Below are 142,260 nucleotides of genomic sequence, written 5' to 3'. Positions count from 1 at the left end.
GTGAGTGGATGTGTAAAATACTTAGAATCTGTCTGGCCCGTGGAAAGTTCTCTGTGGTGCCAGGGGCAGCAAAGTGCTCTGTCATCGCCAGCATCATCGGAGGATGCGCATTAGGGCACCTGTGACCAGCCACACACACACAGATAAAGGATGAAGCTCTTTGACGCAAGTCATCTGGTTAAACAGAGAAGTCAAAGTGTGAAGCACTACTGAGTTCTCAGACAGGCTGTTCTCGGCACCTTGGGGCCCTGACGGAAGCTAGAGACTTGAAAGGGCTCCACATCTTAAACGAAGAAGTCCTGCAAAATAAAATGAAAAAAAGCGGACAACCCAATTTCATTTAATGGACAAAAGACTTGAACCGACTTTCCATAAAGAGGCTGTCCAAATGGCAATAAACCGCTGAAGAGGTGCTCAGCTTCATCAGTCATCCGGAAAACGTAAATTAAAACCATTATGGGATACCACTCCTCCTCTCTTAAGAGTGGCTATAATTAAAAAGATGGAAAATGCCAAGTGTTGGCAAATAACAGAACTCTCACACACTTTTGGACAGTATAACTATGTAAAACAACTTTAGAAAACTGGCAACATCTACTAAAGATGAATATATCCTGCACTATGACCCAGCAATTGCACTGTTATGTTTATACCCAGGTTATAGTGGACAAGTGTTCACGAAAGACAAGTGCAAGAATGTCACGGCAGTGTTACTTGTCATAGTCAAAAAACTGGTAACAGAGACTTCCCTGGTGGTCCAGTGGCTAAGACTCCAAGCTCCCAACGCAGGGGGCTCTGAACACAGTTCAGTCTCTTGCCAGGGAACTAGATCACACAAGCCAAAACTAAAGATCCCGCATCCTGCAACCAAGACCCAGAGCAGCCAAAAGAGAAGAAGAATCCTGAATATCATCAAAATCTTACTTTATCAGCTTTGTGAAGCAATATGCTGAAGGGACCATCACTATCAACTCTTTTGTTCTTGAATACCTTCTTTAAAAAAATAAATAAGTAAACTAGTAACAACCCATGTCCACTAACAGTAGAAAGGATAATTAAACTGTGGTTTATTCACACAGTAGAAACCACAGAGCAATGAGACTGAGGAAACTGTCCACACAACATCACAGGCGAATCTCAGAGACAGTGGTCAGTGGCTGAAGTCAGATATGAAAGAGTACATTTATATCAAATTAGAAGTCAGCTTAGAATGGTTATCTTGGAGGAGGGAGAGTGGAAGGGGTTCGAGGGGCTTGGGGAACTAGAAATCCTTCAGCTCCCACTCTAGAAAGCCCTTCCCTGAAGAGTTCCCTGGTGGTCCAGTGGTTAGGACTCCCAGTGTTCATTGCTAAGGGTGTGGGTTCAATTCCTGGTCGGGGAACTAAGCTGAGAGGCACAGCCCTGTCTGCTCTTGGTGCTAGTTATGTGGGTGTATTCACTTTTGAAGACTTATTGAATTGTACATGATGATCTGTTTATGTGATATTTCAATATGAAGATAACATGAAAACAAATAGGAGGGCCCAGAACTGGTCACCCTCTTCTCATTCCTCAGCTGTTACGATGACTAGATTCCTGGCTTCTGGACCACAGACGCCAAAGTGGTAAACGGTTGAGAATCTCCCTCCAAAAACCTCCATGAGAGCTTCCGATTTCCTCCTCATCTTCCCCTAGTATTTGGAAAGGGCCAGAAAGTTTAGAGGCAGCTGGTAAAGAACCTGCCTGCAATGTGGAAGACCTGGGTTCGATTCCTGGGTTGGGAAGAGCCCCTGTAAAAGGGAAAGGCTACCAACTCCAGTATTCTGGACTGAAGAAACTTTAGGGCCCATAGGTTCCAAAATCCCAAAGATGTCCTTTGGGCAAGAAATAATATTCTCCCATGACACCTCTACAGAGTGAATGTCTGTACCTGGAGCTCACCTACCCCTCACAGAGAGGCTCACTACTTTTGGAAGCAGCTCCCACTCTAGAAAAGCCCTTCCCTGGTTAATTTCCTGGTGGTCCAGTGGTTGGGACTCTGAGCTTTCACAGCTGAGGGTGCAGGTTCAATCCCTCATTGAGGGAACTAATATCCTATAAGCTCTGAGGTACGGCCATCCCTGCTCTGAGCTTTAGGTGGCCTGCTGGAAACTCACCACTTCAGCTCTATCTTCTAAACCTTCTTCGGGTGACGCTAGCTAGTACTTACGTGAAAACAAAACAGGAAAGGGAAGCCTGTGTACTGTCTGACCTGACATATTTCCATATCAGTCTGTTGGCACCGGTCATTCCAAAACACATAACCACTTCAAACACGACCATGCAGTAACCAAACTAGACCTCTGGTGATAAGGTAAAGTTCTTTTTCACAAAAGAATCCCCCTAATAAGTTAGACAGAATCACACATTGTTATTTTTGCAAATTCTAATGAAATCATTCAGGGAAATGTCACAAAAGGCTGAAACCATTGCATGAAAGGTTGGTGAGGATCTCCATGATACACCTCACACCCACCTACTGCCTGACACCCGTTCACCCATCCCCAGACTGTGATGACTACCGGGGGCAAGGAGACACTGGCTCCCAGACATGATGCTGTGCGAACTTCACTGCACCTCCCATGGAGTGATTTTTGACTCCTTGCTCCCAAAAAGAAGTTGAAGCAAAATCTAATTAAGATTTTGGAGCACCTTGCAGTTTACAGGAAATATAAGCAATAGAAAAACAATTAAAATGATGCCACAAGAACAAACACATTCAAAATGCGGGACCAGGACTTCCTTGGTGGTCCAGTGATTAAGACTTTGTGCTGCCAATGCAAGGGTTATGGATTCAATCCCTGGTTGGAGAACTAAGATCCAATATGTTCTGCAGTGCGGCCAAATAAATAAGTAAATAATGTGGGACATTCCACAGAACTGCTCTCTTCAACAAGTCAGTGGCATCCGAAAGGGAGGTTTTACTATGGAGGTGACATGGATGTACACATTTAATGAAACTCATCAACTTGTACACTGAAGATCTTCTGTAGGCAAATTTTATCTCAGTTTTATAAGAGGCTTAAGGGGTATGATAAGTGAATGAAAGGTATGAACCTTGCAGAGATTGTGAATCCAATAAACCAATCGCAGAAAGACATTTTTGACATTTTAGTCAGTTCTAATGAGGTGGATGAACCTGGAGCCTATTAAGTAAGTCAGAAAGAGAAACACCAATATATTAACACCAGTATATTAATGCATACATATGGAATTTAGAAAGATGGTAACGACAATCCTATATGAAAGGCAGCGAAAGAGACACAGATGTAAAGAACAGACTTTTGGACTCTGGGAGAAGGCAAGGGTGGGATGATTTGAGAGAATAGCATTGAAATATGTATATTACCATATGTAAAATAGTTGACCAGTGCAAGGTCAATGCATGAAGCAGAGCACTCAAAGCCAGTGCTCTGGGACAACCCAGAGGAATGGCGTGTGGAGGGAGGTGGGAGTGGGGCTCAGGATGGGGGGGACACATGTGCACCTGTGGCTGATTCATGTTGATGTACAGCAAAAACCACAATATTGTAAAGAAATTAGCCTGTGTTTCCAGCAGCATTTCCTCCTACATCCACTTCCTCTTATCCTGACAGCTGAACCCACAGCCAGGTTCCTCCCTGAAGCCTTGAAGCTCCCACAGTGATCTCGCTGCTTCCTAACTCAAAACCACTCTGCATCTGTAGCTCCCCACCCAAATTTCTCAGTCAAACACTCTGGCTCCCTTCTTCCCAGGCTGTGTGACCTCAGGCAAGTGAGCTCACATCTCTGAGCCTCGGCTTCCATAACTATAAAGTGAGACCAAGAACAGCATCTACCCAATAGAGTTGTTGCGAAAATCAGTTGAGATAATGCAAGAAGGAACACAGCATGATGCCTGCCTAGGTCCTGAATAAATGTTCCTTTTCACAATGTGGCCTCATCTGTCCCTCCTTTCCTTCCTTAAATCCATCCACTTGCCCACTCACCCGTCTCGAGTCTCCCCTCTGGCTGGTGGAAGATTGCCACTGTCTGGGCCAGTCATGGTCCATGCACTCTTTTGATGGTTAGACCCCAGGCTGCCCCCCAGCCCCAGGCCCACTCAGTAGCCCCCTACTCAAGACTTACCCCCTGGGAGTGCAGATATTCCACGGTCTTGCTGATGGTGTGCAGGACGAAGCTGGCCTCACGTTCCGAGAAGAATTTCTGCCGTAGGATCTTATCCAGCAGCTCCCCTCCCCGCATCAGCTCTGTCACCAGGTACACGTGTTTGCCGTCATCGTACACCTGCCAGAGACCTCACCATCAGGCCCCTCCCCTCGATGCCAGGCCTGAGCTCCTTGGTCACCAGCTCACCGGGCCAGGGAGGAAAGACCTGAGCCTTGGGCCTGCGTTCTGCTGTGTCTCATCACCCTGGCAGCACTTTCACCTGGGCCCCTGGACAGGATGCTGGCTCTGTCCTGAGGGCAAGAACGCTCTCGGAGAATGCCAGCGTCACCCAGGGAGGGCACCTGCTGCAGCCAGGCTAAAGGCACCTCAGTGGACCTCCCATCTGTGAGCAGAGGAGGACCAGAAGCCAAAGGAATGGCAACCCCGAGACCAGTCCGAGAGCCGAGGGCCCGTGTCCCCACCCCACCCTCAAGGACTCCCACTCACATCTTTCAGAGTGATGATGTTGGGGTGCTGCCCGTACCGCAGAAGAATTTCAATCTCTTCTGAGGGGTCTCGCTTGCTCTTGTCAATGACCTGAGGAAAGGGGGTGCATGTGGCAGTGTTGGGGGATCAACTCCAGAGTCCCTCCCTGCCACAGAGCCCCATGCTGCAGGGCATGGAGTCTCAGCCGCACACCTTCCATCCATCCACAGAGCTTCTAGCACCACCTGTCTCCGACCAGTGGGCCAGGGCTACATCACCCACCACCTCCACCCCAGCCGAGCGGCCTTGGCCTGGACAAGGTCATGAGGCTCACCTTGACAGCATACTCCATGTTGGTGGCCTTGTGGACACAGCGCTTGCACTCAGAGTAGGAGCCCACACCAATTGTCTCTTTTACCACGTAGCCATCGCTAAAAACCAGGTTCTTCCCATGTAGCTGCTGCAGGAGACCAAGAGGTGGGACTGATTATGTGCTCTGGAATGGAGAGTCATCTCCCAGAACCCCAGGCCTTGGGCCCCTGGAGGTGGCAGTGGGCAAGAAGGAAGCCTGGTGTGCTATAGTCCACGGGGTCACAAAGAGTCGGATACAACTCAGTGCCTGAACAACAGGAGGCAGGAGGCTTGGGGTAGAAGACCTCAGGCAAGAGTCTGCCCCTCTTTGGGCCTGTTTCCTACACTATGATGGGCACTTGCCGGCTCCTGGGTGCCAGGCTGCAGTTTGTGGTCAGCGGGTGCTGGAGGGGGCAGGTAAGGAGACAACACACACATGGAGCAGTTGGAGGCTCCGAGAACCCCGGCAGGCCTGAGGGGGCATGGGAGCCCTGAGCCAGGTCCCAGCTCTGCCATTTACTGCGGGCTTCGGCGGGTTGTTTCCCTTTGCTGGGTGACACAGCCCACCTTGTGGGATGTCTCAAGGCTCTGAGACATGAACTGTATCAAATGCTTCTGTGATGCTGAGTGTGTGGCAGGTACTATTATGAGCCCTTCTCACCAGGTGACCACACAGCCCACACGCGGCCCTGGTTCACGTCTGTTGCCCTCACATCCAGTCTGGTTTAACACTTGTCTGGGACCAAGATATCCCAGTTGGATAATAAATCACATAGTCACCCTAACTTTATACACAGTAACTCACATAATTCTTGAAACGACCCTTGGGGAAAGGTTCTATATCACCCCCACTTACAGATGAGGAAACTGAGGCACCAGGACGTGTCCCCTCCACAATCCCTGACCTTGGAAGTTCTGACCCAGGCAGTGAGCTCCAAAGTCTCCATTCTTGCCCCTCAACTCTAAATTTCCCACGGAGTTGGGAGAGTAGGCAAGTGGGAGACAGTGGGAAGAGATCTGAGTGTACCCCCCATCCCTGTCAGGGCCAGCCACCGCCCAGCACCACCAACCTGGGTTTGCCCTGGCCCTACAACATTCTGCCTCTGTGTCAAGAAACTCATAACCTGGAGGAGGGAATGGCTACCTACTGCAGTATTCTTGCCTGGAAAATTCCATGGACAAAGCAGCCTGGCAGGCTACAGTCCATGGGGTCTCAGAGAGTCAGACAGGACTGAGCAACTGAACACACACACACACACAGGACTTATAAGGACCAAACATGTGTGAAAGGAAAGCAGATGGTGATTCTTGAAAAAGTCAAATTTCAGAATATTTTAAAGTTTCAAATTATATATGTATATATGCATATGTGTGTGTGTGTGTGTGTGTATGTACACAAAGAAACTCATAACCACGCTGCCTTCCCTGTTTTACAAATGGGGAAACTGAGGCTCAAGGAGGTTGAGGTGCAGTGGGCTCCTCGGTGGCAGCAGGGTCTGAACCCAAGTCTGTCCAAGTTCAGTGCCTGTGTTCTCAGCTGTTCTGCCTTGTGGTTTCCAAGAGGAAAAGGACACTCGAGAAGTTTCTCCCGCCCCTCACCTGTACCACCGCGTGCAGGGGAGTCTGTGTGGCCCGAGGCTTGCCGTCGTCCTCCATTAGGCCGGTGGCCACGAAGCTGAAGCCGCGGAACAGCTGATGGGCACCGGCACTTGGGGGGATGCCTGGGGAGTCTGCAGAGGCAGGAGGGGGATGTGAACCAGAGGAGGTACCCTTGACCCAAGGGAGCCCAGAAAGCTGGCCAGGACGGGAGCCTGGGCAGGACCTCTCATCCCCAGCTTTAGCCCATCTGCCCGTGTGTGTTCAGACCAGCCCAGTGCTGTCATACAAGAAACAGCAAAAACCCTCACATCCACCACCCGCCTACTTTACCCCTTCCTGGAGGCCTCCTTGTGTCTGGTCTGCCCCTTCAGGTCCATCTTCTATGCAGCAGCCAGAGGGATGGTTCCAAACACAAGTCTGCCCCCTGTCTGTACCCTTCCTCTTCCCTTGGGATAGCCCAGGCAATGAGGTGCTTGTGATCTTAGCCTCCTCTCGCCCCACTCCACAGCTCAGCCACGCCCAGCTTCTCAGATCCTTAGAGGAGACTCTAAGCCATTGCACGTGCTGTTCCTGCTAACTAGACCATTCCTTGTCCATCCTTTGAGGCTCAGCTCACACACTGTCCTCTGAGAAACCTGGCTTCAGGCTGCTCCTCCAGCCTGTTGCCCCCATTAAGCTGCACTTGCCAAGCTGCCCAGAGCTGACTTCGTGTCTCTCTCCCACTACAGCCTGAGCCATATGAAGGCAGGGCCAGGGTCTGTCTTGTTTACCGTCAATCCCCGCATGACTGGCACACTAATAGGGACCTGGTACATACTTGTCAGATAAATAAAGAGGGGACACACTGCTCAGAGAAGTGACAAGTTCCCCGACATCAGAGACGTGCAAGCCACAGTGAGAAAGGCACTCCCTCTGCTAAAACCTGTCCCCCTGGGAGGACTTTCAGAACACTTCCCCCATATGTGGCCAAAACGTTAGGATTTACCAAGCCCCCTCCCAGAAGCCGCCTCCTTGGCTTCTAGCAGTAACCCCATGGACTGAGTGGGTCTACGGCTGAGCCCGTGTTCCAGATGCGTCACCGAAGCCCAGCTGTCAGAGCAGCCAAAGCCGATTCCCACGCTTGCCCCTGACCTCTGGGCATTGTCACCCCGGCTCTGCCAGACCGTCCCCACCTCGCGTGTTTGCCAGGTCAGATTCTTCACCCCTGACGTGAGTGGGAGCCTGAGGTGTCTGGTCTTTCCAGTGGGCTGAAGGTGCCTGGGGCCAAGGTCCTGACTTTTCTATTGTGGCCCACCACCCACTCACTCCCACCCCCTTGCCCAGGCACAAAGAGGCCCATAGAGCCCCGGAGTGGGACAGCCAGGCTGAACGAGACGGGGACAAAGAGGCAGAGACTCCCGCCTGTCTGCCCACACACCTTGGCCTGCCTTAGCCCTCAGGGCCCCTGCGCCCCAAGAGGCCCCTGACTCCCCGCTTCCCTCCTGGGGAAGGGAAAGCCCAGGACAAAGTCAGACGAGGGACGCACCCTTGGGCGTGCGGGATGTGAACTCAGTGTCAAAGTAGAAGGTGTCATCGGGTTGCGCCACGGCCGGCTTGAAGGGTGGCTTGATCTCACGCCGGTACAGCTTCTGCAAGGTGGGGTGGGCGCCCTGGTTACCTTGGCACCCCCACAGCCCGCCGGAAGCCCCATGCAGGAGGAGTTAATGGCCTGGACAGATCACAGGCTATGCAGATGGGGCATAACTGCTCGCCCTGGGGAGGCCAGCCCATGCCCCCAAGCCCACGCCGTCGCCTCTGCTTCACGCTGGAGGCTCGAGTCAGCAGAAGCCCCCTCCCACCACAGCTGAAGGCCTGCCTGGGGCCCCAGGGTGGACAGGCTCACTCACATTCCAGTCAATGGTGGAGTAGAAGACATGCCGCTTGATTTCCTCTGCCCCGTCAGGGCCGGAGCCTGAAAGAGCCCAGATGAGGGGTCTGCTCCAGGACGTTCTGACCCCCACACACCCACCCTGTCCTCCGAGCGGCCACGCCTCACTGGGGTCTGGGACCAGAGGCTAGGCTCATGCCACCCCAAGTCCATCCAGCCATCACCGCGAGGCCTACAGACCACTCAGCATTTTCCACTTTCTGGAGCCTCTTGATGATCAGGCTCCCATGTACTGATGGGAGAAGGAGGGTCCAGAGAAGAGAGGCTAGACTACTTGTCCAAGGTCAAAGTCAGGACAGGCCAAACCTGTCCTGAGATCTGCCAGAGGGTCCCCACCTCCCCCAACCCCCACCAACTTAGGCCTCATCTCTGCTGCTCTTAGCCCATCGCCCTTGTCAGCCACCAGACAGGCTCTCCCTCCATTCAAGCCCAGACACCTGGATGGGACCTTAGGAAGCTGGTCAAGGTCCAGGTGAACCCAGGAGCCAAGGAGCCAACACATCTGAGCAGCTACTACAGGCACGTTCACGTGACTTCATTTAATCCACGAAGCTCAAGACCATTGTCCCCAGTGGAGACAAGGACCTCGGGCTCCAGGGGGAGACGTCAACTGCCTTGGGTCACTCTGCTCACAAACAGTACTCATTCGACCACGGTATCTGTGGAGGGACCACCACGTGCCAGCAGTGGGGTCCTGAGCCCCTGGCGCCTGAACTTGTGCCCCTTCTCCTGAGCCAGCAGCCTTGGCGGAGGAGCCGTGCCGGCCTCTGTCCTCATCCCCAGGGGGAGTGGAGATGACTCAGTTCCTGCTTTCCCCCAGACACAGGTCACCACCCCCCCGCCCCCCAATCCACACATGGGGCCAGAAGGCAGGGTGGCCGCCGGCATTGTCTGCCCACACAAAGGACAACGGCCCCTTTCAGCCCCAGATGTGGCCCTGTGGCCTAGGCCGCAGCTGTACCCGTTCCCCTCCCCTGAGCTGGGGCCACTTACCGAGCCGGTTGGCAGGATTCCGCTTGAACAGGGCCCGCAGGAGGCTCTGGGCTTCCGTGCTTAGAAACTGGGGCATGCCTAGCTTCGCCCTGCAATGGCCCCCGGGTCTCGTCAGGGTTGAGCCCCGCCCCGGAGGCCCTGTCTCACCTCCCGCCTCTGTCCACATCTCATTTCCAGCTCAGTCAGTCCAGACAAGCTGTCCACTAACTTCCCTCCCAGGGACTCAGGATTCTCCGCCCATAGGCCCCTGTGGGTGAAAAGGGAGCCCTAGCCAAAGCACAGCGCTTGAACCAGTGGAGTGTCTCATTCTTGGAGAATCTGGGGGTAGGTGTGGGGTGTTATTCTGACCCCCAAACGAGGCCAAGGAGAGGAGACACCTGGAGGTGTCAGAGAGAGGCTGGAGCTTACTTCAGAATCAGTGTCATGGTCTCCTTCCGGTCCTTCCCCTGGAAGGGCAGGGAGCCCGTCAACATCTCAAACTGCAGGGAACAAGGGTCCGTTCAGGCTCTGGTCCTGCCCCCGAGACTCCCCCACCTCCTCCCACCCGGGCCAGCCACTCAGCCCCCCGCCCAGGAGGTCCACCTGGATCAAGGACTGTGTGTGTCCCTCCCCACTCCGTCAATCAGACCACCAGGAGCAGGACTAGGGGCCTGAGGTTGGGGAGAGGCCCAGTACCGGGCCGGGGGCACCCCAGGTAGGGCCAAGCCCGGAATCCTTCCAAGGAAGGAAACTGCAGCTCGGAGGAGTGTGAGGCCAGTTTAGCTATGAGAGGACAAGAGAAGAGCCTTAGAGACCAGCAACCACCCTCCCCCGCCCCCTGCCCCACAGATGGGGAAACTGAGGCCCAATGCCTGGGCTGGATGCTGGATGCTTTACCCCTGCGTGGGCACTCACCATCAGCACCCCATAGGACCACCAGTCTGCACTGTGGGTGTGGCCCTGGCGGTTGACGACCTCGGGGGCCATGTACTCCACCGTTCCACAGAAGGAATAGGCCTTCTTCTCATGGTCGATGGCCTCCTTGCTCAAGCCGAAGTCTGTGGCAAGGAGGGCAAGCGGACACACCTTCAGGACCCCCTGCCTTCCTCGCTGCCACCCCTGCACACCCATCCCCCCTGTCCAGAGGCCTGAGGGCATCACTGCCATGGTACTCAGGAGGAAACTGAGGCCCAGGGGGGTGAGATGGTCTGCTCAGCATTACACAGTGGGGACCTGGGATTCAAACCCAGGTCATGCCAGGCCTGGACTTTTGACCACTTCTAAGTGCCTGGCACAGCCTCTCACAACAAGAGGATACCCTAGTAGCCAGCCCAGGTCCATCTAGAGCCCATCTTGCCCTCCCCTGAAACCGGAGGGGCAGGTGCCCTCCACTCACCAGTGAGTTTGATGTGGCCTTCCTCATCCAGAAGGATGCTGCAATGGAGAGAGGGGGTCAGGGCCCCTCAGCCGTGGGCCTTTGGTGGAGTCAGATGACACCATGGGGCTGTAGAGGTTGGGCCCAGCCCAGAGAAGCTGATCCACCCAGGTCCGGCTGATGAATGGGTGGGTGGAGCAGGTACTCATGGTGCCATACAGGTGTGTTGCCTACCTTTCCACTAATTCTCGAAACAACTGTGTGAGGCAGGTACTTTCATGGCCCCATTTTAATCATGGGGAAGTTAAGGCCCAGGAAGGTTAAATAACTCCCCTGGTCAGAGAGTTAGGAGGTGGCAGAGATAAGATCTGAATTCAGGTCTGCCTGACTCTGGGCTTCCCTGGTAGCTCAGATGGTAAAGAATCTGCCTGCAATGCAGGAAACCCAGGTTCAATCCCTGGGTCAGGAATATCCCCTGGAGAAAGGAATGGCTACCCACTCCAGTGATATTGCCTGGAGAATTCCACGGACAGAAGAATCTGGTGGGCTACAGTCCAAGTGGTTGCAAAAAGTTGGACATGACTGACTTAACACTTTCACTTTTCACTTTCTGCCTGACTCTAAAGCCACATCTCACTTCACGTTAGCACCTGCCCCTGGCTCCCAAGTTACCACTTAAGGATATTTAGATGTTAAGGAAAATTCTACAGAGGTTCATATCAAGGAAGGGCTTTTAATGGTGGCATCTCAGATGTCATGCTGGATTAGCAAAAAAAGTAGGCAACCCCCAGGCACAGAGGTACCTGGTGCTTGGTGATGGCAGCACTAGTGATGAGGCAGCCCCCCAGGTGAGCCTGGTGCTACCACCACACTGCTCCACCCACCCATTCTCGGGGCAACCCAAGAGAGGGGGACTTTCTCAGGGGAAGTCACACCCACCCGCCTCAGACTGGCTCTGTTCTAGAAGAGGCCCCTGGGGCCTGCCTCTGCACACCCTAGGGAGCTGGGCAGAGCTGGGCCTTCACTCACTTCTCAGGCTTCAGGTCTCTGTAAATGATGCCTAGACTGTGCAGGTGGTCCAGGCCCAATGCCAGCTCGGCCAGGTAAAACTTCACATCCTCTTCCGTGAACATAACCTGCAACAGGAGGTAGGGGGCTTCAGCCGGGATCGCCCCTTTCTCAGGAGCTGGGGCACTGGGCAGTCAGCAGCTTTCCTCGTCCTCCTCAGAGATTCCATACCCTCTTCTCTTTATGAAGGGGTTTGAAGAATGAAATGACTAATATCCAAGTCACTCATGGTAGCATTGAAAGGCAAAATAGGGAAAGACTGGAAACAGCCCAAGGGTCAAGCAGTAAACTAAACTGTCTACTTCCCACACAATGGAGTGCTATGCCAGCTATGAGGGGTTCCCAGGTGGTTCAGTGATGAAGAATCTGCCTGCCAAGCAGGAGACACGGGTTCAACATCTGGGTTGGGAAGATCCCCTGGAAGAGGACATGGCAACCCATTCCAGTATTCTTGTCTGGAAAATCCCATGGACAGAGGAACCTGGCAGGCTACAGTCCATGGGGTCGCAAAAGAGTCAGACTTGACTTGGCAACTAAACAACAAAAATGCAGCCATAAACTAGAGCAAGGATTCCTCCATACAATGGATGGCTACAGATTCATCTCCAAGATATAAGTGCTAAGTCACTCCAAAACAAACTGTCATGAAAAAAGCAAAGTACAGTATATACAGAACAGTATTTTGTATATAAGAAAGTAGGGGTCAGGATTCAGATCATACATTGAATTGGTTTGTAATTTTTTCCCAAAGAAACATGGGAAATTTAGATAAGAAAAATGTTTACCTAGGGGGGAGTCGAGAGGGCTGGAGTGGGAGGAAGATTTCTCAATGGATATTTTTCTTCTCAGTCATGTATTATCTATTCGATCATTCAAACAGCATTTTAAACATTTAAAAACTTTGGTTCTCTTCTAAAATTTAATTTGTATTAATGGTCCCATTTTTATATCTGGTTCAAATTCTTTTATGTGAGTTCAAAAGCCTTTTGGTTAACAGGACATAATCCTAAAGCATCCAGCTTTCCAGATGGATTTGGGCTTCTCCAAATCCTCATAACCCTGCCTGGAGAAGCCCTGAAAAAATGGAAGTGAAGGGGTTTCCCTGGTGGTCCAGTGGTTAAGAATCCATCTTGCAATGTAAGGGGCATGGATTCGATCCTGGTCTGGGAAGATCCCACATGCCTTGGAGCAACTAAATCTGTGCACCACCACTGCTAAGCCCGAGCTCTAGAGGCCACAAGCTACAACTGCTGAAGCCCATTCACCCTAGAGCTCATGCTCTATGAGAGAAACTACCTCAGTGAGGAACCCAAGCACTGCAATGAAGAGTGGCCCCCACTCGCAGCAACTAGGGAAAGCCTGCACGCAGCAATAAAGACCCACCACAGCCAAAAAATAAATAAAAACTGGTAAATAAATAAATCCAAAAAAAAAAAGAAGAAGCATGGAGGTGAAGAGGTGAGAGCCACCCTTGGGTTCCTGGAATCAGGGCAGGATCACATCCTGGGCCTGATTCGCCTCACCCATCTCAGGGAACTCTCAGAAACTCTGCCAGGGAATGGGCTCTGTCCCAGGGTGGGTCAGGGGATGCTGGGCAGGCCTGGGGAGTCCCAGGAGGAGGCCTCACTGTCATGCCAGCTCCATCCGCGGCCCTGGCAGTGGGTGTCCCGGGTGTCAGCTCACCTCTTTAGAGAGCCGGGTGAAGAGGTCCCCGCCGCGCAGAAAGTCCAGGATAAGGTAGAGCTTGCCCTCGGTCTGGAAGGCTGCGGAGACGGGAAAAGGCCATGGAGGAGCCAGCTGGGCCCTGGGCCCTGTCCCTCTGCCCCTCGGCTCCCTTGGTCTGCCAGGCGGCAGATGGGGCAGTATGCAGGGAAGGCAACAGGCCCCCGGCAAGGGCAAAGGCCGGCAGGCGGGGTGGGAGGTCAGGGAGGCTCCGCGGTCTCACCGTAGTGCAGCTTCACCACAAACGGGTGGTTTACGTCAGCCAGGATGTCTCTCTCCATTTTGGTCCGAACGCGGTCACGCACTGGTCAAAGGAAGAAAGGGCTTACCAAAGGTCCGGCTGCCCAGCACAGCGCCCCTCCAGCCTTGGCTAAGAAGGACTCTCTTTTCTACTTGTTCCTCATGTCTCTCGGCAGCGCCCAAGACTGGCCCTTGGTGCCCTGCCCATCTCTCTAGCCCTGTCGCTAGCTGTGCCCCAAGGGGCCATTCAATCCAGCCAGTCTAAGGAACCTGTTCCTTGCGTGCCCCCAGCCTCTGCCCCTGTGGCTCCCCCTGGGATGCCTTCATCAGCCCCCTCTCCATCTGGCATAAAAATCTCCAATTCCCAGACTTCCCTGGTGGTCCAGTGGTTAAGACTCTGCCCTTCCACTACAGTGGGTGTGGGTTCGATCCCTGGTTGGGGAAGTTCCACATGCCATGCGGTGTGGCCAAAAAAAGCAAGAAAAAAATCCCCAATTCTAGCCTGAGGCAGAGTCCCTGGGCCTGAAATTCAGACTCATGGGTCTGAGCAGGCACCTCACCCTTTTTTTTTTTAAAGAATAAAAGTCCCTAAGCCGTCTGATCATCAGCAGGTTCTCCTCTGACTCAGTTCAGACATTTTCTCCTCCAGGAAGCCTTCCTTAACTTGCCAAGCTGAGCTGGAACCCTCTGGACTCCTATAGTGCTCTATTTTCCCCTTCAGAGCACCTTTCACCCTCTTGTAATTTTCTTGCTTCCCTCACCAGACAAGACTGGGACCATACCGGATTAACTACCCTCATCACTGTTTCCAAAATACACCTAACATTTTCAAACTATTACTATTCCTCTACATTTCTGTTCAGGCATAGTTACTCCCTCCGGGGGTATCTTTCCTCTATGTTTTCAGTCTGGAGAGAAGGCCTAACTCGCTCTCTAAAGACACAGCTCACCTGGCTACTCCCATGGGAGCCCCTTCCCTGTGAGGCTGAAACCCAGAATCTCCTGGGTCCCAGCACCAACTGCACCACCCTGGGGGGTCCCGCACCCGCTCCCCCGTCCTAGCCCAGGAGCCCTTCACAGCATCTTTCTTCTCCCATCATCCTTCCTGGTGAAGGATTCCCATCCCTACCAGGGTGGTCTTACAGCACCACAGCTAAGCCCACTGTGGCCACAGGAACCCAAGGCCAGTACCTCCTATTCTGCCCCCATCCTAGCCGGGGTCCACTCCTCCTGGTCAGCGGGACCAGCCTGGTCCAGTCCAAAGCCCACTCCCAACCACCCTCACATCCTCTGTAAGTCTGGGAATGCTAGACATGGGCTCAGCTCCCTTCTGAACCTCTCCATCCATCTCTGGGGCCCTGCCTTGACTCATCCTTTCCAACCTACCCCAACCGCCTTGTTCCCTGGGCCCCCTCCTCTCCTCTCATGCACTCCTCCACTCTGAGAGGCCTCCTTCAGACTCTTCAAGCATCATGAAGCAATTCTGCTCACAGAATGCCTCTGCCCAACCAAGCTGATGCCTGATATCTGAAGCCCTTGCCCACCCCCACCAACACACCGCACTCACCCCCTGCCTCCTGCCAGACGCCCTTCAGCTACAGACACTGGCACTTGGCTTAGGGGGGTGGGAAGGGGTTAATCCCCGGAAGTCTTTTCTTCTGCATGGATCCTGTCTTTGCCATCAGGGGAGGTGGGAGAGAAGGAGGGGCTGAAAATAGACCTGTTCTGGATCTTCAGATCTGGTATTCCTGGTGAGAGAGCTGTCTCTCCCATCAGACCCAAGCCCCTAAGCGCTGGGTGTTATCTGTCCTCTATCTCTGCCCAGCCTGAGGCTCTGCAGGGGAGGCACCCCCCACTCACCTTTCAGTGTTGCCTTCTTTAGTACCTTCATGGCGTACAAGTGCCCACTGTCAGGTCGGGTGACCTTTCGTACCAGGAAGACCTGAGACGGTATTGGGGGGGTTTGGAGGCGGGGTGGTCAGGGAGAAGCAGAAAAGAAGATGGGCAGGGGGCTGAACCTGCCAGCTCGCATGCCCCAGGTCCCAGGCTGACCTCCAGCTTCCCTGAGCACCACGTTGACCTGTGTCGCCCCTGGGAACCACAGTGACCTCTCTCCTCCTCCCCTCAGACCTGTCAACCCTTGCCCTCTGACCCTTTGAGCTCCAAGGTGGTCCTCCCACCCCCACTGTGACATGACCAGTGCTGCCCTCCCAGCTGTGGGCTCAGGACTCACTTTGCCAAAGGATCCCTGGCCCAGGACCTTGAGGAGCTCAAAATGGGATGGGTCGGCCTTCTCCGAGCCAGCCTTGACATGGTGCGTAATGGAGATCTCCTTGAGAACGCCCTCATCCTGATGGAGGAACAGAGCTGGTGAGCACAGTGGGCCCCATCCAGGTCAGCACAGGGCATGGCCCCCCACCCTGAGATCCAACTCCTGCCAGATCTCAGCAGACAGGGTCCTGCAGGCCCAACCAGCCAGCTACCCTGGAAGACGGGGCCTCCCAGTTCATCAATATCAAAACCCAGGGAGGGTCAAACTACCAAGGTGCCAGGTCAGGTGAGCTCATATCGCTCCTGCTGCTCCAGCCTGGTCAAGCCCAGAGGGGTGCCCAGGCACGGCCAGGCAGAGCCAATGCCGGGCTCTGGTTGAGGCCTACAGGCCTGCCCCCGGTCCTCCCTGTGAGGCTCCCCTCCGCAGCTACAAAGGTTTTGGTTTTGATACAATAGGAAGTAGAGTTTGCTTGCGTCCTGGGAAGGCATAACTGGGCTTTTGTTTCTGGTCAAGATGGAAGATGGGCTCTCTCTGGTAGAAGGACAGGGCTAAGGTACCCAAGAACACAGGGTCGTCACCTCAGACTCCCCCTACCAGCCAAATAAGTGCCAGCCTGGGGTGGGTGCGAGCAAGACCGGAGACTCTATGCCCCACCGTCTGAAACCTCCTTCACGCAAGTCTACCAGAAACCCCTGCCAGGTCCCAGATGTTCTAGAACCCCTCTGCTCTCCCTCCAATCTGTTGATACCGCCTTGGAGCCCGGAAGTGCCTCCTCACTTTCCCAGGAAGTAAGGCTGGACAGGGTCTAGTCACCCAGGAGGGTCAGGCATGGGCAAGGAGAACCCAGAGCCAGCTGTTTCCAAACCGGTTACCGGGGCACCTGTTCCAGGGGCCACCGTCAGGCCAGGCCCAGATATCTGGGCACACTCACCGAGTCCTGCCTGGGGCCAGGGCCAGGGCCAGGGCCGGGGGCAGGCAGGGAGGTCTGGCTGATCCTGGGCCGCTGCTTCCTGGGCAGCCAGGGGAGCAGGGCCCAGAGCCGCAGACGGGGCGGCTTGGGATCCTGTTCCATGCGCCCGGCCGGGCCGAGGCACCATGGCAGGAGCAGGCAGCGTCCGGGGCTGCTGCGGAGGTGGCCAGGCCCAAGGCGGATGTGCAGGGTAAAGGCGGGGGCTGGGCCAGCCCAGGGCCGCCAATCACTCAGGGCCTGTGGTTTCCCAGCTCTCTTACCACGTTCCCTTCCTCTCTCTTCTCCCCCCTTCCCCATCGCCAGAGGGCTGCCCTCTGGCCCTCCCCCCCATCCTCCCTGTGGGCCTGCAGAGGGAAAGCCCCATGCCGAGCCAGCTGCTGAGGAGGAGACAGGTGCCCAACAGGCAGACACAGGGACCTGACATGTTCAGGCAGATAAGGAGGGACACCCAACAGGCAGAGGCAGGCACCCTACAGGTGAAGACAGATGAAGGCGCACACCCAACAGATGGGTAGGAGAGTCCACGTGCCCAACAGGCTGAGATGCACGGGGCCATGTACCCAACAGGAAGGAGGTGGGAAGAATACACATCCAACAGGCAGAGACAGATGGGGACATGTACCAAACACACAGCGGAGGCAGGAAGGGACTCACACCCAACAGGCAGAAGTAGACAGAGACTCATATCTACCATGGAGAGGCAGATGAGGGGGACACATTCCAACAGGCAAAGATAGATGGTGACATGTACCCAACAGGCAGAGACAGATGGAGATCCAACAGGCAGAGGCAGATGGGGGCTTGCATCCAACAGGTGGAGACAGATGGGGAATGTACTCAACAGGCAGAGACAGACGGGACACGACCCAACAAGCACCCAGCTAATGTGACGTGGACCCAACAGGTAAAGACAGGCACTCATGGAGTGGAGACAGACAGGAGCCCAACAACAGAAGCAGATGGGCAGCAGTCAGAGGCAGCCAGCATCAGTGAGGCCCAAGGAGGCTGACAGACACCCAGGGCAGACACACGGGCACCCAGAGAGTCAAACCCTGGACTTAAGGGCAAGAGCTCTGGGTTCCTGCTGGTCCACCTGGGGGAACATCACCTGCAAAACCCCAGCATTGAGAGAGAGCAGTCTGGTACTTGTGGCCGACTCATCTCTGAGGAATTCCATTTCTTTGGGCTTTCAGTCCCATGCCAGGGCCTGAGAGGCGCCCAGGATCAAGTCACCCGACGGAGACGGATGTCTGCTGAGTGTAATCTGATGACTCTGACCCTGACCCAGACAGATATCCCAAAGCTGTCATGCCCCACTTCAGGAACCAGAATCTGAGCTCCACCAGACAGCGACTCACCCAGGCTCAAAGTGAACTGGTGGCAGAGCCAGCTCAAACCCAAGTCCTTTCCCTGGTCCCTGCCTGCCTAGGGGTCAGCAGGCCTCAGGAGCCAGGAAAGGGAGGGCGGGTAAGTCAGCCAGAAACACATCCTGCCGAGCCAAGCCCACCCTCTCCCTTAGTACCAGGGACAGTCTGGGGACTTCCCACTCTAGATGTCGACCCTCAGAGATGCCTCCCTTGAGGGACCCTAAACAGCCACAGAAGCTGCAGTCATGAGAAACTGCAGGTCAATCAGGCCCCGGAGAGGAACCCAGTAGGTGGGACAGGCAGAAAACCTGGCTCCGAGAGGGGCTGGGGAGGGCCAAGACCACACAGCAACACCTACCCACCCCGTCCTGAAGTCTGAGTCTCCACCTCTCGGCCTGCCTCTGACTGAGAACCGTCCCTGGGGACAGAGGTAGCCACCCGGAAACCTCAGGGCACAGAGCCACCCCCAAACCCATTCCTGGCTCAGCGTCTTGGTGACAGACACCGCTGGAGGCTGGCCAAGCCTCTGCTCACCTTTCTGGGGCAGGGGCGTGAGTCTCTCTCAACTCTGGGGAAGTCTGCCGGGGTCTGCATGGTGGGGCCCACGCCTATGGCCAGAGAGCCTGGCTATTCCCCTCACTTCTGCTTTTTCAACTTTCCTGGACCAGAAGGCAGGGTCCCTGACCCCCTCCTTCTCACTTCCCCCTCTGCCGGGAGGAGGGACAGAATGTGGGCAAGGCTCCCCTGCGGAGGAGGGGACACCGTAGACCCCAAGCCCCCGACTCCAGGGTGGACCCAGAGAGACCCCTCTCCTCGTCTCCTCTGATCCTAAAGAAGGGAGACCGGGACACAGACAGAAGTCACAAGGAGAGGCGGCAGCGACACAGGGGGCACCCTCTACCTGCAAACGTCCTGAGGAGAGAACGGCGGGCAAAAGCCACCAAGGCCACCATCTCTGACAGCCCGGCCCAGGGCACGGGCGTTCCCTCCCCTGTGGTGACCTCCCCGCGGCTGGGCCCACCCAACATGGCAACAGGCACGACCACACTCAGCGCTGCCCTGAAGAAGCCCGTCAGCCCAGGGCCCTGTGGCGGGGTGGGGTGGGGTGGGCAACGGGGCAGAAGGCATGGACCTCACAGGTAGCCGTGGGGCAGGGTGGGGACCAGGCCCGGCCCTTTGCCACATGGGCCTACCACATCACTCACCCAGGACCCGCACAGGAACTGACACACACACAAATGCACACAGTCCGCTGATCGGAAACCATTTCCACAGACATCCCCTATGTGGAAACATGCCCCCACGTACACAAACTTCCCCTTCCAGTCCCCACAGAGCCCCTGACAGCAGTCTGAGGAGGGCCTGCCGGCTGTTGTGCAAGATGCTTCCTTAGACTGAGGCCTCTCGTTGTACCTCAGCTGCTTCTGGAGGGCCTGGGGTCTGGGGTTGCCCTGAGAGCCTCAAAGCTCTCTGGTCCAGTACCAGCTATGCAGCCCCCGTCGACTCCCCACTACCCCCGTATCCTTCAGAAGCAAAGGAAGGCTCTCCATGTACCCATGGCGGGGGTACAAGAAGGGGCAACAGGAAGGAAGCTGTCTCCAAACTGCCTTCACCGAAGGGGTACGTGCAGGGCCTGGGAGCCTCCGGTGGCAGCAGCGGGGAGGACAGCACCAGACCCCACCCCCTGGTCGCGGCCCCATTCCCCCCATAGATACTTCCTCTTATTTACTTCCTCCCACAAGGCAGCTGGAGAGAAGCCCAGAGCGACCCCCCCGCCCCCAATGCCTCCAACACACACCCTGCCTGATCCCTGGCCTGTAGGGTCCCCAGCCCGGGCTCCCTCCAGCAGCTGCAGCCCAAGCCCACCTGCTGATCTCTGGCCCTAACGGACACCAACAGCCCCTCCCCCAGCTAGCAGCATCTGCAGGGCCTCCCAGGGGTGCCCCCTCTCATGGGGCAAACAGCCCCAGACGCCTCTCCCGGCATGCCTCTGGGCCGTGGGGCCACAGTTCCCAGGCCTCCTTGATAGGTGAGCTGGCCTTGGGCCCGAGGCCAGGACTGGCATGCAGTGATGATGAGAATCGTGCCCCTTAACTGAGCATTTATTGCAGGAAGCCATTCTTTCCTTCAGCTTTTATTGGTGTGGATTCTGCCAGGCTCAGGTGTCCTACTCCAAGGGAAGTGCTGTCATCCCATTCCAGAGAAGAGGAAACTACATTCAGACAGAAAGTGACTTGCCCAAGGCCACATGGCCAGAAAGGCGGAGAGCTCGGGGCAAAATCGAAGCCTACAGGCTGAAGCATTTCATCATCACTCTCCTTGCGAGGCCCACCAGCCTGCCTCCCCTCTGGACATTACTCACAGCTACGGGCCCCCGGGTGTATCCCCAGGCCAGGAGCCAGACACTAGGAGGCGCACGTGTTAAGGAAGACTCCAGCCTTGTCCTCAGACAGCTCCCCCAAACACACAACAAAACGGAACTATGGCACACACAGCAGCGCAGGCAAGGTGCTGGAGGGGCCCACAGGTTCTGTCGCCCGGGGTGAGATCTGGGAAGATGCGACAGTCTGGCTGGACCCTGAAGATGAACAGGAGCTGGTCAAGCAGAGAGGAGGAAAACAGACACTCCACGTAGAGAGCATGGAAAAGAGGCCTGAGGCCAGGAAGGCCGGGTGGGAAGTTAAGAACCGTCTACTCATTTGTTCCCATGCAACCCTCTCTCCCTATCTGAGCCTCAGTTTCTTCTGTAAAATGTTCACACCCTCAGAAGGTTGTTTCGAGAAGCAAAATGGACCACAGAGATAAAGAAATGTGGTAAACAGAACGCCCTGAATGGCAAGGGTATTCTTACCACTGCAGGGTCTCCTCTGGGCAGGATGAAGGGACAGAGTCCACGGGCCTCAGGTGTTGAGATGGTGGAGGGTGGGGGAGCCTTCCCCGGCCAGTCCCAGGGAAATTCCCCTCCAACACCTGAGACTCCCAAGGCTCCCCGAAGTCCACAATCACATCCTGCCTGAGCTCCAGCCAGGGGAGCATGAGGGATCCGGGAGGGATCAGGGTTTCATAAACAGGAAGAGAGGAGGGGAGGGGGGGAGACGCACAGCTCTCAAAATAGACCTGCAGGCGCTTCCAAGGGGTCCAGCTCCGGAGATAGCCAGGGAGGGGGCCTGGGGTGCCCAGTCCACCCCCAGGAAGGGAGGGAGGGTGAATGGAGCCCCAGCATGCCTGAAGGACCAGGTGCACACGGGGAGCTCTCATCCTAGACTGCAGTCCTCTCTACAGCTGCTAAAACCCCAATCCCTTCTTCTGCCTGAAACGGATCAAATAAACAAGCATTAAACACCAATATGATGTCTCAAACACTGCTGGATGCTCCAATTTATGCACATCACGTTCCCTCCTTCTGGGTGGCCCTGATGGGTGGACTCTATTCTCCTTTTACAGAAGAGGCATCTGAGCTTCCGAGGGGTAAAACAACTCGCCCAAGGTCAGCCGGCAAATAAGAAAGAGGAGCAGGATTTTGAACTCAGAGAGCCTGCCTCTCCTCCAAGCAAGACCTCTCCTCCCCCTGGAAGGCCCACTTCTCTCTCCAGCTGCCCAAATCCCGGCTTTCGAGGCCCTGGCAAATGCCAGCTCTGCAGGGAAGGTGACCTGGTGCCCCACAGCCCACGCTTCCTCTTCTGTCATACACAGCAGTGCCCGTCCATCTGGTCCACCCTCAACCTTGAGTGTGGATGCTATTGGGTTCCCTGGGACGTGCTCATCTCATCATGCCCCAGAGAGGCAGGTAGGAAGGTGGTATATTTCACTGCCCACTGTCAGGCCTGGCACTGAATGGAGGTTCTATGTGCCCACAGCCTGTTCTCCATCACTGCATCCACCACACAGCTGTCTTGTTACCACCCTTCCCCAACACTGAGAACTCCCTGATGGTGGGGTGTTGACTTCATTTTGGGTGCCAGTGCCATGAAAATGTGATGATGCAAAAGATAAACCAGCTCCTTCCACTGCACAAAGTGATGAGGTTCTGACCACAGGCTGAGCGCCCCCTGGTGTGTTGAGCCCAAAAGTGGGCACTGGGGATGCTATGAGATTCTGCAGCAACAGAGAAGGTGAATGAGCAGGTGCCGAGTAATGATGGAAACTGGGGTCACGGGGACACAATGCTCCTCCTCCTCTTCAACACTCAGTGTGTTTCCTGGGCTGGGAGGAATGTGGGTTCTGTGGTCAAGCAAGACCTGACTTCATTGCCCACTAGCAATATGACCTTGGGCCTCAACTTTCTCATCTGTACAATGGGGAGAGTAACAGTTTCTACCTCTGGGGGTGTTATGAGAACCAAATGCAAAGCTCTTGGTATGGCACTTTCTCTCTCTTAATGTGGCATTCAAGGCTCTCCCTGCCCCATCCAAGTCCAGCCTCGTCTCCCTTCCCACCCCAGGATCTGCTCTAGAAGCAGGAAGAAGTCACAGACTTGGGATCAAATGTAGGTCGTCCACCTGGGTAATTGCTTGTCCTCTCTTAACCAGCCCCTCTAGCTCTGAGGTGAGAAGCTGCACTCACTACCAGTTCCCTCAAAGCTGCAGGCACCTCTGCAACCCTGAGAACTTACAGTCCCAAGATCTGAACATCTGGATCTTCACTGGAGACCTACAGTCCCTTCATTACTAGGCAACCAGGGGTAGCTATGTGGTGGGAAGAGATTCTCCCACATGAAGCTGAGACAAGTCAAGGGGCCCAGTCCACACGACTCGGCCTGGCCTTTGGTGACCCAAGGTTGCCATAGTGAAAAAGAGGAGGGGGTGGGAGCCTACTTCTGTTGGCCTGCCCTACCCCAGGAAACTCGGCTCCCTTATCTTTGGAGGCTGAGTCAAGACAAACATCAGGGCCAGCCCTTGGTCTATCTCAAAGGTCGGGCTTATGGTCTGGTACCGAGGCAGACCCAGGCCAGGAGGGCGCGGCCACTAACAGGCAATGGGGCTGAGCAACACGGCCAGGCATTCAGGCTGCTAGGGCTAAAGCTACTGTGTGCCAGGCAGCTGCTCTTCCATTTGTCCTTCACATCACTCCTGAGAGGTAGGAGGCAGGCACCATCATTCCCAATTTACTGCTGAGGAAACTAGACTCAGAAGGGAGAAGCTTCAGGTCAAATGGTGATGGTGGAGGCAGGACTAGAACTCAGGTCAGCTCTACCGCCAGAACTCACGCCCTGTCCTGCCTGGTGGCTTCCACAGCGACCTCACAGCACCTTGAGGATCGGGTGAGGTCATTCCCAACACGGCGATGAGAAAGCCCAGGCCAGATTGCCCCCCAGCCTCAGCAGTGCTATCAACACACAAAACCAGCAACTGGACCCGGAGGGCTGAAGGGAGGCGCCCAAGGGAAGCAGAGAGCGGAGAGGTGAGGGAGCCGGCCTGGGGCTGGGAGCCCTGAGAAACGGGCTGTGTGCCACATGCCAGGCACTGGGTCCTGGTTTGATTGGACGCCGCCAGGTTCCCTCCAGCGCCAGGTGCCCAGACCATTCCAGGCCCTTGTCAGGCCCAGTGGACTTGAGCCTCTCCCGTCACCCCTTCACCCTCTTAATACAGTCAGCCAAGCCACCACGAGTAAATAAACAGAGGAAGCATCCTGGTCTGGGTGACGGGTAAACCTGAGTTCTAGCCTGGCTTCTGACCCTGACTGGGCCATAGTCCACTCACCTGAGAAACCAGAAGGTGGAAGGGAGTAATCTTGACATACGGCGTTGCCTCCAGTATTAGGTGGGACCAGAGAAGGACTTGGTGGCTCAGTTGGTAAAGAATCCACCTTCAATGCGGGGTTCAATCCCTGGGTTGGGAAGATCCCTTGGAGAAGGGAACGGCTACCCACTCCAGTATTCTGGCCTGGAGAATCCCATGGACTATATAGTCCATGGGGTTGCAAAGAGTCGGACACGACTGAGTGACTTTCACTTTCACTTTCAGAGAAGGAAGGCTGAGCTGGGCCAGGGGGCCTCACACCTGGGTGGGACAAGGTCAGTGTCTCCCTCCTCTTCTTCTCCATGCAGTGACTCCGTCCCTGACGATCCTTACCTTGGATGGCTGAAGCCCAGCTTCTTCCCCTGAGGCTTGTCCATTCTGGAAAAGAGAAGAGAGAGTGGGGAACACTGTCAGAATTTACCAGAGTGGCACAAAGCAAAGACAGCCCCTACGGGGCACCCCGGCCCTTGGATGCTCCCAGTGGCTAGAAGGGCCCTGGAGGCAGGGGCGGGAGTTCTGGGAGGGCACAGGCCTCAAGCCTCCTGCAGTCACCCCGACTCAGGCAGCCCATTTTGGGCACCCCTCTCCCACGGTCTCTGCCTAGAAAACATCTCATCTTTGAAGGTCTGGCTCAAATGTCACCTCCTCCCAGTGAGAAGGAAAGGACTCTGTGTGTGTGTGCCAACTAACCAACTCAAGAGGCCTCAGTTTCCTGATCTGTAACATGGGTATTTACATCCACCTCCCAGAGTTGACGTAAGGGCTGAAGGAGACAAAGTCTGGGAGAGTGTCCAGCCCAGAAATGCCCTGGCCCTGCCTTCTCTGGGACCCCTCTCCATCCTTGCAGAATCACTGCTACTCCCTATGAGCCTTCATTTTACCACTTATCACAATGCAGGGACTACTGACTCATGGGCGGTGCGTGCTAAGTCACTTCAATTGTGTCCGACTCTTCACGACCCCATGGACTGTAGCCTGCCCGGCTCCTCTGTCCATGGGATTCTCCAGACCAGAGTATTAGAGTGGGTTGCCGTTCCCTTCTCCAGGGAATCTTCCCCACCCAGGGATCGAACCCACGTCTCTCAGGTCTCCTGCATTGGCAGGCAGGTTCTTTACCACTAGTGTCACCTGGGAGCCCCTCCTAATAAATGGGGAGCCCGGGAGGCAGAGATTAGGCTTTGGTGCTAACAGCTGCTCTCTTCCGAGCCCCTGCTGCACGCCCAGCTCTGCACTTGATGCCTCACACCTGTGGCACCATTAAACCCTCCTGACCTGGGCAGTAGGCCCGGGTCCCATTTGGCAGAGAAAGAAACTGACGCGCAGAGGGGCCTCGTGATGGCACCTAAGGTCATACCACTGCTAAGCGGGGATTCAAAATCCGGTCTCTGACACCAGGAGGTGCTCAAGAGGACTGAGGATGAGAAGCCCGGTGCCCAGCCAGGGCAACAGAGAGGCAGGCACGGGAGCTCGCCCCTGGGCAGTCCTCCAGGCGCCAGATTTCGCCCTCTGCTGGGTGCTGTCCACCCTGGGTACACCACCCCTTTCCTGTGTGATATGAGGTGGGTAACCTACCCCATCGGGGCCTTGGGAAGCTAAAAGGAGCTGTCCCCAGCCCTCCTGCACAGCAAGAGTGTGGAGAAACCAGGAAGACCCAGGACTTTGGAGCCAGGGGCCAAGTCCACAGGGCAGCTGCAGTCTTGTTGGCAGCAGCGGGCACAGCTGTGCTCTCCCGGTTATATAATCTCCCCGCTCCTGGAGCAGCACTCCCTCCCCAGCACTCCCTGGACATCCTGCCCCTTGAACCTCCTTAATGCCCCTAATCCTCCCCAGGGGCCAGTATTCCGAGGCCCCACCATATGTGTTCTTCCTCAGGAGCTTGGGGAGCAAGACAGGGTGGAACCAGGCCTGAGGGGAGGAGGAGGTGTGATGCCTTTGTAGACGGAGTTCCACTTCACCCAGCATTGTAGACTCTTGACATAACCCCGGATGGTAACAAGGGCCTACACACCAGCCTCCCCCATTCTAAGCCCTCACCCTTCCTAAAACTCAACTGCAATCATTACACTTGAGTAAGACTCCCCTGGTCACTCACTCACTCCTTATTGAGAACTTTCTAGGTACCGGGCCTCAAACTCTTCCATGGCTTCCCACTGCCTGTGGGATAAAGTCCCAGCTCCTTGGTATGGCATTCAAAGCCATCATCTCTAGCTCCCACAGATGATTAATGTGGGTTCTGGAATCTGACCTTGTGGGTTCAAATTCTGGTTTCTATCACCTGCATAATAACCCTGAGGTTACTTCATTTCTCAAAGCTTCAGTTCCCTCATCTGTGAAATGGGGATAAAAGTAATGTACCTCACTGGGTGGCTTTAAGAAGCAAGCAAAATAATGTCTCTAAAATACATACATCCAGGGACTTCCCTGGTGGTCCAGTGGGCTAAGACTCTACACTCCCAGTGCAGGGGGCCCAGGTTTGATTCCTGGTCAGATCCCACATGCCACAACTAAAGATCCCAAGTGCTACAACTAAGATCCGGCACAGCTAAATAAAGAAATATTAAAAAAAAAACAAAAAACTACACCTGGCATATAACTGGTCCACAAACAATCACCATTTATTACTGTTCCTATTTTGGAGCTAAACTGAACAACCTGAGACCCCGAACAGACCAGCGTGTCCCCAAGCATTTGCACAGTGGCTCCTTCTACCAAGAAAATCTTTCCTGCCCAGTCACTTCAGCACACTCCTGGTCTTTCAGAACTCAGTTAAATGTCTTCTCCTCTGTCCACACAGCCTCAAGTCCTTTCCTCCCTCCTCTGGGCCTCACAGCACCGAGCAAACCTCAGATTAACTCAGGGAGGAGCCACGGCTTGTCCAGTATTGTCTCCTTGGCACCCAGCTCAGGGTCTGGCACATAGCCTGTCAAATGAAACCTCAAACCAGCAAAGCGAGCAAGGAGGCCACAGTAGGTTGTTACTCCCATTTTTCAGATGAGGCTCAGAAGAGCTGAGTGACTTAACTGCAGCCCCTCCGTTAGCAGGTAACAGACATGGGGCTATGACCTAGAGTCACATGCATCCCTAGTGAGAGAGAGCAGGAGGTGGTGGGTGAACCCAGAGGAGGGTTACAGAGAAGTATCTTGGAGGATTCAGGGAGCCTGTTTGGCTGCCTCCAGTCCCCGGGTCTGGCTTGGGTACCATCCTGATGGAACCCCAGGCCTGTAAGAGCTGATGCACAAGGTCTCTAGTGGGGAATGGGCGGCCCTGGAAAAAGGACTAGGAGTGCAAAGAGGACCACAGGTGACCTTCCCCTTGAAAGCCCTGGGAAGACAGGGCGCATCTGCCCTTCTGGACTGACTGTTGCACAGAGGGTGGAAAGAACACAGGTCTGCAGCCACAGAGACAGAGTCCCTAATGCTAGCTCTGCCAGCCACTCACTCTGAATGTGTCTGTCACATTACTTCTCTGAGCCTTGGTTTCCTCACCTGTACTAGGAGGGCAGGTCTGTCTTGTTCACAGTGACACCCTGCTGGTTGGAGAAGTATTTGTCACATTGTAAGTGCTCAATAAATATTTGCTGAATGAATGAATAAGGACAATGATACTGACCTTGCAGAATACTGAATGAAAGACCTTGTCTACGAGTCTGGTACAGGAAAGGGCTTCTAGCCTCTTAGAGGAGGGAGACTCACTCTCCTCCCACTTCCTCAGAGAGCAATACTCATGGGCACAGCAACTGAGGGACCCCAGGCCATTATTTCCCCTCCCCAGAGGTCAGAGATGGGTTCCAATAAGCATCCTTCCTTCCCACCCAAGCCGCTCTGTCTTGGGAAGAGAAGCGTCCAGGGCAGTGTCTGGAGAAGCCGGGCAGCAGATGGACAAAGACGGCACGTGCCCCACAGGCAGGAAGCAGCCCCAGGAGTTGGGTTCAGAGCCCAGCACTGGCAACCCTGCCCGCTGCTGGAAGCTGGGGGCCAGGTGCCAGGGCTGGCTGGCACTACTAGCCCTCAGCCAAGGTTGGACAGGAGAGTCTGCCAACATCCGGAGCCTCTCCTGGAGTACCTTCCACCTGGCCAGCTTGATCCCAGCTCTTGCCTGTCCTTAAGACTCTCCCTACTGGGTAGAAGACAGTGGGAGATCTGGGTTCTAATTCTGACTCTGACATTAATTCACAGGCCAGTTCCGTCTGAGTTCACTTGTTCCATATGAAGACAGGGGTAATAATCCCTACCTTGAGAAACTGTTTGGAGAATTATTTGATTTTAATAAGGTCACAGTGCTGAAGTGGGGTGGATTGCACAGAGTGAAGCTCTGCACCCAGCGAGGCTGGGCCTGGGGCCAAGGTTACTGCGCCCAGCAGGGCCAGGGGAAGGCCCCAGCAGAATCCTCACCCACACTTCCAGTGGGTTGACTCCACCTGGGCCACACCCCAGACAAGGCCCTGCCTCCGAGCAGCCCATTTTCAGCAGCGTCACAGGGAGGGCAGATCCCAGGCCTCTGCCAAATGCCCTGCCAGTCCTCGGCCAGCCTCCCTCCCGGCCAGGAGCCTGTACCTGCAGGTCAGGGTGCTGTATCACTTACATGTCACCTGGGCTGAGAACAGCGAGGCCCTGTTCTCCAGTAAGAACCTGCACCCTACCCGCGCCCTGGCTGCCCCGTGGCTCCTGTTACCCAAACAATAACACCGAGTCGCCTGGCACCTCCATGGAGTGGGGAGGAGGAAAATAGGCAGTGCTCCTTAGGGCTCTGCACCCTCTCAGGCCCAGAAAGCAGAGGCCAGAACTCAGCCCTGGCCAGTGGAGAAACAGAGGTCCAGAGAGGCTACGGAATGACTGAGGGTCATACTGCGAATCTGAGGTGAAGCTCCTGGAGAAATCACAGCCCCCCTAATCCAAGGAAATAAGCCCACCTTTTTTTCCTCTCAAAGTTCAGGTGCAGTAGGACTAAAACTGAGTTGAGTTTCCTGTTTAAACCTGGTCCCTGCTTCAGGATTTCCCAAAGAGAAGCAGGAAGCAGTGCCCTGGACTGGGAATCAAGTTTCTGGGTGTCTGCCTTCCAGACTAGTATAACCCACGGTAAGTCCCTCCCTGGCCTCTCCTAGTCCACCTTCCTCTAGAGAGGCCTAGGTCTCAAGGGTGTGCCAGGACAAAGGAATTTACCTCTGAGCACCACCACCACCCCAACCCCTTGTGCCCCAGTCCCAGGGGGTGGGCAGCCCGTGGATAGGGGCTGCAGAGGGCCATGTTCCTCAGTTTGGAGGGTGAGTCAGCGGGAGAACTTCTGAGCTGTGCAGGGCCCGTAAAAACCCCATGGCAGGAATCCCAGAGCAATTTACTCCAAATTGCGCCTTCAGGTTGGTTACCTAATCTTGCCGCGCCCACCCTCCAATAGCCAGTGTCAGCCATGACCATCCCTTTAAAGGGGCAGCACACTCTGGGCGCTGGGGACCCAGGATCCTCACTCAGCTCTCAACCAGCGGCCCTGAGAGGCAGGGCACTTGGTGGTTGCCCCAGGTAAGAGAGGGCAGAGGAGGGGATCTAAGCGGGGAGGGGTCCGAGCCCCAGCCAGAAGAAAATCACTCTGGATCTCAGGCTCTCTGAGGTTTCCATCGTCGCCCTCATATCCCCACATCCCTCTGGAAAGGCAGTATCACCTACTGTCCTTCCCATAAGGAGGCTGAGGGGAAAGTTTTCTCCATCTGCTGGTTCAAGGGCTTGACCTTGACCCTGGAGGGTCAAAGGGCACAGGAAGAGCAGGCCTCTGCAACGTTAGGGCCTAAACCACAGTATCCTCGGAAGGCAAGAGTTGCTTCTGGAAGAGGCAAAGGCCAAATTCTCTGGAGGCCCAACCCTTTCTATGGGAGGGGGGCAGGAACCAACGACCTCCTCATCTCCAGGAATAATTTTCTCAGGTCTAAGGGCTTTTCCCCATTCTCTTCTCCCCAGCCTGGAAGAGGTGACACAGGCGTCCTCTGACCCTAGCCTGGGGCAAAGAAAACCAAGGGTTTCAGCCCCAGACGGGCAGAGTCACCCCAAATTCCACAACTGCGACGATCAAGAAGGAAAGCCTTCTAAGGTCAGCAGCGGAGACACTGGGAGCTCTTGGGGTAGGGCCGCTGTGAGACATCAAGAAGTGGTGGTGGTGGTGGTGGGGGGGTCCCATGACCCTTGTCTCTTGTAGAATCCAAGACATCTGGCATCCCAGCCCTGGGCCGTGTGCCCTAGTGAAGGAACCTCCTACAGCTCCGGGTACAGGTCCCAGGTATGTGTGGGGTGAGGCGGCGGTCAGATCTAAGCGCAGCACGGGGTTCCCTCTCCGGGGTAAGGGGCTTCCTGGGGGCTTGGCAGAACGGACCCTCGCGCACACACACCCGGGGCATTAGGGGGTGGAGCCGGAGACGAAGCTGGAGATCGGCGGGCACTCGCGTCCTCGCGGGCGCCCGCCAGGCTACAGCGGCGCCGCGGGCCGCCCCGCCCCTGTGGGGACTCGGGCTTGCCGGCCGCCGGCGCCCGTCCCCCGCCCAGCTCACTCACCTCCGGGTCCAGCGGCACCAGCTCCATGAGCGGCCAGGGCTCCTTGAGCTGGGCGAGCGGCATCGCGCCGCCGCCGGGCCGCCCGTGCTCCACCGGCGGCCCGAGCCGCGCCGCCTCCTGGGTCCTGAGGTCCCACGCTCAGAGACCCCAGCGCCCCCTTTCTCCCCGCCGAGACCCTCTTGCTCTGGCTGGGCCGTCCGCCGCCGCCGCCGCCGCCGCCGCCGCCGCCGCGGCACTAGCACTTCGGCTCCCTCCGTCACCCGGCGCCGCCGCACCCATTGGCTACCTGCGCGAGGGGGCGGGGACAGCGAAGCCCCGCCCCGGCCCCCGCGGCGCGGCATTCCCAAGGAGGACCCCCGCCTCCGCCACGCGGGGAGTGAGGGCCCCGCCTCCACCGCGAGCCCCGGGCCCACGCTCCGCCCAGCCCAGGAGAGGTCCTCCTGGCTCCTCCCTCCCAAACCTGGTCCCCGGGGTCCAAACTCGTTAGGGCCACCGATCTCCCCACACTCAGCACATTTGGAATAGTTCCCCAAATGCCCCCTCTCTCTCCAGCGGGCCTTACTCTCTTTACCTCCCCATCTCCCCTCAATCCCAGCCCCCCCACCCCACCCCCAGTCACACCGAATGTCCTAGGCCTGACCCAGGGAGAAGCTGGAAGGGAACTTGAGCCCTACTCCCCTCGTTGCGAGGCCCTAAGACACTCCCCGCATCCCACTCCCCCGCCCCCAAAGCGACACTGGGATCCCCTGCGCCCCAGCTCCGGGCAGGGTACGGATCTTCTTTTGCCACCATCAGGGCCCACAGTGCCTGCAGACTGATGTCTTAATAGGCATGCTTTGCTCTTTTAAGCCAAGTCTCTCCAGAATCTCTCCAGCTGCAGCCCTGGCTCTGGGCTGATTTGGGTTTGCGCCCCCTCTGGGGAGGCCAGGGCCCAGGCTCCCAGGATCCACCGACGCTTGGGCTGCACTTGTAGTAAGAGACCAGGGAGAGGGATTCCCACTGGAGAGACTCAGCCTCCATCTAAAGCAGTGTTAGGGGTCCAGGTGTGGTGAGATTCACACCTGGAAGAGTGGAGAGATGGGTTTGCGGGTTTCATGGAGGGGGAAGAATGGCCATTTGCAGAGCTGTTCTAAGGCAGGATTATCAGAAGCCTTCTTCTGATCAGGCTTCACCAACTTATGACCCCTGTGGATCCTCACCACCACCTGGTTTACACGTCATAAAACAGCTTCAGAAAGATGGGGTGACTTACCTGAGGTCACACAACAGGTCGGGAACAGATTATAGGACTTTGATTAATCAAAGTCAATGAAGGTTTCTACTGAATCCACATGCTCCTGCTATTCCATGATTTTCCAAGGGTAGCACCTCAACTGTTGAAGTGAATTGAGTTTTGAGTGGAAAGACTTTGGAACCTAACAAATCTGGATTGGAATCCCGTCCCTGCTACCTCTTTAACATTGGAAAACTCCTTTCATGTCCCTAAACCTGTTTCCTTATCTGTAAAAAGGGAATTATGATTCCAATCTTTCTGGTATATCCTGAGGACAAATTTAATTCAATAAACATTTATGGGTATATATTACATGCCAGGCCCTCTTCTTGAGCATGTACTGTAAAACAGCCCCACTCCTAGCAATGAACAAAAGAAAATCCATGTTCTCATGGAGTTTACATTTGGTCTGGTGTGATTAGATAAACAATCACAGCTAACATTAACACAGCATTTACTTTGGACCAGGTACTGTTCTAAACACTTCATCTGTAAATGCATTTAATCCTCACGACATCTTTATAATGTAGGTGCTATTATTATCTGCAATATACAGATGAAGAAATTGAGGACAGAGAAGTTAAGCATTTCATTTGTTGGGTCCCTCCAAGGTTACACAGCTAGAAATAGGCAGAGCTGAAAGACAACCCTGGTAGTCTGGGCCCAGAGTCTTGTTCACTCACTTGGTTACCTCCCTGGTGAGGGCCAAACCGGAGGTAACCTGGGCCAGTGTTGATACCTGTTATTATCATCAGCGTTAGTTATCAGTTGACCGGAGCCAGTTTCTGACACCCCAGCCCCTGCTGCTCAGGGATAGCGTTGTAATATTTGGACCTAGTTAGACTAAAAAATTGTTGTTTATCTGAATTCAGATTTAACTGGGTATCCCATTGATTTGCTAAATCTAGTCATCTTACTCAGGGCTCAGAATAGATTGCACACAGGTGCCAAATATCTGGCTGCAAGCTAGTTTAAATAAATTAAACTTGGGAAGAGACATTGAGACCCAGAGAATAAGGGCAAAGGACTGGGTGAGGAAAATGAGGTAGATGAGTGGGAGGGGTATAGATGAAGGGAAAACTGATTTTGCCTTCAGTCTGCCCCCTTCCTGAAGCTGCTGGTCTCGTCCTTCCCCTTCTTACACGAAAGGATTCCCTATCAAGTGCATCATCTCAATTTAAGGATCCAGTAGTGATTGTGTTTTCCTATGAATATTTCATTTCCTGTGTCCTCTGAAAAGTATTGGGGAGGCAGCAGGTCATGATGGAAAAGGGAGCGGAGGGTGGGGGAGGAGACAGGACTCCTGGGCCATGCCTGGGAGCTTGGGCAGGTCAGCTTGCCATCATTGTAGTAGGAATGTTGCAGTCACTCAGCAGAGAGCTGTAGACACCAAGACACCAATCTATAGCCTACAATGTGCTGATACCACTGCCACCTCAGTTCACCGTGTTCTCCACTTCTCTCCAGGCTCCAGCCTCACTGACTTTCCTGCAGTTCCCCTGCCACAGCACCTTCTTCTTTGTTCTTAAAACTATTTTCCATATTCCTCAAGCCAGTTTATCTCCACAATCACTTCCTCCAGGACATCTTTCTTTACCTCCCTGTTATGGACAATGGACACTGCTCCTGAGTGCTCCTCAAGATATGAAAATGAAACTGTTAGTTGCTCAGTCGTGTCCAACTCTCTGAGACCCCATGAACTGTAGCCTACCAGGCTCCACTGTTCATGACATTCTCCAGGAGAGAATACTGGAGTGGTTTGCCATTTCCTTCTCCAGGGGATCGTCCCAGCCCAGGGATCGAACTCAGGTCTCCGGCAATGCAAGCAGATTCTCTAGTGTCTGGGCCTCCAGGGAAGTATACCTCAAGGTATACTTTTGCATTTTTTTTTTTTTGTGATTACTTGATTAACATCTGGCTCTCCAATTAGACAGTAAGCTGTGAGAGGGCGGCAGTCGGCTCTTCTTGGCTCTTTCCTGTTTTCCTGGCACCTGACACATTGCCTGGCACATAGGAGATGTTCAGCGAGGCTAAATGATATGTCCAACATCATCTGGTTACAACACAGCAAATCTGGGACTCGGATCCTATTCTCAGGCTCTGAAATGCTACACTCTGAGGCGTGCATAAATTCTAGCTATGATTACTATTCATAATAGGATGAAAACAGGCCGTTCCGGGCAGTCACTTGAGGTGTTTGTTAAATGAATGACTCATAAGTGTGTGCTGGACACAGGTGAGGTTCTTAGTCTGTCCCCTGTGGAAGAGGTTATTCTGGCCTGGAGCAGGGGTCTGAACTGATAGGGGCTGAGCACTTGGTTTTAGGTCCTTCTCCTGCAGCCTGGCCATGAGCTTGCTATAATGTTCAAGAGTACAGGTTCTGGATGCTCCCTGCCCCAGGAAGGGAGTCTGTCATTTTTTTCTTGGTCTTTCAGTAGAGGAAGGTATTGGCACATGTGTCTCCTGGCAGCAGGTAGAATAGCATGCGGAGAACGATCATAATGGTAGTTACCTTTAACCAGAGCTTGGCTCAGCATTTAAATAATCATCATCATCAGCTATGACAGCTTATTTTTTTAATCTGGATAATTAAACATTTAAAAAATATTTTATTTATTTATTTGGCTGCACCAGGTCTTAGTTGTGGTACACGGGGTTTTCAGTCTTTGTTCTGGCATGTGGCATCCAGTTCCCTGACCAGGGATTGAACCCCTGTCCCCTGCATCGGCAGGTGGATTCTTAACCACTGGACCACCAGGGAAGTCCCAATGGTATTTTCTCATCTTTCTTTCATGGCATGCCTCTCTACCAGCAATCATATTGTATATTTACCAGTTTATTGTTTGTTTCTCCCACTAGAAAAAAGCTCCATGAGGTAGGACTTATCTGTTGTGTTTACTGCTACTCGCTGGATATGGCAGATACGGCAAGCCCTCAAAATAGGCTTGTGAACAGAGCCACACCAACCTGGACTCTAACCCCTGCTCGCCCGCTTCCTAGTTGCATGACTGAGAATTTTGGTTAACACCTCTGAGTTTGTTTCTATATCTGTAAAATAGGAGTGGTTATGAGTTATTAGGTAAGTCAGGGAACAAAATACCTGTGCAGTGTCTGGTAGACGATCAGTGCTCACTGGAAAGGGTATGTAACAATCATAGACTCTCTCCCTTCTCTCCAAATTCTTGCCCCTGAAAAGTAGGAGGAGGGCAGTGGACTGGGGCTTGGGGGGCCATGAAGGAATTCCCATGACTGTGATCAGTTCAGTTCAGTTCAGTCGCTCAGTCGTGTTTGACTCTTTGCAACCCCATGAACTGCAGCACGCCAGGCCTCCCTGTCCATCACCAACTCCTGGAGTCCACCCAAACCCATGTCCGTTGTGTCGGTGATGCCATCCAACCATCTCATCCTCCATCATCCCCTTCCCTTCCTGCCCTCAATCTTTCCCAGCATCAGGGTCTTTTCAAATGAGTCAGTTCTTTGTATCAGGTGGACAAAGTACTGGAGTTTCAGCTTCGGCATCAGTCCTTCCAATGAACACCCAGGACTGATTTCCTTTAGGATGGACTGGTTGGATCTCCTTGCAGTCCAAGGGACTATCAGGAGTCTTCTCCAACACCACAGTTCAAAAGCATCAATTCTTCTGGGCTCAGCTTTCTTTATAGTCCAACTCTCACATCCATATGTGACCACTGAAAAAACCATAGCCTCGACTAGATGGACCTTTGTTGACAAAGTAATGTCTCTGCTTTTTAATATGCTGTCTAGGTTGGTCATAACTTTTCTTCCAAGGAGTAAGCATCTTTTAATTTCATGGCTGCAATCACCATCTGCAGTGATTTTGGAGCCCAGGAAAATAAAGGCAGCCATTGTGTCCACTGTTTCCCCATCTATTTGCCATGAAGTGATGGGACCAGATGCCATGATCATAGTTTTCTGAATGTTGAGCTTTAAGCCAACTTTTTCACTCTCCTCTTTCACTTTCATCAAGAAGCTCTTTGGTTCTTCTTCACTTCCTGCCATAACTGTGATCAAGAGGCTGGTAAAGAATGAGGCCAAAAGCCAGGACATCTACTTACGGCTGTTGGTCAAGCTGTACAGGTTTCTGGCCAAATGAACCAAATCCTTTGATCAAGTTGTGCTAAAGAGCTTGTTCATGATTTGCACCAATCAGTCACCTCTGGCCCTTTCCCGGATGATCTGAAAGATGGAATTTCCTGGCCGGGAAGGCAAAACAGCTGTAGGGACTCTAATCGATGATGTGCCTGCCCAGAAGGTACCAAACGGAGGGTGTGTGGACTGCCCCAGGAGCAGCTGCACCCAGAGCATCATCTCCAAGGCCTGGAGCAAGATCCTCACCTTCAACTAGCTGGGCCTGGACTCTCCCAAGGGCTGTAGCACTGGCCTGCTCTCTGGTCCTGGTGAAAACTGAGAGGTGTACAGGCAAATCCTGCGTTCCAAGGGCTAGAAGTTTAAGTGCGCCGGAAACCAATGGGCCAGCTGCTGCTACAAAAGCTAACCCCAGACCCTGCCTTGTTAGTAAAAAGATTTTGGACACTGGAGAAATAAATATGAGGCCAAAGGTAGTCAGAGAAGAAGAGGAGACATGGTAGCATCCAGATGAGACAGTCCCAGGGCTACTGGAGGATTAGCTAATGGGCTCCTCTGCTGACCTGGAGATGGGACTGGGGGTGGGAGGGCAGAGAGAGGCAGAAGCGTCTCGCTGCAGGTTACAGAGGATGGGAGCTGGCAGGAGAGGGAGATACAGTAGTAACAAGAGATGAGGATGGAACTGGAGACAACGGGCAGTGAGTAAGCAGGGGGTCATCGACAGATACTAAATGGGCAGGTATGTGCCAGGCACTGTTCTGGGCACTGAGGACACCGTGGAGGAAAACAGAGAGGGTCTCTGCCCAATACTGGTGGGTAAACTATGAATGGCCCGTGGACCAAATCTGGCCTCTTTTTATGTGCCTATGAGCTAAGAATGGTTTCTACATCTTTAAAAGACTGAAAAAAAAATCAAAAGGATATTTTATAACGTGTGAAAATTATGTGAAATTCAGATTCCAGGATCCATAAATAAAGTTTTATTGGAGCACAGCCACGCTCCGTTTACGTATGGTCTAGGGCTGCTTCCACACTACAACAGCAGTGCAGAGCAGTCGCAACAGAGACCATATGGCCAAGAAAGCCTAAAATGTTTACTAGCTGGCTCTTCAGGAAAAAAAAAAAAAAAAAATTTTTTTTTTTTTTTTTTTGGTCAACCCCTGCTCTAGGAACTTGCATTCTCTTTGGAGAAATGGTTAAACAAGCAGGTAAGCTAATTTCAGAACCAGCCGGCATCCGTATTTCCTCACACCCCGCTTCTGCTTCAGCCACCTTCCCCAGGAAGGGAAGTTGCTCCCTCCCAGCTGGGATGTAATACAGCAAGAGAGGAACTGGGGTCATTGTGATCAGGCCCCTGCTTCCTGGCCAAGAGGATCAAGCCTTTTCCTGGAAGGAAAAAGTCACTGTCAGTGATTTGTGAAGTCCAGCACCCACTAGATCCCCTTCCCCTATCTCAGATCCTCGATCTAGGAACAATTCCTTTATGACTTTGGAGGAACCTCGTCACCTTTGTCATCAAGGTCTGCCGTCTGGGTACCTGCCACCTGTGTGCAGTATCTCCTTCTTTACAAAGTCTTCTCTCACACCATCTCCTTGAGCCCTTACGGGATAAGACATGGCTTGGGGTTACTGTTCCCCTACAGATGAGGAAACAGAGACTTGGAGGGAGGACCTGACTTACCCAGGGTCACATAGCTTGAAATAGCTTGCAGAGCCAGAATTAGAAAGTAGTGCAATGTCAGCTTTGGAAGGGCCTTTGAGACTGTCTCAGCCAGAGATAGGAAACTGATGGCCTGAGGCAAGAGGTGAATCAGGTAAGGGTGGTGGCCAGTCCTCCATGTGCAAGACAGAAGGCATGCATTGTCTGTGGAGAAGTTTAAAACATTAGTGAAACTGGGTGCGTCAGCTTTTATTATCACCATGCCCTGGCAATTCTAAACAATGTCCTTGGTGATAAAACCCTCCCTCCTGAAGAAATCTTTATTGGTCTAACTTAAATTATATATATGTGTATGTATGTGTGTGTGTGTGTGTGTGTGTGAGTGTGTGTATGTAGGCTCCAAATTAGTACATTTCATCACCTAACCTTTCATAAATAATGCATTCTACATGGAAGCTAATTTGAAGAATTCCCAGTTACACAACTGGCCCCAATATACACCTTCAGTTTGAGAGTTCATAGCAGGTCAGCATCACTGGAGCTCACATCAGAAGTGTTCATGTCCCTGTGTCCCTTCATTTATCTACATTTTTAAAGTCTTTATTGAATTTCAATATTTCTGTTTTATGGTTCGGTTTTTTGCCTGTGAGGCACGTGGGAACTTAGCTCCCTAACCAGGGATCAAACTTGCACCCTCTGCATTGGAAAGCGAAGTCCCAACCACTGGATGCCCAGGGAAGTTCCCATGTCCCTGCATTTAAACAGCAGATTTGAAATCAATAGTGATAGCACAGTAATGGTAAAACAGTAAATTGTTACTGCAGTTCTGTCATTCTCTGTATAAATCATTCTCTGAACTTGACAAGTTGCCTCTTTTAGAGGCATTTGTTGTGTGTGTATGTCCCTTTTTGTTAAAAAAATAAACTAATGTAACCAAAAATTATTAGTCCATTACTTTGTTCCCCTTTGTATTACAATTTTTATTTTATTTTTTACAATTTTTATTTTAATTTATTAAAAATTTTATTGGTCTGAGTGCATACATGAGGTTCAGTAAAAGCAAGTTTTTACTATTTTTGTTGCTTTTCTGCAACAAATTATTATTATTTATTTCATGATTATTACTGGAGATAATTCTTGTCATGTTGGCCTTAAAAAAATGATCTCTTCCACACACACTACTGTATACAGGATGGATAACCAACAAGGACTTACTGTATAGCACAGGAAACTCTACTCAATATTCTGTGATAACCTATATGAGAAAAGAATCTAAAAAAGAATGAATATACGTATAACTGAATCACTTTGTGGTACACCCGAAACTAACACATTGTAAATCAACTATACTGCAATAAAAATAAAAATATTTTTTAATACTTACCAGAAAATATAAGTTAAAGAAGTTAATGAAAAATAAAATTTGATACCTCAGGGGGAAGAAAAGATACATTCTGGGTGTAAAACATACCAAGATCACCATTGGTCTGAAGACAGAATAGGACCTACAGACAATGACATTGTTATCTTCTCAAACATAATCATCATTATTATTGTATTGAGCCACCTGCTTGGTGCCAGGCACTGTTCTAAGGTTTGACATGTGTCATCCCGTTATTTCCTCCACTCAAAAAATATTTATTAAGATCCTACCCATGTATGAGGCACCATGGTAGGTGCTGCGGATATGACAGTGAACAAAGTCAAATGCTTTCTCTCTCTTACCCTTGAACCACTGGGCCTGGAGGTGGAATGGGTGTTCTCTTTGTGTATCATCATGTTTTAAGAATAAAGCTATGGTGAGAATATAAACTGATATAGTCATGGAGAACAGTATGGAAATTCTTTAAAAAAAACTAGGGAAAAAACTACCATATGACCCAGCAATCCCATTACTGGGCATATACCCTAAGGAAATCACAATTCAAAAAGACACATGTGGGGCTTCCCCGGTGGCTCAGTGGTAAAGAATCCGCCTGCCAATGCAGGAGACATGGGTTTAATCCCTGGTCCAGGAAGATCCCACACGCTGTGGGACAACTAAGCCCATGAGCCACAACTACTGAGCCTGCACACTAAGGCCCAGAAGCCTTAGACAAATGCTAAGACAAACTCTCTGGAGCCTGTGCTCTGCAACAAGAGAAGGCACCACAATGAGAAGCCCACGCACTGTTGAGTTTTTTTGGTGGTGCTCCCCTTAAATTCTGCATCCAAGATGGTTCCTCATTAACTTCATTCTAGTAACCTCAGCCTAGTCCTGTCCTTGCTCATGTGACCCTTTCAACAATCATGTGAAGTAGGTTCAATAATTACCCCCATTTTACAGATAAGAAAAGTGAGGCACAGAGAAGCTAAATGATTTGCTCAAAGTTATACAGTTAATTAAGTGGTAAAGCTGGTGCATGAAGTTCTCTTAGAGTCCATGCTCTTAATCCTATTTTACATTTTGTTTATATTTACATTTTGTGTAGTCCATACGGTTGCTAAGTATCTCAGATAACTTGAATTTAAATTAAAAATACAGGGAGGCACATTCCACTGCCCCTCTGGTCAGGGAAAGCCCAGGGAGGCATAGCCGGAAAGGCAGCCACCCCCTCACCTGTCACACAATGCACATTGGTGGGGAACCTGGGGTTAAAACATTCATAGATGACCTGCTTCTGGGTTGGAGTTTCCTATGTAACACAGCAGCTTCCTTGCTGGGATCTATTGAAAGTCAGAGAGAAGGGTTTGTAAAAAGAAAGTGTATATAAAAAAACCCAAACAAACAGGAAGAAGAAAATTTTTAAATAGAACTTTCCAGCCTCTTTAAAAGTCAGGCTACCTGGGCTCACAGTCCAGTTTTGTGACCATCAGCAGGCAGCCTCTCTTAGATAAAATAAGCTCATCAGATTACCACAGTCTCCACCACCCCCTATTGTACCAATGCCTCTTCCCTTTCACTCACTCGCTACCTGACTGCTCCTGGGGGCTTGGAATTTGGACCCCTAATGTACTTCCATTTAGACTTCCATTTCACAAATGGAAGAATCCAAGCCCCAGAGGGAAAGAGGTTTACCCAGTTCACATAGTACTTTGAGCTGGACTCCAAGCCAGGCCTTACACAGCCCTTCAGTGACGAGTCACTTGTGATTTTACACTTGATGGGGGCTCAGAAAGGGGGTTTCCAGACCGATCAAGCTAACCCCTATTTCCTGCGCACCTCCCACTTGTTGTCTCCAAGGTGGGCGTTTCCACATCAACATCTCATGGGAATCTCCCAATGACTCTGGCAGGTCAACCTTGACAGCCTCTATCTTACGGGTGAGAAACTATGGTTCAGGGGCTTGTGACTCTCCCAGGAGCTCACTGCAAGTATGTGGCAGGTTTGTCTAACTTCACTAGCTCTCAACATAAGAACAGAGGCGTCCACCTCCTGTTCCCTCCCAAAGGCCGCCATCTCTCGCTCTCGCTAGGATTTTCTTAGGCTGAGGCTGGAGTCATGGCTGGTTACATTTACTCTCTTCCAGAAGGATGCCGATACAGGGCAGCCTGAGAGTCAAGCTGGAGTTGTCAAAAATACTGATACAGGGACTTCCCTGGTGGTCCAGTGGTTAAGAATCTGCCTTGCAATGCAGGGGACACGGGTTCGCTCTCTGGTCGGGAAACTCAGATCCCACATGTCTCAGAGCAATTAAGCCTGCACTTCGAAACTACTGAGCCTCCACACTTCAGAGTCCTCTCCACCACGCACCACAATTAGAGACCCTGCACGTCCCAAAGAAGATTGTGCATGCCACAATGAAGACAGCCAAATAGATAAAGATTTAAAAAAAAAAAAAGCCTATATGCCAATCATGTGCTAGATGCTTTTCAGAGTTTTTAGTATTCTCTTTTTTTTTTCTCTTCTTTATATTTATCTGCATCCTCTAAAATTTCCACAACGAATAAAATATTTTATTTTCCTGTGAAAGGAATTGCTTGATCTAGGCCTAGATCATTTCAGTAGAAATGATTCTACTGAAGGTGTGGGGAAATGGGGAGCAATATCCCCAATCTGCAGTTAAGGAAATTGAGGCCCAGAAAGCTGGTCCAAGGTCACACAGCTAGGAAGTGATGGAGTCAGGATGGTGTCCAAATCCAAGGCCTGTGCTCTTTCCATTCCACTTCTCTGCCTATCCCCTCTCCTTTTTTTGTAACACCTTGTTCCACAAAGGAGTTTAGGCAACTTATAAAAATACAAAAAAGAGGGAATTCCTTGGCAGTCCAGTAGTTAAGACTCAGCACTTTCACTGGAGTGGCCTGGTCTCTGGTCATGGAACTAAGATCCTGAAGATGCATAGGATAGCCAAAAAAATTAAAAATACATAAAAGGAACGAAGCATTTATCTTAACTTTCCTGTACACACTGTTTCAGGAAAATCAAATAATGGATGAGGAGAAGTTATTCTTTATGGAAGAATTCCAGCTAATGAATGCAAAAAGAATGATAGAATTATTAATAGAAAGTCACCATTTTGTAACACCTAATGAAATAATGGGTCATCAGTGGATGCTGAAATTAACAGATAAAACTTTGGGGGGAATTCTATAATGAAGAGATTAGGCCAAGGGCCCTGAAACCATGAATCAGTCAATAAAAATATTTCAAGTCAATATTATGTACCACTAGATATGACATAATAACATCATCGCCAATAAGGTATGCTTGCCGAAGACATTAAACCTAATCAAGCTCTGGGGCTTCCCTAGTAGCTCAGACAGTAAAGCATCTGCCTGCAATGCAGGAGACCAGGGTTCAATCCCTGGGTTGGGAAGATCTCCTGGAGAAGGAAATGGCAACCAACTCCAGTATCCTTGCCTGGAAAATCCCATGGACAGAGGAGCCGGGCAGGCTACAGTCTGAGGGGTCACAAACAGTTGGACACAACTGAGCGACTAACACACACAATCCAGCTCTAGATTTAACGTTCAGTCTACTGGAAATTCAAGAGACATGTTAAACTACACCATCAGGAAGCAATCAGTCAAAACTTCTGGGATGTGGGAAGCTTTATAGAACAAATTCTTTGGTTTCCTTTACAAATAAATAGCATGAAAAATGAAAGAAAAGTGAAAACTGTTACAGATGAAAAGTTACTTATGAGATACATCAACCAAATGAACTATGTGAGCCTTATTTGAGTCCTGATTGAAACAAACTATTAAAGAAATCTGAACATGAACTAGGTATTAAAAGGTTTTAAGGAATTTGTATTAATTTTGTTAGGTATGATAGCGGCATTGCAGTTGTGTTTGAAAAAGCCCTGTCTTTTAAAGACATATGCTGAAATAATTCTAGTGAAGTGATATGATGTCTGGGGTGTGCTTTATAATACTTCAGAGGGAAGGAAAAGTGGGAAGGCAGATGAAACAAGATTGGCAAAATGTTGATAATTATTGAGGATGGGTTATAGGTATGCGAAAATTTATTACATTCTCTCTACTTTCAAGCGTTTGAAATCTTCCATAATAAACGGACTTCCCTGGTGGTCCACTGGTTAAGACTCCACCTTCTAATACAGAGGATGCAGGTTTGATCCCTGGTTGGGGAATTAAGATCCCACATGACTTGGGGCAACTAAGCCTGCACTCCACAAATACAGTGGAGCTAGACTACCATAAGACCCGATGCAGCCAGAAATAAATAAATGTTGAAATATTCCATAATAAAAATATTTTTAAAGGCTAAAAATAAGTAATTAAGAAAATTGGGACAAACAGAAAATACCGATCCAGCAGTAGAAAAGTTCTGGGACTTCCCTGATGGTCTAGTGATTAAGAATCTGCCTGCCAACACAGGAGACTTACATTCGATTCCTGCTCCAGGAAGATTCCACATGCGGTGGAGCAACTAAGACTGTGCACCGCAACTATGGTGCCCACTCGCCTCTGCAACAAGAGAAGCCGCTGCAATGAGAAGCCCGTGCACCGCATCTAGAGAGCAGTCCCCACTCACCGCAGCTAGAGAAAGGCCACATGAAGCAAAGATCCAGCGCAGACAAAAATAAGTAAATAAAAATTTTAAATAAACAAAATGTGGATTTTTTTTTTAAAGTTCTGAGTTTCTCAGCAGTCAAAACAAAGATGGAGACAAGAGTCATGATGGCCAAATGTTGAGAAAGTCTCTTGCCTGCAGTTTTTGAACCCTTACTCAATCACATAAGAATGGGCCCTGGGTCTGGAACTCTTCCTAACCAGGAGAGAGCCCATGGAACCAGTGCTGGATTTATCACCTTGTGTGGGTTTCTTTCCTTGTTTCAGGTGTCACGAGTACTCGTTCATCTCTGCTTAAAGCATGTCGGTCATTTGGCATCGAGTCAACCCCATTGCTGTATCTGTCCTCCTCTTAGAGAGGACAAGGTCCTTCCCCTGTGGCACAAAACGGGGAATACAGTGAATTCCCTGTGCTGATCACTGCGAGAGATCCCCAGGCAATGAGAGACCAACACCCACTCCTGAAGTTGATCTTGTTCTGTCTTTTCTCTACGTGAGTAAAGCATTGTTCTATCCGGTGCTTGACTGCTTTGTGTCTCCCTCGACTACTCAGATGCCAAAAGGAAATGGGTAGACGTGTTTATAGAGTCTTCCCCTGGTAATGATAACTGGTGCGTGGGTACTCTGCTTGACACCAGGATTTCTAAAGTCAGCAAACCAGCACAGTTTGTTGTAACCAAAGAGATTCTGGTAATGGCAAAATTCCTACTCAATATGGCCTACCAGCAAGGGGCCAGTCATCTGTCCTGATTTGGGCTATCATGAGGGACTTGGAAAAAGCAAGGGCCAACCGGAGGGAAAGAGGTGAGCCTTCGAGGACAAGGGGACTGGAGAAGGACACAGGAAAGACAGGGCACTCTAGGGGGCGGGTACTGAGTGAGCAAGGGTAGACAGGCTATCTCATCTTCATAAAAGACAAAGTAAACAAAATGCACGGGAACCTGGAGAAAGCTCATCTTTCTTTGCTCCCTTCTCACCCAAAAGAAATCGATCCAACTGCAAAAAGCACTGACAGGAAACAAAAAGCTTTGTTACCAAAGCTCTCTGGAGGACACTGCAAAGGGACTGATTACCAAGCACAACACATGGCAAGACCTTTTTCAGAATCCTCCCAAATCTCTCTTCCTTAAAGTTCCACACTATTACAACAGCTCCCCAAGCTCTCCCTTTTTTCTCTTTTTTCCCAAATTCTTGACCACCCAAACTCCGCCAGCTCCCCTCCCTCCTCTCAGTAGCAGCTTTTCCTGAGTGGGACTGGAAGGAAATTCCTCCAGGTCTCTCCACTCTTCTGCTTAGGTCTATTCGTCTCCCTCTGCCCGCCTTACAAAGGCTCCTTAGAACTAAGCCTGGGGAGGAGGAAAAACAGTGCATATTTACATGTGAGTATTTTTGTCCTGTTGCATGTTTAAAAAAAGAAAAAAAAGGTTGGAAGGAAAGACACACGAATGTTAACAGGAAGATGCCAGGAAAGCTTTGGAATCAGATAAAGTCGGGTCCTGGCTCTGCCACTTTCTAGCTGTGTGACCTTGGGCAAGCCTCACTGGAGACATTTCTTCAAACCTCAGATTGCTGTTCCGTGAATGACTTAGCATGGTATCTGGCATACAGTAAGCGTTCCATAAAACCTAGCTTACAAAATAAAGGAGTTAGCTGGTACGAATATGGTGCTGCCTTTATCCATATTGCTTGCCTTTATCAAAATTTTACTTACATTTTTTCCAATAAGCACATATTTGTAATTTAAAATGAAACAACATGAAGATCACTACAAACATAAGCATAAAACTAAATATTTATCAGTAGAAGATCAAAAGAATTATGGGGTACCTGTATTCTGGAATATTATGAACTCCTTAAAAATGAAGTATCTCTATAAATGACACACACTATAAATGTCCACAATATACAGCAAGTTGCAAAACTATATGTGGTTTGACCCCTTTATGTATGCCTGTGTTTTTATACATGTTAAGCAATTATCAGTGAAGATGTTTTCCAATTTTCAAACCCATATTTTTGTAAAGTTTAATTAAAAAATATAATATGCATGAACTACTTTTACACAAAAGAGAAACACTGAAGGGGCTTAAAAAACTGGCAGAGTTTCTAGCTGTGTTTCCCAGGCCCACAGCAGAACGGAACACCAGAAAACAAAAGGACTCCGAGATTCTGCGCACCTCAGCCCAATTGCTGAGCTCCTACCAGCCACTAGGCAGGGCAGGAAGGGTTAACAGGGCCCCTCATCTTCGTCCTCGCCCCACGTCCTCTTTTGCAGACTGCAACAGAAAGAAGCCAGTTGAAATTGCTCCATTTCGCCCCACGGGGACCCCTCTAATACCTCTGCTAAGGAGAGTAAGGTTTGTGGGAGCCAGGAGGGTAGGAGGAAGAGTGAAGGCCCTGGGGCCTGAAGATCTTTCTAGATGTATGTGGCCTGTGGCCCCCAAGACTTCCTCTCCCCAAATCTCGTTGAAACTGAAGATGAGGGCGGGCTCTGGAGGGACCACAGGGTCTTCCTGGGTTCTCAGGGTGGGGCTCACTCTGCAGCGTGTGGGGGAGGGGGCTGCTGAGCCCCCCCAAACACTTGGGGCACAAGCCTGAGAACTTCCTGGAATGTGGGGGAAATGGGTGTCTTATCAGCCATCTCTATAAAAACCATATGGGGCCCCCTATCAGCCCTCTCTATAAACACCATGGCCGACAGATCAAGCCCCAAGATTTCCTGGCTCGTTCCAAGAAACCCAGGTCGGAAAGTGGGCGGGGTTCCTGCTTCTTTCTTCCTCTCGCCCCCCCAACCCCAGGCCCTTCCCGCTTTGGGGCCCCAAATCCAGGCCCAGCCCTAGGGCCTGACCATTCACCCCCCAGGTCTAGCCGGCCCTGCGCTCGCTCACTCAAACCACCCCCGGCGTCCGCCCAGCCCCCAGTCCCGCGCCTTCCCTTCCCCCCAACCCCGTTTCCGCGTAGTTCGCGCTCCCGGCACCCTGCGCGCGCCTCGCGTACCTCCCCGGCCCGCGGGAGCGCTAGCTCGGAGGCCCCGCCCCCAGGGCCCCGCCCCCAAGTGTCGCCCGAGGCCCCGCCCCCAAATCCCCGCCCCATGTGCCCGCGCTTGCCCTGTTTGCCTCTCCCCGCCGTTAAGGGGACCCCGCTACAGGTCGAGCCCTGGGGATGCTTTTAGTCCTTGAGACTTGCGTTCGGATGGTAGGGAACGGGATTCGCGGCATTCAGAGAAGCTCGGAGACGACGCAGGCCCGGAAGCGGAAGCCGAGGATGAAGCGGGCCGGAGGTCCGGGCTGTGAGGACCTCAGAGTCCGAGCCCACGCCCACCTCCATCCCTCCCGGCCCGCGCACTATGGGAGCTGGGACTGGACGCTTGGTCTGGGTCCGGCGGGCTCGAAGCCTGAATCTGAGCACGAGCTGGCTCGGTACCCGCCAGGTGTGCTGCGCGGGAGTGGCGGCACGGCGGGGTAGCTCCGGCAGTGTTTGTCGGGCGTGGAGGGCGAGTCAAGCGAACCGGGAGCGCCCGGCCTAGGGTCGGGAGTCGAGGGTCCAGTCGGAGGTAATGAAGTGAGGTTAGGGCCAGCGGTTCTCTCGGCCTGGATGCCGTGACCTGTCCTGGCAAAAGGGTGGGGAGCAGGAGGCCACCCTTTGGGGCTCTGCCTCTGCCAGCGCTTCCCAGGTAGGGCGCGGAGCTCGGCTCTGCGCCGCCACCGTGTGGCCCCTGGGAGCAGCGCCTACCCGGTACCTGGAGAGTCTCCTCAGGGCCGGAGCGGGAGAACAGGTCTCCAAGACATCGGGAGGGCCGCCCTTGGGGAGACTGACTTTAGACACCCTGCTCCTCACCATCTAGCTTCCAGAAATGGGGTTGAAGTTGCCATAGCGGCGGCGGAGCGGTCACCAGGGCTTCCCCCAGCTGCCGTGGATCCTACTCAGGACGGCATAGGACTCGGGTGTGGACATCCAGTAACCGCCAGCATCTTGTTGCTCACTGAGTAAGGAGGTGTGGAGGTGTGGATGAGAATGGCCCCTTCCAAAGGCAGCGAATTCTCCAACAACCAGCCAACTTTTCCTAAGCACGTACTATCTGAAAGGCATACAAAGACGAATAATTTAAGTAAGTAGGGAAAGGCATATTCGTTGCTCCCCATACTCATGAAAATAACAGGTTACTTTTGAAGAGGGCTTACTGTATGGTAGACATTTACTGATTACTTTTATATGCATGATGACATTAAATTCTCACCACAATCCTCTAAGGGTAGGCACTGTTATTCCTATCCAACAGATGAGGAAAAGTTCAGAGAAGTTAAGTGTCTTGCTCAAAGTCACACAGCTAGCTAAGGATCAAATTTCTAAGCCTTGGTGTTTTTTGTTTTTTTTTTTTTGGGCCAAGCATGGGGCTTGCAGGATCTCAGTTCCCCCACCAATGAGAGACTGCAGCCTCTGCCGTGAAAATCTAGAATTCTAACCACTAGGCCACCAGGGAACTCCCTTGGCTTTTTTTTTTTTTTTCAAATAGACTTTATTTTTTTTACAGCATTTTTACATTGACAGCAAAATCAAGCTAAGAAGCAGTGTTTCCCTATGCCTGCTGCCCCAACACATAACCTCCTCCCCCTTTGAACATCTCACACTGAGAATAGTGCATTTGTTACTATGCAGTTCTATGCATAGTTACTATGTTCACTAATCAGTGAACCTACATTGATACATCATTATCACCCAAAGCCCAAACTTTACATTTGATAAGTCTTGGCTTTTAACCACTATGCCAACCTCCTACCCTAACTGAAGGCCATGTTCCTGAGCAGGGATTCAACTGGGACTTTGAAGGGTACATAGAATTTCCAAAGCAGGGGGTAGGAAAGGCCTTTCAGGCAGGAGACTTGTATAGAAAAAGACATGGAGGGATTTTTAGGGTATTTGACAAATTTGACTTGACCAAGAGGCTCCAAATCTTAGTTGGTCAATTGAGTATCAATCTCATGAAGTTTGTCCTAAGCAATAATGGCTGTGGAATCATGGGTTTAGTATGAAAGTTTTATTTTTGAATACCAGTTGAAATAAATATGTAAGTCTTTGGGCTTCCCTGGTGGCTCATTGGTAAAGAATTCACCTGCCAATGCAGGAGACATGGGTTCTATCTCTGATCTGGAAAGATCCCACATACTGCAGAGCAACTAAGCCCATGTGATGCAGCTATTGAGCCTGTGCTCTAGAGCCCAGGAACCACAACTGTTGAGCCCACGTGCCACAACGACTGAAGTCTGCCCACCCTAGAGCCTGTGCTCCGCAACAAGAAGCCACAGCATTGAGAAGTCTGCACACGGCAGCTAGAGAGTAGCCCCCACTCGCTGCAACTAGAGAAAAGCCCGCACAGCAACGAAGACCCAGCACAGTCAAAAATAAATAAATAAATAAAAATTAGGGCTTCCAACGTGGTACCAGTGGTAAAGAAGCCGCCTGCCTGCCTGCAGATGCAGGAGACAGAAGAGACTCCGGTTTGATCCGTGGGTCAGGAAGATCACCTGGAGAAGGAAACAGCAACCCACTCCAGTTTTCTTGCCTGAGAAATCCCATGGACAGAGGAGCCTGGCGGGCCACACCCCATAGGGTCACAAAGAATCAGACACAACTGAAGTGACTTAGCACATTAAGAAAATATGTAACTCTGAAAAATATTTGGCCATATGCCACTAAAATTACTCATTTAGCCCTCAGTGGTAGTCATGCCACATTCTGGAAAACACATAGGGAATTACCGAGGTACCCTGGGGAGATAGGATGTGGCCGTTGTTTGTTGAGCAAGGGTCATCTGTGTCCCAAGTAAGTTGCCTGCTACTGTTCATAATTCTCTGAGCCTCAGACCTACCAGCATGTTCAATCTTATCTTTCCTGGCTGGCAACACTGGTGGCTCCCTGTCTTCTAGATAAGGAGTAAATGCCTTAACATCACCTACAAGGTCCTTGAGGATCCTGGGATAGGCCTGCTGGTGGTAAAGAGAGGGAGACAGAAGACAGGGAGGACCTCCTGGAGGAAGTGACATTTGAGCTGAAGTCTGATTTATGGAAGAGAACTAGGTGATTCTGGTGAAGAGCTTTTTAGGTAGAAGAACAGCATGTGCAAAGTTCCTGAGGCAGGAAGGAACAGTGTGCCTGTGAGCACCTGAAAGAGGCATGAGAGAGAGAGAGTCAGGGAGAGGAGTTTGCAGGGGCCAGAAGGCAGACTCCACCTGCCGTCCCTGGAGGCATCACAAGCATTGTGATCATCATAGTATGTATGCCTTATGAGGAGCTGTTTAGAGCTTCAACGTAAGGTGACTTCAATTATTTGAATAACAAGTAACTTTTTGAACACTACTTCAGGTGGGGATTTTATAGAACAAGACTCTTATGGTCCCTACCACCAGAAAGCTTATATTCTTTTAAAAAATAGAAGTGGTACATACACGTGGTTTAAAGACATACCAAGTATTATAAGGTTTTCTCTGAAAACGGAAAATGGTCCGGTCCACTATGCTTTTGCCTCATCTCCATGTTCACAGACACATCTATGGATACTTTGAACTCTTTTTAACTGACTGTATTTTAGATTCATCTCCATCATCTCTGATCTTCTCATCTTGCCACTTCTAGATGTTTCAGGGTTTTAGGGGGGTTTAAAAAGTTTTTTTTTTTTTTACTTCACAGCATCTGGAATCCTAGTTCCTCAACCAGGGATAGGTCCCATGCCCCCTGCTGTGGGAAGGTAGAGTCCTTAAACACTGGACCATCAAGGGAGTCCCTAGATGTTTCTGTTTTAAACACTATCTTTTGATTTTCTACTATGGAAGATACAGTTTTAATTCTCTTTCCCCATGCCCTGCTCCATCATACACATGATCCGCACGTCTCCAAATTGCCAGTATAATCTTGGTTAGTTCAGTAGTCACTATGTACATTACTATATGTATGCTATGATTATTTTTCCTTTCCTGTACACCTTTTTGTTTTCCCCAGAGTCAGTAATTGTCCTGTTTCATCACTTGCTTAGTTTGTATGTGTTCCACCCCCTACCAGTTATCTAAATCTCTTCTCAAGAGGTTCCTATGAATCAGGTGTCTCAGGTTGGGGTCTCTGGCAATAGAGGTGGAGGCAGAGATGTTTACTAGGGATCAGCACCTCTGAAGTGGCAGTGGGTGGAAGCGGATGGGGCAGGGGGAAAGAAACTGCTTTGAAGCCTGGAAAGCTTCCGCTTGCCTGGCAGGGAGCGCTGAGGCAAGTATGGCCCATCTAAGAGTGTCCTGAACCCCACTGAAATGGCCAGGCCTTTATGCCTGACTCAGTCCCCGCTATGGGCTGCCCCAGGAAGGATCTGCATTTTCAATGCAGCTCTCTGCATCAGAGACTGACCCTGAAGGAGCTAACAGCTGTCCAAATTCCCCACAGCTGGGCCACAAGCCCTTCCTTGAAGAGGGCTCTGGAAGGCGAGCTCCATGACCACCACATCAGGTTTTCTGTCAATCCCGTCTTCTTAAAGGGAACTTTCCTTGGAGTCTACCTTCTGCTCCAATCTGGAGTGCTGGCCTTTCTACCTGGTGAACGGTTCTCATTCCGAGCAGGGAAAGATCCAGACTTCGTAGGGTTTCAAGTTTATACAATCTGGGGGCCCTTAAAAAATAGGTATATACAAAGTTAGGTATATTTAATTTGGATTGATAAATCAATAAATTCCTGGAGCTTGAGATCCCTGGAGATTCTTCTGAGCTCTGATTGGGCAATCCAGCGGAAATGCTTTCTTCTGTTTGGCTTTTCCCCGCCTCCTTAGAGAATACTTACAACCCCACCCCCACCCCAGCACGCCAGTGCCCGGGGGAGAGTTGCAGGAATCAGAAGCTTAGGCTTCTAAGTGAGCCCCTCTCTGATCCTGGGGTCTTCAGGGGCATCTCTCATCTCACTCCTCTGTTGGATTTCCCTGGGACTGCTTCTTTTTTTACCCTTCCTTTCAGTGGAGTACCTCTTCCAACAGTTTCTTAGGAAAGAGGATGTGGGAAAGAGGATTTTTGAGACCTTACAAGTCTGCAAATATCTTCATTCTATCTTTGCCCTTAATAATGTGGCTCAGTACAGGATATATGAAAACTCTTAGAACAGTGCCTGGCACATCGTAAGTGACAGGAGTTTTGCTTTCATTATTATTGAAAAACTCTCAGTGGAGATTATTTTCTTTCAATGTTCTTGTGAGAAGTCCAAAGGCATCCTGATCCCTGGTGCTTTGTGTGGGGTCTCTTCTCTGCTCTGGAAGCTACAGGGTTTTCTCTTTGTATCTCCCGGCCCCTGCCCTCCTCCCCAACAGTACCTTTGGGACAGGTCCATTTCCATCCATGGCACTGAGCACTTGGAGGCACCTTTCTTTTTTTTTTTTAATTAATTAACTAATTTTAATTGGAGGCTAATTACAATATTGTGATGGTTTTTGCCATACGTTGGCATGAATCAGCCACGGGTGTACGCGTGTTCCCCCACCCCGGCCCGTCCCGAACCCCCATCCCACCTCGCTCCCCACCCCATCCCTCAGGGTTGTCCCAGTGCACTGGCTTTGAGTGCCTTGTTTCATGCACTGAACTTGGACTGGTCATCTATTTCACAAATGGTAATATACATGTTTCAATGCTATTCTCTCAAATCATCCCACCCTCGCCTTCTCCCACAGAGTCCAAAAATCTGGTCTTTACATCTGTGTCTCTTTTGCTGTCTTGGATATAGGGTGGTCATTACCATCTTTCTAAATTCAGTATATGTACATTAATATACTGAATTGGTGTTTTTCTTTCTGATTTATTTCACTCTGTATAATAGGCTCCAGATTCATCCACCTCTTTAGAACTGACTCAAATGTGTTCTTTCTAATAGCTGAGTAATATTCCATTGTGTATATGTACCACGACTTCCTTATCCATTCATCTGCTGGTGGACATCTACGTGGCTTCCATGTCCAAGCTATTGTAAACAGTGCTGCAGTGAGCATTGGGGTACACGTGTCTCTTTCAGTTCTGGTTTCCTCAGTGTGTATGCCCAGCAGTGGGATTGTTGGCTAGTGTGGCGGTTCTATTTCCAGTTTTTTAAGGAATCTTCACACTGTTCTCCATAGTGGCTGTATTAATTTGCATTCCCACCAACAGTGTAAGAGGGTTCCCTTTTCTCCACACCCTCTCCAGCATTTATTGTTTGTGGACTTTTTGATAGCAACCATTCTGACTGGCCTGAGATGGTACCTCATTGTGGTTTTGATTTGCATTTCTCTGATAACGAGTGCTGTTGAGCATCTTTTCATGTGTTTGTTAGTCATCTATATGCCTTCTTTGGAGAAATGTCTGTTTAGTTCTTTGGCCCATTTTTTGATTGGGTCGTTTATTTTTCTGTAATTGAGCTGCATGAGCTGCTTATATATTTTGGAGATTAATGCTTTGTCAGTTGTTTCATTTGCTATTATTTTCTCCCATTCTGAAGGCTGTCTTTTAATCTTGCTTATAGTTTCCTTCATTGCGCAAAAGCTTTTAAGTTTAATTAGGTCCCATTTGTTTATTTTTGCTTTTATTTTCATTGCTCTGGGAGGTGGGTCATAGAGGATCTTTCTGTGATTTGTGTCAGAGAGTGTTCTGCCTGTGTTTTCCTCTAGGAGTTTTATAGTTTCTGGTCTTACATTTAGATCTTTAATCCATTTTGGGTTTATTTTTGTGTATGGCGTTAGAAAGTGTTCTAGTTTCATGCTTTTACAGGTGGTTGACCAGTTTTCCCAGCACCACTTGTTAGACACTGTCTTTTCTCCATTGTATATTTTTGCCTTGGAGACACCTTTCAACATGAAAACATTACAAAGTCCTTCAGTTCTGGGAATTTTCTTCAATTTTTAATTGATGACACTTCCTCTCTGTTTCTCTCTGCTTTCTCTTTCTTTAATTTCTGTCATTCAGATGTTGAGTGTCTCGGACCAATACTCTAGTTTTCTTTTTTTCTCCTCTCTCTCTGCTTTTCTGTCTCTTATTTTCTTTGTTTTACTTTCTGGAAGGTTTCCTCAAATTTGTCTTCCAACCCTTCCACTGAATTTTTAATGAAGTCATTGACTCACTTTACTGTTTTGGCTGTACTGGGTCTTCATTACTGTGCTTTCTCCAGTTGCAGTGAATGGGGGCTACTCTCTAGTTACGGTGCACGGCCTTCTCATTGCAGTGGCTTCTTTTGTTACAGAGCTTGGGCTCTAAGGCTCATGGTCTGTAGTTGCAGCTCTCGGGCTCTAGAGCTCGGGCTCAGTAATTGTGAGTAATTGCATGGCTTTCGTTGCCCCAGGTTTGTGGAATCTTCCCGAACCTGTGTCCGCTGCATTGGCAGGTACATGTTTAACCACTGGACCACCAGGGAAGTCCCCACTGAATTTTTAATTTGCAAGGATTTTTTGTTGTTGATGTTTGTTTCTTTTTAAAAGAACATCCCATTCTTACCTCCTGGACGAACTATTTCTCTTATCTCTCTGAAGATGTGTCTGTAGGTCCTTCCTCTTGGTCAGGCCAGATTAGTCTTGAGAGAACTTTTTCTGATCCTCTTGCCCAGAGAGCAAAGCCATGGCTGCCAGCTTTCTGGAAGGCAAGCTGGGAAACAGGCTGGGAGGTGTCTCAGCCCTCCCAGTGTATACAGTCACTTCACCAGCTGATTTGGGAAAATACCCCCGCCCTCTACTATGCCTATGGTCTACCGTCCCAGTGATCCTGTTTAATTCTGTCAGAGAATAAACCTCCAGTTTCCTCCCAGAATTGGGGAAGGGACATAGGGACCTAACAGTTTTGATGCTGAAACACCTTCCAACCTCTTCTCCTTATTTCGTATTCCCACCCCCATTTAAACAGGTACCCGCGCCTTTCAGGGGAGCCAGGGGTCTAACCTGGGTTGGCGCTCCTTCCCCACCCCAGGTTAGGCAGGGTCTCCTTGGGTTTGCAGTGCAGTTACCACCCGACCGTCTGCTTTCCAGCTTCCAATGCCCTGCTCTTATCTCCTCCCTTATTCCGCTCATGTTAAAGGGTTTGTGCCTTAAACAAAATCCCTTTACTGTAGTTTTAGTGAACTTTGGGGAGGGAGTGAAATTAGATGCGTATGTTCAATTTGCCATAATTTTCAGAGCTTCCATTTTTACCTGAGCCATAAACAGATGAATAATTACAGACTTAGGGACTTCTGTGGTGGTCCAGTGGCTAAGACTCTGTGTTCTCAATGCAAGGAGCCCAAGTTTCATCTCTGGTCAGGGAACTAGGTCCCACATGCCTCAACTAAGAGTATGTGTGTTGCATCTAAGACCTGGTGCAACCAAATAAATAAATATTTAAAAGAAGTAATAATTACAGACTATGATAGCTACAGAGGAAACAAACACGAGACCAAGACATGAACAACCGCAGGACGACTCAGACTTAGGAAATGCAGAGCTGTATCTCTAAACTACGCGCCTTGCTTTAGTGTAGAGAAGAGAATGTGAGGAACATTCGTGGGGTTGGAGACAGATGAGGAAGCCACTGGTGATCAAGGTGAAGGCTGGGCTGGACTGGAAAGGTGATGGCTGGAGAGCTGGAGGGAGCCGTTCAGGACACAGGCGGCCTGTCACCTCCAAAAGGGCAGGAGCCACGTCCACTCTGCTGCCTGCTGTGTATTAACCCAGACATGCCTACTGTGTATATATGCCCAGTTGTCTGGTTACCAGAGACATTTGATAAATGTTTGTGGCTGGACGTGGAGGGGTGAAGAGGGGAAAGAAAAGAGAGGAGAATGACCTTCAGGTTTCTCCCTGTAGAGTAGACCTCGAAGGCCAACAAAGGGCCACAGAGGCCAACAGAGGGCTCCACAGAAGGTCTGGGAGCAGGGGAATGACCAGCAGGGGAGAGCAGGTCTTTGTGCACGCAGGGCCTGCGTCATGTGGCCCTTCCGTCTCCAGCCGGTCTTCCATCTATCACACTCCACTCTGGTCCCTCCAGAAGGTCCCCTGGCTGACATCCCCTCCCCAGCCTCTGTCCCTCACCTGGCCCCTCCACACTCCCATACTGGCCTTAGGAGGCTACTGCCTGGTTCTTCTTCTTCTTCTTTTTTTTTTTTTTTTTTGGTATTAATCATGTCTTTCTGTTCTGTACATTTTAAAAATCATTTTCATACTTTGGCCACCTGATGGGAAGAGCCGACTCATTGGAAAAGACCCCAGTGCTGGGAAAGATTGAGGGCAGGAAGAGAAGGGGATGACAGAGGATGAGATGGTTGGATGGCATCACTGATTCAATGGATGTGAGTTTGAGCAAACTCCGAGATGGTGAAGGACAGGGAAGGCTGGCGTGCTGCAGTCCGTGGGGTCACAGAGTGACGTGACTGAACAACAATAGTTGATTTAGCGTTGTTTCAGTTTCAGCTGTACGGAACAGTGAGCCAGTTTCACATATACATACATCCACTCTTTTTTTTAAGTCCTTTCCCATATAGGTCATGACAGAGTATTGAGTAGAGTTCCCTGAGCTATACAGTAGGTCCTTATTAGTTATATATTTTGTATATAGTAGGGTGTATATATCAATCCCAACCTCCCAATTTATCCCTCCTTCCCACAGTCTGATTCTTTTTTAAAGCCATTTATTGATTTCTTTCTTTCTTTTTTTTTTTTTTACTGTATGACATGGCATGTGGCATGTGAGGTCTTAGTTCCCCGACCAGGGATCAAACCCGTGCTCCCTGCAGTGGAAGCAGGGAGACCACAAGGGAAGTTCCCCCACAGTCTGATTCTTAAACCATGCTCTTTTTCTGTAGGACTCAGTTTGCAGTTGTGTGGCCACTGGTGGGCTTCTGGGTTTAACATCAGATTCCCCCATAGAGTGTGAGCTTTGCAATAGGAACCTGCCTTTTTTATCCCTTCTCTTTTTCTTTTTTCTCCTTTCCCTTTTTGCCAGACACAACTGAGCAACTGAGCACACACACACATGGAATTACTAAATTGCATTTCCCATTAAGAATCCAGATGATGTGACTATAATATCAAATTATGTTTTCTGTCCAGAAACCAGTGTCACTGAGAATCTTCCGTTACAATTCCTGGAATCCGGGCTTCCCTGGTGGCTCAGGGGTAAAGAATCCACCTGCCAATACAGGAGACATGGGGAACCTGTTGTTTTATTTACCATTATATCCCCAGCACCGGGGACTGAGCCAAGCATGCAGGAGAGGCCCAATATACTTTTTAAAATTATTTATTTTTATTGAGATGTAATCAGCATATAATATTGTACTCATTTTATTCGATTCAATGTTTGTATATATTGGGAATTGATTACCACAATAAGTTTAGTTAATATCTGTCAGCATAGTTTCAAATTTTTTCCCCTGCCACGAAAACTTTTACCATCTATTGCATATTTATATATATTGTATATTGTATATTTTTACCATCTATTGTATATTTGGCAACTTTCAAATATACATTGCAGTAATGCAAGGAGATCTAACCAGTCCATCCTAAAGGAGATCAGTCCTGGGTGTTCATTGGAAGGACTGATGTTGAAGCTGAAACTCCAATACTTTGGCCACCTGCTGCAAAGAACCAACTCATTTGAAAAAATCATGCTGGGAAAGATTAAGGGCAGGAGGAGAAGGGGACGACAGAGGATGAGATGGTTGGATGGCGTCACCGATGCGATGGACATGAGTTTGAGTAGGCTCCGGGAGTTGGTGACGGACAGGGAAGCCTGGTGTGCTGCAGTCCATGGGGTCACAAGGAGTCGGACACGACTGAGCAACTGAACTGAACCAAACTGAGCATACACACATGGAATCTGTTAGGGCTGTTTTCAGCTGCATGTAACAGATTACCAGACAAAAATAAGTATCTAGATTTGGTAGCTCTAAAATAAGCTTAGCAGCTCAGGGCTGTCCCAGGCTTTCTGCTCTGTCATCTCCTGTGTATTGGCAACATCTGGCCGTATGGTCACAAAGTGGTTGCTACAGCTCCAAGATTCACACCCTCATACGCCACCAAACAGGGAATTAACGAGAGGAAGATAGCAACAGGTTTTTCTCCTTTAGGAACTCTTTCTTCCTCAAACTTTATGGGCACAAGAACCACCTGAAGAACTTCTCAAATCAGAGTCCTGAGCCCCTTCTGCAGCAATCCAACTCTGTGGGTCCTGGGTAGGGCTGCACTGCTCACAAGTTCACAGGTGCTCTGAGGCACTGCCCCAGAGAGAGTGAACAGTGGCTTAGGACGCGGTTGTGATTTACTCTGGTATTATCCTTGTTCCTTGGGAGAGAAAAGGCTGAGGAAAGGATTAAAGTACTGATATTTTACTTGAGAGGGTTCCCTGGTGGCTCAGTGGTAAAGAATCCACCTGCCAATACAGGAGACGTGGGTTCAATCCCTGGGTTGAGAAGACTCCCTGGAGAAGGAAATGGCAACCCACTCCAGTAGCCTTGCCTGGGAAATCCTATGGACAGAGGAGCCTGACGGGTTGCAGTCCGTTACTGTTGTTGTTCAGTTGCTAAGTCGTGTCAGACTCTTTGTGACCCCCATGGATTGAGGCACACTACGCTTCCTCATCCTTCACTATCTCCCAGAGCTTGCTCAAACTCATGTCCATTGAGTCGGTGATGCCATCCAACCATCTCATTCTCTTGGCACCCTTTCTCCCCCCACCCTCAATCTTTCCAGCATCAGGGTCTTTTCCAATGAGTCATCTCTTCGAATCAGATGGCCAAAGTACTGGAGCTTCAACTTCAGCGTCAGTCCTTCCAATGAATATCCAGGGTTGATTTCCTTTAGGATTGACTGGTTTGATCTCCTTGCCGTCCAAGGGACTCTCAAGTCTTCTCCAGCACAATTCAAAAGCATCAATTCTTTTGTGCTCAGCCTTCTTGATGAATCAACTCTCACATCCATACACGCCTTCTGGAAAAATCACGGCCTTGACTATATGGACCTCTGTTGGCAAAATGATGTCTCTGCTTTTTAATATGCTGTCTAGGTTTGTCATAGCTTTCCTTCCAAGGAGCTAGCATCTTTAAACTTTACACTGTAGTCACTGTCCACAGTGATTTTGGAGCCCAAGAAAATAAAATCTATCACTGCTTCCACTTTTCCTCCATTTTAAGCCAGATTTTTCACTCTCCTCTTTCACCCTCATCAAGTTCCTCTTTGCTTTCTGCTGTTATAGTTGTATCATCTGCATATCTGAGGTTGCTGATGTTTCTCTCAGCAATCTTTATTCTAGCTTGTGCTTCATCCAGCCCAGCATTTCGCATGATGTACTCTGCATACAAGTTAAACAAAAAGGGTGACAATAGACAGCCTTGACATACTCCTTTCCCAATTTTGAACCAGTCCATTGTTCCATGTCCAGTTCCAACTGTTGCTTCTTGACCTGTATACAGGTTTCTCAGAGACAGGTAAGGTGGTCTGGTATTTCCATCTCTTTAAGAATTTCCCATAGTATGGTGTGATCCACACCATCATCGACATTAGCGTAGTCAGTGAAGCAGATGTTTTTCAGTCCAGGGGGTCGCAGAAGAGTCAGACATGATTTAGTGACTAAAACAACTTTACTTGATCTAAGCAAGCCCAGAGCGACAAGGGTGAGGAACGGGAAAGATGCAGAGTCATGAGATGGGATGCCTGATACACTGGCTACTGTTTCCCAACAATCTGCAGAGACACAGCAGGCCATTCAGAGGCTGTATTTACTTGGCACAAGAGACTTTTCTGGAAGGGCTGAAAGGAGGAAACTTGGAGGAGGCAGAGGTGTTCACTAGCACAGCTCCCTCACCTTTCATCTCCTGTCCCCCATGTTTCTGAGGAGCTGATGTCTCCACAGTTCTGGACCACATCAACCAGCTGCTGGGCTGCCTTTTAGGAAGTCAGGTTTCGTGGCCCAAGGGTGGTCTTTCATCCAAGTCTGAAAGTAGAGAGGCGACTGGGTGCAGGTGGGGTCCAAACAAGAGCTGCAGAGGCAGCTGAGGAGTCTGAGGGATCTCATAGAGTCTGTGTCCTCTGCATTTAGGACACTGCAAACTGGTTGGGTCCAAAACAGATTTTTCAAATTGGACCAAAAAAATTTATTGATGGATTGATCGTGAATGGAGTGATGGACAGGCAAAGAGAGAAATCAAAGTTTTGGTGGATGACGGTGCTATTTACTTAGATGGGGAAAGCTTGAGGGAAAGATACTTTGTTAGGAAAATTAATAATTTTTTGTTAGATGGGTGACGTCTATTAAGTTGTCTAAGTCTGGATTTGAGGGGAGAATTCTATTTGGAGATAGGAATTTGAGTCACTGTCATGTAAGATGGTGGGCTTCCCAGGTGGCTCAGTGGTAACAAGTCTGCCTGCCAATGCAGGAGACACAGAAGATGCGTGTTCTATCCCTGGGTTGGGAAGATCCTTTGGAGTAGAAAACAGCAACCCACTCCCGTATTCTTGCCTGGAAAATCCCATGGATGGAGGAGCCTGGTAGGCTACATGCCACAGGGTGACAGAGAGTCAGACACAACTGAGCACGCACACATGTAGATGGTAAAGTTGTCAACATCGAAGAAAAGAGGTCGGTTGAGAGCAAAGAGGAGATGAGGCAGAATTTTTGACTTTGGCAAGATGTACACCACTGTGGCTTAACAGGTGGGTGAGAGGCAAAGCTTCCTCATTAGAGTGGGCTGAGGAAAGACTAGGGGAAGAGGAAGTGGTGATGGAGAAAACAGACAAGTTCCTTGAGTAGTTTTGCTGTAAAGGGGAGCAGAAGAATGGGGTGGTGACTCCAGAGGGCCAAGGGAGGATGCTCTTGAGGCAGGAACAATCCAGAACAGGAGAAATGGATAAGGCAGGAGAGAAAGGGGGCACCTGTGTGGGTTTAGTCTCAGAGGAGCTGAGAGGGATGGATCTGGACACCAAGTCAAAGGCTTGGACTAGAGAAGAGAGGTGTTCCCCCACCTTTGGGAGATATGCAGGTGGCAGGAAGACAAGGGGGCTCCTCTCAACTGCATCTTCCATGACTATGAAGTCTGAATGGAAGTCACCAATGGGATGGAGACTGGGTGTTGCAGATGGGAGAGGAGGTAATGGGACGGAACAGACTGAGAGAGGAAAGCTGAGACTTTCAGAGAAATGTAATAGAGAGGTTGGCAGTGTTTGGGGCCCATTTGAAATGTGGTCTAAACTGTGAAGTGAATCTGGCTGCATGGTGGTAGGTGTCCTCTGCAACATTCAGCTGCTTGCGTGTACATGCTGGCTAAGCGCTTGGTGAGAGTGATGGAGGTGGGAGAAGGGAGCTGAGTGTTGCTTCAGTGCTGGACAGTGGAACCTAAGGTGTGAGAAGGCAAATGAATACAGAGAGAAGTAGTGACTAGAGGGGAAAAAGTAAGAAAGGTCAACGAATTGGGAGTTTGGGGTTGGAAGAAACTAAGTTTATCATATAAAGGCATTTCTATAAAGTAATGGTATTTACTATAAAGTAATGGTAATTTACTATAAAGTAATGATAATTACTCATTACCATTGAGCAAACACACACACGTTTTTAAATACCAAAAGCAGCTAAAATTTTTTAAAAAACATCTAAAAGATAAAAAATACACTACATAAGAACTATATACAAAAGACTTGAAATACACATAAATATAACACAAAATGGTACTGTAAAAGAAGCATTACCCATCTCCAGACTATATTAAGTGAATAAGCAGATAAGAAAGGGGGAATATCACATTATTTATCTGTTAAAAAATTTTAAGGAAAAAAATTAAAAAGTCCCTCAACGGGAAGCGAGGGCATAAGGTAGAGGATGATTGGATGTTGTTTAGTCGTTCAGTCGTGTCCAACTCTTTTGCGACCCCACAGACTGTAGCTGCCAGGTTCCTCTGTCCATGTGATTTCCCAGGCAAGAATACTGGAGTGGGTTGCCATTCTCTTCTCCAAAGGATCTTCCTGACCCAGGGATAGAACCGATGTCTCCTGCATTGGCAGGTGGATTCTTTTACCACTGAGCCACCTGGGAAGCCAGAGGATGATACAGGAACAGAAATTAGACTTGTCTGAGTATATTTTAAAGATCAGACCTGGAACTACATAATTATTTTACATAAGTAAAATTAAATGAGGGACTTCCCTGGTGGCCCAGTGGTTAGGATTCCACACTTCCACTGCAGTGGGCATGGGTTCGATCGATGGTCCGGGAACTAGATTCCACATACTGCAACTAAAGATCCTGCATGCTGAAACAATGAAGATCAAAGATCACACAATCTGCAAATAAGACCGGGTACAGCCAAATAAATAAATATTAAAAACAAAATTAAAAAAAAATAAAAAAAATAAATAAAAACAAAATATTCTGAAGTCTTGAATTTGAACAGAAAGTATCTATGTGTTTTATCTTAAAATATGTATACTAGCTTTGTGCCCTAAAAAGGCCTAGAAACAATGACCAACACAGCAGCAATGGGCCTTCTAGAGCCTAGATTTACCTCTCATCACTAAAAAGAACGATGGATTTTGTTGTTTTGTTCTATTCCCCTAAAAATAACTGACTCCAGGTCTGGAGCAGAAAATGGACAAGATGTGTTTGGAACATCTTATCATACTAGATAGCAAAGAAGTTACCAAATATTACTATCAAAAGGGTTCTATCAAAAGGACTTGGGAGCCAACTTGAAGAGACTGCCACTGGACAAAATTAAGGACAATTTAAGCATCATTGATGTTTAATAACTGCAATGAACTGAAACACATAAGATTTATTTAATTCAGTAACTATGATACTAAAAAAAAAACACAGCCTACTGGTCACTTTTAGAGGGTGTCAGTAAATCACCTCATTATTTAGAAAACTGGCAAAAAATCTGGACACTTTTCCTCTTTCCAATATGAACGGTAATGTAGACAAGTTTCCATTTATAGTGGTATTTCAGGTATTATAAGGAAGAGGAATGGTAAAAAGACATTATCACCATTTTGCAAACTTGGATAAATTAATGGATCTAAGCATTGAGCTTCAATGGCTGCAACGCAGAAAAAGACACAATCAGACATGATGCATCTTTGATGAAAACATACACCACTATCTATGAGGTTTTCTTGCCATTAAATCTGAATTCACTCACACTTCCAGATCTATTCCTAATTAACAGGAAATACAAAGGTTAAAGAAACCTGTTAAATGACACCTTAGCAAAAGCCAGACTGGGAAAGAAATGGAGAAGAACCTACCAGCTCAAAAAGACTTCAAGAAATATGCTAACTTTAATATAAAACCCTGTTTGGATTTTCAAATAAACAAATTACTGAAAAATAAAGACATAGAAATTTGAGAACTTCAGTATTTCATAACATTAAGGAATTAATGTGTTTGATATGCTGATATTATGATTGTGTATCTTAAAAAGTTCATATCCATATATACTGAAGTACTTATGGATGAAATATGATGTCAGGCTATGTATGGTTAAGAGGAATAAGTAGACTGGTATTAAATTAAGACTGGCCAGGCATGAGCTGATAAATACTGAAGCTATGTAACAGGTATTTCTTTTCAGTTATTAAGTGAACAATGCAAAGAAACAAAGGAAAACAATAGAATAGGAAAGACTAGGGATCTTTTGAAGAAAATTAGGGAAACCAAGGGAACATTTCATGCAAAGATGGGTACAATAAAGGATAGAAATGGTATGGACCTAAGAGAAGCAGAAGATATTAAGAAGAGGTGGCAAGAATACGCAAAAGAACTGTACAAAAAAAGGTCTTAATGACCCAGATAACCACAATGGTGTCATCCCTCACTTAAAAGCCAGACATCCTGGAGTGTGAAGTCAAGTGGGTCAAAGGAAGCATTACTACAAAGGTATTGGAGATGATGGAATTCCAGCTGAGCCATTTCAAATCCTAAAAGATGATGCTGTTAAAGTGCTGTATTCAATATGCCAGCATATTTGGAAAACTCAGCAGTGGCCACAGGACTGTAAAGGTCAGTTTTCATTCCAATCCCAAAGGGCAATGCCGAAGAATGTTCAGACTACCGCACAGTTGCACTCATTTCACATGCTAGCAAGGTAATACTTAAAATCCTTCAAGCTAGGTTTCAACAGTATATGAAGAGAACTTGCAGATATACAAGCTGAATTTAGAAAAAAGCAGAGGAATCAGAGCTCAAATGGTCAACATCCATTGGCTCATAGAAAAAGCAAGAGAAACAGAAAACCATTTACTTCTGCCTCATTGACTATGCTAAAGCCTTTGACTGTGTGATCACCACAAACTGGCAAATTCTTCAAGAGAGGAGAATACCAGACCACCTGACCTGCCTCCTAAGAAATCTGTGTGCAGGTCAAGAAGCAACAGTTAGAACTGGATATGGAACAACAGACTGGTTCCAAATTGGGAAAGGAGTTCATCAAGGCTGTATATTGTCACCCTGCTTATTTAACTTACATGCAGAGTACATCATGCGAAATGCTGGGAAGTATCAATAACCTCAGATATGCAGATGACACTACCCTTACGGCAGAAAGTGAGGAACAACTAAAGAGCCTCTTGATGAAAGTGAAAGAGGAGAGTGAAAAAGCTGGCTTAAAACTCAACCTTCAAAAAACTAAGATCATGGCATCCAGTCCCATCACTTCATGGCAAATAGATGGGAAACAATGGAAACAGTGAGAGATGTCATTTTGGGCTCCAAAATCACCGCAGATGATGACTGCAGCCATGAAATTAAAAGACACTTGCTCCTTGGAAGAAAAGCTATGACAAACCTAGACAGTGTATTAAAAAGCAGAGACATTACTTTGTCAACAAAGTCTGTATAGTCAAAGCTATGGTTTTCCCAGTAGTCATGTACAGATGTGAGAGTTGGATCATAAAGAAAGCTGAGCACCGAAGAATTGATGCTTTTGAACTGTGGAGGCTGGAGAAGACTCTTGAGAGTCCCTTGGACAGCAAGAAAAGCAAACCAGTCAATCCTCAAGGAAAATAGTCCTGAATATTCATTGGAAGGACTGATGCTGAAGCTGAAGCTCCAATACTTTGGCTCCCTGATGCAAAGAGCCAGCCCACTGGAAATGACCTAGATGGTGGGAAAGATTTGAGGGCAGAAAGGGGCACCAGAGGATGAGATGGTTGGATGGCATCATTGACTCAATGCACATGAGTTTGAGCAAACTCAGAGACAGTGAAGGACAGGGAAGCCTGTCATGCTGCAGTCCATGGGTTGCAGAGTCGGACAAGACTTAGCAACTGTACAATGTGATAGGTACACTGGGGTTTGTTATTTTACTTTTGCATGTTTAAAATTTTTCATGACAAAAAAATGAAAAAAAATTTTCCCAAAGGTCTCCATGATTTCAGCACTCACTGGAAATGTGTGATGACAGAGGGAGCAGGGTATCTGGGCTAAACTTCAGGATAGTTTGAGGGATGGAATGGGTATGGTGCTTTTACCAGACCAGAGACCAGCTGGGGAGGTTAGTTTGTGAGCAAGATGAACTCCATGTGGGTCATGCTTAACTTGGGGTGTCTGTAGTATGTCTAGATGGGATTGCACAGGAGAATCTGTGCAATGGTGGGAATACTAAACTCCAGAGATGTGGGTGGAAGATGAAAATGGGAGTCACTGGATGACATTACTAGGAGAAACTGTAGAAAAGAGGATCTCAAAGGAGTCTCAGTGGTCATAAGGCAGAGACTTGGATAATGGTGTCTTAGAAAATGGGAAGGCCCAGGAAGAGATCCAGAGCAGCTTAGATCTCACAACATACAAAAAATTAACTCAAATGGTTCAGAGCTAAATTTAAGAATTAAATTTTAAACTTTTAGAAAAACATTGTCAATCTTTATGACTTTGAACTAGGCAATGGATTTATCACAATCAATCAAAACACACTATTAAATAATAAAACCCGGCCCTCAGTCAGATGGGCATGGAGACACTTTCAGAAATACCTCGATGGCTGCCCAAGGAGAATCCCAAGTTCAGTTCCAAGTAGCTTGTATTGGCTGGTGGTGGTGGTACTGGAAAAAACTAAACTGGTAAAACATCTGACTGGCGACTCTGAGATTATGTAGCTACCTAGGAAATGGCAACCCACTCCAGTCCTCTTGCCTGGAGAATCCCATGGACTGTAGCCTGCCAGGCTCCTCTGTTCATGGGGTCACAAGCGTTGGACACGGCTTAGTGACTAAACCACTACCACCACCACCTTGGGTGTTGAGGTCCATGTCCTTGAGTTCCATACCAACAGAGGACCTATTAAATTCAATGTATGCGATACAGTTGGTTAGGAGAAATTTGGTGGACTGACAGATGACTGATATCCAAGGCGCAGTGTGCCATCGTGATGTTTGATGTTGTAACGAGAGTCATGTACAGTATGTGCCTAACTCGCAGAGAGATCTGGTACCAGTGAGAACATCCCCAGTGTTGTATGGCAACAGAGTAGATGTTAAGGACAGAAAGGTTAAGGCACAGTCCACTGTCTTCCCCAGAAAGAATCTTCAGTACTGACACTGCTGCCAAAGGAACTACAACTTTGAAAAGCGCTTCCTCTTGGAGTCTGTTGCCGTGCCTGCTCTTGCCCTGCCAGCACAGCACGAGCAGTCTACAGGGATGCGCAAGACAACCGCTCTCCTGGATGAAGATAGCCTGTGAGAAAGTGAAGCTGGGGCCCAGTGGCAGACGTTGTTTTATAGGTAACTGTCCTATGACGTCAGTGGTGCAGTGTGTTTGCCACTCTATCATATAGCTAAGCAGAACATGTCCTTAATCTTTGGATGCTGAGAGATGGGATGGGCTTTGGAGTGAACATGGCAGTTCAAAAAAAATTCCTTCATTTTTTGGACCTGCGTGTGTGTTTTGGAACACAGCTGTTTCGTTCTTGAATTTCAAATATAAAGACTGCTATAGTCACATGACAAGAAAAGATAATCCCACAGGATGGGAGTCCTTGCAACTCATTTATCTGAGAATCTAGTATGCAGAATATATAAAGAACCCCTGCACCTCAACAGAAGACAACTCAATTAAAAATGGGCAAAGGATCTAAATAAACATTTCTCAAAAAATAAATAAATTTTCTGGCACTCCACTGGTTAAAACTCTTGTGCTTCTATTGCTGGAGACATACATTCAACCCCTGGTTGGGAAACTAGGATCTCACAAGCCCTTGGCCGAAATTTAAAAAAAGATATACAAATGGCCAATGCAAATGAAAAGATGCTCAACATCCAAGTCATAAGGGAAATGTAAATCAATACCACAATGAAACATCACTTCATACCCACCAGAATGCCTATAATAAAACAGGAAATATGTGTTGGTGAGGATGTGGGGAAAATGGACCCCTCATTTGTCACTGGTAGGAATGTAAAATGGCCCGACTGCTATGGAAAACTGTTGGTTCATCAAAAAGTTAAACATAAGGGATACCATATGCCCCAAAGATCTGAATACATGTCCATACAAGAAACTCATATACAATATTTTAAGCAGTATTCATAATAGCCAAAAAGTGGAAACAACCTGAATGTCCAACTCATCAGTGGATAAAGTATGGTTTATCATCCATACGATGGACACTTGGCAAGAGGAATGAAGTACCTGCAACTAACTCCATGGATGAACTCTGAAAACATGCTTAGTGAAAGCAGTCAGTCACAAGACCATGTATTCTAAGATTTCATTTAGATGCAATGTCTTTGATTGGCCAAACTCAAGGCAATGTGGAACTCTATTTCAATAAAAATTAATTAAAAAAATTAAGACAATGGGGATTAGCAGTTGCCTAGGGTTGGTGGGAGGGGGAATGGGGAATGACTGCTAGTAGGTATGTGGTTTTTCTGGAGTGCTAAAAATATTCCGCAATCAGATAGTGGAAACTGTTGTACAAACTTGTGAATATTCTTAAAACCACTCAACTATGTGTTAAAATGGTGGAATTTACGGTGTTAATTTTTTCTCACCTTGAAATAAGGTGGGGGGCCTGCACTCAGCAATATTAAATGCTGTAGTCAAGCCAGGCAAGGTGAGGCTTGGAGACATCACAGGACTGGAGTGTAGTGGTGAAATCCACTCACAGTTCTTGTTATCATCTCTACCCTATTTCAGTAATTCTGGCTGAATCCTCAACACATTCTGTGGTTCCATCCCTCTTGCCATGACCGTCTTAAAGAGTGAGCAGGTGATCTACTTTTGACCAATCAGACTCAAGCTACTGAGGCACATCAGTGAAATAATTCATTATTCTTAAGAAAAAAAAGAAATCATCTTCTGCCTCTGCACACTGGAGTGAAGCTGAGGTCTGGAGCAGCTGACTGGGGAGGGGTGGTGGGTGGACCACACTCTGAGGGCAGAAAAGCTGGAAAGAACCACCTGGGTTCTTAGAAGCACTCTAAGAAAAAAGCCAAGGTTTTTCTTAGGGACAGAAATCCTCCTGTTTAAGCCATTTTTTTTTTTTTTTTTAAAGAGTCAAGAAAGCAGCCCAAGGCAGGTTACTGGCAACTCTTCCCAACTGGGCTTGGACACAAGGCATGGGGAAGGGAATCTGTTTTTTTTTCCTATGTTCAGGTCAGGACTGCCACTGATCAAGCTATTAAGATTGTCTTAAATGTCCTTACAAGGTTTTCACATTTACTTTCTTGATTTTTAAGCCCAGGCACTCTCATGCTCCACAGTTAGTCACATCAGTAAATATTTTCCAGGAAGGGAAAAAAAAAAAAATTCAAGCTCACCTTCCTCATCCTAATTTCTAGGTAACAAAAAAAAGATGCTTACTGAATATAATCTAAGCCAGTCACTTCACTTCTGAATCACTTAACTATAAAATGGGGATAACATCTACATAGACTGACCCAAAGGACAGAAAGTGGCCAAACTCCTAGCCTGGTCTATGTCTCAACAGGTCTCAACAATCTGAACTCTTAACAAATACTGATAAGGTAACTTTAACTGTGGCTTTCTCAAATCCGGCAACTTCTGTGCAATACCAAGTTGCCATACCCCGACTCTAACAGTTGTTAACAGGCTCCACTTGAAAATGACACCATCCCTGAATAAAAATTAACAACCAACACCCTAGAACTATTTCAGCAATAATGGAAGCAAATGCCTGAAATTGCCTAAGTAGGCAAAGTATACCTTCTCCAAATAGTGCCCCCTAATACAAGTCGAACTTTGAAATTATTTTTCACCCAAGTCGGGGGTTTGAACCAGGACTTTGCTACTCCTTAGATGTACACATAACCTTGAACAAGTTTCCTCATCTGAGCTATTTCCCCATTAGTAAAAAGGGTGTTAACACTTACATTACACAATTGTCCCAAAACTGAAGGTCAGAGATAATAAATAGAAAAGTTACCGACAAAGAGCTTAACACCGATATGAAAGCTCTACCTTTTTGACTAAAGGGATCAAGTAACAAGGTTTTTTAAAAAACTAGCCTCCAACTTATTGGGCTGGCCAAGAAGTTTGTTTTTCTATAAGCGCTTCCAAATTTTTGGCCAACCCAACATTTTAACTCCCCTCAAATAAGACCTGTGAAATAAGGTCTGTGAAAGCAAATTCAAATTGCAACTGTCAATTACAAGTTTGATTTCCTAACAGATGAGTTCTTGCTATTTTCCTAAAGGAAAGGGTTTCTCTGAAGGGTCTTCAAGCTAAAGCAATGAGTAAAGTCCCCATTAACATCTTTGTTTCTGGAGCTAGAATACTTCACCAGCAAGGACAAGAAATTTATAATCACTTCTCAAGAGCAGGGTGCCATCTGCCTTACACATCCCATGGCCAACTGTGTAGACACTGAAGCACTTCCTTCTCACATAATACATAGCTCTTATCTATCAATTTGCTAACTTTACAGAGACCTTAAATCCGAGTGAAGTGGAAAGGCTCTTTTGCTGCCACCTACCAGGCCAAAACCTCAGACCTACCAAATACCTGCATTTAAAACTACACTTCAGATAAAACCAAGTACAGAAACCACTTCTCTGCTCCCAGCCTCTCACCACCAGTCTGCTCCTGGGATCTTTCCCAACTCCATGTAGCACTGTGTTCTATAGATGGACCATAAAGATCGACTGTACATGGAGCCTCTACAACTCACACCAGAATGCATCCTGTCCCAAGAGACTTGGGAGAAACTAGGCTCCCCCACTCCTGGGAAAAGATTAAAAGCAGCATTCCAAGCCAAACTGTATCCAGCTTTATTAAAGATACTTTTCATAAACAATCATGGTATTTCAGGCAGGACATGGGCAGACAATCGTTAACAGTATACAACTTTCAAACTCCCTTTTTCAATGGACTACCAAAATCAGAAAGCCACTATAAAACCCAATGAAATCTTCATGTGATGCTCTGAACAGGGAAAGTTTAGAGTGAGGGTTGACATTTCACATTTAGAATGTTGTTTAACAACTTTTCACAAGCCGACCCTGACTTTCAGGAAATGGAAATGGAAATGGCAGAAGTACCACTCTGAGGAGCCACAGTTTAAAAAAGGAACCGCTGCTCTTTTGAAGGACGCCATCTCAATGGTGACACTAGGAAGTCCAGATTGCCTGACATACTGGTCATCAATTTTGGGGGGGCGCTGGGTTCAGGTTCCAACAGGTCTCTGGGTTTAGGGGAGTCAAGTCTATGCTGAGGTGGAGAGGGAGAGAGGACATAAAAACTAAATTTTAGTTTCTCCACACCACAAGGTGTTTGTGCCAAGGTGGCTAATGTGTGTCAACATCAAGGAATCCCTCCTTCCTGGGAACCAAGAGGAAGTCTCTCAAAACTAGACGGGAAAGGTATTTTTCCCCCACGTCAATTCAGCTTCGGAGACATTCTGTTAGTGACGTGCCCTTCCCCCAAAAAACAACAATGAAGTGTTCTGTGTGCTAACAACATAGCTTAAAAAAAAAAAAAAGTAAAACAAAATTCTGCATTTTTATAAAACTTGATAAAAAATAGTATTTCAAACTGTACAGTCACCAGAAGTACACAGTTATCAAAAATGCACACACTTCACTTGGCATCTCCAGCACCTTCAGCTTTCTGTGCCTGAAAGAAAAGGACAGAAGAATACAGTAAGTAGACTTGGAAACTATCTTAATTCATATCTCATTTACAGCACTATTCTGCTCCCAGAACCAAGCTCAGTTTTTAGGTATTTTGACACTGAGACTCAGTACTTCTTTTTAAAATGACTTACTAGGTAACTTTACTAAGTCACTTCCCCTCTGGATCTTCCTGTAAAATTGGGGAATGGGACACATCAGCACAACAAGATCTGAGGTTATTCCCAGCTTGAAAACTATGGTGTATCGTGAGTGTGACACTTAAGGAAAGGACAAGGCTCTCATGTCACAGCTCCATATACTGGATGGCAGAGACTTCAGGAATCCAGATTAAATTCACAGGGGGGAAAAAAAAACCATAAGCAAACTCTTGATTAAAAGGGTCACTTGGGAGTGATGCAGATGCAAGAAAAAGCCACAAAAGCTTTTGGAATCAGTAACTGAAAGAAAGTGAAAATAGCAGTTGTACCTGGTCTGTTTTGGCATCTCCATTTTCTGCAGGGTTATTCCCATCCTTGCCAGCATCAGCTTTGCCCTTTTTCCCTTTGGGTACCTTCTCTCCCTTCTAAAAAGGGGAGGGAGGAAAAAAAAGCTGTTTCTCATTTCGCATCACTAGGATAAAGCTCTGCACAGGACACATTTATCAAATATAAGACAAACGCCTTCCCTATTGACAGACAAAACCAAACTGTGGTCTTCAATATACAAAATCTTTCAAGTAAAAATAATAGAATAAGACAGGTTAAACACTTGGGTGTTTTAATACTCAAGTGCAGAATTTTCTGTAGACCGAAGACAGAGGTTTTGGTTAAGGACCAGCCCTAGTAACTTTGTCAAATCTCAACTTTGTGTCACCAAAAGAATGTTGTTTATAGCAGGTCTCCCTGTCAGCAACATGAGAAACTATTCAGACTTTTGCGTAAATCCTATAGGCAATGTTTGTCTCACCATCTTGCTCACCTTTGCAGGGGCCTTTTTAGGCTTGGGCTCTGGCTTTGGAGGAGCAGGTTTCTTATATTTGGGGGAGAGAAGGGAAGCAGAAAACATTAGTACAATAGAGCAAAGAAAACAACCCACAACCAAATCAGTGTCACTGGCATAGAAGTTTCTCCAACTTTGTAAAGTTTGCGGTGGGCTTTGGATTAGAATTTAGCTTCAGAAACCCACTCAAGCAACACCCAGAAGTGTCCCACTTTGGCTACAGTCAACACAATTTCAGAACGAGCAAACTCCAATGGGCAAGAGACTGACTAACTCATAGGAAATAAAGGGAATTGTTTTTCAGTGCTTTTTAGTTTCAGGGAATAACATGAAAGTTTAGAGGCAAACACACTTACAGCAGATAACCTTGCAGATCTTCTCTGTGGCTGTTTAAAAAAAAAAGAAAAGAAAAAGTTACAAATAGGGCAGTCGAATTACTTAAAAATACGTTTTTGAGCTAAGTTGTTCTGGACTCCAGGGACTACAGAGAGCTTACTGAGAGGTAAACTCAGGACTAAGGATATGGTCTGGGCTCCACTGAAGAAGCCCAAAGCTTTGTGAGATTCCAAAAGTAGAAAGACTTACTTCGTCCTTCACCTTGGCTTTATCTCCTTTAGCATCCCCTTCAGCCTAAAAAAGAAAAAAAACAAGCAAAAGCTAAGAAAGCTGCAGCTTCTGAAGCAATTCTTAATGATTCAGTAAACTTAAGTCCCGGGGATGGGGGTGGAAATCAATGGGAATCTTGTACACAACTTTTTCCAAGACACACAAAACGTCAGTTTGTAGCATCTCCAGCTCCTCTGCAAATCCTCCAAGTGCTTATAAAGCTCTAGGAGTGATCTTGTGTGTCCAGTTGCACGCCCGAGCAGGCTCCAATCGCGCAGAGACGGCGAGTGTACGACCCCAAGAAGCCTGGGGAAGCGCGGGGAAACCTGGAGCGAGGCGCGCGAAGTGCGGCCCGCGCCGCCGCGCCAGGCAGAAGCAACAGCTGCACAGGGAGCAAACAAACCCCTCCGGGGGCGGGGCCCGAGCGCCGTTGCCATGGTAGCCGTCGAGGGCGGGAGACGGCAGGCGCACGCAGCCGAAGGGGGGGAACCCGTGGGCGGCAGCGGCGCGCACCGGCGCCGAGTCTCGTGCGCTGGGGCCGTGGGCGGTGCGCGAAGGAGGCGGGGCATCACCGAAGCCCCGCCCCCAGGAGGAAGGGTCCCGCCCCCTCACGGCGGCGGTTTTTTGGCGGCAGCGCGTTCCCCCCTCCCGCCAACCCCGAACGCCGCCTTCCCGCCCTTTCGGGTTTGAATTGCCCGCCCGCGGGGAAGGGACTGGAGGGGGGCGGGGGGGGGAGCTTAGCCATGGGGGGAGGGGGGGCGCGGGGCGGGCACGTCGAGCCCGAGGGGAGCGGGATAAACAGCCGCCAACATGGCTCCTCCCGCCGCGGCCGCCGCTCCTCCAATATGGCCTCTGGCGCCCGCGGGCAGACGAACCGCGCAGGGTAGCCCGGGGCCGCCTGACACCGCCTCGAGACGCTGCACCGGGTGGCTGAGCCTGCTCCAGCATCGCCGCCGGCTCGCGCGCCCCGAAGCCGAGGAGAGCGGCGGAGCAGCATTGGCGGTGGTGGTAGTGGCGGCGGCGGCGGCGGCCCAGCGCCTGGGGCCCTCGCGCCACGTACCTTTCTCTTGGGCATGGTGGCTGCGGCGGCGGGACGTAGGCGCTGGACACGGGGATGCAGTGGCGCGCTGGCTTTAAGTCGGTCCAGGGGTCGCTCTCGCCTCTTCTTCACACTGCTCGGGCTCCGGGGGGTTTATAAAGTTTTTATAGCGCTGGGAGCCCCGGACCGGTTAGAACCGGATTTCACCTCCCGCCGCCGCTCATTGGCCCAGCTGGGGTCACGTGGGCGGGGTTTAAACTCACCTCCTCTGGAGGGAGTGAGGAGGGGGGCATGGGGGGTAGGGCGCGCGAGACGGTGGCGCGCCGAGGGGGTGGGGGCGCAGTGGGGGAGGCGCGCGTCGAAGGCAGTAAATGGCGGGGGGGGGGGGGTGGTTGTGGTGGTGGTGTGAGTCGGCGGGCTCTGGGTTTCGGCTCCCGCCAAGAGCTTGGCTTTTGCAAACTACCAAGTTCCTTCCACCTTATGCAACCGAGCTACCCACTTCTCCAAGCCGTGCGACACTTAGGGCGCATCTCAGCCGCTTTCCTTCCTGTTCCCGCTGGGGGCCCCAGAAGAGGGGTTTGCTAGGCCTGGCCGCACTGCCCTTCTCTGCCGGAGGCGGGAGGAAGCGCGCGGCTTGGAGGCACGGGCTGCAGTTCCCAGGGCCGAGGCTGACGCCTGAATTGGGGAAAGAGCTGGGAAGCCAGCTTGGCGCAGCCGGACGTGCATCCTTCCAAGCTGCCACTCAGAGGAAGCCTTTCGTGCACCTCACCTGGAAGGCGGACCATTCGAGGTGGGGTGGGGGATCCAGGGGGGAGACTTTATGCGTAGAGGTGCCTTTCGGGTGCAGTGGGGCAGGTAGGAGCTGTCCTTTCAGCACCCGTTGCTCAGTCGCCTCCCCAAATACCAATGAAGCACCCCCGCGGCCCCCTGAAGCCTGTCGGGCGGCTGGGCTCCCTTAGGTCCTTGTATTCCCGGACCTCAGAACCCCGCCACCGGATGATGGAGAGTGGCCGCCAAGGCGGCCTACTAGCACTCCCCTCCCCCTAAGCTCCACCCGCTTCGGAGACATCAAGCTCAGCTGCCCCCACCCGACGCGGCCACCAAGCCTGGGCGCTGCAAACGCAGCTGGCGAAATCCCTCCTTCCACACTGGCAGGCTGGCTTCCTTTCACTTGCGCGATGAAAAGGAGGGTGGAGGAAAGCGTCCAGGGATTAGGGAACAAGTAGAGGAACAGGTGTTGCGATGGCAAAAGGGCTCTTCCAGTGGCTCCCCCCGCCCCGCCCCCAGAGCCAGGGATCCTGGAAGTGGCCGAGTGCACCTGAGGGCGGTGGACAATTGCTGCAGCAAAACACGGTCTTCTGTTGCACTGTTCGCAAACAAGTTTTACCTCTAAGAATTTTAAAAATTCTATTTGACACCCAAGAGAACACAACACGATAAATATCCTCAAGTGGGGGGGGGGGGCGGTTGGCTCACAGGTGGGAGGACATTTAAATAGGTCGCACCGAGTTTCTTGAGGCAAGGGTTGAGCTGGTTTGTACAAATCATACCGGTGGAAAGCAATCACAGTGACTTCGTATCAACTACTTGCAGCCCGGTTCGGGGAATCCATGATCCCTCAGCTGCTTTCCCCACCTCCTGTGGCTCCCGAGGCAGCCACTCCCCGCCCCTCCCCCACCCTGTGTACCTCTCCCAGAACACAGGACCTCAGGCCAGAGAGATACTTGCCCATTAATCACCTCTGCGGTACCCAGAAGAGAGAAAAGGACTCAACCACCATGCTCATAGGGCAGATTCCCTTTGCTGCCTCCAGCCCCTCTTTCCCGCCTTAATTGTAGGGCTCTGCCGTTATAGCCGCATAATTCATGCCTCCCTAATTAAGGCTGTCAACAGCCTCATTGTAAAGCTGGAAAATGTACAGCACCTGCTCTCTGGGAACCCTGTGCCAGGGATTGGTAGTGGGGAGTGCCAGGTGTGTGTGAGGGATTTGCCAAAGGGCGCACTGATTGGCTTTTCCATCGCAGTGTCTGGCATTCATGCCTGATTCTGGGAGCAGGGATGATGGCCAAGGGGTCTCTTGTGCCAGGTATCCAGGCACAGAAAGGGGAAGCGACTGGAATACAAGGAAGTAGGGGTTTTAAAGAATATGCTCTTAGCACTGCTTGCAAGACCCCACCTCTCCCCTAGAGGGAGGTGCTGGGGAAATAGTTTGCAGAAAGCAAAATGGGAAGACACAGCGTTTGGTTGGTATTATCCACTGGTGCTTGCTGCTGTGGGGCACCAGAAGCACGGAGTTGCTCACACAGACAGCTCTTCAAAGGCACTAATCCTCTCAGCAGCTCTGCAGCCAGGCCTGCCAGGGAGAGGTAAGGGAAAGGACACAGCCCTTGCCTTGGTCCTCTTCTCCCTGCTGGGCAACCTTGGCCCTCACAAGCTGAGACTCTGCCATGCTGAGACTAAATCATCTCACGGCCTGCTTAGGGGGCCAGGTCAAAAGCTGAGAAAAGCCTCAAAGGCTGTGGAGATGGGAAGCAGAGTCGGAGGCGCTGAGGGCAGGAGGCAGTCAGTTGGGAGAAGGGCTGGTTTCTGTGCTCTTGGTCCTCATGTGATCCATGGAAGGCGGCCTGTGCTAGATTAGACTCACCAGGGCCTACAAGCTCTTCTGTTACCCTGTGGCAATGGAGGGGGCAGTCTCACTGGGGAGTTGAGCCTGGCCCCATGCCCTGCAAGAGGAGGAGAAAAGCTTGTGTGGGCTGAGTCGACAATAGGTAATTGGATTGTAATCACCCGCCTGGCTTCCTCGCACCATTGGGGGTGCAGAGCCTTTCAGCGAGCAGTCAGCCTGGCGTGGTGGGAGGGGGTAGAGATTCAATAGCAAATCCCAGGTGGAGAGCCAAGGGGGAGGAGCAGCAGATGGGCAGATTTTCTGTCTCTCCCGTCCCTTTGCCTAAATCACGCTGGCCACCTATTAGCGCTTTACCAGCAAATCCACAGTGGGGCCACATTTTTTGTGATGGCTAAGATGGATGGGTAAAGGGCTAAGGTTTGGGGGAGACCTCTTCCCCCAAATTTTGTGTGTTGAAGGATGTGCTGGTGGAAAAACAACGTGCACCTAGGAGTACAGGCAGAGGTGGCAAAGATGGAAGAGCTGGGGCCCTCTGCTCCCCAAACCTACTGTGATCACAGCTAGGCTCAGTGTACTTGAGACTCACCCCCGTCCTTCTCCCCAGCGGCACTGTCCCAGGCCGCCCGTAGGTATCTGGCCAGCAGACCTAGCCTCTGGGGCTCCCTTGCTAAGCCAAGGAACACAATTCATCAGCAGGAGGGAGGTGCCTTTCACCAAGAAAACAAAGGGGAGTGGGGCCCTGGAGGCCAAGGGTAGGGCAAAGTGGCAGGAGGCCAGCCTCACTCAGGCTGATGCAGTGCCCAGATGTGCCAGCCAGTCAGCCCGCTTGAGTTCCAAGGCTTGCAGGAAGCCCTGGACCCGCTCTTCCCGTCTGGCTGAGAGTTTGTGCAAGCGTGTCCGTCGGAGCTGGGGGTCCCCACTGGCCGGGAGCCCCTCTTGCAGCAGCTGCTCTGTCACTGCAGCCTGGTCCCTCTCCAGCTGCTGCCTCTTCCGCTCCTCTGCATACATGTCTCGGGCCTTCTGCTAGAGAAAAGTGGGGATTGGGGTGGGGAAATCATCTTTAGGCTTGGGTGGAATTGGGATGGAGGAGGTGGGGGTGGGGCACAGCACTGGCCAAGTTAAGTGGAACAGTGGGGAGTCTGGACCATATTTGGAAAGATCTGGGAGTAGGTGTGCAATGGGTGGTACCCACGTTGTACAGGCAGGCTGCTGCCAGTTCTGGATCCATGTTGGTCTCTTTGGGGTGGGAGCTTCTATATTTCTTGAAATTCTTCTCAGGTGTGCACTTGGAAGGGAACCAGCAAATGTGGGTCTGACTTCTGGTTCTCCCACCACCTAGCTTTGTGGCTTTGGGCAAATCCTCTCCTAACCTCATTTCTTCATCTGTAAAGTGGGGGTTGTGCCTATCTTGAAGAATGGTTTTAAGGATTAGAGATAATATATGCAAAAGCCCTCCAGCATATTAGCAGGCTCTCATACAGAAATAGCAATTTTACAAGTTATTATTCCCTATTCTCTGATGCAAGGAAGGTTCTATTCCTGCCTGGGGCATATCCATTGGGTCATCTCTTTTGGTTCCCCAGGCACTCTGAGGGTGTCATCTTCCCAACTTCCTAAGTTACCTTTCAGGGTTTGGATCCAGAATTGCCTCTCATGTGAGACCAGGCTGACCTGCTCAGCAAATGACCCTCCTGTGAACATTCTAAGAAGCAGGTTCAGCTTTCCTTAGCCACTTACTGCATTCTGCCTCTAGAACAGGCACTGGGACCACAGTCCACCACTTCTGTTAGGAAAGGAGCCCTCGGGCTCCTGGAACCAGTTCTGACACCAGGTCAGTGACTACACTCCCTGGCAGCACGTCTCATACTCGGTGTCTTCAGACAAACCGTGAACTCCTAGAGGAGAGAGACTGTGGCTCTTTCTTTCTGGCACTTGGGGCACCCTGTACCTGTTAACAGACTGACCGTATGCCCCCAGGAGGACACGGAGGATGTTCCTGGCACAGGTGAAAATCTTTTTGGAGCAGAACCAAGGCCGTGCTGTGCCTCACTGATGCTGTCTGCTCCTGCTACTCTAACAGGCTGCAGAACCTTAGCCTCAGAGTTCCTCCTGCCAGTCCTATTCCATGTTGGAGAAACTCCCATCCTTCTGCCAACTTGGCATCTTATAGCTATGGTGCCCCTCCACCACATTCTACCTTGGACTGTTGTATTTGGGTACCTGTCTGTGTCCTACTCAGCCTGTGAACACCTGGACTGCTCTGTGTTCCTCCTTTAAGGAATATCTTACACATACACAAGCACGTCATCTGTTGTCTCACTTGACGCTCACAACAGAACTAGGAAGGGACTGTCTGTCTGCTGGAGACAGACATGGAGATTCAGAGTAGGGAAGTGATTTTCTAGCATCTTCTCAACAATAAAGATTTATTGCATGAATAAGACACAGCGGTAAAGAACCCGCCTGCCAATGCAGGAGACACAGAAGATGTGGGTTTGATCCCTGTGCCGCGAAGATCCCCTGGAGGAGGAAATAGCAACCCACTCCACTATTCCTGCCTTGGAAATCCCACGGACAGAGGAGTCTGGAGGGCTACAGTCCACGGGGTCGCAAAAGATTCAGACATGACTCAGCAACTAAACACCACCACCACCACAAAGATGAAAAATCTAGAAAATACCCACTCCAGGCTCTTAAATGATCCAAGGCATTCAAGGGCACTCTTCTGCTATGATAACGAACTCACATATGGTATTATGAAGACTAAACAAGTTTGAGAAGTTGCTGCTAAGTGTCTCCATCTTAATGAAGGGCTTCTTCCTGGCCTTGGTCAGGGGGGACCCTGGGTCCCACATGTGGGACCTTATTGGGGGTTCGGAAATGCACAGGATATAGTCACCACAATCCATGTGCTCACAGGCTAAGGAGGACACAGAGATGTACTCAAATGCCACAGTACTGGTGGAATCTGGTAAGGGTCATCAGGGAGGTAAGAGAAAGGGCTGAGTAACTCAGAGGAAAGAAACTGACTGATGAAGGTGAAGGGGCAGTGGAATCTCATGGGCAGGCAGAACCAACAGGGAAGAGTCAGACAAAGATAGAGTGTGTGGGGGAGGAGACTATCAGGCAGGGGAATAATGGGCAAAGACTCATGAAATCGGAAAGGGTGATTAGGCCAGTGAGTCTGCCTGGAACACTGGGGTTTGAGAAGTTTCTGTTCAAAGGAAACTCACTGAGGAAACTCACTGTCCTTACCTCACTGAGCCTATTTCTTCATCTGTAAAATGAGGATGATAGCATCCATCTCATTGGGTGGTTTGAGGAAAAAGGAGATAATGAATGCCCAATCTGGTGCCTGGCTATTAACAGGGAGCTATTCTTCTGTCACTACTGCTTGTGACTAGGGCTAAGTAGGCAAAGTTCTAGCCAAGCAGAAAGGATGAGGGCAGCCAGCCACAGAGGCAGGAGATGCAGAGCTGGTTAAAACTGCTCTGGCTTTTTCCAAATGGCAGCCCGAGACTGAGTGCTGAGCAGGGAGGTGGCAGTCGGGCAGAGTCTGGCCCCTAATTTGCCAGGAATCAGCAATTCACTGGTAGGATGAGAGAGTCAGGGGAGAGCGGAAAGCCCATCAGCTCTATACTTCTCCTGTACAGACAAGGACACCAAGCTAGGGAGGGACTTGGCCTAAGTCACACAGTGAGTTAAAGTTCCCTTGGTTTCCACTAAGGTGACTTCTTGAAAGATCTATAGGGCATGTGTTGTGTGCCTCTGGATAAGCTGTACTTTCTAGGGGCGGAGTGGGGAACCAGTGAGCTGCATCTGGATGCCTCTCTGCCACCAGATGGTCTGGATCTACCACCCCGTCTCAAAGGTGTTCTAAGTTCTTCTCAGGTACTCAGCTTCTGAAAATCTAGGCTAATGGAAGTCCTAATGGTCAATTTCTCTCTCCCTGACCATACTGTCTACTCTCCCTGTATAAGGAGCAATTGGGGGAGGGTGTTAATAATTACCGTAGATACTTCTTATACAGACCTTATGTGGTTTTGGTGTAAGGGCTTCATGGAGCTCATTTTGAGAAATGGGGCTCTAAACTATTAATATAAACCTCTCCTGGGCATTAAGACTCTCTGCTCTTGTTCTCTCCTCAGCAGAATTAGGGAACCAGATGTAATGGCCCCTCCACAGTACATAAATCCTCAGGTCTGCTGACCTCACTAGGGCATGAAAAGAGGATACAGGTCTTGGGCTTCAAAACATTCACCAGCTAATAACAAGTCTTCTCCTGAGTCCCCATCTTCCCAGGCGGGTAGCAAGGGGGATGCATTTTGGAGGGTTGAGACAGCACCTCCTACTGGAAACATGATATTCTGACGAACACCCAGAGTCTCCGTGCCAAGGGAACTAACTGTCCTGGAGACGAGATGAGCAGGGTGCTAAGTGTCTGTGGATTTTCTGGAGACAGATGAAGTCTAATGAAGAGCCCAGAGACACACGTGAACGATGCTGACCACCAGTCTCTGAAAATGAACTGTGTTCCAGCACTGCACTCAGTTCTCTTGGTGCATTAGTTCACTGAAAGCTGATCACAAACTTGTGAGGCAGGTATTATCATTACTTCTCTCATTTTACAGATGAGAAAAGTGATCCTCTGAAGGGTTAAGTAATTGCCTAGTCAGTCACATAGCTAGTAGGCAGCACCATGATTCAAAGTCAGGAATGTCTGAGATAACAGCTGAAGTTTTCTAACTTCTCTTGAGGAGAAGACAGTGACTACCTTTAGAGTACTAGAAATAAAATGGTTGATCCAGCCTAGTGTTTAACCGCTGACAGATGCATCAAAGGAAGTTTAGTGGGACCATGTCTCTTCTCCCTCTACATCATTACAGATCAGGTGGACCACACTATTACTCCTCATCTCTGAGGAAAGACCCCCGGGGACCTACCATCCATGCAGCTTGTAACTGAGGATCAGTGGCTCTGTACTGCTGCCCACCCCTTCCCCACCCTGATTTTCTCTGTTCTACTGTGTCATCGTCAAGATTGCTTCCCTTTGCCAGCCCCCAATCTCTAAGAGGAAGGGTGACCACCTGGAAACTGTCATGGTCCCTTCAGATACTAAGGTCTAGCCTCTAACAATTTGTAGCTGAGTCCCTGCTTCCATTAGCATCCAGCACCTGCCCTCATCCCAGTGAGCTAGGTCAAGAACCCAGCTCCCTGCCCTGGTTTCCTGTGGGGTATCGGGACATACTGGGCTGGGCTTAGAGACAGAGAAGCTCAAACTGAACAATAAGAATTTGGGAGATGGGGCAAGGACACAGACATGGAGGCAGAAAACCAAAGGGGATGAGAACAAGGAACTGAACAGTCCAATTTGGTGAGGATACAGGACACATACAAGGGAGATATTAGAAAGATCCGCTCTCTAGTCTGATAGCATACTGGCCAGGATGTTGTTAGTCTGGACTATACTGCTAGTGCTTCTGCTGAGGTGCTAAGATTTCTAGAAATAGTATGAATGCTCGTGGGCAGAGGAAATGTGGCCAAAACCCTCATGGGGTCTGCTGAGAAAGAGTTCAGGACAGTCAATATCTGTTATTACTTTGGTCTCCTCACTCTAAAAATGGAGGCAATTAAGAGTAGTATATACCTTATAGAACTACGTAGAATCTAAGTAAAAGGATGCCTGACACATGGTAAGAACTCAATAAATGTCTGGAATTATGATTCTTAGGTACCAAATGAAACTCTTAATGGTTGTCCTTAAACATGTTCCACCCCATTCTAGAAAACAGCAGAACCATCCACCCAACTGCCTAGGCCAAAACCTAAATGTTTTGGTTCCTAGTAACATTAATATTCATACTCCTTGGTTTTCTCCTACAAGAGGCATGAAAGAGTTTCAGAATTACATTATTAACATTACCACTGATAAATCTCTTAAGTAATGTTTAAGTTTGCTTTCCAGTTTGTGGTATTCTTATAACATACACCACTGAAGATGTATAGTCAGAGAACTATGCTCAGGTAACTTGAATTAACCCCTTTCTCTGAAGGTTGTATCATCAGCTTGGTTTCATTTGTTTCTGCTTCAATGTTTGTTCTTCCTCCACCTCAGTCCACTCAGCCCTCGCCTTCTCTGCAGCCGCCACCCCACCTCGAGGCCACATCTTCCCACCGGGACAGCTGTAGGAATTTGGTCTGACTCCTGCCCTGTGAAAATCCTGAGTGACTTGCACAAAATGTAAATTAGATCCTGCCATTCCCTCTGATCAGAAGTCTTCAGATGTGTCACCACAGCCTACAAGGCCGGGAATGATCAGAGGCCTGACTCCTACCCAGCTTCATTTCACATCCTTCTTCATGCATGCTGGCCTCTTTGTTCTTCTAAGACCTAAACTATGTAACTTTAGTATCCTTCCACTTTCTGCTCTCTCTACAGAGAATAATTCTTTTCCCTTACATTTTTACATGTCTGGCTACTTCTTATCTTTAATACCATGGCTTATCAAGACCTTCCTTGACTGTTCCACTCAGCACCTCTTACTTGCTTCATTACTTTCTAGGACAACACTCTATTTCTTCACTGCCTTATTGCATATATTTGTTTACTTATTATCTGTCTCCTCAAGTAAAAATATAATCTCCATGAAGGTAAGGATCTTGTCTGGCCAACTAACTGCTTAAATCTCTTGTGTGGAATACTAACATAGTGCCTGACTCAGACCAAGTACTCAATAATAGACATTTACGGAATGAGACGTTTACTTTGGCCACCTGATGCAAAGAGCTGACTCATTTGAAAAAATCCTGATGGTGGAAAACACTGAAGGTGGGAGAAGAAGGGGACGACAGAGGATGAGATGGTTGGATGGCATCACCGACTCAATGGACATGAGTTTGAGTAAACTCCAGGAGTTGGTGATGGACAGGGAGGCCTGGTGTGCTGCAGTCCATGGGGTTTCAAAGAGTCAGACATGACTAAGCAATTGAATTGAACTGAACAGAATGAGTGAAACTTGAAGTAATTCCTCTGATAGCCATGTGGGAGAGTGAGAAATCTGAATTACTAAAAGACTTGTGAACTTCCTAATTAGAGACAAGAATGTGAAAGTGAAAGTCACTCAGTCGCGTCTGACTCTTTGTGACCCCGTGGACTATAGCCTGCCAGGCTCCTCTGTCCATGGAATTCTCCAGGCCAGAATACTGGAATGGGTAGCCATTCCCTTCTCCAGGGATCTTCCCAACCGAGGGATCGAACCCAGGTCTCCCATGTTGCAGGTAGATTCTTCACTGTCTGAGCCACAAGGGAAGCCCAGAGACAAGAACAGTCATACACAAAAGTTCATGCACCAAGATCCTCTGGGCTTCATGAAAGGCCAGTTTACTCATTCTTTACAGACATAATTCTAAAAAACTTGGTTGACTGGTTTTCTTACCTGTAGCTCATTTAAAACTGGAAACAGGAAAAGAAGGGAAGTGTCAAAATTAGCCACTGACCATACACAAGAAATCCCAAAGTCAAGTATTTGTGGACCATCTAGCTTAGAGAAAGAGTCCCATCTTTCAAGGCCATCCTGCACAATGAAGTGCTTCAAGATGGGAATCACTACTATCATTATCAGCATCAGCAGAATGTGATTATTCTGATCATCATAATTATTAGCAAGTGCCTAATACAGAGTAGGTGTCAATGAATTACACACAAGACATGTTTCACAAAGCTCTCTATCAAAAAAGGATAAAGAAGGTTTAGTTCTTAAAGGGAGATTTGGTCATGTGGAAAAACTGATATTCATTTCTGACTGGATAATTGAGACTTTGCTGTTTTTCCTTTCAATTGAACTCAACTTCCTCTTTCAGTTTCCTCATATTCTGAGACTAAATGATCAAACACACAATCTGACTGACTTATTCCAGGAGTTCTGGACTTGCGATTCATGGAAAGATTTCACGAGTTATGTGAACCTCCAGACGTAGTTTATGTGCTTCAGTGATTCGTGCAATTCTATGCAAAATGCCGTGTGTTACAGTGACCTTTGCAGTTTTTCTAGGGAGAGAGTCTACGGCTTTCATCAGTTTCTCCAAGGAGTCCCCAATGCCAGAGGGACTGAGAAGCCTTGACTTATTTCCTACTGGCCATTATCTCTCCAGATTCAAGAAGCATCACCAGCTTTGGGCTTAAAATTCTGTGACTTTGAAACAGTTACTGTTTATCCCTCTGTTTCCATATCTGAACAATGAGGACGCCAAAGCTGCTGGATTGTTGGAAGGGTTAAATAAGAAAACATATGAAAACACCAGAGTGCCTCAGCAGAGCCTCAATAAGTTAGCTGCCACCACCACACACATTGTCATTATGATGAAGAGTTCTAATGAGATATAGGTGAATCTCCCTCCTAATGAAACCTAATCAAAATTGAAATCAGAACTTCAAGTCCTGGCAGAACACAGCTTTATACAATGGAAAGACAGTGCTATTTTGTTTTTAATCCCTCTGATAGAGTCTTGGATTTTACATACTTCCACTTCTACAATCTTTTGTTAGGCTAATTCCTTCAGGGAATAATGGCCAATCTCTCTGAGAAGCCTTTCCTAAGTTTCCACAATGAAGAGATTAAAGACTTGTAACTTGAATCTTGCTTCCGTCTTTTATTGGTTCTGGTCCTTAACTAAGTAATTTTGATTTACTCATTTGCACAAGTGGGGCTAGTATTACCTAGCTCGTTGGGTTCTTGGGAACATTAAATGAGACAGTGCATATACACTGTTCACAGTGCCTGACACATAGTAAATACTCGGTAAGTGGTAGCTACTCATCATTATCATTAACATGCCATTAGCAAGTGCCTGACATATACAGTCATGGGGGTCAATCAATGCTAACATTTTCTTCCGTCCCATCCAGTCAGGCCAGCCCTGAACTCTTACCTGAAGCATGCTATGGTTCATCTGGAACTGCAGGATGGCCTCACAGAGGTTCCAAAACGTGTATTCTGGCCACAGAACAGGCTGGAACACCAGGCAGGAGTGGGAGGTCTGGGAAAGGTGGGGAAGGAAGAGAATTTGGTTTAGTGACGTGTCACTGGAACATATCGCTGGTCAGCTTCCAAAGAAGGAGCAGGCTGATCACGTCCAGAGATGAGGTGCCCAGGCATCCTGAGCTGCAGCTGCTGTTGCCAGCCCGGATTCACTCACTGATGGGGGAAGGGTCATCTGAGGCAGTAAGATCACCTGCCTGTAGCAAGGCAGAACTAAAGCGAGGCGAGATCAACATTTCCACCAGGAGTTTTCTAAGAGCCAATTTTAGGACTATGAAATAACATCTGGATTATGTTATTGGCTCTTGGCCCTCAGAGGTCATCTGACAGACACAGTGTCTGATAAAAGTTAGCAATGAATAAACGGTAGCTGCCATTGTTATTTTTAAGTAGCAGAATATGGCACAATGGTTAAGAGCATGGGCTCTGGGGCCAGACTGCCTGGCTTTGAATTCTGGCTCCACCATTTACCATCTATTTGACCTGAGGCAAGTTACTTAACTTCTCTGGGTATATAAGAGTATCTTGTTTTATAAGGTACTATGAAAATTTAACAAGATAACATACATAAAACAAAGCACAGGGCTGAGTGAACTTTAAACAATCATCACTGATTTTGGAACATTCTTGATAGTCGCTGTTGATACCTTTAGAGGAAAGGAATTCAATGCCTAAAGGGGGATACGTTAGCTGTCAAAGAGCTCATTAAGCTAAACCAGTGTCACCTTCCCTGGAACTCCTACCAAGGTCTTAGGTCTTCTCTCTGGAACAACTTTATTTCTTTTCCAAAGTGACATTTTTCACATACTGGAAGGCTAGATTAGAGCTGCCTGTTATCTGCTCCCAAGGTTGTAATGACTTGTTCAGTTTGTCCTTGCTAACAATCTGTAAGTTTTAAGACAGTAGGGATTATTTCTAACTTGGTCACTGCCATATTCCCAGCACCAAGGAGGAACTCAATTTTTTTCCCCCCAAGATAATAAACTATCTTCCAGACCATCATCCTTCACTTATGCCTTAGAGGACATGAGTCTCAGATTCCTGGCCATCTTCTGGTTGGCCTCTTCTGCTAAATCCTCTAGTTTACCAGTGCAATCTCTTAAAACCCAACGCCCAGAAGTAAATTCTTCCGACATCATCTGACCAACAGAGTGGGCCATAAAACCATAAGCTGCACGTTACACTTCTTTAGTATAGCCACAGACTAAAAGTATCTTCAGTAGCTGAATCTTGTTAGTTTGCTTTTGAGACTACGGGCCATTAAAATTTCTGGAATTTACCATGTGAATTGTTTCTAACTCATATCTCCCCCTCCAGCCTCTCCTTGAACAAGATTTCCTCCAGCCAAGTGCTACCCAGGGGCCAAGGGTACAGATGATGGAGATTCTCAAGCAAAGACAAACTTATTTGAGTATGACCTTTCAGACGACAACCTACACTGGGATAACTGAGCTGAGAGGCAATGGCAGGCCCCAAAGAAAGAGTCTGCACATAGTTTATATCCCCTGTGGACTGTGCTTGTGTAAATGTAGCCCTTTATTCTGAAAGAGAAATCAGTAAATTCAAGGCAAGGTTCTAGCCTAGAGGTGCAGGTTACATGGCAGGTTACCAAGGCAGGAGCTTGTGCTCAGGACATAAGGCAGAAGTCCAGCTCTTGAACACAGGCACAAGTAAAGCTTCCACTACAGCAGGATAGCCTTGATTTCTCCTCTGGGCATTCCAGGCAGCAAGAACCACACAGACTCACAAAGCTAGGGGTGGATGAGGAAGGGATAACAAATGTTACCAGGCACAGCCTGGAGACAGCACTCTGGATTTTAGCTCCCCCTCCAATCTGTCCTGTGGATGCACCCACAGTTTTCAGTTCTGACACAAACAGGACAGTGGCCGGAAATGACCTACCTGCCAGAGGAGGAAGTCGCTGAGCCTCACTTCCCCAGAAGTCCGTATCAAGATGTCAGGGTGAGGAGAGTGGCTGGTATAGAGGCACTTATCGAGCAGAGACTCAGAGACATCGCTAAGGTGAGTGGGGAAGAGACAAAGATAAGCACATATCTATCTCCTCTTGAACTACTCTCATGACGAACTTCCTTACATAAAGTTTCCCAGTTTGTAAAACACCATCAAATACATTCCTTCTACCTGGCATGCAGAAGGCCCTCAATAAATGCTTGATAAATTAATGAATGACTTTAATCTTCACAACTACATTAGGTATTTCTATCCTTACTTTATAGATAAGGAAACTGAAGCTGAGAGAAGATGAAAATTTTGCCCATAGTCATTTAGTTGCAGGCCTAAAACAGACGCACCCATCAGAGCATGTGTTGTCTTTCATGTAAAACATCTTTTTTTAAAAAATGCATACACCAGGGACTTCCTGGGTGGTCCAATGACTAAGACTCTGTGCTCTCAATGCAGGGGCCCGGGTTTAATCCCTGGTCAGGGAACTAGATACTACATGCTGAAACTAAAGATCCCGCATGCCACAGCAAAGACCAAAGACAAAAGACCCCACATGCCACATATAAGACCCAGCATAGCCAAATGTTAGGTTGGAACAAAAGTAATTGCAGTTTCGGACTGTGAATTTTAAATCATTATAACTAGGATCAAACACATTTTTATTAATCAAAATAGGAACCATTACAATCAACATATTTTTGCCAATGAGAAATAAGTTTGTTTATTCCTGTAGCATAAAAATCCATGCTTCAGGATTTGACAAATTTCTTGGAAAAGATTTTCTGCCTCCTGCTCGTTGTGGAAGCATTTTCCCTGCAAAAATTTGTTGAAATGCTTGAACAAGTGGTAACTGGTTGGCGAGAGGTGAGGTGAATATGGCGGATGAGGCAAAACTTCGTAGCCCAAGTGGTTCAACTTTTGAAGCATTGGTTGTGTGATATGTGGTCAGGCATGGTTGTGGAGAAGAAATGGGCTCTTTCTATTGACCAATGCCGGTTGCAGGAGTTACAGTCATCAGTGCATCCCATCGATTTGCTGCGCATACTTCTCAGATGTAATGGTTCCACTGGGATTCAGAATGCTGTAGTGGGTCAGACACCACCAAACAGTGGCCATGACCTTTCTCTGGTGCAGGTCTGCCTTTGGGAAGTGCTCTGCCGCTTCTTCCTGGTCCAACCCCTGAGCTGGTTGTCACCGGCTGTCATATAAAATCATTTTTCGTTGCATGTCACAATCCAACTGAGAAATGTCTTCTTGTGGTTGGGCAGAATTAAGAGAAGATGGCACTTCAAAACAATAATTTTTTTAGTTTTCAGTCAGTACATGAGGCACCCACTTATCAAGCTTTTTCTCCTTTCCAACTTGCTTCAAATGTTGAATTACCATAGAATGGTTGATGTTGGGTTCTTTAGCAACTTCTCATGTAGTTTTAAGAGGATCAGCTTCGATGACTGTTCTTAATTGGTCGTTGTCAACTTCCGGTGGCCGGCCACTAAGCACCTCAGATCAAGGCTCTCGTCTCCTTTGTGAAACTTTTTGCACCACTATTGCACTGTACATTTGTTAGCAGTTCCTGGGCCAAACGCATTGTGGATGTTGCCAGTTGTCTCCGCTGCTTTACAACCCATTTTGAACTCAAATTAAAAAATTGCTTAAATTTGCTTTTTGTCTAACATCATTTCTATAGTCTAAAATAAATATAAACAGCAAGTAATGTCGTTAGCAAAAAACCATAAAGCTAGAAATGTGCATTAAAATGATGTATAACATAACCACATTTATTTAAGAATATATTCCAAAAAAAAGAAAAAAAAAAGAATATATTCCAATATCAAACAACAAAGTTCAACAATGCAAAACTGCAATTTTTTTTTTTACTTTTGCCCCAACCTAATAAATAATAAATATTTTTTAAAAAATAAATATTAAAAAAAAAAATAAATAAATAAAATGCATATACCCTAGGACCTTGCAATTTGGTTAAATACTATGCCACTGTTGTTAATAAAGATAAACCTAAGTGCACTGATTTGGAAAGATGTCTAAGATGTCACATTAAATTAAAAAGAGGAAGTTTCAGAAAAAGTGTGGAAAACACATACACACACACAGAAACACTCACACCTGTGAATACATATAAACATAGATACATGCAAATAAAATCTAAAAAGGCATACACCATACTAATAACAGTGATTATTTCTGTTAGGTTGGATAAGAAGGAAAGACTATCTCTTTTTACTTTATATACTTTGGCTATTGTTTGAATTTATTAGAGATAAAAATTTTAAAACCTTAAATTTAAGTCATATGAACAGTGAAACACTGCAAAATATCCACTTAGGATATGAAAAACAGCAAAATGATCAGCCCTCTTATATTTGATAAGAGCTACTTTTCCAAGCAGATAGATACTCAGAAAGGAGATGGAATGAAGGAAGAATGGGGACTGGGAGTACTTATCTTAAGTTAAACTTTTCTGTCCAATGAAACAGGGTATTTGCAAGACTGGTGTCTGGTGGTTCTAGGAATGCTGTTTACCTATCCTACCAAGCACCAAGAGGCAGAATTTAGAATCTCCAAGTGGTAAGAGTTGCATCTCGGGAAGAGGTTAGAAGACAAAATTTCTTGGTGGGAACATTCTTCTGGGAGTGTAGTCAAAAAAAGCAGAAAGGCTTCCCTGGTGGCTCAGGGGTAAAGAATCTGCCTGCCAACGCAGGAGACACGGGTTCGATCCCTGATCTGGGAAGATCCCACATGCCACGGAGCAATTAAGCCTGTGTCCCACAACTACTGAGCCTGTGCTCTAGAGCCCCTGTTCCACAACAAGAAAAGCCACCACAATGAAAAGCCCTCGCTCTCCAAAACTAGAGAAAAGCCTGTGCAGCAACAAAGAGCCAAAAACAAATAAATAAAAATTAAAAAAAATAAAAGGGCAGAGCGATCTGGGCTGAGTGTTCAGAACAAGGATTTACACTTACTAGTTGTGTGTCTTTGGGTAAGTTCATCTCTCAGTCATCGTTTTGCAAACCACAGCTTTATTTTCTATACCATCATATGAGAAATAATATTCACTTATGTCTGGGCAACAGGAAGGGCTCTGGTTCAGATTTCCCTGATAATCTGAGTCTTGTCCTTTTTAAAAAAATATTTATTTATTTCTGGCTGTGCTGGGTGGGTCTTCACTGCTGCTCACGGGCTTTTTTTGGTTGTGGCAAGCGGGGGCTACTCTCTAGCTGCGGTGTGCAGGCGTCTTGCCGCAGTGGCTTCTGTTGGTGCAGAGGATGGGCTCTAGGCATGCAGGCTTCAGTAGCTGCAGCACTTAGGCTCAGCGGTTTTGACATAGGGACTTAGCTGCCTCGGGCCGTGTGGGATCTTCCCCGACCAGGGATCAAACCTATGTCCCCTGCATTGGCAGGTGGATTCTTAACCACTGGACCGCCAGGGAAGCCCCCGAGTCTTGTCTTGACAGCATGATTTAATTCTCTAATTAAGAATGTGAAACATGGGAGCTCCCTGGTGGTCTGAAAGTGAAAGTCACTCAGTTGTGTCTGACTCTTTGCGATCCCATGGACTATACAATCCATGGAATTCTCCAGGCCAAAATACTGGAGTGGGTAGCCTTTCCCTTCTCCAGGGGATCTTCAGAGCCAGAGATCGAACCCAGGTCTCCCACACTGCAGGCGGATTGTTTACCAACTGAACCACAAGGGAAGCCCAAGAATACTGGAGTGCGTAGTCGATCCCTTCTCCAGCAGATCTTCCCAACCCAGGAATTGAACCGGGGTCTCCTGCATTGCGAGCGGATTCTTTACCAACTGAGTTATCAGGGAAGCCCCCCTGGTGGTCTAGTGGTTAGGATTCAGCCCTTTTACTGCTGTGGGCAGGGTTCAATCCCTGGTTGGGGAACTGAGATTCTGCACGCTGTATGGTGTGGCCAAAATTAAAAAAAAAAAAAAAGGCAAAATCTGTACAATCAACAGTTTTTCAGCTCTCTTTGTTTTTGAAATAGGCACATTTGTACTGTCTACTTATAGGTTACTGTGAGGGTCAACTCAAGTGAAATACAGATTTGAGTGTACCTTAGGAACTATAAAATGCTACTACATACATAAGAATAAAGATTATTTCCAGACCTACCACCATGCTGGGGGACTTGGGATCCCCACATAACCCCTCTGAATTTCAAATGTGTCTGCAAAAAGCTTGTTCTGTCTAATGCATGCAGTGGGCAGAATTCTTTTCAAAAAGAAGAGAAATCTAAGGAGGTATAGACAAAAGTGACAAAATGAAAATATCTGTGCTTTGGCCAAGAAAAATCTACCAACTATATGGTATTAGCTGGCCACATGAAAAATTTTAAGAAATAATTTCTATTAAAGAAAAGTAAAATACCAGTTTTCACCTATAAAATTGGAATAGTTTACATTAAATAAAAATCTTGGCAAAAGTAAGGTTAAACAGACATATCCAGACCCAGATCCTGAGGAAACAATCCAAAATGCAGACAAGAATTAAGGCCACAGATTTCACTGTAGCCCTATTTGTAATAATGATAAATTAGAAACAGCCTATAGAACCAACAGCAAAATGATTAAGTAAATTAAAGCAAGATATATTCTGTAGCCATTAAAAATTATGATATGAAGAATTATTAAGGAGACTTCCCTGATGGTCCAGTGGTTAAGAGTCCACCTTCCAAAAAAAAAAAAAAAAAAATCTACCTTCCAATACAGGGGAGGAGGGTTCAATCCCTGGTCAGGGAACTAAGGTCCCACATGCCTCAAGGTTACTGAGCTCGTGAGCCACAACTACTGAACCAGTGTACCACAGGGAAAGATCCCACATGCTGCAACTAAGACTTGATATAGCCAAAAATAAATAAATAAAGGGAAGAATTATTAAAAAACATGGGCCATGGAAGAGAGCTCATATTACAACATTATGCAAACAAAGCATGATTAAGGTTGTTTACAGTGTAATTTCTTCTGTTAAAAATATTTATGTCATTATTGGATTAGTGTTTTAAAAAGATGACTCTGGCTGAACTCCCAACCATAGCTGATGGCTTTTGTCAGCATCAGCTCTGTGCCTTGCACATCACATCCATTATTGTAGTACATGGCACCATGGATTATGTATTAGTGTACACAAACCAGATGTGAGCTGCGTGAGGGCAAGCCCTTATCCTGTTCTTCCAGGAGAGGACTTTGCCGGGACGGAGAAAGACTTGTTCGAATCAATCAATCAATGAACCATTGAAAACAGATCGCAGAAATAAATATACACTGGTTTTCCAAATATAAATACATCTAAAACGTATTTGACTATGTACCTTTTCAAACAACCTAGAACTCAAACACAAGTAACAGACATTGTCACAGCTTGCTAGAAAAGATCAACACAGTAGTTAAACACACACACATACATAAGCACACAAGAAGACTCAGAAGGAAATACTTAAAATCCAAAGTTTACCAGGCAGCTTCCCTGGTGGCTCAGGGGCAGGGAATCCGCCTACCAGTGCAGGAGACCCAGGTTTGATCACGGAGTCGAGAAGATTCCACATGTCTCAGAGCAGCTAAGCTGGTGCGCTACAACTTGGTGCACTCCAACTACTGCACCTGTGCTGAAGAGCCCGGAACCATAACTAGTGAAGCCCGAGAGCTCCACCTCCGCCGTGAGAGAAGCCGCTGTGTGGGCAGTGAGAAGCCCACACACCACAACTAGAGGAAAGCCCGAGCAGCAACAAAGGCCCAGCACTGCCAGAAAAACAAACCCGTTACCAGGGTTGTTGCTGAGGGTCGAATCCTGAGAGATTTAATTTTTCATCTTTATATAGCTTGCAAATTTTCTCTAATGATTACCTCTGACTTTTATAAAAGTACACGTATATTGGGGGGAGGCTGTATTCTTTTTAAAAGAAGTATTTCTATTTGGGATAATGGAAAACTTCTGGAAATAGTTGTGATGATTACACAACACTGTGACCGTACCTTATGCCACTGAATTACAGTAAAAATGGTTAAAACAATAAAATTTATGTTATGCATGTATTTTTTTGTTGTTGTTATGCATGTCTTATCACAAAAAAAAGTAAAAACATTTTCTGGAAGGATACTGGTACAAATATTCCACAAGATAATGGCTCCTCCCTAATAAACTACTTATTTCACGATATGGCCAACCTAAAATAAAATCAATTAAAAACCTATAATGGAGATACGACATCAGCTTTGGGAAGGGAGGCCTGGCAACAATGAGTATCAACAAGACAGTGAATGGCCTGTAAGCGAGAATAAGAACGTGTCACTCACTGTGTTCCCAGTACCATCTAGGAAACACAGACCCTTTTCTAGAAGGTACAACTCAGAAATGCGCCCTGTAATAACAACATAGTACATTTCTCTAGCATTCAATTTATAAAGAAGATGGTGAAGAACATAGGCTTTGGAAGCAGATGCAACTGAGGTGGAGTGCAGGCTGTTCCACTAAGTTTATGTGACTTTAGGTTAGGCAGGGCAACTAACCTTTTTTTTTTTCTTTAATTTTTTGGCTGTGCCACATGGCATGCAGAATCTTTTTTTTTTGGCATGCAGAATCTTAATTCCCCCATCAGGGACTGAGCCCACACCCGATGCAGTGGAAGCACAGTTGTAACCACTGGACTGCCAGGGAAGTCCCAACTAATCTTTTTAAACCTTAGTTAACTGGGCTTCCCAGGTGGCACAGTAGTAAAGAATGCCAATACAGGAGATGCAGGACACGTGGGTTCGATCCAGGAAGATTGCCTGGAGAAGGGAATGGCAACCCACTCCAGTATTCTTGCCTAGGAAATCCCATGGACAGAGGAGCCTGGAGGGCTACAGCCCAAGGGGCTGCAAAGAGTCGGACATGACCGACCATGCACGCACCCATGCATATAACCAGTCTTAGGGCTTCTCTGGGGGCTCAATGGTAAAGAATCCTCTTGCCAATGCAGGAAACACAGGTTCAGTCCCTGAGTCAGGAAGATCCCCTGGAGAAGGAAATGGCAACCCACTCCAGCATTCTTGCCCAGAGAATTCCCATAGACAGAGGAGCCTGGCGGGGTACAGTCCATGAAGTCCATGAAGTCAGAGTCAGACACAACTTAGTGACTAAACAACATGAGTTGTCTTATAAAGTGGGACAAATAATAGTCACTACCTTAGGTGAAAATCAGATGAGACTATGCATGATAAACTCAGTCTTGTGCCTGCCTCATAAGATCTGATAACTGTTAGATATTAATTTTTATTTTTATACTTTGTTATTGCTTATTTCAACCTTCCTATAAGGCAGTCAGTATACCACAGTGAAAGACAGCACAGGCTCTGGAGCCAGGCTGGAAACCCTAGTCAGTGATGTGAACTTGGTTATTTAACCTCATGCTGTGTTGTGCTTAGTCGCTCAGTCGTGTCTGAGTCTTTGCAACCCCATGGACTGTAGCCCGCCAGGCTCCTCTGTCCATGAGGATTCACCAGGCAAGAATACTGGAGTGGGTTGCCATGCCCTTCTCCAGGGAATCTTCCCAACCCAGGGTTCGAACCAAGGTCTCCCGCACTGCGGGCAGATTCTTTACCAACTGAGCCACCAAAGAAGACCCATTTAACCTCACAGCGAGGTTCAATTTATAAAAACAGTATTTACCTCAAAGCGTCTAAGGATTATGAAGTATGTACGTGGACTGCTTATCAAATGCTGGCTGCAGAGAAAGCGATTAGTAAACACTAGCAATTATTATTAACACTATTGACTTAAGGGGAAGACAGAGGCCTGCGGAGTGTTAAGACCTGCTCCAGAGAGTTTATTAACTATCATTTATGCTCAACCTAATTCCTTCTTCTGTAATTTGAGACTCAAAAAACAATCTATTAATATGGCTGCTAGAAAAAAAAAATATATACCCTGGAAGAAAGGAAAATGAGGAGCTGGACAGTGGTAATGAGAGAACAGAAAAATTCCAGTTATGAGAAGAGTAGAGCCTGGCTGTAGTGAACTCACTGACTCTGTTATAAATATGGATTTGCCTAAAACTGAAGAAGGGAAAGAGCACTAGGCTGATCAGGCCCCAATCTGAGCTGAACATCAAGCTTCCTGAACTGGTGGTTTGAGACACAGCCTCCTTACCCGAGTAACCTGCCCAGCCCACGCCAAGTCTGCATGACTAACCCACACAGGCAAGTTACTACACCACGCAGGGTAGAGAAAATGGATATGAGAAAACTTGCCAGGCAAAAAGCAGGAAGTCAGTGGCTATGCAATGTGGGAGGAATACAAATCACTCTGTACTAGGAGGCAAGATCAGAGTTCTAGTCCCAGGCATGAAGGCATATTAAATCTGCTTACTAAATAGCTTCTTTTCTTTTTAGCACAAATATTTGCAAATGCATAAAATGTTAACTATAAAGCACTAAGAATATAATGAACAACTACAGAATCATTCAAGAATCAGAAAGTTACCAGTAACTTGCATCTACTCATATATCCCTCATCTACTTATATCTCATCTTCCTGCCCAGCCCCATGCTGCCAACTTAACCTGTACCTTCACTTTTTCCACTAATAGCTAATTTTCGATCCATATTAACTGACCTCCACACTGTTTGATACTGTTGTTCCCACCCCACCTGCACTGATGAACACCTTCTTTACTTGGTCTCTGTAATAATGGCAGCTCTTTTGTTTCAACCTTTCTGATTGTTCATTCTCTTTTTCCCTTAAGGCTCCTTTTCCTCTACCCAGCCAGTTTTCCCCAAACTCCATCCACGGCCTTCTCTTCTTCTCACTCTAGAATCTCCTTAGATTCCTTAGGCCCTCTCTTTGCGTCAGTTACCCCAGCCCCACTCCTCCTCTCCACTGTAGACCTGCCACCTATGCTCAACAACTACAGGATCTCCTAGACCAGACTCCTGACCTTCTTCCTCAAACTGCATCCTCTCAGGGCTCTCAGCACAGTCAAGGGCACCACTGCCCTCCGTTGCGTAAGTCAAAGTCACCCATAACACCCACCTGGAGCCACCCTTAACACACCCTTTTCCCAGAGTCAGCCCACCGAGTCTTCTCGATTTGATCTGCTGCATTACTCTTGATGCACTCTGGTCTAGTTCACCATCACCACCATAATCTAAGCTCCCTTCCAAATACTCTCTACTTGAATTATTCCCAATAGTATTTGTGCAACTAACAAGCTCCTCCCTCACATGACTGCCTCTTTCCCCAGCTATTACTTATCCTCCCACCCCCTTGGTAGGTCACTTATCATTCATTTCCTTTGGAGAGCCTTCCATACCAGGTCCATTCCTCTTAAGTATAAATTCTTACTGAACCACGCACCAATGCCTTTATCACGCTTATCATCAATATAATTTTATGCTGACTTGTATGATCTTGATAATGTTTGCTTTCCTTGCCAGAGCTCCATGAAAACAGGAAATATGTTTTTTTTATTCTTAGCACTATATCCTCTATATACAGCAATGTGCCTGGCCTTTAGTAGGCACTTAAAAAATATCTGTTTAAAGAATGAATGATTGATTGAAAGAATAAATTATATAGCACAGAAAGATCATTCAGCTATTGGGGAGAAGAAGGATTCATAAAATAGCCTTAAAAACTGTCTCTTTTTCTTCTTATATAATTTCATTCTCACTGAGAAACATCTTCATTTTTTATTTAATTTCCCAGGAAAATAAAATTATATCCAAGAGGGAAGTCAAAAAAATTCCTGGGTCCCAAGACCCCATATGTCAGGACAAAAACTCTGGAATCAAGACAGTTTTTGATAGAAGTCCCAGCTCTGGCACTTGTTAGCAGAATGACCTTGGGAAGTCATTTCAATGTGAGCTCAGTTTTCTCATCTATAAAATGGAGAAAAGACTCAAATCTCTTACACTTAAGAATATTAATTTAATAAAATACAAAGCATAACATATTACCCAGGGTTTGTGGGGTTTTTTTCTACTTTATTTTACTATTGCTGTTGTTAGTTTACTAATATTATTACCAAAGGTTACACTCACAACAGAGACTGAGCAGACAGACGGCTTCCAAAGTCTCTCCCAGCTCTAAAAATCCCACCATGTTGTCAATGATGAACAACATTCTTTTTGAAAAATACCTGTATCTTGCATGAACTGTAACATGACAGGCCTAAAGGACAATACCCCCCAAAAGCTGCATTCCTGAAAACTCATTCCTAGAAAAACTCTGCCAAACGGCCAGGAGGGCATCATGTTTATTGCATGCCACAGTGTTGCTACCCTGCTATGCCATTTTTCTAGAACTTCTTGGTATGTGGCAAACACAGAGAAATTCTAAAGCAGGCTATAAGAAGTCATTCTGAAACTCTAAGTGAGGGGAATCACCCTCACCTTAATCTTTCCACATACATTCCTGATTTGACTTCCAACCCACGTACATGACTTAGGAGGGATTTTATGGTTCGGTGCGTGCCTGCTTTCCCTATCAGTCACCATGCTAAACAACTGTGGGTACCTGGGATCCAGCAGGCCTTGTTCCACTCCCCAGGCCATCTCTCTTACAGCATTGCTGATCTCATGACGGGATGTGTAAGCAAAACAGATGTTCAGGAAACACCTGAGAAGGGAAGAACAGAATAATTTACCAAGAGGGACAGGGAGTAAGAAGCAGAGTCCCTGATTACAGAGCACCCCTTCTGTGGTAGAACACACATCAAAGGTTAACCATGGATACTTCTGAAAGGCGAGATTATTAGTTTTTTGAGTTTTCCTATTTTCCTTGGGAAAAAACACATTAGTTTTGTAATAAGAAAAATACTAACTGATCCTTATTATTCACTTAATCTTCTTGCCTTCTGCTAGCACCTGGCTTTCAGAGGATGTGAATTCATTGTGATTATTAGAACAAGTAGAGAAGAATAGGAGGGAAATCTGATGTGAAACAAATCCACTGCCAAATATACATTACATTGCAAAGCCACACATAATGAAGTTTGGATTATTAAACTCTGTTCCCATCTGTAGCAGCATGTCCTCCTCAGGTCATCCCATCTATTGGTTAAAGCAGTGGGACAGAAAGAGAATTTCTTGAGGGATCTGTCTTCAGAGACAGGGACAAGGCCTGATACATTCCTACCCCATCCTCTGTCAATTAAAAAATACCCAAAACCACAAACATATATATTTAAACATGTATATATATATATATATATATATATATACACATTATATGTATGTAAATAGGTGCATATATACATATATACACGCACAAATATATATGTATTTACATACTTAAATATGTGTGTGTGTATATATATGTATATATATAGGAGGGGGCAAGGCCCATGAAGGATGAAGAAAAGAAACTGCATGTGTGAACATACACTCATGTAACAGGTACTGCAGAAACGTCTCCGTCTGCCCTACAGCTGAAGGAAGAAGCTTCTAAGCATCAGAAACCAACTCCTTATCGCCTCTTGTACCAAATGCAGGCCAAGAAAGGCCCAGGAAGTCTCCCTAAAGTCAGACGGAGTCAAAGGTTGGTACAGGCCCTAGAGGGAAATCAGAAGACTTACTTGTTGTAGCTCCTGGTGGTCTGCACAGCCTGTGCGACCAGCTCCTGGAGATCCAAGGGCAACAGATGCAGATCACCCAGCACCCGGATACATACCCCATGCTTCTGCAGTTTCTCCCTGATCAGGGGGGAAAGGAGGCAGGTTTGGGAGTTGGGAGAGAGCACCTGCTGAGCTGGAGAGAGCAAAGTGCTTAGATAATATTCAATTACCAGTGTGAGTGCTTTCCTGTGTGTCAGGCACCATACCACATGTATTATTTCACTGCATGCCTTCAACGACCGGGAAAGGAATTTAGCACATTCCCTGTTCTACAGCGGGAAACGAGGCTCAGGCAGAATAGGCTGAGGCTCAGATAGGGATTGCCCAAGGTCAAACAGCCATCAAGAGCTGGGTCAGGTCTGAAACCTAGGTCTGTCTGATTTGAAAACCCAAACTTCTTTACCACATATTACACTGCCTCACGTGTCCCTGTTGGCAAGCTGCATCACACGGATTCCATGCTATCTGTCTCATTTTGACAGGCGAACAAACTCAAGGGCAGGAGTTGTATTACAGGTTACTTTTGTTAACTTCTCGTGAACTGTAAGTATAGCAACATCTAACATTAATTATATGTTTGTTAATTGCCAGATATTGGTCTGGTCTTCCCCGATAGCTCAGTTGGTAAAGAATCCGCCTGCAATGCAGGAGACCCCGGTTTCATTCCTGGGCCAGGAAGATTCACTGGAGAAGGGATAGGCTACCCACTCCAGGATTCTTGGGCTTCCCTTGTGGCTCAGCTGGTAAAGAAACCACCTGCAATGCAGAAACCTGGGTTCAATCCCTGGGTTGGGAAGATCCCCTGGAGAAGGGAAAGGATACCCACTCCGGTGTTCTGGCCTGGAGAACAGTCCATGGGGTTGCAAAGAGTCGGACACCATTGAGGAACTTTCACTTATTCAGACATTGGTCTAAGTGTTTTACAGGCACTCCATTTTTACATCTACCTTTGAGGCAGACACCATTACCATTCCCCTTTTACAGATGAAGAAACTGAGGCCCAGGGAGGTGAATTTGTTCAAGATCTGACAGCTGGTGAGTAGAAAGTCAGATAAGGAATCAAGGCAGTCTGGTTCAAGGGCCTGTTTTTTTAATCACAACATTACACTGCCTCCATATAGTAACTCCCAAACGGCAGAGTGAGCATGAACTCACTGTTCCCTAGTCAGCTTCTTGAACTTGGGAATGCTTAGGAGAAACAGAATGACTAATGTTTGGAAAACAGGAGCTCCGTAACAAGAAGTATACTGTGGGGCGAGGGTATCTGGCAGGTTCTGGAGAACCCTGATCCAGAGTTGAAGGCTGCACCCACAGCCTTTCCACCCTGCAACCCTCAACCACATTTCTTCCAAGAGTGAGCAAGATCTAATCACCTAATTTTGAGAACCCACTTCAGTGATAGTAGACAAATGTATACTCAGAATCAAGGCAATATTTGAATAAGAATACCTAGATTTGGGAATTCCTTGACAGTCCAGTTTTTAGGACTCTGTGCTTCCACTGCAAGGGGCACAGGTTCAATCCCTGGTCAGGGAACTAAGATCCCGCATGCCCTGGGATGCGGCCAAAAAAGAGAAAGAATACTTAGATTCAAGCCCTAGTGCTACTGCTTACTATCTGACCTAGCATAACTGCTGAGCCTCGCTGAGCCTCTTACCTTGTAAACTGGGGGTGCTAATCATCTCTGCCATTCTGGGAAAGTGCCACACTGTGAGAATACACATGACCTGAAGGAGGTCTACAAGGAAGGAGTTGTGAAAGTGCTGGCAAGGAGCCAGGAGATCTGGGTTCCCAGCCTGGTTCTGCCACTAGTTTGCTGTGTGACCATGGGCAAACCTTTCTCTTCTTTCCACAAGGGTTAGTTTCCCAACTGATGAAACCAAACTAGACCAGTGGTTTTCCAAACTTCTTTTAGCCAAACAACTCTTTCTTTGAATCAAATCTAACAGATGTCCAATATATAATCAAATCTAACAGATGTCCAATATATAAGACAGATAAACATAAAGCAGCACTGTATACCATGTTCCTTCTGGGTCCTTGCATGCCCACCCGTCACAACACTGGGGTTGTGGCACACTATAGGAAAACCACTGCTAAGGTTTCTTCTTGCTGCATCCAGGACTTCATAACCTAAGACCATGTCCTCTACTACTGACTGATTAGAACAATCTCAGGAGCACCTTTTAAGAACTGTAAGATTACCTCCTGTTTCTTGGAGTGCAGTATAGTAGACAACAGCTTAGCTCCAGAGTCAGAAAGATTCTGTGTGTTTTGGCTCTGTCTCTCTGATAGCTGTGCAACCCAAGATACACACCTAAACGGCTGGTTTTTACTTTATTCCTCTCTACAACTGGGATAATAATACCTTTCTCACAGGATAATGAGAATATTAAATGAGAATCCACATCAGGCTCAGGGCCTGACACATAGTATAAGCACTTTAAAAAGGCAAGATTAGTGTGAAATACAGAAGAATCTGAACACCTGGAATGTGTCCCCATTACCTCTGTCCCCAGTCCCTTGGGTGTGACTTCTGAGCCCCAAAGGAGGCAGTAATGTCTGTGGCCCAGAGTCTCACCATCTTAACATGGACAGAGAAGCCTGGCTACTCTCCCCTCACCCAGACCCACACAGGGACAGAAGTGACAGAACTGTCCTAGGCCCAGCTCTGCTAGAGCTCTAAGCATTCTGTTCTCTCATCTGCCTGGTCCTGGAGTGAGGAGGAGCTGGGCAGAGAATGGTTGTTATGAAGACTTTGGGGCAGCCCGGGCTGGAGAGAGATGCACACTTTGAAGCAAATAATTTCCACCAAACTTCCTCTTTGTCCCCTTCTGGCTTTGCTCCCCAAGTTAAGGCTTAAACATAGTGACAGATAAGACTAGTACTGACTTATCCCCATAAAGGCCTTTTGTGCATCATCCATTCCCTTCCAACGGAATATACAGGGAAGTGTAGTAGCTTTTTAGGGATGACTGCACCACAGAAAATGACTTTTTCAAAGTTTCTCTTACTCTGCTTCCCTGATCACAGCTTACTGGTCCCGGGATAGAAATCTGATCCAAGGTGGGCTGCTTAGAACTAGAACCAATTAGGGTTTTAGTTCATTCTGGGCTGCGCTCCTAAAGCAGACAAAGCTGGTCTGTGGAGCAAAAGAAGTAAATGCCCAAGGAAGCATTTAGAATCCATTATCTAATGGATTTCACTTCTTAACTTCAGTTTTACCTGAGGCTGGCCGTACTTGTCCTTGAATTCTATGAAATACCTCTGTACCCTCAAATAAACGTTTCCTTTGAAAAAAAAGAAAAACTAGCTTGTCATACTTGCCACTGAAGAGGTCCTATTAACAGCAGAAAGATTTAGAGTTCCTTAACTAGCCCCAGAAAAGAGAGCTGAGGGTTAGGATAAGGCTGGAGGTGGTGGAAGGACACACGTGCCCCTCTGATAGCATCTTACTGTTCTTCCATCAGGCGGCTAAACTTCTCCCGGGCCAGATCCATTAGCCCGTCTACTTCACTCTTGGAGCGTTTGAAGTTCTCGATGCTGAACGCATAGACCGTCACCTCCAGGATGCCCAAGTTCAAACACCAACGCAGAGTCTGAGGGGGAGAAGGCAAGGAGCTAGGATACAAGGAAGAGCAGGAAGGGAAACAGGACATGCCTCAGCCCCGACTCAGTGCTGGAAGTGGGAGACAGACTTTTTTCCTTCCCACTCTGGGTAAAGCTAGGTTAATACCAATGCTTCTGTCAGAATAATGAACCAAACAAGCAGAAAGCCACCACTTGAGAGACTGAAAAATGCGAACTTAATGAGTATTATTATGCTGATGCTACTGTGGTTTACTGGAAAGAACTCTTCGCTGAGAGAGTGAAGTTCTAGGTCCTAGCCCCTGACTCCATCATGCACTTGCTATGTGACTGCCGGCATATCATTTAACCTCTCAGGGCCTAAATCCCCTTATCTGTGAAAGGGCATCACAACCCATCCCTCACCAGGTGGCTAAAGGTATATAAGAACACAGGTATTACTGCCCACAACATCATTATTCCAGAAGACTGAGAGGCTGATGAGTTAGAAGACAAGCAACAACTGCACAACTGTGTAGCATTTAAGTCTCCAAAGTGTTTTCACAGACATTATTTCATTTGATTCTTCAAGCAACCCTTTGAGAAAGGCATTACTGTTTTCATGCCGACTTTACAGATAGTAAAACTGAGGCTCGGAAAATGAAGAAATATATCAAAAGTCCACAGCTCTACTGTATGAATCCATTATATGAGGTTCTAGAACAGCAGAAACTCATCTGGAGTGACAGAAATCAGAACAGTGGTTGCCTGTAGAGCGGCAGAGGAGGTAGCACAGGGTTTCACGGGGAGGGGCACGAAGGAACCTTCTAGAAAGATGGAAACGTTCTATGTCTTGACAGAGGTGTGGAGTAGACTCATGAGTGCAACTGTCAAAACCCCAAATTTGTGCACTTCCCTGTATGAAATGACACCTCAAAGGAAAGAGAAGTAAAACTCAAATTTAAACTCAGCCTTCTGGTACTTCTTGAATCCAGTGACACTGAAGGTGGAGAACAAACTGGAGCTGAGACAGGGCCTAGAGGTTAACGCCTATGACACAAATCACAGCAAGATCCGCTATAACCCACCTCTTAGAATAATGGAAATAAAAACAAAAAGAAACAAGTGGGACCCATCTAAACTTAAAAGGTTTTGCACAGCAAAAGAAACTATAAACAAGGTGAAAAGACAACCCTCAGAATGGAAGGAAATAATAGCAAATGAAACTGACAAAGGATTAATTTCCAAAATATACAAGCAGCTCATACAACTCAATAGCAGAAAAACAATCAACCCAATCAAAAAGTGGGCAAAAGACATCCAGATGGCTAATAAATACATCAAAAAGATGCTCAACATCATTATTAGAGAAATGCAAGTCAAAACTACAATGAGATATCACCTCACACCGGTCAGAATGGCCATTATCAAAAAATTTACAAACAACAAGTGCTGGAAAGGGTGTGGAGAAAACGGAACCCTCTTTTACCGTTGGTACTCTTGATAAAAGTGAAAGAGGAGAGTGAAAAAGCTGGCTTAAAGCTCAACATTCAGAAAACTAAGATCATGGCATCCGGACCCACCACTTCATGGCAAATAGATGGGGAAACAGCGGAAACAGTGGCTGACTTTATTTTTCTGGGCTCCAAAATCACTGCAGGTGGTGACTGCAGCCATGAAATTAAGACACTGACTCCTTGGAAGGAAAGTTATGACCAACCTAGACAGCATATTAAAAAGCAGAGACATTACTTTGTCAACAAAGGTCCGTCTAGTCAAGGCTATGATTTTTCCAGTGGTCATGTATGGATGTGAGAGTTGGACTATAAAGAAAGTTGAGTGTCCAAGAATTGATACTTTTGAACTGTGGTGTTAGAAAAGACTCTTGAGAGCCCCCTGGACTGCAAGGAGATCCAACCAGTCCATCCTAAAGGAAATCAGTCCTGGGTGTTCATTGGCAGGACTGATTTTGAAGCTGAAACTCCAATACTTTTGCCATCTGATGCAAAGAGCTGACTCATTTGAAAAGACCCTGATGCTGGGAAAGATTGAGGGCAGGAGGACAAGGGGATGACAGAGGATGAGATGGTTGGATGGCATCACCGACTCGAGGAACATGGGTTTGGGTGAACTCTGGGAGTTGGTGATGGACAGGGAGGCCTGGCGTGCTGCGGTTCATGGGGTCGCAAAGAGTCGGACATGACTGAGTGAATGAACTAAACTGAACTCAACTGTACTGTTGGTTGGAATGTAAATTGATACAGCCACTATGGAAGACAATATGGAGATTCCTTAAAAAACTATGACTAAAACTATCATGGGCTTCCCTGGTAGCTCAGCTGGTAAAGAATCTGCCTGCAATGCAGGAGACACCAGTTCAATTCCTGGGTTGGGAAGATCTCCTAGAGAAGGGATAGGCTACCCACTCCAGTACTCATGGGCTTCCCTGGTGGCTCAGCTGGTAAAGAATCTGTCTGCAATGCGGGAGATCCGGGTTTGATCCCTGGGTTGGGAAGATCAGCTGGAGAAGGGAACTACCCACTCCAGTATGTCCAGGAAGTCAGTATGGAGATTCCTTAAAAAACTATGAATAAAACTATCATACAACCCAGCAATACCATTACCAGGCATATACCCTGAGGAAACCATAATTGAAAAAGATACATGCGCACTAGTGTTTATTGCAGCACTATTTACAACAGCTAGGACATGGAAGCAACCAAGATGTCCATAGGCAAATGAATGGATAAAGAAGCTGTGGTATATATACACAATGGAATATTACTCAGCCAAAAAAAGGGACACATTTGAGTCAATTCTAATTAGGTGGATGAACCTAGAGCATATTATATAGAGTGAAGAAAGTCAGAAAAACAAATATCATATATTAACACATATATATGGAACCTAGAAAAATGGTACTGATGAACTGATTTGCAGAGCAGCAATGGAGACACAGACACAGAGAACAGACTTATGGACATGGGCAGGGGGGTGGAGAAGGAGAGGGTGGGATGAATGGAGAGAGTAGCATAGAAACATATACACTACCATATGTAAAACAGATAGCCAATGAAAATTTGCTATGACTCAGGGAACCCAAACCCCCTAAAACAACCTAGAGGGGTGGGAAGGGGGAGGGAGGTTCAAGAGGGAGGACATATGTATACCTATGGCTAATTCATGTTGATATATGGCAAAAACCAACACAGTATTCCTGAAACTCCAGTACTTTGGCCACCTGATGCGAAGAACTGATTCATTGGAAAAGACCCTGATGCTGGGAAAGACTGAAGGCGAGAGAAGGGGATGACAGAAGATGAGATGGTTGGATGGCATCACCAACTCAATGGACATGAGTTCAGTAAGCTCCAGGAGTTGGTGATGGACAGGGAGGCCTGGCATGCTGCAGTCCATGGGGTTGCAAAGAGTTGGACATGACCGAACTGAACTGAAAAATAAATAATTTTTTTCAAAAGCTATAGATATAATTTTATGGATGTTAAGTCATGTTGAACATACTATAAGGACTAGGATGAGGCACAGAAAAATATAAACTGTTGATTAAAGTGGTAAAAGGAGACAATTTTGTTCTTATATCAAATATTTTGTGATGATTCCCTAGACGATTTAATTTTTTGTAAATGTTGATATGAGACTTATAGCTAGCAAACAAGCAAGGAAGAAAACAAACAGCTATAAAAGCACTCTCAAACCACAGCAAACTCAGGGCTTGGTTTTTTAGCCATAATCCAATTCTCACCAGACCATTCACCCTTGATTCTGCCACCCACACCCACCTCTGCCAGTTTGTTGAAGCCCTGTGAGTGGCCCTCCTGCCGCTCCACTTGGCACTTCTTAGCATAGCGACGGTTCCCATCCATTATAAACGCAATGTGTTTGGGCATGGGGCCTGCCTGTGAGGTAAGAAGACAAACGGACACATCACATAATACTCAGAGATAAAAGGAGACAATATGCCAAGCTGATAGGCTTGAGTTATATGATAAAAGTCCTGAGGAAGAGAATTGGGTATTCTGTACTTTTTTGCTCAATACATAAGCAGTAAGCACTTCTATTTATTTTTATTTATGTGTTTATTGAGCACTTACTACATGTCAAATACTATGCTGGATTTTTTATACTTCACCTTTTTTTTTTCATCATACACACATGTGAAGTAAATAGTATTATCTTCATTTTACACATGAGAAAACTGAGGCTCAGAGAGGTCAAGTGACCTGCACCAGTTACACAGCCGAGAAGAGACAAAGTGAGGATTCACACGGAGGTCTATGTGCTTCCAGAGTACGTGTCTTAACCACATGCCCTTAACCACCAGCTTGGTTTCATTAGCTTTCAACTGGAAGACATAGGAGGGATGGTGATGGATGTGGTGAAATGTAGAAGGCATCCTCCTCATAAAACAGGCACCCACTTCCATCTGAGTCCTGTCACACATGAATAGAGGTCTAAAATTGTTGGATCTTCTTATTTCACAAGAGAAGACACGCAAGATTTTTATAAAAATTTCAATGTCAGGAGACACTTCAAAACAAAAGGCATTTGGGAGGCAAACAAAACTTCTTATCTGGCTTAGAGCAGCGTTACGTTGTCCATCATAGCAAAAATTCACTCCTTGAACTATTTTCCCTCACTGGAGGGTTTCTTCATAGACCGCTTGCCCTGCAACTCTCTGACATTTTCTATTTTTGTCCCCTACATAGAGGCCTCCCCCCCAAAAAAAATTCCAATAAAGTCATGAAGTTTGTTCTTCCCAACACAAGACTGCAGTGATTCCCTAAGGAGATGCTTTCCATTTCCTGCACTGTCTGAGATCACTTGGCATTTTTTGTGTGTGGGGAGGTGGGGTTCAAGGCTTACTCATAAATTCACTGCTACCTGCTGCTTGGCAGCCTGGGGCTGAAACCAAGCTGACTGGCTCCAATCTCAAACCTTTCATATGCAGAGGATATAACTTTGCTGTGATTCCTAGAGAAAAAGCTGAGGGAAGATCTGGGGGAACCAAGGAGAATGTAGGAAACAGAGTGATTATAGTCTTCAAATGGCTGAAAGGCACCCCCAACAATAGTAATTAAAAACTGCTAGACACTGTGGTGAGTGCTTTCTATGTAGTTTCATCTAATCCTCAAAACCACCATATAAAGTCACATGGTTAGTATATGACAGAATAGGACTTTCATTCATAGTCTGCCTCCAGATCCCAAACTCTTAACCATTATGCTCTACCATCACATCAAAGCAAGATTAGTTATTTTATCTAAACCCAGAAGACAGTACTAGGAATAACCGATCAAAGTTCTACGGAAACAAATTTCAGGAAGACCTAACAGCCCGTACTGCCCAGTGATACGGGGAGGTCCTAGGTTTCCTGAAAACGCGGGAGTTAGGACAGTAATTTGCCAGAAACATAGACTTGCAATTCTAAGACTCTTTCACACCACTGCTAAATTCTATTATAAATCCATAAACGTCAGGGATTACTCAACTTTAATAACAGGTTTTGATATAAGATTACCCAACAAACCAAAAGGCCAGCTGGTGCTGTCCGCCACTGCTCACCTTTATGATATTGGCACAGAACCGCTCCCAAAATGACAGCTCTCCTTCTTTGACCCATGACATAATTCTTGCCCCGGAGAAGCAGCCCAGGACGATTAGACACCAACCAGGTAACTGTGTATAAACAAGAAAGAGAATCAGAAGTCACCACGCCGGCAAACAACTACGTCTGACTTGCAACTACGCCAAAAACGGTAGAGAGCACCCAGCATTAGAACCCAAAGGCACTGGTCTAAGCCTCTAGTCTTTCTCCACCCAGACTTATAAGACAACAGGACTTTGAGGGCAGAGGCCTTTTCTTGGCTCCACGGGCTTGGTGGAGCTTGCTGCTATCCCCTTCTCCTTCAGTGTCTGCACCGCCTTTTTCTGAACATCTATTGAAAACGTCAGCTTTCAGTCACATCGTAGTGCCTACCTCCTGATCCTTCCCCCTTCTTCCTTTTCCATCCTCCCCAAGGCAGCTTCCGACTTTCGGTGCTCCAGGTCGACAACCCTTTCACCTACTGCACCCGTTACCTCCTAGCCTAGAGCTTTCCCAATTATTTACTCTCTCACTGTCTCTTCCACTGTCCCTTTTGCCCGTCCCACAGCTGCCTCTCGCCCAGTCAATCCCTCTCCTCCAGTCCACCCCACCCTGAATCCAGCACCTTGACAAGCTCTGCCAGCGCCTTCCAACTGCTCCAGTGGACCGACACTTCCTCACGACGTGGCGCTGGAAGAACACGTCATCGTTGGGCGCTGGGACACGCCTCTCCCGTTACCTAAGGGGCGGAGCCCTGGCCTGCGCTTGCGCGCTCGGAGGAAGAGGAGCGACGAGGCAAGCGTTCTCGGCCGTTCGAACGCCTGGGGGCGGGGCGGGGTGAGGCGAATGCGAGAGCCGGGCTTTCGGGACGCGGTGAGGCGTGAGATTCGGCTCCGGGCCAAGTGTCGGGGACCTTGCTGGGGAAGGCGGGGTCCAGACCACCTGGGAGAGCCGCTAAGTCTGTAGACCATCCGGTTACAGGACAGGAATCAGGAGCTAGGGGAGCCTCATCTCAGAAATGCCGGGACTTCTCAGCCGCTAGCTGCAGATTAGGACTGCTGAGAAAAAGGGGTAAGGTTATGTTCTGCTAACTATAAGGATGCAGAATTGGCTTTAGAGCTGATACAAGTCTTAAGAAGCGTGTGTTTACACCGTTTTGTCTTATTTAGTGGATTTAATCGTTTGCGAAGTTCCTGGCTCTCGTTAGTCTCACAAGACTTAACCTCAGTCCATTTTGTGCTGCCTTAAGGCACACACATTTTAGGGTTTGCATTCGTAGGACCTACCCAAGGAACTCAAAAAAAAGGATTAAGGTCAGAAAGAACTCTGCTTAAGAATGGCTTCTAAACTATAAGGCCATCAACTAACCCTGACAGAAAAATCGGGGGTATTCTTTCTCTACCAAACCTTTAACGAAAAGGGCTGCAGGAATTCGAGTTACTCACAAAAGAAATTGGGAGTTTAGTTTTCTCAAAATTAAAGAAGGGAAACAAAAACTACCATTTTCAAAGAACCTTCCTGTTTCTAACTTTCGATTCCAGTGTCGTCAAAGAAACAAGAGAGAGATACTGCAGTCATAACTCCCAATTCATTACTTTGTCTTTCACTTTATGATGAAAGGGTTATTCAAAGCCGTCTAAAGATGAGTAACCCACCCATGAAATTTCTTAAGCTTTTCCATCCTTCCTGCGTGGCATCTAAGTTGCCTATCTGATTACTTCAATTTTTCAGGAAAACCATTTACTGAAATCCAGTAGTTTGCTGCTTTTAACATCTTCCATGACCGGCTTTGACGTTTGGTAGAAGTCCCTGGAGTGTTTAGTTGCTCAGTTGTGTCTAACTCTGCAGCCCCATGGACTGTAGCCCGCCAGGAGCCTCAGATTTCCCAGGCAATACTGGAGTTGCCATTTCCTTCTCTAGGGGATCTTCTTGACCCAGGGATCGAACCATCATCTCCTGCATTGCAGAATTCTTTACCAGTGAGCCACCAGGGAAACTTCTTACCCTTGTTTTTGTTAATGGTTTCTTGCCCTTTGTGTGATAGTTGGTATGCTTCCAATCAAGTAAACCCTCTTTTTTATGGGGGGAGCTAGATGTTAAGAAATAGAAAGCTAGCAAACTTGTTAACATGTATTTGTAACTAGTCAGTGTATCTCCTCTGGCCTCACTTTCCCCAGTTTCCAGTATTTCCCTCCCTGGGTTGCTACAGGGGGTTAATTAATTAAGATTTGTAAAGGGCTTTGAGGAGCAAGGGACAAAGTATTATTAGGGTCTCATGCCCCAAACCATGGCCCCATCCTTTCATCCCAGCCAGTGGCACAGGCAACCCCATTCTTATGCATGTCAAGCCCTTAATCCCCTCTTGAATGTGGCAGCTTCCAAGGAAAGGACAAGAGGCCTTAAGTAGAAACAAAAATCCACTGTAATGAGGTGCTAAAAAGACTGAACTTTCAAGATTCACTCCTAAGAAAATGGCTGAACCGAAAACTTAATGGTTCTTCTCATGACTTCTGAGTCCCAATCCAAGAAGGTGGAAATAACGGTAGGAGGAAGGCGCCTTAAATATCAACCAAGATGACAGTTTCAGTACCAATAAGTTTTTATTTATTGTATATTCCCAAGGAAAAGAAAGGGAAGGGAAAAGGGTCAGCGTGTGTATTACAAAATGATAGCAAATGGGAAAGGAAGTTCCTGGCACCGCAAAATCAGCCATCAAATAAACACTGCCCAGATGGGGTCGCCAAAGCCCAAGGGGCTGTCTCCTGCCGTTCAGGAATGAGAAGAAGGGATGAAGAAAACAGATGGGTACATGCTTTTCTACCCTCCCTCCCTCCCCATAAATTCAAGATTTCATACAAAGCTTTGGTTTCTAGCAGTAAACATGGAGTTACATTCGTCCGTCTGCTATTAAACAATCTTGTGGCTACTTTGACATAAGTTTCTTGCACCTGCATAAAAGTTCCTGAGTGACTTGGATATACATTCATCCTTCCTTTCGTGGTCTCCCAGCCCCACCTTCTACATGGAAGGCCCCCTTCATTGCTCCTCTCTACCCTTGGATTAGAAATTAAAGTTGGTCTTGATCCATCCAAATACAGCAGTCCGTGTAGCATGAATCACATCAAGGAATGGACATGACTCGAGATTGGCAACAAGGGATGGAGAGATCTTAGCTTCTTCAGGATTTTTGCACAAATCACTTAATCACAGATACCCCACAAATTAAACGTATAGGTATATGGTCTATTTTGGGGGGCACAAACGTGGAAGAGGAGGGGGTAGGAATCTAGTTTTTAGGACAGATCTTGTTTGAAATAGGAAATAGAGGAAGGGGAACACAAAAGAAAGTGTAGTTCAAGACCCCCCCCAACTTCAAGAAGAGGGGCCCCCAAGCTTATGTTTCAGATCTTTTTGCCTGGTGCAGAACATTTTGTCAAAGATGCTTTGGCTATTTTTCTCAATATAAAAAGAAGTTTGTAAACAATAAAACCCCAAAAGAACATGGAGAAGACCAACACATTATATTTACACAAACTAGGCCACCTAGCAATCACCAAATCAGCTACTTGTGAAGTCCTACAAAGCCCAGACAAATATAATAACTAGAGGGGGGCAGCAGTTGGGAGAGACAAGGATCAGACACACATCACCCAATGCGTTCTATTGCATTTGCCCCGTGACAACACAGTGAGGTAGGTCTGCAGTGATCTCACAGCTTATAAACGCACCCTCCCCCCCACCACCACCGCCCTTTCTCCTTTAGCTGCCATGATACTAATCACTGCTGCAGCAGGGTAGGACCCTGGCTCTAGGAACCACAAAGAAGCCATTGCTGATGGTCTCTCCAGAAGCCAAGGAGGAAAAGCCCAGAATCGTTAAAGATCTTGTCCTTGCTTCACATATCCATCCTTGGGCAGCTCAAGATGGGTACAGAGGCATTGTTCTTAAAAACCTCTCCTTACCAACTTCCATTTTTTATAAAACACACACCCCCTGTTGTGCATGGTCAGCCTAGCCCAGTCAGGTGAAGGATGGATCTGGTATATAAAGCGAGTCCTGGGATTATAGATCTGGAACAGGAAACCTTTATCACACATACAGATGACCTTTGCCTAATCTTGGCTTCCCCTCTCTGCACTTCTTACCTGGCCCAGCCTCTCCTAACCTCTCTGCACCACGTTTTCCTGTTCAGACCAATTTCCAATCTTTCAGTAGGAAGGAGACCAAGTCATGGGGCAACCCAGTTAAAACCTAGTCTCTCATGAAACGCTGAAGATGGAGGGGTTTTAAGAGGACACTATGGCAGAAGAGCCAGCTCTAATTGGCAAAAATGAGGTAGTTCAATAGGCTATACACTCCAAATAGTTGTTCTCTCTGATGATACAGCAACAAAAAGCATTCCTGCCGTGCAGACCCGGAGCTGCTGCTGACTTATCCCTGAGATTGCTCACGTACCTGAGAACACAGTGCAGGAATGAGGGCCTTAGATTAAAATACACAAAAATACAAAACCAGAATATTTATATTACGAAAAAAAAAAAAAGTTAAAATGCACAAGATACGTCATTCGCACACAGCTAGTGCAGTTGGCATCCTGGAGAAAGTGGGACCCAAGGTACAGTCACCCAAGGCAGCAAATAAATAAAATTCAGTTGGCCCAGAATGGGGAGAGAGTGAGCTCAGAAGCACCAAGTGTGCAGCTGTTTCCTCGATCACCCCTTTATCTGTCATCATAATCCATTACTTGGGACAGTTCTTAGCATTCTGTCCCAAGAGGAGGTTATGAGGAGAGAAGAGGAAAACCTTGCTGCCCCCCTGAGATGTTTCCTCCCATGGAATGTGGTGGCTTGTTGGCTGGGTCCATCAATCTGTTCTTCTTAATCTTTACACTCTGATATGGGAAATACTATTCCATATTATTCTTTAAAACAACTTCCGTACCCAGGCCACTTTCAAAAGCTGGAGATTCTGGGGGTGGAGACTCATATAAAGCATGCAGGGAGGGTTAACCCCCAAAGCCCTCATATGCATTTGGAAAGAGCTAATTGGAGTTTCTTTGCCTCACCCCTTCTTCCCACCAAGAGGGAAGAGGGGATGATGCTGTGGACTCCAGCCTCAGATATATGGCAGTGCCAGCTGCCCCCTACCCACCCTGTCCCCACTTTCTCCACTCTGCCGATTGATGCCTGCTCCTCAAAGCTTTCTGATCACAAAAGGATAGCCCCCACCCACTGTGGCTCAATTCTGAGCCTCTGGGAGCATGGCAGAGCTATGGATCTCTTCTTCCTCCTCCCGAAAGTAGGCTGGCTTTCCCTGGGAGCTGGGAGCTTGCTGGGCTTTCAGTGGGCACGAGGCTACCATATGGTTGATGCTCTGGCAGAAATGGCACTTCTTTGGCTGGGGTGGCAGTTTGCATTCCTTGGCATGATGGTCTAGACCTCCACAGTTGTAGCACCTAGCATCAAGCAAGATAGTAAAGTTGAGAGGAAGGCTTGAGAAGAGACCACAATGTTTCCTCTGAGTGAGGACCCCTGGGCTCTGGTTTTAGTTGTTACTTTGGACCCACTTCCCTTCCTGGAGACCGATTTCAGCACTTAGAAAAGGGGTATATGACTCGATATCTCTGAGTCGCTTCCAGGCCTGTAATATCTAGATGGCAGCTTGAGATTCATGACAAATTGAAAATACCAAGAATGGAAATCCTGGACCCCAACTGAGAACTACCATACCCTTAAAAACAGTACCTCTCATTCATCAAAATAGAGAAGAAATTAAATGGTCAGAATCTGTTTGCACACGGAACAGGAAAGAAACCAGTCATTTGGAGGTGAAGAAGCAACAACTACAGATGTATTGTCTTGGCCTCACCACATACACTTTCATATCCATGGTCTCCTTTAGTTCTAAAATAGCATGTGAGGTTAGTATCACAATCCCCATTTAGCAATCAAAGCTAGAGCTCCCAGAACCTAATTATTTATCAAGTAGAAAAGTAGGTCATGAAGTACCTTCCATACATACCACCCTCTCTTTGCCTCCCACATCCAGATGTTGCCAGGGGCCACAGGCTTCACTTTATCTTTGGCATCTGGTCCAACCAAGAAAGGGAAAGCAAGAATGGAAGAGTGCTCATCATCCCTACTAACCCACAGAAGCTGCCTTCCAGTCTATACCTGTCTCCCTTTGATCTGCGTTTCTGCATATTCTTCCCTTTGGGTCGCCTTTCACTCCCAATACAGAACACCCCACCAGGGCCGGTGACTCGGATAGATTCCAGGCCCTTGGCGGACTTCTTAAAGGTGAACTCCACGGCCTCACCCTCCTTCAGGCTCCGGAAGCCCTCCATGTGCAGCTTACTCTGGGGGAGAGAAGCATGGTAGATTTTAATGTTAGTCTTCATCATTACACCCAACACCTGCATACACATGTTCCTCTAAGGATTGAAGAGTAAGGGTGTAACATTTCCATTTTATTGGTAAAGACACTGTGATTGGAAGAGTCACCATTAAGAACAAAAATTCTACGTTACATCAGGAACAATCACTATGTAAACAGATGCCATAGCATTTTTGGCAGCTATTCTCATTGAAAGTTCTCAGTAAAATAGAACAGCAGAAAAAAATGGTTAATCATAGCATTTATAAGGAATCAACCAATGTAAAATTGTAAAATATAACGTTAACAGGCCTATACACTTAAAAGATGTCAGTCATGAAAGATAAATCCCTACAAAGTAAAGAAACTGACCGCCACACATACTTCTGACTGGCTCTTAGAACAGGAGAAAATATTAGGAGAACTGACAGAATCTGTGCATGGAATGTAGGCAAACGTGTTAAGTTCCCTAATTTTGATCGTTGTACCCAAGTTACCTAAGACAATAGCCATATTCTAGAAAAAAATGCTGAAATATTGTAAAGATAAAGATGCTTGAAATCTGTATAAGGGATAAAAAAAACAAACAATAAAGCAAATAGTACAAAATGTTAACAATTGATGTATCTGGGTAGAGGTTATATGGGAGTTCTTCATACTATTCTTGCAACCTTTTCCCAAATTTGAAATTATATCAAAACAATGTTACTGAAAGTTGAAGGGAAAAGACAGTGTGATCCAAGCAGACAGATCAGTGGATTAGAAGAGAAAATCTACTGGAAGATCCAAAAATAAGTGCAGAAATCAGCAGGTAAGGAAAATATTTCCATAAATAGTACTATTGAGAAACCAGTTATCCACTAGGAAATGAAGCCAGAAATTTATACTTTACATCATATGTATGCAAAATATTTTGGAAGAATTAACAATCTAAATGTTAAGAGGAAAAAACTGGAACAGTTTTTTTTTTAAATTATGACAGATAACTAAACTGATAAAACTACAAAAATTACTGTAAATCAATATGAAAAAAGACTCACAGAACAGAATAATTTGCAGGAGGACCTAGCATGACGCATATATTCAATATCTCACTGGTTCAAAAAAAATAAACAAAAAAATACCATAAAGCCATTCAAAAGAATGTAAAGTCCTTGCTTTGTTCACTGCTGCATTTTGACACCTAAATAATGCCTAGCACATTTTGGATGAATTAATGAACAAGGAAGTAGGCTTTAATTGTATAACTTGGGAAGATAATCCCAAATTATTTAAAGAAAGAAATATTTAAAGGAAGAAAAAGACTTCAAATACTGTGTGGAATGATCTCACTAAAACACTGCTTGTTTGAACCAAAATTTAAAAGAGAAAAAGGAGTTATTCAAACAGTTAGTTGAGTGGCAACACCAGGGTCAGAAGAACCCAGAGTTCTGGATTGGATAGCCCATTTCACCTTGCCATTTTCTGCATCAATAACACATTAGTGGAATGACAGCCTCTCCTAGACCCTGCACAGAACAGACTTCATTATACCTTCCAAAATATCCAAAGAACATGTCAAATATGTCAACAAGGTGTAGTCCTTGTTGAAAATGCGGTTCAGAAGCAAAAGGGATCACCATGTACCTAGTCCTGGCTTGAGGCCTCTTATGCTGTTGCTGGTGGGGGTGGGGCAAGGTGGCTATTTCAAATTGGGACTTAGATGAAACATGCTCTTTTGCCAGGTGGGATCCCCAATTCCTTAGTCACTTACATTTTTCTTTTAATTTAGATGATATTGCTTAAGACAGAACTTCCACTGAGGTAATTAAAAGCATAGGCTCAGGTGTCAGATACGTTCTGGTTCGTGAAATGCTGATTCCACCAATTTCTGGCATTGTGTTTGATCTTGGTGAGTTACCCACCTCTGGGCCTCAGATCTTTCAGACAATGAGATAACAGTAGCTATTTACCTAAAGTTTTAATGAAGATTAGGCAGGCAGGACATATGCTCAATAAATATCAATGAATGAAATATTCCAAAGGTTTGGGATCCTCCCCCTTCTTATTCACATAGAACAGACAGGGTTGTGATGACTCACTCCCTTCCCCCAATCTGAATGTGGAGCATTAAAGCAGAACATTAAAACATTTCAGAAAGGTGAAAATTCTTTCCTCCTCCCAGTTGCATAACCACCGCCCTGAATTTGATGTTAAATCTGACGTGTCTCTTATTGAGCTGGGACAAGCCAGTGAGTCAGGAGATGCTGGAGGATCCAGACCAAGAGCATTCTTGACCCAGGTAAACTCAGCTTCTCCCATTTGCCTAGTGGGCTCTTAGGGTGGAACACTCCCAGTTCTCTGTGATTCAGCAGATAGATAAGTGATTAAGAGCAAAGGTTTAGAGTCCTACAGCCTATCCCCGCTTTCTGTGTTAGCCTACAAAATGGACTTAGTACTAATTTTATGGTGGTGCTGTGAGGTTTTAAACATGAAAAGTAGTTAACACATTGACTGCCACATATAAATCCCAACTGGCAATTATCACCAACCTTTTCAGACTGGATGAGGGTGGGGTTAACACTGAGAAAGAAGTGTCAAAAGACCCAGCATTTTAACCCTAGTTTTTATCGCTAACTAGCAGTGGAAACTCAGAAAAATATCCCCTTTCTGAGCTCCAGTTTATTGAGCACCACAGTCTTCTGCATCTACACCTTCTAGGCTTAATGTGAGAACCAGAGGATAATATAAATGGGGACATTTGAAATTGACTAGTCTTCTTAGTTCACCCACTCTATCACTGGAGGATTTGAGGTTAGCTTAAGACCATCTTTTTCTTTGAAAAGATAAAGGGGAAAAAAAAAATCCCTGTGGGCACCTCACCATAATCAGCCAAGATTTAGACTGGTGGTCTCCAGGGGTAGCTCCTTGGCCCCCTCCACCCCACCCCTTTCTAAAACACATAGTTTGAATTCCTCTCTTATCAGATAGGTAATCAGCGTGCAGCCCCACTGAGCCTGCCTCACAGGGTCTGCATCAGAAAGGAGCCTGAAATTCTTGCTACCACCCCCACCCCACCAACCGCACACAAAGCAGGGCCTGGGCCCCGCCCCTCTCTCCATCCCCTCCAAAAAAGAAAAGACCTGGGGGGGAGGGGCGAGGCTTGAGCTCCCCCAATAGAGCCCTGCTCCGGGAAACAAAGAGTTGACACTGGTTGGTTCTGGTGGTCAGATTCCTGGAGTTCCAGAGGATGCAGATTCCCCCTTGACTCCCCCCCATCACACATTTACCACATTCACCAGTTCCTTCCTTCCTCTCCATGTAGGGGGTTATGGTCATGGAGAGAGGATTGGACACAGAGACACCTTTCTTCCCTAGTCAAGCTTGCTGACCAGCCAAAGCCACCACCAGCAGCCATCTTTCCTTCTGACCTACCCTCCCACCCTTCCAGGGCCTCCAGTCAAACCCTGTTTTTTTAAACTGAGGGGCCCAATTAGGGGTCATTATTCAGATAAATTATATTATAGGTGGGAGGGCTGCCACCATCCCATCCATCTTCCTTTCCCTTGCCTGTTCAAGGTAGGAGTGTGGGTAGCCTGCAGTGGGGGAGAAGGGAAGATGGTATTTAATCAGACAGAAAACTGTTAAGGATGCTTTTTTTGGATGGCAGGGAAGGATGGGCCAGCTACAGTACTCTGCACCAATACCTTACCACTGCCTACTCTAACCTTCCCCCATGTCAAGTATTACAGCTTTGTAAGTCATAGAGAGAAGGGACCTTAGGGGCCACTCAGGGAATGTGGAGTAAAAAACGCATAGCAAACTGAGTTTCCCTCAGCTTGCTCTGAAATTTGGATAAATAAGCTCTGGTTCTATAATTATCTGTAATTGATCAAAGCTTGGGTTTATGGTTTTTCTACAATATCCAGGGCCATTCTGGCTCAAGACTACCTACTGTATGGCTATACCCTCAGTTCTAGGTGCTTAGCAGTGCACAAACATTTGCAGAAAAAAAAAAAAAAACTAAGTTCTCTACTATCCAAAATGCCTAATATGTACTGATGCTTACTATAGGCTAAGCAGTTTTAAGCATGTCACATGATATAACACATGTGACCTTCACACCAAGCTTTTTATCATGCCCCCTGCTGAATTCATGGAGGCAGAGGGGTTAAGCACCCTGCCCAAATTTATAGTGTGAGAGCCCTGAAATGACTTTGTATCCTGTGCTCTGCAACATAATGCAAGGTGCATTGACATTTTAAAACTTTCTGAGGGTGGGATGTTTCCAGAGAACAGCATGTATATTATCTATAGTGAAACAGATCACCAGCCCAGGCAGGATGCATGAGACAAGTGCTCGGGCCTGGTGCACTGGGAAGACCCAGAGGGAACGGGTGGAGAGGGAGGTGGGAGGGGGGATCGGGATGGGGAATACATGTAACTCCATGGCTGATTCATGTCAATGTATGACAAAACCCACTGCAATGTTGTGAAGTAATTAGCCTCCAGCTAATAAAAATAAATGAAAAAAAAAAAACTTTCTAAGAGTCACACTGAAAAAGTAAAAAGCAATTTAATGAGTTAGTCCTAAGGTGTCCTCACAGTTCAACCCAAGCCTCACTCCTAAAGGTAGGGTTTGGTAGGAGGTAAGAAATCAGTGGGTTCTATCAGAAGCAGTTTGTCAGGGAGAATGGGGAAAGAGATCCACCCAGAACCAAGGGCTGCCAGCATCACCCCTTACACATCCCTCTGGCTCTGACACAGCCAGGACCACCAGTTCCTGCCTGGAGTTTTCCACCAGATGGTGCTGCTCACCAGCCTGTCTGCGCCCAGGTAGCCGGAGGGAGTCTGGAGCAGAAGAGAGGAAGGAGCCACGCAGTGTTCTCAACTCTGCACCTAAGAGTTCACCTAGATTGATCTTCCCAGCTCCTTAGGACAGGCATCTTCTCTGTGGTCCTCAGGAAGATGGAGTCACAAGGGGACTGAACTCTGATGAGGATCCAACCCAGGATAGGTCCGATAAAGATGGGGCTGTTCCCTCCCCACCACCCCCACTCAAGAAGTGAAGAAAAGATCCTGGAGTTTTTAACCAGAAGCCCAGTTGTTGTTCTGCTCTGTTGACAAAAGCCATCCACTCTCTTTACCAGTCTGAATTAAAGAACTCCAAGCTGAGTCCGTACTAATTGCTTACTATTCTGGAAAGTTTTCCCCTCCTTTTCCTTCACCTCCTTCGACCTTCCAGATTTAACACTGATAGTAGCTGCTATTCTTGCCTGCAGGAAGAAGGGAGAGGTGATGCGCTTCAGGCTGTTGCTTAAAAAAAAAGAAGCCCACCAAGGAATCCCCACAGGCTGAGTTTGATACTTCTGATAGTTGGATTAGGAATGTCCCAGCAACAACCTTGCCCTGGAGAAAAATCACTGAAAACCACTTACCAGGCAAGTAGTGCCACTACCCACAAGCTTTGCTCTGGATGGTGGCACAGCCTTTACTTGGAACACTGCCTAGAAAGTATGTCTCTTCACAAACAGGACTCAAGATCTCATAATGCTCAAATTAACTCACATGCTTTTCTGCTAACTTCCTGAAAAAAATCCACTCATTTAAAAAATTCTTTCTGGAGGAGTGGGAGGAAAACAAAACACTTTCCTTTCCCGATGGTCCAGTGCTTAAGACTCCTCACTTGTACTGTAAGGAATTCGGATTCGATCCCTGGGCAGGGAACTAAGATCCCTCATGCTTCCTGGCCTAATTAATTAATTAAAAATAAAATAATAACCTTTTAAAAATTCCCTATTAAGATGGAAAAGAAATAACTAATGAATGACCCTTCAACCCATGGCTTCCATATCCTCTCTGGAGCTATGGTCAGCTGGAGTGGATCAACTGTGATCCACTATCACTCCACAAATTTTCATGGTGTTTCTACTGAGTGCCAAGCCCTCTTCAGGCCCTGGTCCGGATAGACAGCAACTATCAGTTCACATTCCCTCCCTATCTCCAAGCTTGTGGTCTGGAGGAAGACCTGCTGACAAGGACCCCCAACTGTGAGCGTACTCTTGATTTCTCAGGGGCCCCTTCGTTCCTCATGCTCATATCTTCAGCCCACCAAGTGCATACTAGAAAATTAACCAGACTACTAGTCCTTCTCTTCAAAGAGTTCAGGTTAGAGGAAGAGTTAAGTACATCAGTACCTGAACATAAGGAGGGTAATCAGAGGCACTAGTCAGGTTATAAACCGGGTAGGAAAGATCCCTTTACATTCTCCCTGCCCCCAAACCTGAGTCTTAATCTAGACCTGACTGAAGTTGCTCTCACCACCCCCACTCATCCTTTTCAGAGAAAGCAGGCCACGTGGCATCAGCAGTTTCTTGGTATTGGAAATTTCTTCTCTTAACCCAAGCTTGGTGCCTCAGTCAAATTTGGGCTCTTTTGCCTCCAAGCATTCTAATACAGCATTTTAGCCAGAAAGCTGTTTTAAACAGATTTGAGTTCCAAAGAGCTGTGGGAGAAAACAGGGGACCTTTTCCTGATTTTCAAATTTTGCACATCTTGGGGGGTTGGGAGTTGAGCCACAGGAAACAGGAGGTTTCTGTTAAAATGGCCAAAACCTTTTAAATGGCCATGGAGAGTTGAGAATTCTTAGTCCTCAGGCAACCCCTAGTTAGCTCTCTCTTGCTCCACCTTTTGATGTATTAACTGTTTCTCAACTGGGGGTGAGTTTGCCTCCCAGCGGGGGCATTTGGCAATGTCTGGAGACTGTTTTGGTTGTCACAACTGAGGGATGCCCAGAATGAGAAGCTATCTTGCTTGAAATATGTCAGTAGTGCAGAGATTGAGAAACTGGGATTTAAGGGCTAGCTAGCTGCCATTATGATGATTATTAAATTCCCCCAAATTCAGGGACAGCAAGTGAGTTCTAGCCTAAAACCTGTGGCTGAGTACCAGGGTTGGTACAGAGGTCTTTTCGCTTTATGGGTTTTATTTACTCATCTTATTTTAAGGCTAACGGTAGGTTTTCTTTCCCACATATCCACCCCTATTGGGCACTGAGGGTTGGACAGGGAGCATAGGAACAGTGACCAGTGTGTTGGGAACCAAAAAGGCCCAACCTTGGAAATGTCTAATTGTGTCCATCCCCCACCCCACCCCCGCCCCCCGCCACCGTTTCCTTAGGAAAGGGGCTCCCAGATCCCCTCCCCTAGCAGATGTTATCTTAGGACAGTTACCCTGCCCACCACCCACACCTACAGTTCCAAGGTACCCACCACAAGCAGCTAAAAGGGAAGTTTCACTGTTAAAGGGAAATGTCTTACTTTTTCTCCATTTTGGGAACACTCTCCTGCCCTGGGAAAATTTCTAAGGATTGATCTGCATCCACCTAATTCCTCTACACTAGATCCCCAGGGAGATATTTCTCAAGTGCAGGACTGGAATCACTAGTTTGAGTGTTACAGTAGGGTTTGAGGATCAACCTAAGCCCCAGCAGTGTGAAGACTGAGCTTCCAGGTATAAAGCTCAGGGAATTTCCACCATTGTCCTCTGTGACTGTTAGTAGCGGGTATAAGGGAGACAAAGTCTTCATTCCTTATCCCAGCTCAACTCCTCCTGATAACTTATTTGACTGTGGAATGTCCCTGGACATTCCAAGACCCCAAGTCCAGGTTATCTCCCAGCAAACCCATCTGAAACAGCATGGTGTAGGCTCCACTCCCCAAATCTGAAGGCTAGTCTCCATTTTCTTTTATTCCATCCCGTATTTCCCAACTGCTTTTGATCCTAAGGGTTAAGTGGGCTGAGGCACAGATCCATTTGCTCAGGAAAACCTTCTTTGGGAGTTGGATATCACCAAAGAACCTCAGAGGGACTACCTTCCCCTCAGTCTTTCCCTATGTGGCAACCTTTGGAAGGGAGGCAAGAAAATGTTGGGTCTGACTCTTTCATTCCAAGCTTTCCAAAGTTGGGGAAGGTGTCCAGTGGTCTCCAGACTGGGAGAGATTTTAATCTCTTTGTGATCAGATAAATGGGGAGCTGGCCACCCCGCTGAGGAGGGCCATTCAAAGCTGGTTCCTGTAATAAAGTGATTTAATAGATCTAAAGAGGCCAATTCCCTTCTTTCTCCCACAATTACTTCCTGTGGGTTATCATTCACATATGTAAATGAGACAGGGAGGGGGGCTAGCCACCAGCCAGAATTAGTAGTTTGAAGGGAAGGGGGTAAAGCTGGGGGTGGAGGAAGCAGGGGAAGCCAGGGGGCAGCCAAGCAGTCCGCAGCCGACCCTTCTGGCAGATATTCTAGGAACCCAGTGACCCCAGCGTTAACTAGTGGATCCCCATCTCCCTGCATCCTCTCCCTCCCTTGCTTCCCCCATTCCGCGTCCTCCCTGAGGGCCATGTGGGGACTTCCCTGCTGTTTCCCTCCAACCAGTCTACCCAGCATCTCCCCTCTCCACCCCTCCCCCTCCAGAATACCATCCCTCAGGCTCCAACCCTTAATCCCCACATCCTCCTTTCCCCTCCCCCACTGCTCCTAAAGCCAACCTCCCCGAAGTAACCCCTCCATGCCCGGCCTGGGTGTCAACCTCCAGGGTCTGGGATTAGCAATTTCTTCTCAGGTCCAGCCCCAAACCTCCAAAGGTGGAGGGGAACACAAGCAACAATTTCCTTTACATGGTGGTTATGTGAGGCTTCAGAGATACTCAGGAAGGGGCGGCCAGGGTAGACGAAGTCTTTGGTTCCTTGTTTGAGGCCGGGAATGTTAGGACGGCAATCAATGGCTGTCTGGGGCCATAAATGCCAAGCTGAGGAGAATAGGTCCTGAGGCTAGCCTCTCTCCACCCCCTGCCCTGCGACAGTGAATTTCACCCCCCACCCCCGCCCTTGTGCTGCCTTGCTTTAACTGAGAACTTGGGATTGCGACCTAACTCCCTCCCAGGCTAGCCCAGGGGTCGAAGGCCTGGCTCTTCACATTTTCTTTCCTAATAGGAAATAGATAGTAAGAGCCCCCCTAGTGATCCATGTGCCTCAGACTGCTCTCGAGGAACTTCCATGCCCCCCAAATAGATCCTTCAAGGATCTGCCAAACCCATCCAGAACCCCAGGGCTTGAGTTTTGGGTGACCACCTGGGTGAGGGGACCCAGCAGACTTCTCAGCTTTCCGCTGTTGGGTCTTGAAGCCGTTTCCCTCCCTTCCTCCAGGCCGGGAGCTCCATTCACAAGATACTGAAACGCGCGGGCGCTCAGGGTTCTGCTCTAACCGGGCATGTGCTTCCCTGGCCGGCCTGCTCGCCCTCCCCCCACTGGCAAGCACAATACAACCTTAGTTCTGCCACATGGGATCACCTCCCTGCCCCCTGCCCCCTGCCCAGGGTAAAGAGGTAACAGACACGTGGTAAACCAGAGGGGTTCCCGGAAGGGGGTGGGGGTGTTAATCATCAGCTCTTCCCCTACTCTCGTCCCGTTGGAGTTAACAGGGATTCAGACTGGGTTGCCACGGCAAAGACGGGAACGCACAATAAGGGCCCTGGATCTCCCCTCAATCCAACAGCCGAGTAGGTCCGCCCACCCTCGGATACGCGCGCCAACATCCCGTTCCTGCGGCAAAGTTACCAGAATGGCTCTCACCTGGTGCACAAAGACATCCACCGGGGGGTCGAGCGCGACCCCTGCGCGGGCGGTCATGGACAGGAAGCCGAACCCCATGCGCACGTTGAACCACTTACAGATGCCGGCACCGTGCAGCAGCTGCGGCTCCTCCGCCGCGCGGGCCGCGTCCTCCGGCGCCTCCTCCGGCGCTTTGGCGCAGCCACCTGGAGATTGGGAAGGCGCTTAGCTGGGGGGGGGCCACGGAATTGGAGGACCCCCCCATCAGAAAGCCGGCAAGGAGACCCGAGGGTCCCAGCCCGCGGGTGGACACCCAGGAGGCTGTAGCTACCGAGCAGCCGGCGAGAAAATACCTGTCCCGGCCGCCTCCCACGCTCCCCCAGCTTAAACTGAGGCCAGCGGTGCCCCGAAAGTTTTGCTTTTCTTCCCACAACTCGTTGCCCGGGGACATGCGGCCAGACAGGCCCCTCCTCTTCTCTCCCCCCGCCCCCGGACCTTCAGCTTGCTCGCCACTGGGACACCAGGGTTCCTGGCTCCAGAGATGGCCCCCAGAAGCAGGAGGCCGCACAGACTTGGGGTCCTTGGGCTAGCCTGGGGGACACTTCCCCACCTATCTTTCATGTGGCTTCGGGGCGCCCCTGCTGCCTAAGGTGTCCCTAGTAAGTCCCGAGGTCGAACCTGCGAATTGCTGGTTTGACACAGAGCCCATGGTAGTCGGCTGAGCCCGCGGCCCCGGGCCCCTGCTTGGGCGGCTGCTGGCCCCAGAGAAGTCCGGAGGCAAAGGGGTGGTTCGGGGAAGAGGCAGCTACATCTTCCCCAGCACAATAGCGGTGGGAGGGCCCACGGCTTTTCAAAGGCTCCCAAATTCTAAAAGACAATGACCCAACCCCCCGCGGGCAGCCCCCCTCCCCTCCCTTCCCCTCCCCTCCCTGGCCTCTCCCCTCCCTTTCCCTCCAGCTCCAGCTCTGGCCCTCCCCCACCACGGCGGTCTCTGACACCTCTGGGGTGTCCCTTCTCAGAACCTAGAGGTTTGACGCCCCCTCCCCACATGCACATCTGGAGACTGGGGCCGTCAACCCTACAAGTCTTGAGTACCCAGGAATTTGGGATCCCGCACTTTAAGGACTCGGCGGGGGTCCCCAAAGCAACATACAGGTGGGGGGCATGTGGCGGGGGGGGGGGCAGTTTTAAAGCCACGTGACTGCTCACACACACACACACACACACACACACACACACACTTATACACCACCCCCACCCCCCTTTGCAGATAATTATACATTCCAGAGAGTTGGGGGGGGGAGGTGTGAGCCTGGCAGCGCTGGCCAATCAGAGACACAAACCACCTGTCAAGAGAGAAATGGATGAGCCCTCCCCCTCCCCCCGCCCTGGAGCGCCCCTCCCCCTCCCTTCCCCTTCAGGCCTCCGAGCTGACCCGGCAGCTCGGCGCTGACCCGCTCTCACCCCCCACCCCCGTGTGCTTAGATAGACCTGGAGTTCAGGACACTGGGAAGCCTGGGATGGGGAAGCAGGGGGGAGGTGGGAGACCCAGCGGGGCCGATCTCCACTCCTGACCTAGGCGCGGCCTCTCAAAGTCTGTCTCTGACTAACTGAATGTCTCTGAGTTTCCCACCGAGTTTCTCTCGATCTCTCAAAGCGCTCCCAATTAATTCCGTGTAAAGAATTTTTCCTCGTTTCCTTCCAAATTTGTCTAACATTGACCCACGTGGAGTTTCCTGAAAGAACAGAAGGAACCCAAAGAGGCTTGAAGTGTGTTCCTCTCTCCACCAGCTGACCTCATCCTGCCCCCATGGCCATCCCATCCTCATCCCTGGTTGGGACCCCGACACTTTCAGGTTCCCTGGCGCTCCACGCTTCAGAGTCCTGTCCTAAAGTGCGCTCCCTTCCCCACAGTGAGGTTGGTGGGGGAATTGGAGTAGGGGCTCTCCTCATTTGGGGAGTTAGCCTCCCCTGGTAGGAGGTAAAGAGGCTTGGCAGGGGGGTGGCTAGTGCCCTGGTCGGAGATGGACAATGGCCCGGGGCTCAGTGCACGGCCCTGGCCCTGCCCCTTCACTTCCGGTGCTCAGTTCAAACTGGACAATGCCAGCTCCGGCCAGTTCCCCTCCCCCACTGCTACAACCCATTTAAAGGGACAGAGCCTGCTTTCGGGGGCATCCGCTCACTGGCAATTCAGTCGTCTCCACTAAGTGTGCAGAAACCTCTCATGCTCCTGCGCCGGCCCGTGCGTGTGTGTGTGTGTGTGCGCGCGGGCTAGTGAAATTGAGAAATAGAGAACAGGGATGAGTGGGGGTAGGAACGGGGAAGATGAGGAGGAGAGCAAGGGGCTGTTGAGAGATTATTTCTCTCTCCCATCAAGAGTGATCTCCGAGGCACTAAAACTTCAGTGTAAGAAATGGGGGATAGGAAGTTGGGATAAAATGAACAACTGTGGCCCTCAGCCTAAAAAATACAAATTATTAACAAATATCACCAACAATGCTACAGTCCCAACTGAGGACTCTAATTTAGATCTTCTCAGAGTCGTGCGAGTACATCAGCCAAAACTGTGTTTTATTTATATAATCCTCCCCACCTAAGCCTTATCTCCTCCCCTTACTAGAGCCCTTAAAATGTACCCACTCTCTGTATCTCTCTTCCTAAGATTCAGGAGCAGGTGACTAAGGTCTGGCCGAAGAAAAGAGGGGATAAGATAATTTAGCGCTCTGTTTTCCGTTGGTCTGCTATCAAGTCAGACGTTCCAGGAAGGCGCTACTAGCTTCACTGTCCAGGGTCCTGAGGGCGGCGGAAGCTCTGTCCACGGTGCTGAATAAAGACCCGCTCTCCTGGTTCCCAGCTCCCAGTTTTGAGAATGCCTTCTTGAATTCTCACCTCCGCGCTCTTCCCAGAAAACCTGGTTCTTCTCAAACCGCCCCCACCCGCTCAGAGAGCCTGACACATTGCAGACGAATGAACAGACTTTCTTGCACTCTAAAGGGAGGGCATTTCCAGCCATACATGATTCTGTGAGAGTAGTGTAAGTATCTCAAGCTCCTCTTCAGAAAAATGGTGCATGTAGCCACAGAGAGTGAAGAAAGAGGAGATAATATTTTTTAATTCACATAAAATAAGACTAGAGAGACTAATCTTTCTTTTTCATTATTATTTCCCTAATTAGTAGCACTTTTCATAGGAACACAGGCGTTGGAATCAGATAATCTATGTTCGAACATCTATTTATAGCTCTGAAAGCTATATGCTTTCTATGCCTCAGTTTCCTCCTCTGTCTAATGCAGATAATGAAGATTTAACTCTCAGAGTTATCATGAGGATAAAGGTAGATTATGTAAGTAAAGCTTTTAAAAGTGTCTGACATATAGTTAGCCCTTAACAATGTAAATTATTACTATTATTATCATAACTATTTTGCACATTTGTCTCTTTGTCTTAGAACCTGCTGGGTCATTTGATCCCTGAGAATTTGGGCCATTTATGTGTTATTTCTTTCTCCTCCTTCTCTCACATGCTTACCAGTACTTAGTACAGTGGCTGACCCACAGAAGACATCCAGTTTCCTGAGGGAATTCCCTGGTGGTCCAGTGGTTAAGACTCAGTCTTCTAATGCAGGGGTTGTGGGTTTGATCCCTGGTCAGGGAACTGAGATCTCAATGCTGCATGGTGTGGCCAAAAATTAAAAATAAATAAATCTTTAAAAAGAAGAGTTTCCTAAATAAGTTTTTAAATTTATTTTTATTGAAATATAGTTGAATTACAACATGTGTTAATTATTGTTGTATAGCAAAGTGACTCATACATATATGTTACACATATATGTGCATTCTTTTTCATATTCTTTTCTTTATGGTTTGTCACAGGATATTGAATATAGTTCCCTGTTCTAAACAGTAGGACTTTGTTGTTTATCCATTCTATATATACCAATCTGAATATTTTTTAATTAATTTATTTTTAAATTGAAGGATAACTGGTTTACAGAAATTTTTTGTTTCCTGCCAAATATCAACATGAATCAGCCACAGTCCCCTCCCTCTTGATGAATAAGCCTTGACTGAAATGATGAATGTTATTACAATAGTCATAATACTTATTCTTCTAGGCTGACTCTCTCAAGTCTAAGAATTCAAACCCAGGAAGAGTTGGGATCTCATGAAGTTGCATATGTGGAGGCAGAGGATGCTTTAGGAAGGGACACATGGCTCCCAACATAACTGACTCCTCATCCCCCTTGGGTTGTTTCCATGTGGGAGAGGAAGGCTCCTGACTAAACATTCTTCCTTTCTTGGGTCCTCATCTCAGTGAAAACTTATTAGGTAGCTACTATGATCCAGTCATTGTGCTAGCGCATACATTTGGCAGAGGAATTAGATACATAATATGCACTAAGTAGTGTAATGACCAAAAATGTACCCCACAAAGTAAAGAACAAACATTTCCTACTATCCAAGAAGTTATAGTGTAGTTAGGGAGGCAAGACATGATATAGCTAAGTACTGCAAATTTCTTGTGTATTGGTTTCTGAGGATAATATTATCTGATAAGAGGGAAAACGTGGAGCTCTTTAGACAAGGCAGAAGTGTGTAGTATCAACACAAAGAGCGTGCGTGCATGCTTAGTCATTTCAGTCATGTCCGACTCTCTGCGACCCTATGGACCATGACCTGCCAGGATCCTCTGTCCGTGGGATTCTCTGGGCAAGAATACTGGAATGGGTTGTCATTTCTTTCTCTAAACTCTTTTTGCAACCCTACCTGAAAGCTCTGGTAGGAACACAGCTGAATCAGGGCTGTAGATAAAAAGGTATTACAAGAAAACCCAGAGTCCAAAGAGATTCTCAGCAGTCAGTCTATGCTGTGCTGGAGAAAACAGAAACAGAAGATCCCACCTGCTTAACAGTTTACTGTCAGCCAAGGGGGGTGCGGGTTCACCCACCTTCATCAACCACTCAGCATCAGCTCCCAAACACAAAGAGCATGTCCCCTTTAAAGTACCTTGCTAAGTTCCTCTTGGGTAGGCTCATATCTCCATAAAAGGAAGAGCTGAAAGAGGTCTTAGTAATAATAGTAACTTATCACCATTAACTGTATATATCTATACCTATGGCAGGTGTTGTGTGCTGGGTAAATTACACAAACAAAAATCCCACCTTTGCTGAGCTTATATTCTGATAGGTAACAATAATAACAGCTATTATTTATCGAGGTACTTTTCTTATCTCATTCAAGCCTGTCAATAACTCTAAGTAATAAGTATTAATATTGCCACCTTATAGGAGAGGAAACAAGCCTAATGAATCAATTTAGCTTGGGTAATGTAACTCAGCTAATACTCGGCAGATGCAGATTTGAACCCATACATTTCATTCCAAAGCTCACATTCATTCCACAGTCCCAGTATGTTGTTATCATGACTGGTACTGTCCCCATTTTACCAATGAGAAACAAGCTATTTGCAAACAAAAAGGCTGTAAGGAGAGACTGTATAATTGATATAATTGGTAAATAGAACCCAAGCTTGTGATTCCTCTTCCCGGGACCAGAGCTATAGTCTGTCGTTTATTGATTACCCTCCCCCAATCGTTTATTGATTACCCTCCCCCAAACTCATTGACCATCTAAATTAAAGAGCTGACCAGAGTCAAAACAGGTCCTCTTTTGGGCAATAGTCCACATCCAGTTTGCATTTCTAAAATGTTTTGAGAACCCTGTGGTGGGGTCCAGGGTGGTTGTTTGGAGTTAAAACCTTGATGCTAATATGAGTGATGGTGTGCATTTGAGAGAAGTATTTTCCACAATGTGTCCCTCAGGATACTAGTTCCATGGGATGATTAATACACCTAACCATTTTTTAAAGGTCTTTATAGTGAAATCATTTGGAAAATGATATGTTAACTAGGCTTCCTATATAGGACTTTGTATAGCTTTTAGTATGGTAATATGCTCTGTGATTCATGAGGAAGGGAATATGAAGTGTGCAATGTTTCCACTCATTCAGTAAGTCATTTAACATATATTTATTGAACATCTATAATGTGTCAGGTAGCATTGTTGGAAGCACTGGGAATACATCAGTGAACAAATCAGATGAAGCTCTTACCCTCCTAGAGCTTACATTCTAGAGGAGAGGGACAGACAAAAAACAAATAATTAAGGAAAATTTATGGAAATGGCAACCTACTCCATTATTCTTGCCTGGGAAATCCTATGGACAGGGGGGCCTGGTGGGCTAGAGTCCATGGGGTCGCAACAAGTCGGACACAACTGAGCGACTTTCACTTCACTTCACAAAGTATATATAGTTCCAGCCTGTTAATTTGTTCTGTGACCTCAAGGAAGGCCCCCAGCTTTACCCTTTAAGGATAAAATGAGGGAGTTGGATTAGCTGTTAGACAAGCGTTTCTCCCATTTCTGACTGTCTAAAGCAATATGACGTGTATATGTGTTTGTGCGTGTGTGAGAGAGAGAGACCCCATCCTAATTGCTCTGGGAAACAATCTGTTCTCACCCCATGCTGTCATCTTCATCCCTCTCCAAGGACCAGGGCTTCCTACATCAAGCAGGATTGTGCACCTCTCACCTCGTAGGCCTGTTGAATTGGCGGAGGGAGGGTGAACCAAGGGAGTCCCCTTCCTTCTTTCAGTCCTGCTCCCCATGTGGGCCTTGCTTCACAGAGCAAGACGCCAGGCACTTGCTTTCACCAATAATGGCTTCATTACATTGAAAGGAGACTAGAGTGACCTCAGTGAAATAGACTTCCTGACCCCAGCTGACCTCTGACCCTCACCCTGACAGCCTCTAAATCTTTTCCTTCTGACACATCCCCCACAAGGTACAAGCCAGAGGAGGAAATGATGAGCTTGCTAGAGCCCACTGTCCAGCGAGGGTAACTCCCCAGTTCTCTTGTGGTGGAACTTGCCAAGCCCAACTCTAATTTCCCTCTTGACTGCTGATCTTTTCAATGTTCCTGCTGTGACTCTAGCCTGTCAGTCACAATTCACCCAGCTATGGTTCCCCTGGTGTCCATTTGTATGTGTCCAGTGTGAGTCATGTACCAGGGGGGCAAAAGGCAGGGTATCTAACCAAATGCTGTCATTACCCCAAAACTACTTTAGTCTAGTCCTTGACTTACCCTTCTCTGATGCTGCAGTTACTGTTTGAGAGCTGATTGTCTACTAAGCCTGCACTGACTGCTTTCTGTGTACTGTCTCTTTCTGTCCTCAACCATCCTAATATCATCCCCATTTTACTGGAGAGGGAACTGAGACTCAGTTCAGCTAAGTGACTTGCAAATCACAAAGAGTGCATCCCAGATCTAGCTTACTCTGATATTCTTCTTCTTCTGTATTTTTTTTTTTTAGCAGTTAAAGTAATTAATGCATGTGGCTAAAAAAATCAATTAGTATTGAAAGAATTATAATGAAAAACAACAGCACCCTGAATACCCCACCCCCTCCACTCCCACGAGTCATTTCTTCTGGAGGATATTTCCACGTCTCTAAATAATATGCATGTACCTCCATTCCTTGATTTATCAATTTTAGATATTATCTATTGATTTCATGTTATGGTGGATGAGGACTTAACCTTGCATACAAGGCCTACTTCTCCTTTCCTTTTCCTCCCAGTGCAGTTAAATCACCATTGTCAACTAAATTGATAACCAATGTTTACATTGTCATAATTATGGAAATATTCACTGCATTGCCAAATGGTATACTAGGACAACAATTCTTTTCTTAAACTGTGCTGTTTTTTGTTTTTTTAATTTACCCTGGACTCTAACCTCCTCTCTCATCACAAGATTAGTCATTGAAATATCTTCAACTATTTTCAAGGGCTCCATCGTATTATCTTTTCCACTAAGCCTTTTCTTGAGGACCTCCCTCCTGGTTGCCCTCTGGACTTGTTCCACAGCAGTCAGCCCATCACCTTCACAACCTCTCAGTACAGTGGACAGAGACACTCTTTCCTGGATCCTATGCCAGCCTTTTTCTTGGTTCACACTTGAATAGCATCCTCGAGTAACTGCCCAAGAAAGGTTGCTCAGGAGGGGAATAAGCTAGGCCTTCCAAGCCTGAGCCTACTGCTTTTTAACCTTACTTTTTTGATGGTTTCAAAGCCATACTCTTTACCACTCTGATCTGTTGACCTCTAGCAAAATGAAGAAAGACACTTCACTTGCTCTGAGGATGTTGAGGTTAGAGATGTCTTTTCTAGATTCTGAGGTTGGAAACCTAGATTTATCAATGGTAAAAAAAAAAAAAATTGATAATTAACACCATTTGAAGGTTCTCCATGTGCCAGGCACTGTGCTAAGTGCTTTACATAAATTAAAATCTCATTTAATTCTCACACCAAATGTATGAGATAGGCAGGGTTATTATTCCCGTCTTATAGATGAAGCTGAGCATAGAGGAGTTAAGTAACGCGGTGAAGGTCACAGAGTAAGTGATAAGAGTCAGAATTCAAACCCTGGTTGGTTGACTCTGAAATTAGCATTCGGATTCAATAATCTATACTTTTGACTTCCCTGGTGGTCCAGTGGTTGAGAATTTGCCTGCCAACGCAGGGGACACGTGTTTGATCCCTGGTCCGGGAGGATCCCGCGTGCTGAGAGCAGCCAAGACCGTTGGCCACAATTACCAAGCTCGAGAGCACGCATGCCGCAGCTACTGAAGCCTGTGCACCCTAGAGTCCATGCACTGCAGCTAGAGAAAGCCTGTTCACAGCAATGAAGACCCAGTGCAGCCAAAAATAAACAAATAAGCGTTAAACATATCTACACTTCACTTCTTCTGCTATAACAGAAGAGGTTTATAAATTAGTATCTTCTGGCTTTGTCTTCTCCCCAACCTATTTGGTAAATGTGGACACAAGACCTAAAATCCAAGTGACTTGTTCAAGTCCTTAGCTAGTTAATCATAAGAACTAAGAAACTCAGGTTTCCTAGTATTTCCCTTTTCAATCAGGCAGTGGGGCTTCAAATTCAGGATTGGTTTCTGTACCTTGGTCTCCCTGTTTAGGGGATAAAATTAGTGGAAAGGACATGTAAAAGATATATATCCCATCAGCTTGTGACTGGGACATATAACAGAGGCAGATATGATGCACTGTGGAAACAATGAAAGCTGACTCATTTTATGTGGTATGGAAGGCTTCCCAGGGGAGGTGGCATCGCATTGAATCATGCATAGGAGTTTGAAAGCCAGGGGAGGGCAGGACATCACAGAGGGAAGGAGCAGCAGAAATGAAAGCAAGGAGGCTTGAAAGTGAACAGCCACAAAGTTTGGTTCCCACATCAGCAAGTACTCCCTGTCCGTGTGAAGACATCCAGAGAGACCTGTACTCCCTTCAGTCAATCTTCAATCACACATTCATTCAACATGTTATCAATAATAGAGATAGAGGGACTTCTCTGGTGGTCCAGTGGTTAAGACTCTGCACTCCCAATGCAGAGGGCACAGGTTCAATCCCTGGTCAGGGAACTAAGATCCCACATGCCACAAGGTGTGGCTAAGAAAAGAAAAAATAGAGATAGGATGGTATGGTAAAAAAGTTCCGGTTCTAGTTCTAGCTCTATCACTAACTCACTGTGTGACCTGGAACAAATCTCTTCTTTTCTGGGCCTTGGTTTCATCATCTATCAATTGGGAGAGCAAATTTATGATTTCCAAGGCCTCTTTCTACTTTCATTTGTGATGATTACAGAGCAAGAATAGGATAAAGGTGTCGCGATGTCCTTGACTTACCTCCATGAGAGGAAGGGGAGAAATAACATCTGTTGACTTCTGCTTCATGCTGGGCATCAGCCCGTCCTACCATCCTGGAGGGAGATGCTATCTTCTCATTCAACAGAAGAGAAAAATGAAGTTCAGACTGTTTGAATCACTTCCTCAAATTCTCCCAGCAAGTAACAACAAAATAAGAGCTAAAATGTTTGAAAGTTCACCACATCCCAGACACTGTGTCAAGACCCTACATTAGCTCATGTAATCCCCCAAAAACCTCCATTAAAAAAAATTTTTTTATTGAAGTATAGTTGATTTACCATGTTGTGTTAATTTCTGCCATACAGTGAAGTGATTCAGTTATACATATATATGTATATTCTTTTTCATATTCTCTTCCACTATAGTTTATCACAGGATATAGAATATAGTTCCCTGTGCTATATAGTAGGATGTTTATCCCTCCTATAGATAATAGCTTGCATCTTCTAATCCCAAACTCCCAATCCTCCGCCTCTCCACACCCCACTCCCTCTTGGCAACCACAAGTCTGTCTTCTATGTCTGTGAGTCCTTTTCTGTTTCATAGATATATTCATTTGTGTTGTATTTTAGATTCCACATATAAGTGATATCATGCAGTATTTGTCTTTCTCTTTCTATCTTCATTTTCGAATGGGGTAACAGGAAGTGTCTAATGCCATAGTCTGTGCTCCTAATTACTAGACCACACTTCATCTCAGAAATGACATCTGAGACAGCATCAAACTCCATATAATCCACTTGGATGAGAGGGGACCACCTCTCTGTCTCCTCACCACCGGGTTCCTGTGATTTGGCCATGATGGGAGAGGGGCAGAGAGGGACAGATGCATGCAAACTGTCCCTGCTCTCCCCTGGCCTCTCCTGAATGCAAACTGCACTTTGAATTTCTGCCAAAAGATGCCCCTGCGGCTGTCCTACTGAAGAATGAGGTATGGGGCCATGGGAAGGAAGATCTAGGATCCTTGGGCCCCCGACTCTCAGAGCCAAAATTGACCTTGCAGATCAGCTGATTCCCTGCCAGACCCCAAGCTTGATATCAACCATTTTCTTGACTCAGCTTACAAACCTCCAGTCACAGAGAGCTTATTATTTTTGGAAACCTTCCCCATCCCCTGATAGGACTTTTAGAAGGTTCTTTCTTTCATTGTATTGAAGCTGATGTCGATACCCTTTACTCACTGAGGACTTTAGATCAAGCCCCTCCCTCCTGGGCAAAGACTCTGGGGTCAAGTTTTCTGTTCAAACCCCAATCCCACCCTTCCCCAGCTGCATTGTTGTTTAGTTGCTAATTTGTATCTGACTTTTTGCAACCCCATGGACTGTAGTCCACCAGGCTCTTCTGTCTATGGAATTTGCCAGGCAAGAATACCGGAGCAGGTTGCCATTTCCTTCTCCAGGGGATCTTCCCAACCCAGGGACTGAACCGGCATCTCCTGCATTGCAGGCAGATTCTTTACCCGCTGAGCCATCAGGGAAGTCCACCCAGTTGAGTAACCTTGGACAAATTGAGGCTCAATGCCTCAATTTTGGTTAATTTCCCACAGTTCCTGTGGAAGTTAGCCTGAAGCCAGATTTTCCTAGCTTGATCCTCAATGATCCACAGCCTCTTTCCATTGCATCACTTTGTACAGTGCTTTTCTGGCCACAAAGTGTTTCCCCGTACATCGCATCATCTCATCAGACCCTGGGAAACAGGGCCGCTGGGAAGGAGGGAGGCATGAGCGGCGTGTGGTTATCTCAGTTTAGCAGGTGAGGCAGATCTCTGACCCCAATACCAGACTTACTCCAAACCCGTGCTCCTCACACCTCTCACAGTTAGCATTCCAGGGCGTCTGTACGCCTTGCTCTCTCCTTCGCCCTGGTTTTCCCGTGCTCACCTTCTGCCTGCAGCGTCATCTTTCCTACCTCTCTTTGCTGATCACTATTCACTCTTTAGGCTCCAAAGATGTCACACGTTCTCCGGGAATCTCCTTGCTTCTGTCCACTCACTCAGCCAACACCTCTCTCACTTGTGCTTACTGTAGCAAACTGTTTGCCCCCACTTTATTCTATTGCTTTTTTATCTCCCTCTCACACCAGCTGCGGTGTGCAGTCTTCTGTCGTGTCCGACTCTTTGTGACCCTATGGACCATAGCCTGCTCGGCTCCTCTGTCCATGGGATTCTCCAGGCAAGAATACTGGAGTGGGTTGCCATTTCCTCCTCCAGAGGATCTTCCCGAAACTGTGTCTCTTGTCTCCTGCATTGGCAGGCAGGTTCTTTACCACTAGCGCCATCTGGGAAGCCCTGGCTACTAGAATGTAAACCCCATGAGGCTGGAACTATGTCTGTCTTGTTCATTGTGTGCCCAGCCTATAGCACAGAGCTTGGAATAAAGTGATTACTTATTAAATGTTTGTTGAACAAATAAATGAATGACCTGTCCAGTATTTCAATATTCCTACAGTATGGCAGGCCCCCCTGTCCCTCACTATCTCTCGGAGTTTGCCCAACTTCACATCCATTGAATCAGTGATGCTATCCAATCGTGTCATTCTCTGCTGCCCTCATCTCCTTCTGCCTTCAGTCTTTCCCAGCATCAGGGTCTTTCCCAGTGAGTCGGCTGTTCACAGCTGGTGGCTAAAGTATTGGACTGTCAGCTTCAGCATCAGTCTTTTCAATGAGTATTCAGGGTTGATTTCCTTTAGGACTGACTGGTGTGATCTCCTTGCTATCCAGGGGACTTTCAAGAGTCTTTTCCAGCAGTACAACTCAAGAGCATCAATTCTTCAGCACTCAGCCTTCTTTATGGCCCAACTCTCACATCCACACATGATTACTGGAAAAACCATAGCTTTGACTGTATGGACCTTTGTCCATGGCTAATAATGGCCTACATTATAATCCAGGCTTTATTTATAATTCCAAAAATTCTTTTTATCACCTTCTGAAACTAACCTAATTCCTACCCTAGCCCTTACTCTCCCTGTTATTACTTAATTCCTTAGATTTTTACCTTGTTTATTGAAGGAATACTGGAGCTCGTCTGATTCAAGCCCTTTATTTTCTACATCAGAAAATGAAGATCCATAGAAGTTAAGTGGTTTCCCCAAGGTCACACTGCACGCTGTGGCAATCCTTCTTGACTACCAGATTGGTGCTTTCCCACTGAGTTCACCGAAGAGTTCGCGGACTTCTAGGGCTCTATCTTTGGGGTGGGAGTAGTAGTAAATAACTCCACCTGGAACTTTCTTGGAGGTCCAGTGGCCAATACGCCACGCTCCTGATGCGGGAGGCCTGAGCTGGATCCCTGGTCAGGGAACTAGGTCCCACATGCTGCAACTAAGGGTTGGTATGCTGCAACGAAAAATCCCAGATGCTGCAACAAAACGTCAAAGATCCCGTGGGCCGCAACTAAGACTCAGCACAGCCAAATAATAAATATTTTAAGTAGTAATAAAATAATAATAAATCCAGCCAAGTCCCTGCTTTATGCTCTCTAGCTGCTCCAAAATCCAGACACAAGAAGTCTGACATCTCACAGGCAAAAGTGTCAGGCAGGACTGGCTGGAGGAGCATGAGTTGTGGGGGGAGGACGAGGAGGCTGGGAGGGCGGATCACGGACAGCCAAGGATGCAGACAGAGAGACCAGGCAGTATGGCACAGCCTCACTGTTGTGGGGTCCCTGGGGGCTCCCACTGTGGCCACACCAATCCCTCTGCCCCTGAAGCTGACCTCTGGGGCCAGAGATCAATGACCCGGACTTTGGCTTCAGCCCCTCTTGGCCCTCCAGTGACCACAGAGGGCACAGAAGAGCAAGTGGACTCAGGGTCATTAAGTAACTGTCACTCTTCCCCAGCCCCACTTGGGGCTCTGCTGGGGGAAGGGCCCGGGACAGAACCGTTACCGAGAGACACAGGTGTGGTTGGTTCTTCCCTCCCCACCAGAGGAAGAATGAGACCTCTATCTCTGCTTGACCCCCACCGTCTTCCCCTTCCTGCCCTCACCCAAGAGTTCCTCCGGTGCTCTGTAGGTGCTCTGTATCCGCCCACCTCTTTAGCACGGAGCCCTGACTCCGCTCCCTGAACCCCTAATCTCCTACCTGAGCCTTCATCTTGTTTGCTGAGCCCCATTCCCCCCTTAGTGAAACCCTAGACTTCTGTTAGCTCAAGCTCCTTTCGTGGTTTCCCTCCCCTGTCGTCCTATTGCACTGTGTAATCTGGAACATTTCCTTTTTGGCCGCCCCACAAGGGATCTTAGTTCCCCAACCAGGGATTGAACTCTCGGCCCATGCCTTGTAAGCACAGAGTCCTAACCACTTGCCCACCAGGGAAGTCCCAATCTGGAGTCATTTTATGCTTTTTCAGTCAAGGCAGTAGATGGAAATTCCTCGTTCCCCATTTTCTGAATATTGCATCCCAAGTACCTTCTCATCCCTCACATCCCTCAAGAACAAACCTGTTGTTTTGGCCATCATATTAGCAGACCCCTGTCTCAGAAGCACATTAACCCACCCACATGCCCCATCCCACCTGCTTTCCATCCTTCCTGCCCACCATTCCTTTCCCACATCCATCCCCACCCCCCTGCAACGCCCTAGCCAATCACTTCTAATTGATTGGTTAGGGAGGAGGAGGAAAGGGATCGATGGAAGAATCTGGGCCTATTCTAATCAACTTAAAGGTCCAGGACGGAGTGATATTAATTGTGGGGAAGCTCAGCTGATGGTCATGGAGTTGAAAGTGAGGTGCTTTGAAGTGTGGAGGAGAATGGGTGCAGAGCTCAGACTGTGCTCTGAAGGGCAGGAGGAGAGTTGTGGTGGAGCTAATAGAAGTGAGAAGGCATAAATCAGTAGGAGTATTGGCATTAGGTTGGGGTTGCCCTGACTACCCCCAGCTTAGAAATTTACCACCCCATTCCTCTAGAGTGGGGTCTTGAGTCCCTGGTACTCCAAGTGTCCAGCAGGGGGCGCTCTGTCCCTACATTTCTCCCTTTCCTCACCCCTCAGAATTTTCTTCTTTCCTTCAAAACTATTGTTTGAGCACAACTGTGTGCCAGGCGTTGTGCACCAGACACCATGCCATGGACTGCAACCATTCAGGCACCAACCAGACGCACAAACAAGGTCCTAGACTCCGGTGCTGGCAGCGTGGGAATACAGTGAATAAATAATTATTGTGACTTAATTCAAAGAGTATCAGACAAAGCTTTCCTGAGGAGCTACCTTTTAAACTGAGACTTAACAGATGCCTAAATCTTGACCAGGTAACAATGTGGCAAAGAGGTGAAGGAGTGTGTAGGGGTTGCCTTTCAGACAAAGGGAACAATGGGCTTCAGAACCTGAATCAGGGAAAGATCAGGGCCCCTTCAGAAGGAAGAAAAGAAGGCTCCCTCTGTGGCTACATCCAGCTTTGGTCAGAGGTTTAACCCTTTCTGGGCTTCCCTTGTGGCTCAGCTGGTAAAGAATCTGCCTGCAATGCAGGAGACTTGGGTTCCATCCCTGGGTTGGGAAGATCCCCTGGGGAAGGGAAAGGCTACCCACTCCAGTATTCTGGCCTGGAGAAATCCATGGACTGTATAGTCCATGGGGTCGCAAAGAGCTGGACATGACTGAGCGGCTTTCACTTCACTTTAATCCTTTCTATTGTGAAACACACACTTGGAGCCTCCAAGTTTCGAAGACTCAGTTTTCTTGAGAATTGCCTTTTGGGGGAAAAAACGTGAAGAGAGAGAGAGCCAGCAGGTCTCTGGGTCCTTTCCAGAGTAACCGAGCTCGGGAGGGAGAATTCCTGTTCATCCCCTTCCTAAGCACAAACTTTTTAACTGGGAGTAAAACAGAAGTTGATTTAGTTTAAACTTCTGGGCCCCTCCCAAGGCCATGGAGCTAGTCAAGTTGTATGCTTGCGTATTTTTATAAAATATGCACATATTTTAGTCACAGCTGGACATCTGAAATGTGAAATACCAACAGTTAGTCCAAGAGGTGTGCCAGGTAATTAATTAATACAAATACATTTTCTGATGTTTGTGGTATTTTTCAGTTTTTGAAATTTGTGATTTATTATGACTTCTCTTCTTAGTCTAAATAAACGTTCACTTTGGGTATTCATTTTATCTCTATAATCCTATACTTTTAAAAAAAAATTTTATTTATATATTTGGCTGCACCACATGGCATGTGGGATCTTAGTTCCCCTACCAGGGATCGAACCTCCACCTCCTGCAGTGGAAGCACAGATTTCTTTCTTTCTTTTTTATTTATTTATTTTTTTTAAATTTTTTTATTTTTTTGGTTTTCTTTCTTTTTTAAAACTATGTATTTATTTATTTCGTTGCACTGGGTCTTGGTTGCTGCATGCAGGCTTTCTCTAGTTGTGGCGAGGAGGGGCTGCTCCCTATCTATGTGTGCAGGCTCCTCACTGTGGTGGTGTCTCTTGTTGCGGAGCACAGGCTCTAGGGCACACAGGCTTCAGTAGTTGTGGCACACAAGCCTAGTTGCTCTGAGTCATGTGAGATTTTAATTCCCGAACCAGGGATCAAACCTGTGTCCCCTGCATTGGCAGGTGGATTCCTATCCACTGTGCCACTAGGAGAGTCCAGAAGCACAGATTTCTAACCCCTTGACCACCAGGGAATTCCCCTATATTTCTTTTCTTAAAGAGGGCTCCCAAAATTGTAAAAGCTCGACGTCCAATAAGACCTACGTATGCCCGAGTGGGATTCCAGAGGCTGACTATGGCTCCAGACCTGAACTGGCTCCTGGATCCTTCCTCGCCCTTCAATCAGTCTCCCCTACTGTGTGGTCCACATCCACCTGGGTGGATGACTCAGGGTTAATAGGAATGCCAAGGGTATAGGGCTACATGAAAAGTCAGAGAAAATTAGTAGGAAAAAATTTTTTTTAACTTTCTATTTTGAGATTGCTTCAGATTCATAGAGAAGTTGCAAAAAGAATCAAAGAATTCCTATACACACTTCACCCAGATTCCCCAGCTGTTAAAAATTTACCTCATTTGTTATCATTCTCTTTCCCTTCCCAATATTTCTACATATACTCAGCTATTTCTGAGTAAATTGCAGATATAATGCTCCTTTTCCACTAAATATATCAAAGTGTGCTTCCTAAACATAGACGGACATCCTCAAACATAACCATAATACTTATCGAAGTCAAGATGATGCACTGAAACCCACAGACTTTATTCCAATTTTATCAGTTGTCCTGCTAAGGGTCTAATAACGTCATTTCTTGTCTAGAATCAATCTAGGATCACTCCATCACTCATTCCATTCAATTCTCACACCTCTATCTTTTTTTCATATCTCTATCTTTTAAATCTGGAATAGTTCCTTTGTTTTTATCTTTTGCGACATGACATTTTAAAGAATCATAGGCCTGTTATTTTGTAGAATATCCCTCAACTAGAGTTTGTCTGATGTTTCCTCATGATTGGACTGAAATTTTGCATTTTTGACAGGATTATCACAGATGTTGATATATCTTTCTCAATACCTCATAGCAGGAGATAAATAAAATTAATATGAACCATTATATGTTGAACTTGAATCACTTGGTTGAGGTGTCAGTTTTCTCCACTGTCAAGTTGCTATTTTTTCTCTTTGTAGTCAGTAAGTATCACCATCCATTGTGATGACATAGATTGTGTTTCTCACGAACTTTCGTTGTAGTTCTAGTTTCGTAGTTTCAGTATCCACTGCTAATCCTTGCCTACATCAATTATTATTTGGCTGGTTACCAAGTGTGATTTTCTAATTATGCTATCTTTCTACATTTATTAGAAGAGCTTTCTCTTCTCCATTTGTTCATTCACTTATTTTATCTTTTTACTATTTATTTTTATTTATTTGGCTGCCCTGGCTCTAAGTTGTGGCATGCACGATCTTTAGTTGGGGCATGCCTACTCTTAGCTGTGGCATGGGGGATCTAGTTCCATGACCAGGAATCAAACCTAGGCCCCCTGTACTGGGAGTGCAGGGTCTTAGCCACTGGACCACCAGGGAAGTCCCTGTTCATTCATGTATATCAGAATGAATTCATGGATTTCTTTTATACTCCATTACCATCAGTTGTTCTGATTCTTAAATTGCCCCCTGTTTGGCCAGTGGGACCCACTTCAAACTGGTGTCTTCATCACGCTTTAAGTACTTCTTGCTTTCTGGTAAAGCAAGCTGTTCCAGGCTCACCTGTCCTTCCCCAGCCCAGCCTGAGATCAGCCATTTCTTCAAGGAGCCAAGTATTTTAGAAACGGAAAGTATTATGCAGAGTCCAGCTCCTATTAGTCTAGTGCTTTCAGCTTATAAAGTCTAACGTCTCCTATTTGTTAAAAAGCCTCAGGCTTAGAAAGAGGTGAGTTTGAGATTGGAAACTGCTTACTGGCTGTGCCACCTTAGATGATACACAAATGGCAGCACTGATGCCTACCCTCAGAGTTGTGAGGATGTAAACTCCAGAAGGGCAAGCATCAGTGTTTGCTTTTGACCACAGTGTCTCCAACAAGGGCCTGAGGACAGTGGGAGCTCCGTAATACTCTTATTTTCTTTTTATGCTATTTACTTATTTATCTTTGGCTGCCCT

General features: G+C 47.4%; 4 protein-coding genes, 1 long non-coding RNA gene and 1 other non-coding gene across 10 annotated transcripts in view; 2 read left to right on the top strand and 4 right to left on the bottom strand.

Annotated features, from left to right (window-relative positions):
* Nucleotides 1-31,012, bottom strand: part of RPS6KA1 (ribosomal protein S6 kinase A1) — a 37,321-nt gene extending 6,309 nt beyond the window's left edge. The window contains exons 1-17 of one of the 4 annotated variants that reach the window (XM_043445370.1): nt 30,767-31,012; nt 24,567-24,611; nt 16,120-16,236; nt 15,747-15,828; nt 13,870-13,950; nt 13,608-13,687; nt 11,886-11,992; nt 10,878-10,915; nt 10,397-10,539; nt 9,911-9,981; nt 9,503-9,591; nt 8,469-8,533; nt 8,108-8,210; nt 6,583-6,713; nt 4,967-5,092; nt 4,654-4,743; nt 4,126-4,284 (exon numbers count right to left, since the gene is read on the bottom strand). In XM_043445370.1, coding sequence (XP_043301305.1) covers nt 4,126-4,284; nt 4,654-4,743; nt 4,967-5,092; nt 6,583-6,713; nt 8,108-8,210; nt 8,469-8,533; nt 9,503-9,591; nt 9,911-9,981; nt 10,397-10,539; nt 10,878-10,915; nt 11,886-11,992; nt 13,608-13,687; nt 13,870-13,950; nt 15,747-15,828; nt 16,120-16,236; nt 24,567-24,611; nt 30,767-30,829 — 1,590 coding nt within the window. In that variant the 5' untranslated portion in view covers nt 30,830-31,012. Of the gene's footprint in view, nt 1-4,125; nt 4,285-4,653; nt 4,744-4,966; nt 5,093-6,582; nt 6,714-8,107; nt 8,211-8,468; nt 8,534-9,502; nt 9,592-9,910; nt 9,982-10,396; nt 10,540-10,877; nt 10,916-11,885; nt 11,993-13,607; nt 13,688-13,869; nt 13,951-15,746; nt 15,829-16,119; nt 16,237-17,089; nt 17,310-19,029; nt 19,156-24,566; nt 24,612-30,766 lie in introns of those variants that run through there. The other 3 variants (XM_043445371.1, XM_043445369.1, XM_043445368.1) reach the window with 3 other exon arrangements.
* On the top strand, nt 29,657-33,682 carry LOC122426435. The gene is made up of 4 exons (XR_006265159.1): nt 29,657-29,746; nt 30,179-30,308; nt 30,414-30,494; nt 33,507-33,682. It is a non-coding gene; the product is annotated as an uncharacterized LOC122426435 (long non-coding RNA).
* Nucleotides 33,683-70,012: 36,330 nt separating this feature from the next.
* Nucleotides 70,013-73,817, bottom strand: HMGN2 (high mobility group nucleosomal binding domain 2). The gene is made up of 6 exons (XM_043444655.1): nt 73,545-73,817; nt 72,464-72,508; nt 72,235-72,264; nt 71,858-71,908; nt 71,367-71,462; nt 70,013-70,880 (listed from the first exon to the last, which is right to left on the bottom strand). The coding sequence occupies exons 1-6, from the start codon at nt 73,557-73,559 to the stop codon at nt 70,845-70,847; spliced, it is 273 nt and encodes a 90-aa protein (XP_043300590.1). The 5' UTR covers nt 73,560-73,817; the 3' UTR covers nt 70,013-70,844.
* A 1,099-nt stretch (nt 73,818-74,916) lies between these two features.
* Nucleotides 74,917-108,640, bottom strand: DHDDS (dehydrodolichyl diphosphate synthase subunit). 2 transcript variants are annotated; one of them, XM_043444653.1, is made up of 9 exons: nt 108,567-108,640; nt 107,920-108,033; nt 106,137-106,253; nt 102,226-102,368; nt 98,731-98,847; nt 97,671-97,772; nt 87,090-87,204; nt 85,078-85,185; nt 74,917-77,172 (listed from the first exon to the last, which is right to left on the bottom strand). In XM_043444653.1, the coding sequence occupies exons 2-9, from the start codon at nt 107,980-107,982 to the stop codon at nt 76,933-76,935; spliced, it is 1,005 nt and encodes a 334-aa protein (XP_043300588.1). In that variant the 5' UTR covers nt 107,983-108,033; nt 108,567-108,640; the 3' UTR covers nt 74,917-76,932. The 2 variants fall into 2 exon arrangements, with proteins under 2 accessions (XP_043300588.1, XP_043300589.1); XM_043444654.1 differs by having other exon boundaries at nt 74,917-77,169.
* A 4,410-nt stretch (nt 108,641-113,050) lies between these two features.
* On the bottom strand, nt 113,051-124,674 carry LIN28A (lin-28 homolog A). Its single transcript, XM_043445535.1, has 4 exons — nt 124,580-124,674; nt 123,923-124,107; nt 114,115-114,299; nt 113,051-113,396 (listed from the first exon to the last, which is right to left on the bottom strand). Exons 1-4 carry the CDS (start codon nt 124,608-124,610, stop codon nt 113,180-113,182), a joined length of 618 nt encoding a protein of 205 aa, XP_043301470.1. The 5' UTR covers nt 124,611-124,674; the 3' UTR covers nt 113,051-113,179.
* Nucleotides 124,675-133,327: 8,653 nt separating this feature from the next.
* On the top strand, nt 133,328-133,400 carry TRNAG-CCC. The gene has a single exon. It is a non-coding gene; the product is annotated as a tRNA-Gly (tRNA).
* Nucleotides 133,401-142,260: the final 8,860 nt, after the last annotated feature.

This window comes from Cervus canadensis, chromosome 24 (genome assembly GCF_019320065.1).
Source record: "Cervus canadensis isolate Bull #8, Minnesota chromosome 24, ASM1932006v1, whole genome shotgun sequence".
Classification (NCBI taxonomy): Eukaryota; Metazoa; Chordata; class Mammalia; order Artiodactyla; family Cervidae; genus Cervus; species Cervus canadensis.
This window is presented reverse-complemented; position numbering and strand designations above follow the sequence as displayed.

Excerpts from the sequence above, each read along its gene's own strand:
- HMGN2 (XM_043444655.1), bottom strand. Across the intron at positions 71,463-71,857 it reads CTAAAAAGGCCCCTGCAAAG|AAGGGAGAGAAGGTACCCAA; the intron begins GTGAGCAAGATG and ends TCCCCTTTTTAG. Across the intron at positions 70,881-71,366 it reads GAGATGCCAAAACAGACCAG|GCACAGAAAGCTGAAGGTGC; the intron begins GTACAACTGCTA and ends CTTTTCTTTCAG.
- DHDDS (XM_043444653.1), bottom strand. The coding sequence starts at position 107,982 with ATGTCATGGGTCAAAGAAGGAGAGCTGTCATTTTGGGAGCGGTTCTGT. Across the intron at positions 106,254-107,919 it reads TCTGTGCCAATATCATAAAG|GCAGGCCCCATGCCCAAACA; the intron begins GTGAGCAGTGGC and ends CTTACCTCACAG. Across the intron at positions 97,773-98,730 it reads ACCACCAGGAGCTACAACAA|GTGTTTCCTGAACATCTGTT; the intron begins GTAAGTCTTCTG and ends TTCCCTTCTCAG.
- LIN28A (XM_043445535.1), bottom strand. The coding sequence starts at position 124,610 with ATGGGCTCTGTGTCAAACCAGCAATTCGCAG. Across the intron at positions 124,108-124,579 it reads GTCAAACCAGCAATTCGCAG|GTGGCTGCGCCAAAGCGCCG; the intron begins GTTCGACCTCGG and ends CCCAATCTCCAG. Across the intron at positions 114,300-123,922 it reads TGGATGTCTTTGTGCACCAG|AGTAAGCTGCACATGGAGGG; the intron begins GTGAGAGCCATT and ends TCTCTCCCCCAG.